The sequence below is a fragment of the Vulpes vulpes genome, chromosome 16, assembly GCF_048418805.1.
Source record: "Vulpes vulpes isolate BD-2025 chromosome 16, VulVul3, whole genome shotgun sequence".
NCBI classification, from domain to species: domain Eukaryota; kingdom Metazoa; phylum Chordata; class Mammalia; order Carnivora; family Canidae; genus Vulpes; species Vulpes vulpes.
Window position 1 is genome coordinate 94,754,488 of NC_132795.1, and position 144,179 is coordinate 94,898,666.

At 40.8% G+C, this 144,179-nt stretch overlaps 2 long non-coding RNA genes across 2 annotated transcripts; one reads left to right on the top strand and one right to left on the bottom strand.

Moving 5' to 3' along the window:
* The first annotated feature begins 12,488 nt into the window (after window positions 1-12,488).
* On the top strand, window positions 12,489-72,562 carry LOC140595876 (uncharacterized). The gene is made up of 3 exons (XR_011997819.1): window positions 12,489-12,560; window positions 24,124-24,199; window positions 72,438-72,562. It is a non-coding gene; the product is annotated as an uncharacterized lncRNA (long non-coding RNA).
* A 38,396-nt stretch (window positions 72,563-110,958) lies between these two features.
* LOC140595877 (uncharacterized) lies at window positions 110,959-121,056 on the bottom strand. The gene is made up of 2 exons (XR_011997820.1): window positions 120,969-121,056; window positions 110,959-111,088 (listed from the first exon to the last, which is right to left on the bottom strand). It is a non-coding gene; the product is annotated as an uncharacterized lncRNA (long non-coding RNA).
* Between the last annotated feature and the right edge of the window lie 23,123 nt (window positions 121,057-144,179).

Below are 144,179 nucleotides of genomic sequence, written 5' to 3' on the forward strand. Positions count from 1 at the left end.
CAGGAAATGTCTGTAATCTATGATCTCCTTTGAATGCAGACAGCCATTTTCCACTCCTGGATCACTAAGCAACATTCAACCTGTCAGAAACTAGGGCATACAAATTCTATTATAGCCACTATATTTAACACAGGAGCCCGGATAATAAGGTCAGAGATGTATTTTACGGCCTTAGCCTGGCATCACATCTTTTCTGGACTAAGGGTACTTTCTATAGTTCTGATTGAAAATAGCAGTTATTTTTTTTTCTCTCCTCCGATCGGTTATCTTTACCGAAAATGTACAGGGCTGTCGCTCCTGACAAGGAGGACATGTATTAGACACCATGGGCTTGCACCTGAATACCCAAGTGATGCATTACATGAATATGATTTACATAATGAGCCAGGCAACAACAACAAAAAAATGCGTCTTGGAGTGTACATGCTTGTCAACATTTAAAAATGTTGAAACCTTGACAGAGAGCTGCCTCTTAGAGTGAAAAAAAAAAAAAAAAAAAAACAATGATGCCTATCGCCTCCCCCTTCCAATTCTAGGCAGGTGCCATGTCCCAAATACTACTCATGGAGTGAATTCATATAGGTCATACCAAGAGAGAGCCCTGTTGTACCTTTGAGTGTTAATAAAACCAGCACATGGGACTTATCGGGATGCCCTGGAGTCGATTCTTCTAGTTTTTCGATGGATACAAAAGGTTAAATTCAAGGATCAAGTGGATTTTATGGGTACAAGTGGGCATTAATTAATATCAGATTAAAAAAATGAGGTTACTAAGCAATCACATAGAGCCTCGTCTTTAGTGGTAGGTTTACACTTATGAACCTCGCTGCAACAAATAATTAAGAAATTATAATAAATAGCTACGCATTAGGAGGGCCGTTGGGTAACGTATGCAGCAGTGTTTGGACCAAGCTTTAGTGAATAACTCAGACCTGGATCAGATGCACTCCACTTGGCTATCTTCATTACGTTACAAAGTTTGATTAGACTCTAGCAATTATACTTGAATTTCAGAGGTATTTTAACGTTTTTGGGGGTATGGGCTGCTTGAGCTCAAGCAAAATGAGCTCTAGAAACCCAGGCAGGATTTTTAGGTTTGACGTTGCAGACAGTTTTGAATAAACTGGCTTACGGATCTGAATTGAACATACTGCTTATATCAACTATGAAGTAAAACATTTTCTAGTTTGCTTTTTTCCGTATTTTGAGATTTAGGGTTATATCTATAGGACATCAAAATGCGTATACTTGATAGAAGGGGAAATTGAGCCAAAATGGCTATTTGGCTCCTCAGAAACTCTATCCAACTCCATCGCCCCAAATACACGTTGTTTGTTAGTTCAACCTTTTTAAAAACTATAAATTCACTTATGCTTATCATAAGGTAAAAGGGAAGAAACTTTTGGAGGTGATGGTTAAGATAATGGCATCATAGATGGTGACAGTTTCATGGGTATCCGCTTATCTTCAAACTCATCAAGATGTATACGTTAAATGTGTTACAGATTTGTGTGTGTCAAAAATAATTCGGTAAAAAAATAAAAAGAACAACCAAAGGGATAATAGAGTTTATAGAATAAACACAATGTTTTATACATTTTATCTTTCATTTATGATAGTCAATAATAAAGTGTTTGCAAGAGTTTTTTGATGCCTCGAATACCTGCTATTACCGTGACCCCGTCACTGAGTATTAATAAGGGTTTATAGGTGCAGTGCTGGGCTTGGGATTATACCATGAGCCTTCCAGGCTGGCTCCACTACTGGAACAAGAAAACCAGAGGAATGCAAGAAGAATAAAAAATTCTGACATATCGTGGCATTTATTTGCCCTGTAACCTCCTGACCTTGGCAAATTTCCTGGGGTGGGAAAGCGTAAGCCACACATTGACCTAAATGGAATCTATCAATCCTGCTCAAATGTTAGCCAGCTAGTAATTACCTTACACACTAACGATTGAAATGCCAAAAGAATCAAAAGGGCCTTTCCTTTGGAATGAAAAGTGGTCACCTGTGCTTTCTGGAGGATGTGGCCATTACCAATCTCTGGAGCTATAATGCGAGTGGACAACAATGGCGTTGATAAATGGGGCTTGCTCCAGCCCAGCTGGCTTCTCTCTTTACCTTCACTTCCAGCTTCTTCCCTCCTTAGATCCTTCCATCTGAAGCTCCCTTTACTTAAAATGTTCTATCCCCCCAGATCTTCCTATGGCTGGCCTTTCATGTAAGGATCTGACCAAGCAGCACCCTCTGTGGTCATCCATCCAAACTTTTCAATTACTTTTGGGTTTGGGGTGGAAGCATTTCTTTGGCTTCAGATCCCAGATTCATTACTTACTAGCTGTGCAAACTTGGGCAACTTACTGAATCTCTCTGCGTGTTTCTAAGTAGGGATGGATATATTCCTGTCCATCTTTCGTTACTCCAAAAAAAAATTTAAGGCATTCATGTCGATTTTTATTATTCAAGTGTTTTCCATTTGTAGTGCCATGATATAGCTTCTTTTAGGTCTCGAGTGTCCTGATTTGATTCTAGGGCCAATATAACTCTTACATGGGTTTTTGTTGTCGTTGTTGTGGCTTATTCTTCATCACATTTCATCATTAGGCCACAACCACTTGTTTCTCCTCTTCATAAGTTGATCGTGAGAATTTACATATCATTGAACAAAAGTTGTATTTCAACAGGCTAAATGAATTGAGGGTTTGAGACCAAAGTTTTAATGTTCTAGGCAAAAAACGGTAACTGAAAATAAAAGGGGGGTGGTGTGAAAATATGGCCCATGTTTCCACACTGGAAGGTCTGTGTTGCTTCCTTTTCTATATTGCTCAGCATTTCATTTTATCTCAGCTGCGTAATTACCTGGGAATTTATAAGAATTGGGAATATTTGATCAAGTTCATTTGAGAATCCTAAGTGTAACTATTGCTAGGAATGAGTGACTTCTGAATTGTTTTTCAATGGAAATGGATTTGTTGGTCATCGGTTGGTGACACTGGGTGGTGTCATTGTTGGTGATGTTGAGGAGGCTGTAAGTTAGCCGTGACCTGATATGGGAACCAAATAACTATGAATAACTATAAGTTCTTCTCCATGAGTTGTGGCAACTTGAACAGGCCGCTGAAAACTTTTTACGTTGCATCATCATATGACTGCTGAAACCATTTTTACTGCTTGTTTTGTTTTTTATGATTTTCAGTGAAATTATTTAGTACCTTTTGGAACAAGAAGGAAAAGATGGACTGTACTAAACCTTGTGTCTATGTAGTCTGGTTGACTCCTAAGAGAGGAGCCAGCTAATAATTAAATATCTGCAATGTGAAAAAAAGAATTAGCTGATTAAATTTGTAATATAATACAGGGGGGCTGCGGTAATGAATCACTTAACACTCTTGAGACGCTTGCTTTGGAAGAAAAAGTTTAGTGAGAAGTGAGATATAATACATGGTCGTAAGACAGAGAAAGGATACTCGCTGGTGGAGAAGAAAAGTGAAGCACAGCCTCCTCAGAGCAGGTAAAAAAGGAGGATCTTCTACCTGGCGTGTTTGGGTAATTTAATTCTGTTTGGACTCTCAGCATGTTTTGTTTAGCAAGTGCAATCAAAGAGTAACAGAATCAGCAGAAACGTAGTTCTGAGAAACTGTCAGAAATGAGCATTTTCCCCCTTCTCTCTCTCAAGTCTATCTTTTCCTATGGCCAAAAGTTATTGAATCTCAGACATTCTGTGTCAGTCATGGAGGTTCTTCTGTGAAGTAAGTGCTGGACCCAATGGGCGTAGAGGTATTGCCCTTTACTGTTGTTTAAATACTTTAGAACATCATCGACAAATATTTTATCTTTTAAAGAATAATACTAAATCGTCTTTACTAAACTAACTTTGGGGACAGAGAAAGATAAAGTCAAATCCATTCAAACAGACAAGTGCGTGCTTATGGGTCTCTGGTGGGGAGTGGGAGAGTGGTAGAGAAACCTAGTGAACATCCTGAATGTTTAATTGTTTGACTTATAATTATTTTTTTCCTATCATTTAATTAGGGCATATGTACACAAATTTTTATTCATGTGCTATTTTCATGAATTTTGCCATCCACACGAAAGAAGCCCTCTACTATGCTTTATGAACTTGGTTTAGGTCAAGTTGAATTTTACTTCTTCCTCTCTAACAAAATAATTTCTGCCAAAGCACAGGTTCAAAATGCAACTTAAATTTCTTCTACTAAATAGTAGAATAAATATGAAACAACTAAAATAGGAAAATCTTTCATATACCACTAAATATTCCCAATTCTTATAAATACTTCACTAATTGGGAAGTACTGATTGAGTTCTATCTTTGAATTGAAAATATTCATTTGCTTTGGAAAGTACACCCTTGTCTGAATTAAACAGCCCAAGCAGTGCACAGAATTCCAGGACCGACCGACCAACCAACCAAACAACCAACAAAACAAAAATGCAAAACCGAAACTAAACCAACAGAGTCAAGATGCTTCTGGATAATGAAAGAAAGACAGAATTTATGTTTGCAGTTGGCTTTGCCCAGTCCCCCAGAAATGCATTCTGATAATAATGCTCAATCTCCTTGACTCGAGATGAGGGAGGGTATCCCATTTAATGCATTCTTTGTTTGATAAAGAAATTAGTGACAACAACATAAGGCTTTTTATAACTGAAGTTTTAAAATCACATTGAAACAATACGTTTTTATTATTCAATAATTACTGCTGCCTACCGGCCAGCTGCAACAGTCTGTCTCTGTTCTCTATGAATAGAAACATTTCTCCTTCTACTTTTTGTCCTGTCTAAGAGATCCTGGTCCCCTGGGATGATCCTGGGACATGGTGACCTATTGCATGGCATCAACCTTCATCCAGAACTGTTGTTCTCACTGTGGGCTGCACACTAAGATCACCGGAATGGCGGAAGGGGAGTTTTAAAAATGTGCCCACACCTGAGTCCTAACCACAAAAATCCTAATTTAATCCTAATTGAAACCCAGGCAACAGCATTTTCAAACATCCTACCTAGGGTTTGTTTTACGGAGCCAGGTTGATTTATTTATTTATTTATTTATTTATTTATTTATTTACTTATATTTTTATTTATTTATTTTTCCCACCATGGCAATTAGAGGTTTGGGTATCCTTAGCCGTGTTCAAGTTCAGGTGGGAGGCTGATAGAACAGGGAGGCCACAGACAACCCCAAGTTCTTCCCTTCGCCGCCTCTTACTCAGCATGGAAGGAGAGGTGGGGGCTGGAGGACAATCCATGTCAACAGGCATGGCTCTCTGTGTTGGCAAGGCTCCCTGGGAGGACTGGCATTGGGGCGGGCACGCCATGGAACGCAGTCTAGACCTTGACACTCATCAGGCTGTGTCTTTTCCTTTCCAGGCCAACCAGACAGCGAAGAGACAGGGCTGGTCTATCTTGGCCAGACTCTCCTCTCTCTCTCTCTCTCTTTCTCTCTGTCGTTGGGGAGCACCGAGCTCTGAATTTCGAACATTTATAATAATGTTCAGCAACAAGGACAGAGCCTTGGTCAGATTTCTAAAGGGAGAAGTTGTAGGAGGTTGGAAGTCACCATTTTATTCCTGTTTAGGAAATGAAGCTTTTTATTTTTCCCTAGCTGTGTTGTCTCTACTGAGTTTTATGTCAGGAAATAGGAAGCCGATGATAGCCTGTTGCTGAAATAAAGTTCAAGCTTTTTTTTTTTTCCCCTCTCCCTCTTTCTGGTTTTCCCTCCCTGAAACTTGGGTTCATGACAGCTTGTTGTTGGGCAGGGCATTAGCCTTTTTGTAATTTATTGCTTTTAGATTAAATCTGGGGAAACTCAATATTGCAGTTGAATGATTAGAGCAATACCCCTTGGAGTAATAAATTTTCTTTGGTGCTGTGCATCTCCAGATCATGTTTCCCTTCTAATTACATTTACATAAATGATATTCTGTAAAATTAAATTAACATTCAAACGGTTACACTGGCAGGGAGAGACAAAAATTAGTTACCGAGTTGCATCTCTTTAAAAAAAAAAAATCTAGTTCTTTTCATAATATGAATCACTACCCTCTCTCAAGTGTCAGCAATCAACAAAACCTCCATTCCAGAACTGCACAGGGGTGTTTGTCACCAGCTAATGGAGATGTTTTGTTTCTTTCTTGGAGATTTGGACCGTAAAGCCTCATTAGACAGTGACTATAGTGACTTTTCAAACTTGGCCACTAATGAATTGCTAATTTTCCTTTGAGCTTCTCGCCTTGAAATTCTGCAGTAATCATGAGGAGCCTCCAGATTGAATATGTGCACACAGAACTCTGTTCCGGTCCGCACCTTCCCCACCACCCACTCTCATTCTTCTGCGAACCTTGGTTTTCCAGTCTAGGAGTTAACAGAAGGCCGCTCGCTGGTGACATCCAGAATCTCCCTCCCTTTCCGTGGTCTCTCATACTGCTTCAGTAGGCTTCCATTTTAAGGAGTGTGGGTCTTCCACCATGTGGAAGGTTTAAATCAGAATCCTCGGAAAATCCATGGCTACCTTGTTTGGCTAAGAATGTTACCTCAACCACGTTGGTGTGTATGACAACAGGTCGATGCCAATAGCTGTTTCCATGATATCTTTTGGTAAGACCAATCCGTTCCATTTGTGAGGGTGATGATTTGATGTAAAATATGATTTTCTTTATGTAATAAAAAAATACATATATCCGAAGGGTGGATGTTTAACCAAAACATCACTAGTGGGATGCACGAGCATGTGAGGGTTTTTTTCCTATTTATTATTGTTTCTATTGTTTGAATCATATACAGTCAACATCCATTATTTTATATAAAAGTCCAGAGGTTCAGGTAAAGAGATAGTTAAGAGGAATGCTGGCAGCTTATGCCTACACTGTTTCCATTCTCCCTGTTGAGTATCAGGACCTACGACTCCACATCAGCAGAGTATAGCAAACCTTGGACACAATCACACCCAAGGATCATAATTGCATATATTGAAATGTCTGATAAAATGTGGCTGTGAGGAGTCCACTCTCAAAATAACCTTTCTGGAACTATGCTTATCATAGAAGATGATGTCAGTACAAGAAGAAAACCAGTATCTCTTCTAAAAGAAGCCTGGAGTTAGTTGCACATCTTTCCTGGACACATTCATATCTGTACTCCATCCCACCTGACTTGGCTTCTATTCTTCTCTTTCTTGGGCTTGCATTTATTTGTGCTTCAATTATTCATTTACTGTGTACGTATCGGGCACCTATGACATGCCAAAGTACTGTGATTGTCACCGGAGATAAAATGGGAAGAAAAAGCAGATGTGACTCTTGTTCTCATAGAGATTACAGTCTGCAGAGAAAGACAGATGGTAGCTAAGTAATCATATTGATGAATGTTTAATTATGAACTGAGATTAGTGTGCTAACGAAGAAATACAGTCCTGGACGAGCATGAATTCAAAGAATCCACCCTTGATGGAAGATGAGGAGTGAAGATAGAGGTCGGGGAAGCATTTCTAGGAAAGTGAGACCTGCACTAAAATGTCAAAGATGGGTCTGGGTGCAGACATGGAAAGTAGCCACGGGAGGGAGGAGGTGACTATAGCAGCCTGAGGCAACAGCATGAGCCAGTGCCCTGCAGGAGGAGGAAGTACGCAGAGTATTTGATAATAAGTGAAGGCCACTGTGCTTGGATTACAGGAAGCTTGGGGAGAAAAGTGGGAAAAGAGATTAGCAATGGGTTAAGTTAGATAAAGCAAGACTCGAGTTCATGCTGATAATTTTGGTCTTATTCTCAGAGCAATGGCAAACAACAGAAATGCCATAAACAGGGGAGTGACATGACTATATCTCCATCTTGCAAAGGTTGCTCTAAGAGCAGTGTGGGACATAGACTGTGGAAGGACAGTCAGACCAGCTGTGGGGGACCAGTTAGTTCAGTCTTCCTGGACCAGAAGGGTGACAACAAGATGGAAAAAGTACATGGACTCAAAGATAACTCAGAGATAAATTAACATCATTTAGTGACAGTTTGGCCATGAGGGAAGAGGACAAGGCAGTGACAAGAAGGCCTCTTGGGTTTATCATTGTACAGCTAGATAGTAGTGGATGAAGGAACAATTAGAGAACACAATAGAGTGGGCCTAGAGGGAAGGAGGATGGCTCTAGCCTTGGGAATAGTGAACTATACATCCAGGGGGAGGGGGGGCAGGCAGATCTATGAAGCTGTATCTCAGGGAGGAAGTCGGGGTCAGTTATGTAAAGAAGGTGGATGAGGTATATACACAGTGGAACATGGCTGAGCCATCAGAAAAGACGTAATCTTACCATTTACACCAACATGGATCCAACTGGAGGGTATTATGCTGAGGGAAACAAGTCAATCAGAGAAAGACAATTATCATATGGTTTCACTCGTATGTGGAATATAAGAAACAGTGCAGAGGATCATAGGGGACGGAGGGGAAACTGAACGGGACGTCATCAGAGAGGGAGAGAAGCCACGAGAGACTCTTAACTCTAGGAAACAAACTGAGGGTCCTGGAGAAGAGGTGGGTGAGAGGATGTGGTGACTGGGTGATGGGCATCAAGGAGGGCACATGACGTGACGAGCACTGGGTCTTCTACTCAACCGGTGAACCACTGAACACTACAACTGAAACTAATGCTGTACTATATGTTGGCTGATTGAATTCAAAATGTAAAAAAAAAGGTAACTGAAGCAATGAGCACACATGGGGAGATGCAAGGGGGTGTTAGAATGACCTGGACCGACAGTGTCCTAGGTCCTCCGCAGCTCAGCACTCCCTCATCTTCCCTAGTCTTACCCGGTGGCCTGGTTCTGCACTTCTCCTCCCACTTTCCATGGGTTGCATTATAAGAAGACGCCACATACGACTTTGGCCCTGCCTTTGATCACGATTTGCTAGATTTTGATATTATCACCTCAGCTCCCTCTTCAGGGTCCGCTGCCTCAGTGCCATTGTCTTGGGTGTTGAGGAGAGTTACGAAGCCATTAGAGAGGATTCTGAACTTGAAAGCTGGGTCTTAGTGCTTCCATCTAGGCTGCATTTGGAGGGAGAACAAAAAAAAACCAACAAAACGCCTTCCTCCTAATTGATTAACCCATCATTTCTGAGTGTGTCTAGAGCTAATTTATAGTAAACCCAAACACGTGTACTAATGAACCATGTCATAATGGAGGCCTATTACACTATGTAAGTGCCTATAATTCATTTTACATCTCTTATGTACCACTCATATTATTCCATAAATTATAGTTATTTTCATACCTGTCTTGTCTCCCCTATGAGAATTCAAACTCCTTGAAGACAGGGTTATTGCTTGATGCAGTTTTACACCTTGCACGGCATCCAGTGTTGTGCCTCTTGGATACGAACTCACTGAATCAGCGCCGAATGACCAGGGCCTGTGGTCCCCTGCAGAGAAGCAGTTGCAAGCATCCAAGTATGAGGAAACAAGAAATCAAGACAGGAAATAAAGGAATGGCCATACCTGGCATGAAGTGATACCCAGGAAATATTTGTTGACGGGCTGAATTTTAGGAAGAATTGACAAAGGGAGAAAAGATCAAAGTGAAGGATGGAAATAAAGCCACGGGTTAACCAGAATTGCGATGTTCTTTTCCGCCCTGCCTCTTGCTCCCGTTGTGCCCTTGCCAGCAATTCGATTTCATGCTCCTTTGCCAAGTCTGTAAGGTTTGGCTTATTGGTCGTTCACCCGGGAAGCCTTTTCCCCCATTGGTTAGTCAGAGAAGGATGAAGGCGTCCTCCTTCGTGATCTCCCAGACTGTACAGACTGTTCTAGGGTGTAACACATTTACTCTATTCAGGCTTTTACCTCTCAGATCTCCACTGTGAGACGGGCTTCTCAGGAGGATGCACGGGGTCAGCTTCCAGCACATGATAATGTTTGATGAGTAGAAACACGGGCGCACAGGTAGGGCTCCACGTTCAGAGTTGAGCATCTCTTCAGGAGCACTTACAGTACTACCCTACCTTTAAAATACATAAATACGACTTCTCACCCGCCTGGAAGGCCCTTTTAAAGGAAAAACAACTATCTTATTCTAGAATTAAAATTCAGGTGAACAATCTTATTCCAGAATTGGAGTTGAGGCTAACTCCAGCTACCACGGAGGTGTAAGTCAGGGAATGTGAATTCTGTCTTTCTTTTATCTTCCAAATCTTCGTGGCTTTAGACAAATCGCTTAGACCCTGGTCCAGAGTCATTTTCTGTAAAATAGGCACCATAATCTATCAAATTAGGCAATACTCATGAAAGCACATGACCTGTCGTGACCGTGTAAGCACAACAGAGTGTAGCATCAGTATTAGTTGCCGTCCATGTGGGAAAAGTCAATGACGGTGGCTCCGATCTGTCCTTTAATCCATAGATGATCAAGAGTGTGTAACCCGTGTGCAGGTTTGTGCCAGGTTCTTCAGAAAGGAGGGAGGTTCCAGGAGACGTGGCTCGTAATCTCAGATTAGTGGCCATATAGGTCAGGAGACAAGGTTAAATCAACTAAAGCAAAATAGGTACCCGCAAGGGATCGGACGCAATCAGCCTCTTCGTGCCATTGCAGTTCTCAGAAAGAAGAGGGTGGGCAAGTACACGGTTATTATTATTTTTTTTTTACAAGGTTATTTTTTAAGTCAGGAGAGGCCTGCCTTCTTCTGGCCTTCGTAAACTCTTCTGTTCCGTAATCTAACCTGGGAAAGCTTGCTTCAGGACCTCCCATGTAGCCCGTCAGCCCCCTTTTCCACTCAGCTCTGAGCACCCCACGCAGCTGAAGCTCTTGGCTCAGCCTCTCCAATCGCCACCTGCAGGCTGCACGGGACCACCGGCTCCTGCAGCCCTGGCTTTCCCAGGTGGGATGCTGGGTGCAGCTCTTAGAGCCTGATCCAGCCTGCTGGCCTCTTGCTGCCTCCATCTGGGCCTGCTGTCAGTGGATGGATGCCCACGGCACTGGCTCACCCACCCGAGGTGAACAAATGGGACCAGTGCTCCAGAGCTCCTTGGGGAGAGCTAAGAAGGCCGGTCACCGGAACCCATCATTGCCTGTGACTTATACACCAGGGAAAGGTTAGAGAAATTTATGAGTGGATACCATATGCCAGCCCAACATCTGCTTCCTCATAAGGGGCATGAATATAGGACGGTGCTAAGTGCATTAAAGATGAGACTCAGGCACGAGGAAAGTACAATTTAACTGCTTAGGGGGGTGAAGACTCCAAAGCACTGTTAGGAGTTTTCACGTTCATGTTTTGTTTTGTTTTTTTTTTCATCCATGGGTTTTATTTTTCAGAGCAGTTATAGGTTCACAGCAACACTGAGGGGAGAGTACTGAGTTTCTCATAGGCCTCCCGTCCCCACGCGCTGTAGCCTCCCTCATATTCAGCCTCCCCGGCCGTGTTATAATGGATGGACCTACGCTGTTACCTTTGTTGCCACTTCATTATCACCCAGAGTTCAGAGCTTCTGACATTAGAGTTCCCTCCTGTGTCCTACATTCCATGGTGCTGGACACCCGAGTAACAGCATACATCCACTATCCCCAATACCACGCGGAATAGTTTCACTGCCCTGGAAAACCCTCTGTGCTCTATTCCTCCCTCCTTTCCCACAGATTCATTTGTGAAAGGAAACTTTACGTAGAATGTCAAATATAAATTTAGATGAAGCCGCTGTCTTTGGGGGTGCTGGGAGGCCCATAATCCTTCCCCCAGCCTCCTCCCGGGGGTCCCTGAGCCCTGCTATCGGTGGTGCTGGGAACCCAAGACAATCTCAAACTCCTTTTCTAGTTGATTGAGGGAAAGGGAATTGAGCTTATTTTTTTCAGTTTTTTTTTTTTTTTTTTGCATTAAACTCTGAGAAAAGGCTTATCCCACCCACACTGACACAATATTTGGATGCGTGCAAAGATTGGAACCTTGCTTTTCAGTGTCCTTGGTGTGATTGCTTATGAAATTTATTTGAAATAAATTATGAGCCTTTTTTTTTTTTAACATGCTGCCTGATTGGCAGGAGGTGAGGAAGCATGGTGTAGTTATCTGGATGTAGTTTAGTCTTTCTGAATCGACCAGAGAGCAAAGATCATGTTTATACTGTGCTATTGCCCAGCAGGTTGTGACATCCAAGTCTTGGCCGATAGTGTCACGCGCGGGCAGGCAGGACAGTGGGAAGGGAAACGGTGGAATTTCAGTGACAGCGTCATCCTTAGATTTTGCAATTTTGGTTTCAAAAGTGGTGATGATGGATGGCGTCCTAGAGCCTTGAGTCATTTTCTCAGCACTGTACATGCCAGGATCCTTCAGAAGAACATCTTCTTCATTACTGGCAGTTCCAGGTCAATGCTGTAACCAGACGTGGTGACTGATTCCCGTCGGCAGGGTCATCACGAGGCATGAAAGTACCAAGGGCGCTCTCAATATTTTCTTAAAAACTTAAACTTCTTGGTACGATGGGGAGGACACAGAAAACATCCATAAGTGCTTTAAACAAGGCTGCTCAAGAACAGGAGCTAATCTATTGGATAATTATGATAAGGTAAAGTAAATTCTACACGACTCTAATTAGAGAGGTGACTGGGAAAGGAAAATACACTCCAAATTAATGCCTGGTGGGAAAACCAAAGGGACCCCAGCAGAAGCAGTAGAGCGGAGAGGACTGGGCATCAACTATTCCTGAGCTGGTGCCCAGTGCAAATTCTTTTCACGCTGCGCCGCCACACAAGCTTCCTGCCTTTCTGAAATACATGGTCTTTCTCTGGATGAAGCTGACTTCCATTGCACTGATACTCTACGCAATCCTGGGCCACATTTTTCTTGAGCCATGACAGTCATTGGTGCTTTGTTTTCTCTGCTCCCTATACTTATGGCCCCACTTTCTTCTCGCTCTGGATTCCTAGGGACCAAGGGAAAGTTAACAACCTTCTGTGAAACACAGAATTTGGCACATCTTAAATTCCAAGTAGGGAATAACTGAATAGTTGAAAAGGGAACTCTCAACCCTCATCTCACCTCAAGTATTTATACCAAGCCTTAAGGTTAATAGGTAAAAACTAAGGATAGGATTTCTGGCACTGATCCGCAAGTGGAGGACTTCTTTGGATAGAAGACAATCCCAAATCAGTCAGAGTGGATCAGAGGTAATTTTGCTCCCACCTACTTTTGGGTTTTTTGTTGTTGATGTTGTTGGTTCGTTTGTTTGTTTTTGAGGAGACTGTGATGCTGCTAAACAGATGTCTCTCTGGAGATCTATGGTGATACTGTCATTTTACGTCTGGCTGCCCCAGTGCCCAAATAGCTTCTCCTGGTAGTGCTGAAGAAGGAAGGTGTCCTACTACCGTTGGATGGTTTGGGTTTGCTCTAAATTCCCAGTGCAACACGACAGAGCCAGCTCAGCACACGCAGCCTCCACTGCACTGTGCTTGTGATTCACCCTTGTGGTGACGACGTCCTTCTCAGTTTCTGTCACCAGAGGAGGACCCCTTCACAGCACATCTGAGTCTGCCCTCCACTCCTGAGTCCTCAGCTCCTGGCACAATCACAGACACGCAGGATCCTCTGGAAAGGCTCGCTAAGTAATTGAAGGATGAAAGTATTCAGATACAGTCAGAACTTTGTCAGAAAGGAGTAGCAGGAACTCTGTAATATCTTCGCCAATGAAAACAGCCACTCTGATAACCCAGTTTTAGATTATTTTGACTTGGTCATGATTTGGAATTTTTTCTTTCCTTTCCTGAGAATGAAGTGATGAGATAAGTAGTAAATACCCAGGCTCTTTCATTGTTAGACAAGTTACTTAACCTCTCCATTCCTAAGTTTCATTATCTCTACGAGAGGGCATAATAATATCTAATTTGATGGATATGTTAATTAGCTCAATGGCAGGAATCCTTTCAGAATGTGTACACATACCCTATCATCATATTGTACATTTTAAATATCTTACAATATTCTTTGTCAATTATACCTCAATAAAGCAGAAAAAATAAAATACACACATACTCACTGCGAAGGAAAAAATAAAAGAAAGTCGTTGGGATAATTAAACTCAAACTCATGAGGCATTTGGAAAAGTTCCTGGTACTAAAAAAAAATTTGTAATTATGGATAATTTTTTTTTTTTAAGGAAGTCACTGCTTAGGCAGCATGGTGCAGTGAATTAGACTGAGAACCAGCCATGTGAATTCTAAGCCTGGTTCTACCACTGTTACCTTTTTTGTTTTTTTCTAAGATTTTATTTTATTCATGAGAGACACACAGAGAGAGGCAGAGACACAGGCAGAGGGAGAAGCAGGTTCCCAGTGGGGAGGGGATGCAGGACTCAATGCCAGGACCTCGGGACCAGACACTCAACCCCTGAGCCACCCAGGGACCCCTACCACTATGTGTTTCCATTAACTGTTTGAGAATTTGGTCCTTTTAGCTGTAGAAAAGGGGTGTTGGGCCAGGTGACTTTGAAGGTGCTTCTGCTTCTAACCGGAAGTCTGTAGAGTTCTGAACTATTTGGGCCAATGGACCCCTGAAAGGTTTGGCTTTTGAACTGATTGTTAGTCAGAAGCCCTCGCCTCACTCCAGAGTGTCAATATCCTTCCCTTTTGATGTCTCACTCCCTCTGTGTATTCCTGTTGTCCTTGAATTCCACCATATTTCAAGGAAATCTAAGAACTAGTTTGACTTTTACTAGGAAAATACTGAATTATAAAAAAAAGTTTTGCATTTTCTGCTTTTCCATCTCTTGAAAGAAACTAGTGGCTTAAAGGGATGAACCAAGTAGAAATAGAGAAAATGATCAGTTTCCTAGTCCTTCCTAAATTAAGATTTCACGTTGTGTAGTTTGAGGCAAATTTCTAGAACTCCAGTATCCTCAAAATATAAATTCCAGGTTTAAAACAATCCAAAATGAATTAAGACACGTTTAGTCAATTTGATTCGTTAGGTTTCCAATATGCATCTCTTCTACTGTTTTGGAAATTCCAGAAATTTCCAATTTTGAGACTATACCATTGGGATGACATTCCCATATATTTAAGAGAATTAATATATTGGCTTCAATATCAGAACTTCTATTTATGTATTTTAAAAATCCCATTCTATTTTTATTATTCTGCATATGCTTTATAAAAAATATGATATATTATTATGTACAGTTGTACACAGAGCTGCATGCTCAAATTATGTATGGGTTAAGGATCCAATCAAAAACTTGGGAGACAAGCTCTTTGGACAAATATAGCGTGTGTTTTGCTCTTAGAGGGCTGCAAAATTGGTCAATATTTTGACATTCACAAATTCATGAACTGAGAGCATTTATTGAGCACACAATCGGTGTTCAATTGTGCCCCAAGCTCAGGGCTAAGCACTAGCAGATAACATGCTTTTGTTTATAAATTGTGCTTTCCAAACTCAAAGTGTTAAGTCTACGTGGCCCACTGTTGGGAAAGACTCTAAGCAATAGTTTACCTGTGTCAGATCAGCCTCTCATGAACGTCGGTAACTTTGATCTTTTTACCTCCAGTGTTGGTCACCAACACATGCCTGTTTGGTGAACTGATAAATGTGAGACAATAAATTCAATGTGTATGAGTGAAAAAAGTGACAAGGGATCCTCTGACCAGACAGAGGAGAAATTTCATGCCCAGAAGGTTTGGGACTTTGTGGTTGGCTGCTGGTGTCTGGGAGAGGGAGGATTAGAGGTCAAGAAGGGGTTGGCTGGAAACAGAAACAAGGGACCAAGTTATAAAGGGGAAGGCTCAGGAGGGTTTGGAGTTCGTTCAGGTTATCTACCTACTTTCCAAGGATGACACAGGCTGTCACTGTAAAGGTTTAGGGGTCATAAGAGAAGGAATTTAGATTTAGGGTATGCTAAGACCCCAAATTAGTTATGTAATGCTTATATGAGGCAGGACGTGTGCGACATTACCCAGAGCAGCATCTGGGCTCCTTAAACTATATATGTAAATCTTTGATATGCATGCAACTTTGGCAAGCTTGTATCCCATTACAAACTCGGTCCCCAAGGGCTTCTGATAAATATTAACAAGTACACTCTTGAATTTGGAATCTTAACTGTCTTAAACATTCAGAGAAAGGTTGATGGAACTCCTAGGGAAGGTTAGAGAGAGAGGGAAAGCGGGAAGCTAATGAGGAATAGCTTATCTGATTCAGAAATCAAGAATCCAGGTCATCACAGATGTAATGACTAAGTCACAAATATGATTTTAGACCTGGATCAAGGAAGAGATTTTTCAGTAATTTTTACATGCTTACTGGAAATAACAGCAAGAATTGAGTCTGGTTTATAGAACTGTTCAGAGTAAGGGGCAAGGCCAATCAAAGGCCTTGGTTTTGGGGGTCTCAGCAATGACACATCTCTAGGGCATTTCACTAAAGCAAAGGAAACACATAAAAACAAAAAACAACCCTGGCAAGAAATCCTTTCCTCGTCTCTTTTTTTCCAGTCCCATATAGCTAAAGCAGGCATCCTGGTCTGTCAGTTAACTGTTTAAATCTCAACAATCAGTGAGCTGTAATTCTGTGACTCTGGAACTTGTCACTTTGCAAGACTGTCTACCCAGAAACTGACTTTCTGTTGATTTTCAATAATTAAAGGGGGTTACGATGGCCCTCTAAAAACAAATGACAGAAAAACTCAGAAGCTGCCCTGGGGAAAACGATAGAGTTTTGCGCCTATAGGAATGGACTTTGGAAACGCAAACTAGAGTCCTTCTGGCCAGTACGACCTGCTTTAGACACGTATATCCAAAAATAACGTGAGAAAGAGTCAGTATTGGACTCAGGATTGAAACTGGCCAGGATGAGGTAGGAAAGCAAGCTAAGTGATGTAGCTGACATCCCCCCAGCCAGCGTCCCTGCAAGGTCAGGAAGAAATCCCATAAATCCATGAAGTCTGGGCAGAAGGACACGTCAAGGCAAGCAGCCTAGTCTTTAGCCGGAGTGATTGTGTGTAATTTAGTGGGAGCCTCTCCCTATTTTCATCTTTCGATGTCTCTATATTTTCTAGGAAATAGTAATCACAGGTATTTTCCCACTCACCTGGTCACCAAGGTCATAGAGACATAACTATCAGTCTGAGCCCACATAATTTCTAGGAAGGGGCAAGGCCACCCTATGTGTGGCTGAATCATCAGAAAGAACAGCTATCCTGGAGCTCTGCTCAGAGCGGTTCATTCATTCGCTACATCCATTCAACAAAAATTTACTGAGCATGTACCACATGTCAGACACTGTTCTCTCTGGGATGCATCAGTAAAGAAAATGATCAATTAACAAAGAAATAAATAAATAAGGGCACCCGGGTGGCTGAGTTGATTAAGTGTCTGACTTGATTTCAGCTCAGGTCATGATCTCAGGGTCCTGGGGTCTAGCCCTGCATCAGGTTCCACGCTCAGCAGGGAGTCTGCTCGACATTCTTTCTCTCCCTCTCTCTCTTCCACTCTGCCCACCCATACTCTTTCTCTCTCAAATAAATAAATAAATAAATAAATAAAATATTTCAAAACAAACAAACAAACTCTGCCCTTTTGGAATTTACATCTTGCAAGGTGTCCAAGAAGCTGACAGTATATTCATGGCATCTCAGGACACAGAGTAAATGTGAATCACAGGTGAGTGTCAGCAACAAAATCCAGGCCAATTCATCCACTCTACATGGTACATCTCATGACGATATGGCCATAACCGTTCTATTCAGGACCACGTCTGGTCAGAGAGGAGGAGTAGGTGTAGGTAGAGAAATGTAATCAGACAAATATGGATTAAAATCTTGGCTCTACCATCTATTAGCTGTGTAACTTTGGCCAAAGAATTAAATTCTCCTTTCTTTAAATTCTTTATCTGTAAAATGAGGATGACAATACCTAACTCACCATTGATGGTATTGATTAAATAAGAAAATACACACAAGGGCAGCCCCAGTGGCTCAGCGGTTTAGCGCCGCCTTCAGCCCAGGGTGTGATCCTAGAGACCTGGGATCGAGTCCCGCGTCGGGCTCCCTGCATGGAGCCTGCTTCTCCCTCTGCCTGTGTCTCTGCCTCTCTCTCTCTCTCTAATAAATGCTAATATGTGTGTCTCTAATATATAAATAAATAAACCTTTTAAAAAATAAAAAGAAAAAAAGAAAAAAAAGAAAATACACACAAAATCTTCTACAAGGGACTGGCTTATCATAAAAAGTGAATAATTTATGGTTCCCTTTTATCTTTGATAAGCATAGTTGTTTATGACAATTATATAACTCTTCTTACATTTTTTGGGGGGCCAGTATAGGCCAGTGTCGTTATTATCTTTTTACATTTGGGGTAAGTGAGGCAGAGTGCTGAGATGAAGTCTTAGATTATGAATAATTCTGCTCTCGGCTCATCAGTTAACCTTTTTGTGAAAATCTTGATTACTCTGTACTCTTCTTTCTGCTTCGGTCACTCATTTGAGGTTTCCGCCATTGGTAGTCTTTCTATACTTTTCTATTCCTTTTGACCAAAATGCTTCTTAAGGAATGGTTGAAGTGAAAAACCACAAAAGAAGTTATGTGCACAATACAGAAGGAGGCAGTGGATGTCTGATGTTCTTAAATATGTCCTTGCATCTCTGTGGGCAAGAAAGTAGGAAGCTCTGGGACCTCTGTGGATGAAAATGTAAGCTCCAGGTCGGCAGACTTGGACATCTTCATGCAGCTGCGGGAGTACTGAATGAAGGAATGCCTTCAGAGTGCTGAGCATTTTGCTTGACTCATAGTACGTACTCAATTTTCCTTCCTCTACTCCTGGCACTACCATAAAATAAAACTCAGCTTTCATTAGGTTAAATGGGTAGATGAGACAACTTTGAATATGCATTATTCTATATCAGGGTAGGCAAGTCACGGTAATTCCACATGAAAATGAGGAATTTGTGGAACAAAAGGGCTATGTTCCCCAGTAACGCTGGTATCTTTGCGGCTGGAAAGACATATTTTTCTTAAGTGGCTGGAGCTTGTCGCTTGGCTAGATACATCCTATTTATGGTGACTTTCTCTAAAGCTCATGATTAATGTGGGCTTTTAAAAATTGTTTTTCTTTGTGTTATGTAAATAGGGTTTCTCTCCAGTATGGACGAATGCTGGTTTTAATTAAATTTAGGAAGGAAAGGCAGGGGTGGGGGCTGGGTAGCCTGACGAAGCCTAAGAACATCAGTGAAAATCACATTGGCATTTGGAGCCTGGCGTTTGAAAATAGAATAAATAATGAAAGAGACGACTTCCCCAAATGGGAAATTAGTGAATATACCTCAACTTTCCTATCTTGTTCTCATTTTGGCTTATCAAGTCTTTCTTCAGAGAGGAGAATTTTATATATTTTTTTAAATCACTTATTCTGTGTGTTTTACACACACCAAACCATGAGTCACCTTTCTTTTGTTTTATTTTCCTCCAGAAAAAAGTCATTATTCTATGAAAGTGAATTTTGCTATTAAATTAATCATGTTTATTTGTATTGCTTTGGTCATAAAGTAATTGAAACTTGGACCAAGACTAATCTGCAATGGACTAAAGTTAATTACGATGCAGAGAGGAAACTATATTACTTTTGGTTAACATTTGCCTTTACTCAGCATACCCTTCTTTACAAGAAATACGAATTCGTGGTGTAAACATGATTACTTGGAAAAAAATTGTTTTCAAACACTTGAATATCCTACATTTATTTATAATAGTTATGCTAATTAGAGACTAGTCTCATCTATTCCTCAGAGTAGGTCCTTAAGAGCTTTTAGTCAGCATAGAATGAATGGATAAACTGAGACAAACTTAAATTATCATCGGTATTTGGGAGTCGTAAAACAATATTTCTTCAAAAATATTTCCTTATCTAGATTTTTTTTTCGTGGTTTTGGCCTGACCTTCCCCTCTGCTAGTTCAAATAAGTAAGGCTGGTCTGCATTCTTAAATCATTCCTGAAAGTTCTGCCTCCCAACTTCCAATCAATGGTGTCTCCCGGGCAGTTTATGTCCTTGTAGGCTGCTTCTCACCTGAGGCAGTAAGCAAGCTCACTAAGAAGGCTGATTGACTCCATCTCTGAAATATGAATAGGGTTAAAAATGTGCATTGTTTAATGGAAAGGAAAACTCTAAATTTAAGGCAGTCATGCTTCTTGTGGGGAGGTCAGAGAGTGAATAGATTATGGGTTGTGGGGGATAAAGAAGGAAGGAGGAAGATTTATGTGCTCCATGGTATTTGAAACCAACTTACAATTGGCCCCTGGAGTCTAGAGATTTACATATTGTGTAGTTTGAGAAAATGGATGCGAAATTTTAGAATAACCCTCAAAAGTGCCTTTTATGAGCTTTCCTAGCCAAAGACCCACCCCCACTCCTGATTAAAATTTTTTTTTTAAAGGAAACACGTTAGTATTGAAAAAAGTCTAATTTGCTTGAAAGAAATACCACTTGACGGGCAGTCTTTGGGTAGCGCTTAAAGGCACAAATTCAATTATTTATAAAACTTTGTGAATTTGAGCATTTTCTTTAACTTCTCTGTGCCTCATCCTTATAAAGAGGATAACAATATGAAGAACTTGTGTCATACACATTCAGAACACAAGAATTCAACACTGCATTTTGTAAAGAGGAAAGGGAGAGAAAAATAATTCAAATTGCAAAAATGATTCCATTTGCTATTCCACTCAATGAATATCTCCGCAGGTAAGTGCGAAGTGGAAGGTATGAATCTGTTCTTCCTTGATTTGGTCTTAATTTCTGAGGTCTTCATATGATGTGAGCATCCCAACAATCCTAATGTGATGTAATTTCTGTCAAACTATCAACAGCATCTTTCACAGAACTAGAATAGATAATCCTAAAATTTGTGTGAAACTACAAAAGACCTTGAACAGTTAAAGCAATCTTGATAAAAAAGAATAAAACTGGAGATATCACCATCCCAGCTTTCAAGATACACTACAAAGTTGTAGTAGTCAAAACTACTATAGTACTAGCACCAAAATGGACACATAGATCAATGGAACAGAACAGAGAGCCCAGAAATAAACCTATGATTATATGATCAATTAATCTATGACAAAGGAGGCAAGAATATGCGATGGGAAAAAGTCTTTTTGACAAATGATGTTGGGAAAACCAGGCAGCTACATGTAAAAGAATGAAACTAGGGGTATAACACTAGTTATAGGGTTATAAAGGGGTATTACCATTTTCTTATACCCCACACAGAAATAAACTCAAAATGGATTAAAGACCTAAATGTGAGAGCTGAAACCATAAAAATCCTTGAAGAAAGCACAGGAAGTAATTTTTCTGACATTGGCCATTGTAACATTTTTCTAGATATGTCTCTTGAGGCAACGGAAATAAAAGCAAAAATAAACTATTGGGATGACATCAAAATAAAAAGCTTCTGCGCAACAATGGAAACAACCAACAAAACAAAAAGACAATCTACTGAATGGTAGAAGATATTTGCAAACGATCTATTCAATAAGGGGTTAATATCCAGAGTATATAAAGAACGGATGCAACTCAACCAACTAACTAATCGATCCAACTGGAAAAAGAACAGAAGACATTTATCCAAAAAAGACCTACACGTGGCTGACAGACACATGAAAAGATGCCCCACATCTCATCATCAGGGAAATGCAAATCAAAACCACAATGAGGTATCACCTCACACCACTCAGAATGAGTAAAATCAAAAACACAAGAAACAGCAAGTGTTGGTGAGGATGTGGAGAAAAAGGAATCCTCGTGTACTGTTGGTGGGAATGCACACTGGTGCAGCCACCAGGGGAAAACAGTTTGGAGGGTCCTTAAAAGTTAAAGATAGAGCTACCATCTGATCCAGGAATTCCACTACTGGGTATTTCCCAAAAGAATATGATGACGCTAATTCAAAAAGCTATAGGCATCTCCTTGGTTATTGCAGTGTTGTTTGCTATCTTCAAACTGTGCAAGCAGTCTCCATGTCCATCACTAGATGAATAGATAAAGAAGTGATATGCAACTACACACCTACACACCTACACACCTACACACACATACACACAGATATCACTCAGCCGTAGGAAAGAATGCAATCTTGCCACTTTCAACAACGTGCTGGAACTAAAGGGTATAGTGCTAAATGGCAAGAAGTCGATCAGAGACAGGCAAATACCATACGATTTCATTCATATGTGGAATTCCAGACACAAAACAAATGAAGAAAAAAGAGACCAAGCAAAAAAAACCAGACTCTTAAATGTAGAGAACAAAGTGATGGTTACCAGAGGGGAGGCGGCTGGGGGGATGCGTGAAATAGGCGATGGGGCTTAAGAGTAACTTGGTGGTGAGCACCGAGAAATATGTACAATTGTGGAATCACACTGTGCCGTACATATGATACTGTGTATTAACTGCACTGGAATTAAAATAAAAGGAAATTAAAAAAACAATAAAAACCCAATCCTAGTGTGTTTCTACTACATACTTTTGTAGCACAGGGTCCTAAATGTATAAGCTGCTACTTTCTTTGGGCCTAAAAAGAACAACGAAGGAGGTAAAATTGGCAGGGTCACACTTCTCGAGAGGTGGTGCATCCATCACTAACAGAGCACCTTTCTTCCTCAGGTATTTTCAGCAAGAATGTAGACTGTCCTTTTTGTTTTATATGTTTATTTTAAAACTTCCCTTCTCCCCGGCCCCCTGTAAGCTGCAACTCCACTTTCACGGCTACGCTTAAAAGGTAGCTGGGTCACAGAAACAGAAAATGTAGAAGAGTGGTTACCAGGGGTGGGAGGGAGGATGCGAAGTTATTATTGAATAGGCTGATAATCTGTTTGGGATGAGGAAAAAACTTCTGGAGATAGATAGTAGTGTTGGTTGCACAACATCGTAAATGTGCTTGATGCCACCGAATTGTACACTTAAATATGATTAAAAGAGTCAATTTTATGGTATGTGTATTTTACCATGCTAACAACAAAAATGGTAGTTTGGAAGGTTCCGTGAAAAAATATGCATACCAAGCACTTAACACGGAGTCATGAACAGCCAATATAAATAACTACGATTGTGAGAGGGGTTATTTGGTTACCGCTTGTGGATCAGGCCTACCTATCTGGTTTTATGCCTTTTGACTCAATCTAATTAATACACAGGCTGGGAGCGGATGTGATGCCTCTCCTGACCCATGGGCACATTTCAGGACATAAATCACAGAACTCCTCTCTGGATCCCATTAAATCCTCGCCCCTCTCCCCTACTGCCCACTTCTCCTTTGTTCTATGTGTATCCAGCACAGCCCAGACATAATTTTCAGGTTTTTGCTTCTATCTCTGCTTCTGTGCTCACCATCTGGACTTGCGTGCATTTTTCTGAGTTTCATCCTTCATTCTCTTTCAAATCGTCTTGAGTTCTTCCTCCTACATTCCCTCTAGTCCTTTGTCCAGGATAATTTCCTAGATGATGAACCCTAGTCCTCAGTTCTCAGGACCCTCACTGAGCTCTATCCCAGCCCTTTAAGGGGATCAGACATAGTCCTCCGATTAGGAAACTCAGGGCTCAGGATTTCATTTTTAGAAACCTGCAAGGCTAATGCTCCCCTGTGTGGCTGGGAGAAGAAAAAGAACAGAGGCGGGGAGCCTGGTGTGGGCTGTCACCCCAGATAAGGTGGATAAGAGGGCCAGGCCTTTGAGAAAATGGGAAGAGCCAAGGTCAGAAACAGCAAGTGGAATAAGGGAGGCGGAAGGTATTGAGGCTGCCGAGAAACCACGCTGAGGCCAGGGAGAGAAACAAGGCTGGCAGGGACAACTCTGATCTGAGACCCAGAGGTCAATTATTTCTGGATGTAGCCACCTGTTTAAGGCTCCCCGCCGTTTCTCTCCTTTGCTGGGTTTCTTCCTGCTTAAACTGGCTGCTGCGGAATCCGGGGGAGGGCCCGACGTTACAGTAGAACAGGACCTCAGAGGTGAGGTGATCTAGCCGTCGGACTTTCAGATGGCGCATGGCCCAGCACAGGGGGATGCTGAGCTCCAGCGAGCCCCGCTATCCGTGACGGGGTCTGGACTTGAATTCAAATCTCACTCTTCTCAAAATACCCTTGTCCTTCGCAGCCTCCCATGGGTGAGAGCCATGATGATGGAGCTGTGTGGAGCCAGACCGAATATAGCACCATATGCATTGCAGCAGGTAATAAATGCTTCTTGATGGTGGCGGTGATGAAGATGATGATGATTATGGCCATAGAGAAAACTCCATTTAGATGAAATTAAATGATACTGCATGGATGAGAGAGGAAAATGCCATGCTATTTAATGGCTGACATGTAAGATGAATTTGGTAATGAAGCTCTGGGACTTATCAGGCCAGAAAACTGCATTCTCTCATTATACAGCCCTTAATGACCCACTTATTACTAATATAAAGGAAAAGATATACATATAAACACATGTTACTGAATGTTTGGCTGCAAGAAACGAAACCAGCACACCAGCTTGAGGGGTTAGCAACAGACGCTGTTTCTGTTTGAATGATCAAATTTGCTGTTTTCCAGCTGGAAAATGACAACTGAAGTAAAAGGGTAAAGGATGATTTGACTAAGCCTATAAAAAAGACAAGGAAGACTAATGTAAAGAAAGCAGGTGGACGTGGCTAGCTCTAAGGATCTCTACGGGGGACCGAGGGGAGGGAATAGATTCATCTGGAAGTCCGACTTACCCCCCCTTTTGGGGATGTGTGTCTCTCAAAGTATTCAGCTCCCCACTTGGCTGGCATTCATTTCTCTGACACATTCAGTTACCCAAGAGCCAGCTGATGGCCACCAGGGAAGCCAAAATGGAGGTGTCCTCTATTCCCCAAATCTTATGCGTTTCACCCATAAGCGTTCTTCTTAGGTTCTTGCTCAGAATTTGCTTGACGCCCAGTCTTAGAGAGAGAGACCTCGTTTCCTAGCTCACGGCAGACTATGAGCAGCACGGCCTAAGGGGTGAGAAGGCTGTTTGGTCAAAGGCATACTCCTTAGGACCAGAGCAAGCCATGCACTTGGACACCTGAGGCGTTCATTTCGCTTATCTGGAAAACCATCTTCTTGGGAACAGGGTGCTTCATGCTGCTGCCCCATTGATGTGGTTTTGCTTTGGTGTTGTCAGGGTTGGAGTCCCGCCTCCAACATATATCAGGTGATGACTTTGGGCAAGATACTGTCTGTTGCTAATCTCCAGTTTCTTCATTTGTAAACTGGAGATTAGATTATCTCCCATCTAGGGATATTCTAAATATTAACAGGTAGATTTGATGTGCATCTAGTCTTAGCTTCGTGTCTATGATGTAGGAAATGCCCAATACACATGGTATGACTGTTGTGCTGCTGTCAATAATATTAACCACCATTTTCTCCCTTTTGCTTTTGATTCTCCATATTAGGCAGAGGGAAGAGGTGAAGTTATAGGGCAAAGGAACCTAGGACACTTGAGGATGAAACAGTGAGTCTCACCCTCCTGTCAAGACACTGCCACCAACAAAGCCATGTTGGGGCCCCCGTCCCAATGACTTGCTGTCCTCCTACTCAAAGCAGTATAGGTATTGGTTTGACCCTTTGCAGTTTATATGACAATTTTGCTAACCGTATCTCATTTGACCTTCACAATAACCTTGTGAGAGGAATACATATCTGCCCCATTTCACCGATGAGAAAGAGTGACTTAGGATTTAAATGACTTGCTCACATTTAATTGGATCTTAAAGAGAAATAATCTAAAGCGTGCGATGTATGCTCCAAGTCCAGTAGTATCTCTCTTCGGTTATGCTGCCTCACAAACCACGACTGATGACCTGCAAGAGGAGTCTTAATGATCTGGGAAAGGACTGGTCTTGGGAATATGTGCCTGTTGCTGCTTTAGAGAATATATGGGGTGGCATGCAACCATATTGAATTGGTCACAAAATTCACAACACTCCAGATAAAAACTGGATCAAAGCTTTATGTTGTCCAACAAACTACTTATAAATAAGTTAATGGTACAAATAAAAAGTGAGAGAATGTTTTAAATCATTAAAGAGAAAAATCTGTATTCAAGCATTCTGTAACATGTTTGGAATGCCACTTTCATATAGAAATCCAACTACCGGTTACAAGTCAGCCTCATCTGGGTTTAAGCAAGTCTACAGAGATCTATACCAGGGAGGGGGCCTCAGTGTGGGGAACGTACTGACGTGGTGTGGTGTCTTATATAAGAAAATAGCATCTTTTATTCAAAATAATGCATCTTTTCCTTTCTACATGTGCTCCCAGTAAATTCGATAATCTCCTTTTCTCAGTTAAAAAGGAGGGAAAGAGGAAAGAAGAGAAGAAATTAATATTTATTGACCATCCGTACAGGAATACATCCTTTGCCAGGCACGTTCACATGTTATCTCATTTAACCCTAAAAATAGATTTTTGTGTTAGGTACTCAATATTCTCCTCATTCAAAAGGCTGTTTCCTGGAATTTGTACAATAGCTGTTCTCAAAAGTATTCGTGATAGTATGTGAAGGGTTAGAATCAGGTCACGAGCTTCCCAAAGATATGTTTTGTTTGGCGTGCAATACTGTTTTAAAATTTTTGAGCCAATTTCCAGCTTAAAGAGAATCAGAAGCTCTGGCAACATAGGGCCTACATCCTGAATGGCCAGTGGCTGGAGTGGAACAGGGACTGCCCTTGCGGCAACGAGTGGGTGACATCTAACGTGCCACGGTCACTCTCCGGCCTGCTCTTCCTGGTAAACATTGCCTCTCTAATGCCTGCTGGCATTTGAGTTGTTGGCTCCTAAAATGCTGAGTGTGGCCTGCTATCTAAGAGCTCGAGTTTGTCTATTTGCTGAGAAGAGGATGCTTGTCTCTCAGTACACCTCGTTTTTCAGATGAAAGCCAAACTGAATGGGGAACAGTTGTTTGGTGTTGTCTAATGGAAATCAAGGAACCCCACCGTTTCTTGTGTGTCCTTAATGACCTGGGAGCCCCTTTACTCTCCTCCGTTTCTGCCCATTTCAACAAATACATATAAAGCAGTTGGTGTGTGCTCAACCACGTGAGGAAGCTACAGAGATGATCGATTGGTGCCTGCCCTCAAGAAACATATCACTTAGAGGAGAATAAGACCTGGGGGGACATGACTTCAATATGAGAGAGTGAGATAAACTCTAGAATGGGAGAGCAGACAAGCACCTGGATCTACAGGGAGGATCAATGAATTCTGACCTGGGGGATTTATGTGGGATTTTACAGACCAAGTATTATTTAATCAAGCCAGAAGGTTGGTAGACTTTTTCTTATTGCAGCAAAATATACACAACACGAAATTTACCAATTTGAACCATTTTTAAGTGTACGAGTCAATGGCATGAAGTACATTCACGGTGTTGTGTGACCATTACCCCATCCACTGGGTAGACTCTTGACGGGTAAAGAAAGCAAGTGTCACCACCAGGTTCAACCACACACATGCATTCATAGGGCATAATAATTAATTTATTTATCTGTTACCTCAATTCAAAGAGGATTTGAGATGTCTTATAAAAGCATATGTATACACTGGAATATTCCTCAGCCGTTAGAAACGACAAATACCCACCATTTGCTTCGACGCGGATGGAACTGGAGGGTGTTATGCTGAGTGAAATAAGTCAATCAGAGAAGGACAAACATTATATGGTCTCATCCATTTGGGGAATATAAAAAATAGTGAAAGGGAGTAAAGGGGAAAGGAGAAAAATGAGTGGGAAATATCAGAGAGGGAGACAGGACATGAGAAAATCCTAACTCTGGGAAACGGACAAGGGGTGGTGGAAGGGGAGGAGGGCGGGGGGTGGGGGTGACTGGGTGATGGGCACTGAGGGGGGTACTTGATGGGATGGGCACTGGGTGTTATTCTATATGTTGGCAAATTGAACACCAACACAAAATAAATTTTTAATAAAGCACAGAGTATATAATAAATCCAATTTGTAGAGTTCTATGGAGAACTACAGCAAGAAAATGAATGTGATGCTGGAAGATGGATTTATCACAGAAATTTTTCCATAAATTGAAGACAAATTTGAGTCCAAGCTCTATGGCTGTAAAAGCAAAATGAATGTAGGATTTTTAAAAAGTTTTTAGTGTAAAAGTTGTTACTGTAGAAATTTTTTTCCATAATTACTTTTGATCCCCTCAAATATTTGTTGCACCCTATTTCTTTACAAATTGGGTGCTTCTGATTCTTTTTTTTAAAAAGTTGACTGTGGATTAAATATATTTATATATTTAGCAATACATACTAGACAAACACATACTATATATATGTACTATTTCTTCTTGGAGGTATTTTAGAACTCAGCACCTGTATGATTTATGTATTTTAAAAGGCCATTTTCATGGTTTTTATTTGAAATTATGTATTTTGTAATTTTCTCAGTCACACAAATAAAATGATCGTAGTAATACTTAATAAATGCTTACTAGGGGCCAGGCACTGGGCCGAGGGTTTTGTATGTACTACCCATTTTATCCTCACAACATCTCTGCAATATATACTGTTTTGCTGTCTCTTCTCTACAAAGTGAGGCATACGGAAAGGAAGTAAGTAACTAACACAGAAAATGAAGTCTTGGCTCATTGTTGCATCTGCAGGGCACAGAGAGCACACCTTCCTGGTAGGGGGAGGGCAGGGTGGTACAAGGGAGGTGACCTTCTCTGTTCTTTCTACTTCCTGAAGAAGTCGGAATGAACACACAACCCCGTGGGTGACTACATGGCACGACCTGGTAAAAAGTGTTGTGCGGGATCAAGGATTTTTGGTTAGAAAGCAGAATCTGAGGGTCACAAGCAAAGGCCCCAGGGAACAGGTAGTAGGGATTAGATGCTAAGGGTCTAAGGGTGAGGTAGAGGCAGAGGTCAAGGGGACCCTCTCGTTTCTGGCTTATGTTAACCGCACGGGCTGCGAGTCACCGAGACAGTAATAATAACAATATTCTAGAGCAGAAGTTGGCAGACTTTTTCCACAAAGGGCCAGACAGTAAATAGTTTAGATTTTGTGGGCCACATGGTCTCTGTCACAACTACTTACTGTGCTGTCGTGTGAAGGCGGCCGTGGACTGTGCGCTAGCGAATGAGGGTGGCTGTGTGCCAGAAAACTCCGGAGAACAACTCACCGGCCCTTTGTGAGGAATCGAGGCTGTATTCACCTGCCTTTCGGAAGCCTCCCATAGGCCTCCGGAGCCCTTTCAGCTTCGAATCTAGATTTACGTGGAGCCTACAGGCCTCAAGGTCACTGAGTTACCAACAAGAGACACCAGCATGAAGCCACATGTTCCTCCGTCCTAAGTTCTGCTTCTATAACATGGATTTGTCTGTCTGGGTGGATATGGTGACAAATTATTGGAATCATTTTGGATTACCTTTGTCACAGTGTATTTACTACTCCCGAATGTGTTGTTTACTCATTTCGTTCATTCAGCGGATATTATACCAGGAATGGCGCTAGACCCTCGTGATAGAAGAACACACAAAAGCTTGCATGAGCCCTTCCCTCAGGTAGGAAAGGAGGCCAAAATCACCCAAATACATTTCGCATCATTTTGCATCATTATGATCATTCAAGATACAAAATACAATACATTTTGCATCATTATGATCGTCGCGAGAGCTATGAAAGAGAGGTGCAGCAAACGTTCAAAGTCCAGGAGAGGGATATTTGATCACATGTGTGGAGGTCGAGGAAGATGTCCCCTAAATAAAGGATAATTAATCAAACAGTGGAAAGACAGGAAGGTTTTAATAAGACCAAAACAATTGAAGGTGGAGTTGGCTTTGCAGGCTGAGTAGCCAGCTTGTGCAAACGCCCTGCGGTAGGAGGGACTGTCCTATTCAAGGGGCTGGAAAAAGCAAGAGTAGTAAGACCATAGAGGACAGGTGGGGTTGGAAAGCCCAGACAAGAGTCATGTTAAAGTTCTGATCGTCATCTGGACACACTCCCTCAAGAGTGCTCGTTTAAAAAACAAAACAAAGTTACATGGTGTTTAAGGAGAGGAGCAATAGGATTCAGCTTCCCTTTTGGAAATCCCGCTTGACTGCAGTAGGGAGCGTGGGCTGGATATAAATAAGAATGAATGTGAGACCAATCGGGGCGTGGCAGTGATCATGGTGAAGGAGGGGAGAGATGAATAGATGGAAGAGTTTCTCAGGAGGATGAGTCAGGAGTGTTGGTGGTGGGCTGGGTGAAGGAGGAGCTCGTGGGGACATAAAGGATGCCCCCGGTTCCCTGGAGATGGAAGGCTGGTGGCTCACGCACTGAATGAGGGGCGCTCTCCGGTATCTTTCCTGGAATTGTGCTTTGTGTGATTCACCTTATGCATTTTGACCTTGACATGCCTTTGAGGCGCCAAGAGAAGCTGTCAGGTGGCATTTGCAGGTGTTGCCTGTTTAAAGGAATGATCTAGAGTGAAAATTGGTGAGGGATGCCTGGAATCAGCTGGAATCAGCAAAGTGTATCTATCCATTCGTGATACATTCGTCAGTTTTGTCATTCGTGAAAGTGTGTGTGTGTGTGGTGGGGAAGGGGGAGGGGGATATTCCTAATAACCCGATAAGGTCAAGTTAGTAATTGATTACACCAAATCATGGGGACGGGAACAAAAACTTTCTCCATCGCAGAAGATTTCCTAATGAATATAGTGTGAAAAAAATACATATTTTTAAGTTCGGGAATGAAATAATCTACTTTTAGTTAAGTGGCCCTAAATGTATCCTAACTCATACTTGATATTCAGGAAAAAGCATTAGCATTCACCCCGAGCAGGCCGCCAGTCCTTCGGGGTGCTGAGGCCGGGATCTGGGGTGAGGGTTCTGAGGCCCGCCCCGTCGCACAGAAGGGGCTCGTTGCTTGTTTGTTTATCGTGCATCTTCCCCACTTTATGCCTCCTCTTTGCCTGAAGCTACCATCAGGCATGAGGCTTGCAGTTGCTATTTTCTGGTGAAGGATGTAAAAATAAATGCGAGCTAAATGCACATTTGTGAGACGTTTAGAAGGGAGGTGCTGCAACTCTGCATCTGATTTTGCTTTATTCCTTCCTTGCTTTCCCTCCCCGCGACTTTTGTCTTGAAGCCTCCGCTGCAGCCATGGGGAGGGAGCTCTGCTTTGTGCAATTTTAAAACCTGAGTCAACTGGACACACACACACACACACACACACACACACTGCGACTTGGGGGCACAGCTGTATTTCCAATCTTTCCAACCATTGTGATCTCTGATTAAGCCACTTGATCACTTGATTCCATCATAAATTGCAAACAAAAGTTGGTTTCATTATCCCTGCAGTCCTATATCTCAAGACGAGACATTTAGACCAATCTCCCGCATCAGTGTCCCAGTAGCGTAAGGGTGCTGGGGTCGGGGTGGCCCACAGTCTTAGACGGTGCCTGAGAGATGCAGGGACCCCGCAAGCACTTGAATGTATTATGTATTATTTTTGTTGTTGTTGTTTTCTGTGAAATTTATTGTTTCCACATTAAAAGATTTTTTTGAGGGGAAGTATTTTCTCTTTTTCTCTTTTAACCATATGATGATCCTATACCGCTGCCCAGAGTAGGACACCATCAGTCATGAACATGCCATACGAATTCTGAATAAATAAAAGCTACAAAGCCCAAGTTATATACAAATATCTTAGGCAATAACGTTTACAAACCCATGTACAATAAAACAAATGTAAACAGTAAATGCAGCATGAGAGTAATCGAAGGACACACAGAAACAACCATGTATGGCAGGTGCCTCCCAGGAGCCGGCATCTGCCAGCCCCTGACTCAGGCCACTCGACCCTTCCTAACACAACTGGACAGGCCCTCCGAAGGCAAAACAAAATGTTCTGAAAAATGTCACTTAACTGAAGGACCAGAAAGCTGGCGAGGAGGTGGCCCCTGCACCCCGTGTGGAGACACGTGGAGGAGGAGGCCCAGCGCTGTGTGTGTCCTCGCCCCAGCGGCTCCTGCTACCTGGGGTCCAGATGGGCATCTCGCTGCTCTGGGAGGCGAGTCTATGGAATGATAACTGCTAAAGTAAAATTAGAAGGTGCAGAAAATGTTCCCTAATTATGTCCATAATTATGTATATGTATAAATGTACAAATGAGTAACAAATAATCATTCCTCTCCTTTCGAAGCTCTTCTGGGTCAAGAAACTCACTTCTTTTTCTTCTTATTATTATTTTTTTATGATTCCATTTGAAGACTCGTCTTTTAATAAACTGTGTTTGTAGGAACTTTGAGTCTTTCAAAGTGCTCCTGGAATCCCCAAAGACGAGGGCAGCCCACCTCTCACTGTGGAGCACCAGTCTTCCCTTTTTCAGAGATAGCGGAGGTAACGTCTGGGACCGTCTGGGCCACCGTGTCCCAGAGCCCTTGGTTCAGAGCCTCCGTGCAGCCACTCATACCTCTTCACAAACAGAAAGGCTCACCTTATCCGGGAAGCGTGCTCAACTCTTCCCCCGGGGGGGTCAGGGGTCCCTCCTGCTGAGTGGGAACACCCCAGTGGATGTAGTAAGGTTGTTCTGGTGCAGCCGTGCAGCAGTCCTCAGAGAGCCGGGAGCTGATGAGAGGTGCAGTGCTGGAGGTGCCCACCGAGGGCTCTGGGTGCCAGGAGAAGGAGAAGGCAAAGACGGATTCCTCAGGGACGTAGGGACCAGGAGGGACCTTAAACCCACACCGAATTTCTCAGCGTAGGCATCTTAAATCAGAGATAATAATGGTGCCTAACCCGTAGGGCTCTCTGTGAGATGTAATTACATATACCATATCAATATGTGCTCTAACTACATAATACATATGATATCATGTATATTATATATTTAATTGTGTACATATAATTAATTATATGTATACGTGAGATAAATATGTAGGCCTTTGGAAATATTTGTCAAAGACTCTATGCTAATTAACACCTACGTGTGGTTGTTAACGCTATTGTTAGTAAATTACTTCTTCATCGTCTTCGTCATTTTTCTGTCCACACGGGTATCTTTCTCTTAATAGTCTGTACAATATCATTTTATTTATTTGCGTTTTCTTATTGTTAATCATACGTAACCCAGAAAATAGAAAAAAGATATATGAAAAGAGAACATTGGAATGATCTATTCTTTGGACATGTGGAAGAATTTATCTATAAAACCAAATGGGTATATTTTGAGGATAATTATTTGATAACTTTTGATTTACTATCAAGTACTCTGTTTTTTCTAATTCATTAATTTTTATTCTTCCTATAATTGCTCTCTTATGTTTTTTAGGTGTACTTTATTGTACTCCGTTTTTATTTTATCGGGTTTAATGACTTGTTCATGTATCTTATTCTTTGACTTTATTTAATAATGAGAGTATTCAAGATAATAAATTTGTATCTGAGTAAGTTTTGGTCACAGTCCTTGAGCTTTGTGTTACAATATCCTCAATATAATTGCTTTTAAATTTAATATTCTGTAACTGAAATTCTGATTTCTCTTTTTTTTTATCCAATACTTATTTTAGCAAGTGTTTATACATTTCAGTTGGTCAAAGGTTTAGTTGTACTTTTGTTATTAATTTCTAGTTTTGTGGCATTATGGTGATAGAATGTAAACAAAACATTTTCTGCCTTTTTAGAATTTATCAAAATTTTACTATAATCCATACCAATGAGATTCATTGTGGTCAATAACTGTTTGTTAGTGCTTGAAAACTATATTCTGTTTCAAAAGATATACCTATGTAAATTAATACTTTTAAACTCTAATACCGAATCTTCTATATCTCTAATGCTAGCTACTCTCCTGTTCACAACAGAGAGATTTGTTGAAATCTTCCTAACATATCCTATTTACTTATCAATGCTTATTATTGATGATATTTTTTGAATTCTACATATTTATAATATATTTCTCACCATAGATAAAATATCTCCTCTTTGTTCTATTTGACAGTTTTTTGACAGTATTTGACAGTTACTTGACAGTATTTCAATGAGAATATATATATATATATATTTATATGCGTATGTTTTGTGTATGTTGTGTATGTGTATGTTTTATTTCTCTTTTTTGATACTTTAAAAAATACAGTTTGGCCATTTTATTTACAAGTTTTCCTAATAGTATTGGCTTTGGCATTTCTTTTATGTTCAGAATGAAGTTGAATTTCATCTTTTGATTCATTTGAAGAATTTAAAAATTAGGACATATTAATTTACATTTATTTTTTGACATGTTTGGTCTTTTTATTTATCCCTTTGATCTGTATTTCCCATAATTTTATTTTTTTCTAATGGTTTTATAAGTCTTGTTTTTTTTATTTTACTAGTAGTTATCCTTAACTTCTTATTTAATTTATTATCAAAACAACAAATTTATTTACAATAAGAAAAAAATCTATAGGATTCCATTTATTAAGATAAGGAATGTACTAGAATCTTAATCCTTACAATGCCTTCTTTTTTTCATATTCCAATATTTGTTGTGACATTTGGACTTGGATCTAGCTTATTATTATCAAATTCTTTTCTGTAATATCTATCTTACATTTCAAAAATAATTTAGAACATTTAAGTTAACTTTTTTGAACATATATACAACTTACACAAATTAGACAATGTGTGTTTGAATAGACTTGGTATTCTACACAAGTCCTTGTACTATACTCCTTAACCTTTTTTTTTAAGTTCTTTATTTTAATCCAAATTTCTGTTGGTTGGGATACTTTAGATTTGTTTTTATTTTGCGGAAAGGTATATTAATGTAATGCTTTTTGGACACTTATTATCTGAAAAGTAGCATGGCTATGACAGGTGTATTGAATCATCTAAGTTTTTTTCTTCTAGAATTCAGTATTCTTGTGAGGCTGGAGCCCAATAGGACTCTTGTTTCTCTGTGATAGTAGTAATAACAATAATTTTTACTATGTATTAAGAAATCCATATACATATATTTCTATATAGAGATGCTATCATTTCATCCTGCTAACATATCTATAACTTGATTGTTATTCTCAGTGTATTGATGGAAAATGAGACTGAGCAAGGTTGGTGACAGAGTGATGTTTCTGATACCAAACCCTGAGCTCTTGACCCCTATTTTTATCTTCTTTTATTTTGATACCTGTAAATATATAGGATTTTTTAATTTCTGAAATGAAAGAAAAAATCCACATTGTGTTTAGATGTTTATTTGTTCATTATTTTTTTACTGTTACATGGTTTGCCTTTCTCATCTGAAAACTTGGCCTTTTCCAGCTTAGAAAAGTGTCCCATTACAGCTTGATTATTACTCCTATTCATTTGTCTTAGTTTCTTCTTAAGAAGTAGCAACTGACCCCTTTGCTCTGAATCTTGGGGGCGTATCCCTGTTTTATCATACATGCCATTGATCAGGTTTTTTGGTGGTATGGATCTTGCTGATTGGGGAGCTTCACTTCCACAGAATTAGTGACAGGGAACAAGAGTCTCCTAATATCCAGGAAAGATTGATTTGTTGGGAAAAAATGTTCAACCTTTCTGTGGTCACTATGGAAGTACTTGACCACTCTGAGCCTTGGTAACTACATTTCAAAACAGGAAGAATAATTGCCGCACAAAGATACAGAGAAATAAGATGTGAGAGTGTGCTGCAGAAATTGAAAAGTACGTTGTAAATAATCAAGATTTTAAAGATTATTTTTAGTGCTATATCTGGAACAGTGATTCAAAACATTGCTGAAGACAAACTAGCCTAAAAAAATAGTCCAGAACTGTCATTTTACAAATGAGAAAATATGGGTCCAAGAATTTAAGTGACTTGCTCATGGTGTCCCAATTAGTAGTAGATCTGAAGCTATACTGTGCAAGTCTCCAGCAAAGAGATTTGCATTGTTTTTATTTGTGCTTGAGACACTTTTTTTTTTTCAACCAGGAAAAATGCGGTAAAAGCTAGGTCATTGGCTATAAAGGCCCTTCAAGTCTTTGCCATGACATTTTTCATATGCAGATGTCTCAGGGAGTTAATTTGGGGTGTAGGCAGTGAGCCAGCTTGGCCAAATACTATGGGGCCTTTTCCTTGGTTACTGTTTGGTGATTTTAAAAATGGTTCTTCCTGCTGCGTGATAAGAATGGCTTCCCCAGGGAAAGTGTAGTCTGCATAGCTAAGCTGTCCCCTAACTTTTTCCTGAGATACTGCTTTTAAAGCAAAACTGGATAGAAAGAAACTAAAATAACAAAGCTCTACATCATTAAAGCAATAATCGCACAACATAATTTTAGTAATATTCTAAAATTGCTCAAATATTAAACTAGCATTATGTGAAGAGATTCATACCCAACACAAGTGAAGGGTAGTAAACTAGAGCAAACCTCCCATTTAAAAAAAAAAATCTCTCCTTCTTGACAAAACCCCCAGATGTGCACCAAGTGATCAGTGTTTCCATTAAAAGTTCAAAAGATGGAATCCAGATGTTTCTCTCAGTGCTGTGCCCTTTGACCTCTGATGCATTTACTTGCTCTTGGAGGTTTTGGTCACATGACTCCCTGAACTTTATGCTCTACCTAAATAGCTTTGAAATTTACTCTATGATAATGGAGCATAGAGTTGTTTGGGTTGGGGATCAGTTTCATGTGTATGAAGTGCTGCTGAAACTTTAAAGTTTTCCCTTTTCCTCTTAGTTCTTCTCGAAAAAATGTCTGTGTTTAAGTCACGTTATCAGTATTCTAGCTGGAATTTTAAGTGCTAAACATTTTAAGTGCCAAATGTTTGACCCATATTGGTAATAGAGGGTTGAAACGGATAAAGGTACTAATAGAGTATAAATTATCTAAATATTGAAAATAGAGCATTAATAGACATCACTGTAATGAGATGGACAAAATGTTCTAAGAAACAAATTACTTTAAAACATATTTCTTGGCTTTCAATAACCAGTCAAAAAACCATCTACAGTCACACAACATAGCTACAAAAATTGCTTTGAGGAAGCTATTGAGGCTTCTATCCTGGACACAAATGTTAGCTCTTAGCCATCGGATGACAACAGAATCTTTGGGGAATTTAAAACAAAAGTGTGCAGAAAGATACACATTTGTTGTGGTAAGGATTAAATGTGGAAAATCAGTTGTGGTATATAATGATAAGTGAAGACTGTTCATGTGAGTCTTTTGTTTTTTTCTATGGTTCTATGGGTGGTTCTCCAAATGAGTACAAATAGTATTTATAAATTAAAATTCCTGCAATGGAAAACAATAGCAAAACCATGTCCATTTTTAACATTTTCGAAGGTCCTTAAAAATGCCATTTTTCCACCATAAATCTGTGGTAGTTGAATGTTGGGTTGCTTTCTGAAAGGAATGTTGAGTGTGGGGCTGCAGCCTGCTGTGGTCAGGTTTGGTGGGGAGAAAGTATTGCTAATGGAGACCCAAAGGATTCTTACAGTTTCTAGCCAGTGTTGCTTTTGACAAAACCATAATGGTACAGTCGAGAAAGATCAAGGGAGAGAAAAAAATTCTCTGACACTAAAAGGATTTTCCAGGAATTACACTTGGCAGTTTTCATTCTTCACTTTAATATTTTGTTTCTGGAAAGGCCTATTCTGGAAAAAGATAGATGTTGGGTTATCTATATAAGGAAGATCCCACCAGGGAAAAAGTCTAAACATTACTCCTCCTCTCAGAATGCAAAATTAGCCACTAGATCTTCTGATAACAGTTCTCTTGGATGGGGGGCAATTGGTACCCTGGTTTCTCTACCCACTGGGAGGCTAATTAATCCAAAGAATAGGAAAACCGATCTCCTATTTGTTTCCAAGGGCTAGGAAGGTGACTTTGTCACTTTAAGTGTGAATTATTTCCCTATATTTCCTATCACTCCAGTTCTAGATGATGAACAGAAATTCCGAAATAAAAAATGTTTACTTATAGTTTTTACAGCCAAGTAACATTTTTCCTTTCTATGTAAGAATTAGCTAGGATATTTCCAGCAGATTCACTCATATTTCATTTCATATGGCCCTGTGGCTTGGGTTTGTTTCAATGGGATTTACTAATAAAGACAGGGAGTAATATACCAAGGTTGACAATTGGCAAATAAATCAATTTGAAATAACAGCATTTCTATAGCCAGTGTTCTACTAGACAGGCAGTAAAATGGGGGCAATTGTTTGGGCAATCTGGGTAAAAGTAAGATTCTATTTGTTGGAGGATGGGAATCAAATTGATATACGTAACTGGCTACCTATTTTATTCATTCATTTATTTAACAAATATTTATTAAATGTCAAAGGATAAATTAGACCTCTTGTCTTACAAAGCGTATGATGGAGTCAGAATTACTAGATACATTTAGAAGACATCACCTCTAAGGGCTCATTATTACTTGGATTAGGCAGGCTGACTACGGGGTCAAGCCTAACTGTACTATAGAATTGCTAAACTCCTGTCCTTTAGGTTATTTCTATTTTGGCAACATTTGAATGGAATTACATAACTGACACTTCAGAAAAGCAGAAATTATTTGAAAATGACTCAAACATACTTAGACTTATCCATAAGTTTACTAATAATTAGACAGTTACAATCTCACTTTATAATTTTATAACTTAGTATAGGACTCCCAGTCTGGACACTAAGTCCCCCTCCTGAAGGACTTGTACATTTTCTCAGGAGCCATTTGTGGCTTGGTCAGTGCTTTGGTTCTTATTCGTACGTATTCTTTCCCATCTTCTAGCATACCCTGACTTAGCTTCTTAGATCCTACCGTCCTCGTTAGGAAAGATATCTTTGTTAACGTCCTGCCACTGGTAGAGCAACTGGTATAGAGAAATGGAATGGCAGTTTCTCTTAAACTTTATTTCAGTTACTCTGCCCTGGAGAAAAATTTAGTCCACCTGCAAAAATACTGGTGACCCTCTAATAATAAAGACTCCTTGGGTCACTTCAAGTCATTGAGTCAAGAGAGTCAAGTCACAAAGTAACTAAAAGATGGAATTCCATCCGAACTCTAAAGCTTGACTTAGCTTTATTTTTTAAAAAGATTTTATTTATTTATTTATTTATTTATTTATTTATTTATTTATGAGAAAATATGAGCACAAGTGGTGAGGGGAGGAGCAGATGGAGGAGCAGTGAATCCAACCTGGGACTAATCCCAGGACCCTGAGATCATGACTTGAGCTGAAGGCAGACAGTTAATGGACTGAGCCACCAAGGCGCCTCTTGACTTAGCTTTAAACTGCTTTTCAACTCTCCTTCCACTCGCCTGAGACGGAAAGTCTGCAAAGGAAAGAGAGTGTGGGGCAGTTTGTCTCTCTGCTCTGTCCTGCCACATCTCACCTCCTCCTCCCACTCTCCAACTGTGGTTTTTCTCTTCATGCACAGGTTGAAGTTTGGAGTGACAGAGAATGAGGAGAGATAAGGGGATAGGACAGATGTCACTCAATTGGGAAGTATTATGCCCTCTGGACCTCAAAAATCGTTAAACTGACTCTTTCCCTTGTGTGTACTTCCTTGCCCTAAAGCTAACCCTCCCTCCCGTGCATATAAGATATGATCCATGGGAAACACCCTCACATCTTGTCCTGCCAACTCAGGGTATGTGGGCTACTCTCTTCCCTTTTACCATCAAAACAGCCTTCTTTGGCATTCAGGTTCCTGAGGCTGGAGAGACCCCAGTTCCCTAGTTCACAAGAACTAGGCACTAGTCAGGGGACACAGGCCAAGCTCGGTTTCCTACACATATCTCTCCTGGTCCCCCATCATTTGGTTTGTATGAAGAGGAGTATCCCAGTCCCCTCATCCATGGAAAGAGAAAAAGAAATAACAACCTAGGAAACTCCTTTAAAAACAAAAATCCTCCCTACCCCTTTCTCACAAAAATTCCCTTTATGTCAAAGCGTCAAAGTTCTAGAGCAGTTATTGGGATCATTCTCTTTATAAATATGTACATGAGTTGGGGGTCTGTCTCTTACTTTTCTGGCTAATCTTTTCTATCTTATCTAATATGTGTTTCCATGAAGATCAAGGCAAGGAGAGTCCAGTCTAGCTTCCTTTCCAGTCGTATTCGGGTTATGGGAAATGAGTGACTAAAGTTTGCTGATACAAAAGGGAGGATGTTCTTCTTAAATAACATGTCTCTGCTATCAGCCTGGTCCTGTCTTCATACATGGCACCCCTTGAAAGTTATATTCCACCATACGTTTAGTTTATTTCTCTATCTAGAGTAGGAAGAGACAATTTATTGAACTGTTGGAACAATGGCGCTTGAGAGGATATGGCTTCTAGGCATGACCTGTAAGCTCTCTGCTGCCTTAGCTGACCCAGATTGTCTCTCTCCAATATGTTCTGTGGCCACCTCAGAATGTCCCTTGGATTCAGCAGATTAATTGCCAATGAACGGCCCAAACCCAACAAATGTCAGAAGAGAGCAAAAGAATGAAGTCTAGGCTGAAGTGGCCATGGAAAGCTTTGCTCAGATGGGGCCACCTTTTTAAATCACGTTTATAGCTCCAGGTGATGAGTTTCCAACAGTTAACAACTCTCCGGGAAGGTCTTAAGCTAGGGCCCAACCATATCCATGAAACCAAGACATTAATGATTGGCTCTAGAATCAATGAACATTTGAGGCCTAAAATAAGCCCAGTGCTTAGATTTTTAAGTGGAAAAATATAATGGTGTGGATTTCAAATTTTACACCCTCCCTGGTGACCTGGATCCAGGATCTCAAAGACTGACCAGTGCAGTTCACAAATACTTGTTCAATGGGTGTTGATGGTTACAAAAGATTGAATTACGCGCCGATTTTATAAATTTATAAACTATTTTAACACTTCACAGTTACTTTTGTTAAGGCTAGCAATGGACACATCAGGCCTCTCTGTCTTTCCCACAAGAAGCCGTGTAAATTAATTGGTCCCAGCTTGCACCGCTGTTGTCGAATCAACACAGTCTGGCCGCCTTCTGTGAAATGCCAGCTAACGGATCAAAGCCTCTGGAGAATGACCCCTATTTTCCCCCAAATATGTGTGGTTTTCTCGAAATCCATATCTCCTGCCTCTTTAACTGTCTGTGGGTAATTGCAAGAAGACAGTTCCCATCATTTTTCCCTGAGCCCATCTCGTTCCTAATTTGCAGCCCAACAAACCACCTGAGTACTCACACCCATAAACTGTTGTGTTTAGTGGGTCATCTGAGTTTCTGCCCAGTCACGTGCGCTCTAACTCTTGCTGACCCACCTCAGCTTCCAGTCGCATCTGAAGGGGGGCAGGATTGGTACTTTGGTGCCAGGCTCAACATTCCTCACCATGGTTGGTCCACTTGAAGACCATGCATCTTAGAAGATGGGAAGATAGCGAGCACAGGTCAGACAGCTCAGCTGTGTGTGCTCGGAATTGGTATTATTTAAAAATTAGATTAATATTTTATTGTGGTAAATATACAAAACATAGTGTTCATCATTACAACTGTCTGTAAGCGTGCAGTTCAGTGGCACTCAGTACGTTTACAATGTTGGAGAACCATCACCACCAGCAACACCCAAAACTTTTTCATCATCCCCCTCCAGAAACTCTCACCATCAAACAATAACTCCCTTCCCCCAAATGAGATGAATATTATTAACAATGAGAGATACGTAAGGGCTGTAGGAGCTGATGACTGGGTCACAGCCCCCTGAGCGCTGCTTAGGAATTCCCACGGTGGACAAGGCGGGGAAGGGAGCTTTAGTCCAGAAGTCCCCAGTGCTTTCTCCTGCAGTGTGTAAAGGAAGGGTTGACGGACGTGTGCCTTCGGCCTTCAAACTTCTATTTTTGGGGTTAGTTTGTCTTTTTTATTTTTTCTTTCACGTTTAGGCAGATTAAGCATGACCAAAGACCAGCAGGAGCCACCACGGTGGCCCTGACGTGGAGGAGAAAGTGGCTGTTCTCAGCTACGGGATGGAGGCCTTGCTTTCAAGGAAGGCCACAAAATATTATACTTGAACAGACAGGGTTCTCCAAAAGAAGACCCTGGCTAGGAGCATGGAGGCAGGATGACGAGTCCGGAGGCTCCAGGGCTGGCCTGCGCCCCTTCCTTGGTCTCTCTGGCAAGACCCCCCCCCCCCCCAAGCACTGCTGTGCAAGGAGACCATTCATTTTCCCGGGCTGAGTAGCTCCAGGGGGACGACGAGAGCCAGTCAGCTCCGTGTCCCACAGTAAATCGTCTCCAGCCGAATGATGTCTGGCTCCTTTCGGGAAGGAATGTTCTTCGCTGAGTCGCAGTTTGCCAGGGGTCAAATATGACAGAAATGAAGTGTTGCTAATAGTGATTGAAAAGGATTCCTACTGTTTGTGGCCGGTGCTGGGTAGTGGAAAGGCCCAGTCGCTGAGCCAGAGAGCAGCAGGAGCCCGTAAACTTTCCCCAAGACTTACTAAACTTTGAGTCACCTCTGCTCCCCCAGCCATTCTGTCAACCTTGTTTGGGGGGAAACTGATATTATAATTACTAATCTCAGCAAGGGCCTAATGTGCAACCTGAAGCTTTCTCGGCCCTTGGTGCAATTAGGGCGGGAAGGCAAGGCGGGCAGACAGCGGCGGGCCCCATCCCCACCCCCACGCCCCCCCAGCCCCCCCAGCCTCCCCCCACCGCACCCCCGTTTGCAAATCACCCTGCTTGGGTTTCATCCACACCCTCACATCCTCTGCAGACAGGTAACTGAGCAGTGCCCGGCTCCGGCTCCGGGCCTCCAGTGAGGGGAAATTATTCCTGCCTAAACTGGCTGGGAGCTATTAAAGGTTTAAATGTCACCTCAAAAGAACTCTTTGCTAACCTTTAAGTGGTGGCGTCTTGAGGGCTGTTGCACGCAGGATTTGCCCCCTCCCGGGGAGTCTGGAGAGCTGAGAACATTTGTGTGTGTTGTTTCTCCACGCCCTCCCTTTCTTTTGCTCCTTTCAGGGAATTATCACTGTACTTTCAAAGGGGGAATTTGTGGGCACCTGCTGGACTGAGCTTCCCAGTGAAGGCTCTCTTGGCTGAGTGTATAATTTCATTTAATCCTAAATAGCCCCCTTTACCTATTGTCGACAAATTCCCTTTAATCCTAACCACCACTTAGGAGAATATTTACTATCAAAAGGAGACAAATCACTATTTAAATGTGGATTTACTCAAGTCTGAAACTATGACAGTGACATACGGTAAAATGATAATATGTAAATAAAAACTGGAGACAGATTTATCCCCCAAGAAAGCTGGGCAGAGCAGTGGATTAAAGTCATATGTGATCTACTTTGAGTGGCCTCAATTCAGCCCCAGCGTTCAGTTATGACCAGCATCGCCATTCATTCTGCTTACCTCAATTCATTTGGTTCTAGTTCTCAACGACCCTCCGTTACCAGGCTCACACCTCTGATAAGTAGGCCTGGATGTTTACAGCACTTCGGAGTAGAATAAATGCAAACCACACATTATTTATGGGTGTGCACTCTTAGCGTAAGGGGCATTTGTCAGGAGTGTGAATACAGGTTAGAGTAAGTAGATGTGTGTTAGCTCAGGCAGCCTGGTTTCCAGAAGCTAACTAGAAAAAAAAAAAAAAAAAGACCTAAATAAAATACCACCCGAAAGACAACAGCTTTCAATTATTGCCCATGATTCTGAATTCCTCCCAATGAGTTGAAAGGAAATCTATACCAGATGGCATTTTTCTGAATCGGCCAAGGGCAACCAGTCATTCCTGACTCTTGGTGATGGGCAGCGGTGCCAAAGAAGAGCTGGCTCTCCTCTTCCTCCCTCAGCTCGCAACATTGCTTTCTAGGGATGAGTTTCTTAATTGTACTGAAATGTAATTGGAATAGTTAGAAATGGAGGTCTCTATTTTTTTTTTTCCTAAAAAAAGCAAAAGTCAAGCAAATTGTCCTGTGTTCTTTGGCAACAGTGGACTAATGAGCCCAAGCCAGAACCGGAAAAATAATGAACACACATTGCATCACCTGTGTATGTGGAGATAATCTTTTCAACTGAGACTATCAAAAAACATGTAAAATCGGTAACAACTCCTCAATGTATGGGATGTGGGGCATGAAAATCATTGTACTGTAATGCAGCAGTTGAGTTAATTTGAGCCTTCTAATGTATTACAATGAAGAACTGGCCCGTATTAATCATATTCTCCCCTAAATTACCTTATCCCAAGATAGTCTGCCAATGAAGACAAATACATCCCTTTTGAAAAGCCAAGAATAGATTTGACATGTCTACCTCAGAAAGTCCAATACCCAATACTTTTTTTTTTTTGAGAAAATTGTTACCTGCACAAAACTCATAGAATCGGATCCATTCACAACTGATTGTGGGAAAGTCAGGAGAAAGATATCATGTATATAACTTCATTGTCCTCAGGAAAATATACCCATGAGGAAGAGCTAAACAGTCAGTGATTTTATTCAATTAACTGCTCTTTGAACATATTTTCTCACCATATAGTATAATTTTATGTGGGTTACTCTCTTGGCAGGTGAGTGGATCCTATTTTAAGCTGGTGAAGATCTAGAAGTTTTGGGGGGGTACTACATACAGGGCAGAAAATTGTTTTCCAAAGATCGATCACTGATTTGGAGAAGAGATAGGAAAAGATGGGGATGCGGGGGACAAGATGGGGATAATAAAATGTGATTGATTATGAATGATAGGTTAGTTTTCAAGCTGTGAAAACTCCTCCTCCACATTTACTTAAAGACAGCCACTTCCCAAATCACTTAGGTTAGACCAAATCTTCAAGGCCATGCAAATTCATAGCTGTTTGTTTTATAGAAAGCGGAACACCAATTCAATCCCAGAAGAAACTTGACTGATGGATGAGGACAAATGTCCATGGTTCGTTAAAGACACTTGTGTTTAACCAAATTTAGGTATCTGGAGCTTGATAGTTGAGGTAGCTAGAGGCCTCCAGATGATTACAATAAAGCAATCTATCACCCCCAACTTGGGTCCTGAGTGTCTTAAAATAATGGGCTTTGGGGTCCTGTTCTCGTATAGTAGCCTCTATAAGACATAAACATCTCACTTTACTACTCGATGGTATTTTTTTAAGGATCAATTGTGGTTTCACTAACTTCATGATAATTAACTTGTGAGTTTGACAATGTATTCATCAGATAATCCAGGAGAGAGTATTAGAAGGGCTCATATTTGCAACTCGTGTCTGCTTAACCAGCCATGCGTGCCTCAGCAACCTTCAAACTGGTTGACACTCACAGGAAATGAATCCTACACTGAGATACGTTAAGAAAAAGTTTTAAACCCACGCCATCTGTGACAGTGACACGGTAGGAGCCACGATAAGAGCCATCTTCAGTTTGGACGGGGTGTCGTGTCAAATTTTGGTTAGAACGTTTTTGCCCACATTCTCTGGAGTCCAGGTTCAGGGAACAGAACGGTATTAATGGCACCATTCAAGTTAAATGAGCATCTTGAAGTTCAAGCTTCACCCCTAATAAAGTAGCTGAGAGGATCTCTTCCCTCGCTTGCCACTGAGAATCAACAACTGATGGTCATAAGTTAACAAGCTAATATTTCATCCATGGATACCAGAGCGTTAATGGCTAAATATGCCAGTTGAGGGAAGGAGCACATGTGCAGCTATTTGCCCGACACAACTTCTGCTGTCATGGCCTATTAAAACCAGTTTACATGTGCATGTCGAATTTGATGAATATGTATGTGACCCTTTTCAGAGCCATCACTCATTGGGCTATGGCCCCCATGGCAGGAAAAACAGCACCTCTCATTAAACACAGCATGAGTTACAGGCATGTTATGTTAATATTTCTTCAGAACTTTAGGGGGTTTTCTTCTTGTTCTAATAAATCCTGTGAAGAAAATAATTTAAAAGTATAATTGATTTAAAACACACACACACACACACACAACCTTTTTCTCATTTTCCCCTTAACTATTTTATTTGGTGTGTGAGTTCTGGAAGGCTCTTTCCTCAGGAAGTTGTAGGACAAGCTTATGAATTGCGCTTTGTATCACTCATTTGGGACTCCTGAGGCAAGCCCCCTCCTCGGTTGGAAGTTCAGAAAAGGCTAAACAAGAGACCTCCCTGCATGGAACTCTAAAACTCATGAAAGGCAGGGCTGTCTCTGAACTTCTGCAACATAATGGATCATCTGTTAGCTCACAGTTTTTACCCAGGAGTCTGGCTCATAGTCAGTGAGCAAACGATGATAGCTACCCGGATTGCTATTATTGTTATTATTATTATTTAAGTCACAGAGCTACAAGAGTCTCTGTGGTGGGGAAGATGAGCGACTTTCTGAGGATTCTCTTTAAAATATATATATGGCAAAAAGCATAATAGAGCTCATCTTAAGTAAGGGCATATAAGACATGAAAGCAGTAATTCCACAGGTCATGTTAAAATATCTGGGAGGCTAACCACAGGCCCAGTCTGCTCGCGCAGCCTCCGTACTCCCACTTGGGGCAAGGCCTCCATTATGGCCCCTTCCCGCCCCGGCCTGCTCTGCTGACCCTTCCACGGTGTCTGGCCAACTATGTTGTAAGGTGTCTGAGAGCAGGGATGACGGGCAGAACTCATCAGCAGCATCTCAAAATGTCTAGCTCAGTGTCTGACATGCGGATTTTAGTAGGTGCCCCAAATGTCTCTCCTACTTAGTGACCCAAGACTTTGTAGACATGGAACCTGGAGAAGAACGACCCACGGGGATGGGCCTGGGATCTTAGTGAGGGAGAAGAAAACCCATCAATCCACAGGGAAGCCAGATGGAAGGTGGCAGAAGGAACCACAGAGACTACTTGGAGAGCCACTACGATACAGGGCCACCAACTCAGGAGTCTGGAGCTGGGCTTCTACTCTTCACTCTTCTTTCGTCTGGCTCGGGGACCACGGAACATGTTCATTTTGGAACCTCAATTTCCTCACCTGCAAAGAAAATGCCAAAGTCTTTGAGATCCAGCATGTTCTCCACACAGAGCCTCACTTGACTTACAAAGAATTGGTCCGGGTTTCAACTACTATTGTGCATCTGAGGATCAGAAAAGATCATTTGTCCACGAGCCCTCAATCAGAGGCCGCGCTACCTGTGAGGAGGAGACGGCTACTCTCAGACAAGATCACGGAGCTACTCACGTTTCTTCCGTCTCCTCAGCCCTGCCATCCGGAGAATCTGGAGCTGACCTCCTCAGTGTGCTACCTGACGGTCAAGGTGAACCTCTAGGCAGTGCCGAGGAGCCTTTTCGAAACTTCTCATTGTGACCACGGGTCTTCAGACTGACCCCCACAGGTGGGGAAACCGACGTGTGGCAGAAGGCGGCGGGGCGTTTGCCAAAGGACCAGGGGCCAGATTCCACGGCGGGGCGGGGGGGGACCGTTGGTCAGTCCTTGTTCTAAGTGCTTCACTTTTTTGTATTTTACTTACTCAGCCTGACGAACTACGTGAAGAGGCAAGGCTGTGGTGACTGTGCTGTCCTTACAGAAAGAGACCTCAGATGGAAAGGAGTTGAAAAGTAGCCTAAGTCCATACAGAGCTGGTGGGGGAGGGAGGCCGGATTCAGACTCAGGCAGTCTGGCTCCAGAGCTTAGGGCTTTTTTTTGCCATCCTGTCACAGCCTGTGTCAAACGGTTCCTCGCAGGCAGACGGCCCCTCCGGATAATAGATTTGGAGGCAGATGGAGCAATGTCCTCTATAATAGAAAACCACAGACTCAGTGGAGGACGAGTAACAAAACAGACTTAGTTGCTCATCAGAGAAATCCCTCTCCAGCCCCAGCCCTGCTGTGGATGCCAGGGTTCATGAGCATTGTGGGCACTGGAGAAGAGAAGATAGAAATTTTAGGAACGCGCAACCTCTGTGCATGAGGCCAGCCTCACTGGGGCCTGCCTCTTCAGCCCGAGGTAGGATCCTGAAGACACCATTGGGAGAGCTTCGGTAGGATGCTCTCTCACAGGATTCACGCCATTACTCTTCTATCACTTGAGAGGCCCCCAGCTGGCTGAGCAGCAGGCTCGATAGCCAGAGCCATCTCCACCTCTCTCTATAAATCTAGCGCCAGAGCTGCCAACAGACGGTGTTGGATAAAGTCTGTTTTGCTCCCTGCCAACCAAATGGCCCCACAGCATAAGGTTCCAACTTTTCTCAGTCTCATAAAACTTGGCTGAATGAGGCAGTGGTGCCATGAAATTTGCATTTATCTTGTGCACCTGACACTTCCCATCATGATGATGGAGTGTTTCCCTCATGTTGGAGGGCTCTTGGCTCTTAGGGAGGACAGGAAATCAGGGTAGAGGTTGGTCGTGGGGCAGGCTAATCAAAGCCAGGAAGAAGAGTAAATCCATAGGCATGAGGGATGGGAAGCAAGGTATGGGAGGAATGGAGGGCCGGGGGCTGGGGGAGCACTGTGACTTAAGATAAAAGAGCATTCCAGAGCCCCTTGTGCATTCAGGCCATCCGTCATCTGTGCTTTTCAGGGACAGCCTTTCTGTTGACCTCTAGGCCCTGGCATGCAGCACCCTTATAGCTGCCCCAGGGAAGCTGATCCTCTCTTTCATAGACCACAATTGTGTGCACACTTAGAGCAAGCCAGCAGAAAAATGGACCTATAGGGTCTACAGGTTGGGGTAATAATATAGTTTTGTTGTATTTTGTATTAGGACTTTTTGAACTGGGGAAGAAAGGGGGAAATATTAAGAGTTTCAGTGGGGTGTGAGAAAAAAGAAGAAAAAACTTGTACTCAGATGAAAGTTCCTTTATCTGACTCTTTATTCATCTTGTTTAAAAGTCCTCAATCTTATTCCAGGAAACAAGAAAAAAAAAAAAAAGGATAGTAATGAAAGAGTTTGGATCCTAGAGCAGGGGACTGAGATTCAAATTCCAGATCAACTATTTCCTGGTGTCCAAGATTTTGAGTCTTTCTTAGCTTTTATTTCCTCATTTATAAAACAGGGACCGGCAGGGGAAGTATTTCATATTGTTGTTTTCAGGTTAAATGAAACAATGTATGTTACGTGTTTGGTGTGGTGGACGGTAAGGGCTCCCCATCCCCAGATGTGGGATAATGCTCCGACCTCAAGACTTTGAAGGGGGGTAGCAGCTATTCTTAGAGGACAGTCAGAAACTGTGAATCTCAAAGGCTCTCAGGCACTCGGTTATAACCATGCCATAGAAATCAGTGCCTGGCGTGTGTCTACTTTTCACCATCTTAGTAATGTTCTTCCTACCTCTGAATAACTAGGAGTTGATAGAAAAACCACCTTTTAAAAATTATGTATGTTTTCCCTGTAGCTCTTTTGTTGCTTTATGTCTATGAGTCACAGTTATCCTAAATAGATCTGAACTTTTGGGGTCAAATGTCATGACTGCCTTGATTCCTTGACTTCTTCTCAGAGACACAATGTGAAGCAGGCATTTATGATATTTCTCTTGAGTCAAAGGTCTGGCTTATCTTCCCTCTGTATGGCTGCTGGATGTGGGCTTGAACAATACTGAGTGCCTGGTAATCCAGGGCCATACCGTATTCCTTCCTGCAGTCAGTGAAAGTTTGGTAACTATTCTTGGACCACCACTATCTTGATCCAACCCACCATTCCAAATGTTCCCCCATTGAGTTGTTGCTTCTATCTCCTCCGGAATTTGAGAACTTCTCCTTAAATATTACAGGATATGTCACATCAAAGAGATCATGGTCAAATGGTAGTATCATTCATCATAGTTGACAACAGAAGCGAGGAGAGGGTGATACGCAGAATCCCTAAAAGGCTAATACCGAATGATGGCAAAGTTCCTGATCTCCTAGATTTTAGTAGCAGGAGCAAAGAACAGTTCTTCCTTCTGGTGATAAAGCACAAGTTAAACTATATAAAATGAATGGTGAAAGCCCATCTTTTTATTGAATCATTAATTCATTTATTCACTTTTCTACCAAATAGTCATTGCATGCCTATTTGTGTTACACATGATTCTGTTTAATTTTTTTTTTTTCTGTTTTTTTTTTTTTCTGTTTAATTTTTTAAACTGCTTATATCTTTTAGGAAAATAGATAGATAGATGATAGATAGATAGATAGATAGATAGATAGATAGATAGATAGATTTTACAGCCTATGAGCTGGTTTGATGAATACAAATAAATAAACAAGTTAATGATTTAATTATTTAAAAAGCTGTCTTTGTTAGATAGCCATGCTGAATTTCTAAGTTTCAATTTTTTTGTGTGATATGAGGCCCAAAATGGCAAACAAATCTGTTCAAAATGTAAGTGCTAACAACTACTTTGCCTATTTCCTCATTGTTTAGAAGAGTCTTATTTGGGAGGAGCCTGAGTGGCTCAGTCAGTTAAGTGTCTGTCTTTAGCTCAAGTCATGATCCTGGGGTCCTGGGACACAGTCCTGCATCAGGGTCTCTGCTCAGTGTGGAATCTGCTTCTCCTTCTCCACCTGAATCTCCCCCTTGCTTGTTTTCTCTCTCTATCTCTCTCTCTCATGAATAAATAAAAAAGAAGAGTCTTATTTTCTTTTTTTTTTTAATTTTATTTATTTATTTATGAGAGACACACAGAGAGAGGCAGAGACATAGGCAGAGGGAAAAGCAGGCTTCCTGCAGGGAGCCCAATGCAGGACTTGATCTCAGGACCCCAGGATCAGGACCTGAGCTAAAGGCAGTCACTCACCACTGAACCCAGGTGCTTAAAGAGTCTTATTTTCAAGAAGAATTAAAAGAGATGCTGACAATATCAGAAAGAGAATCAACAAAATTTGCCATGGAGACTGGAGGAGTGAATGACAAAAATCAGCCATTTCTTTGAAAGTCAGGAAGCACCTCGTTTTTACCATGAGCTGATGTAGAAACAAACAAACAAAACAATTAGCAATACAATATACAGCTGAGGAAAGTCCACATGTTTCAGACTTCAAAGTTATTTCCAAAGTAGTCTTTGCTCCACAAATGTAATTTTGAAGCAACACATCTCTACCAGCAAAAATTAAGGCAACATCAATGATATTTTCACTCTAGAAATACATGTGTAGGTTTTTATGTATAGATGTATGTTTGGATACATATGTATATTCATATGTAGATAAATTAAACATATACATTAATGGTAAAGTTAAATAATATACCAGATTGAGATAGTAGATGACATTATTGCTTCAATTTTTAAATCTTTCTTATTTCAAATCTAGAGCTTAAATTATGATTAAATAAAAGATAAATTTTATACTGACTTTAAAAAGCTATAATTTAAGATACATGTTTGTGGGTAAAGCTAGAAGAGTTAGCAGTTATTTACCAATCATCTGTGAAAATAAACACTTATTGCATCTTTCATGAATTAAACCAATTTCAAGCAAAAACCTGTCAGAAGATACCATGAAAGAATGGGATGCCTGGTGGCTTAATTGGTTAAAACTCTTGCTTTTGGGTCAGGTCATGATCTCAGGATTGTGAGATCGAGCCCCTCATTGGGCTCCACGCTGGGTGTGAAGCCTGCTTAAGATTCTCTCTCTTCCTCTTCTTGTGCTTCCTCCCCCGTCTCTCTCTCTCTCTCTCTCTCTGTCTCTCCCTCCCTCTCTCTAAAAAAAAAGAAGATACAGTGAAAGAAAATGTCCCTTTATAAGAGTAATCTATAAGTTAAAATACCAAGGAATAAACATAATAATAAATGATCCAATCCTATATGAAGTCACATTTTAAATATTACTAAGAGCCTCAATGGAAGACATGAACAAACAAAAAGGTATAGCAAAATCTTGAACAGATAGACTCAACATCATAAACACGTAAATTTTCTCCAAGTTAATTTCTAAATCTAAATGAAATAAGGTTTTCTTTTAACTTAATAAGCCGACTCTAAAGTTCATGTGAAGAAAGAACAAACAAGATTAACTATGAGAAAGAAGTACCATGAGAGTAGGCTAGCCCTACCAGATGTTAAAACAAACTAAAAAATCCTAATAGTGTGATGGTGGAGTATAATTAGACAGACAAGCCAAATAAAAAGTCCAGTGTAAAGTCCAACACACATAGAATTTAATATCTGATTAAAGGTATCATCTTAAATCGGTGAGGAAAAAAAGGACTATACAATAAACGATGTTAGAGCAATTGGAAAGTCAAATGAGAAAAATAACCTATACTTACACTTTACACTTTACAACCAAATGAATTCCAAATGGAGTGAAGATTTAAATAATAATGAAGTCATAAAAGTTCTGAAAAGAAATATAGGGAAATTCCATTATAATCTCAAAACAGAATAGCCATATATGACTCGAAATCTAAAATCATAAAATATATTGATAGTTTCAGTTATGTAATATCTAAAGAAATTGGCTTAGGAATAAGTACTTAGGAAAAAACTTAACAAAGGAAGTGCAAGACTTATATACTAAACCCCAGAAAACATTAGTAAAATAAAATTTAAAGAAGACCTAAATAAATGGGAAGATATCTTGTATTTATGGGTTGGAAGACTTAATATTGTTAAGTTGGCAATATTCCTCAAAATGATCTACAGATACAATGGAATCTCTACTAAAATTCCAATGGCCTTTTTTGCAGAAATGGGAAAGCCAATCCTCAAATTCATTTGGAATTACAAGGGGCCCTTAGTAGCCAAAACATTGAAAAATAAGATCAAAGTTGGAGGAATTGTACTTCCTGATTGTAACACTTAGTACAAAGCTACAATGATGAAAACAGGGTGGTTCTGCCGAATTACAGAACTAGTGAATTATAGAATTACAGAAAATATTTGTAGATCATATATATATACATATATTCACATATATATTCATATATAGATCTCGTATCTGGAACACATAAAGAACTCTTACAACTTGGGACGCCTGGATGGCTCAGTGGTTGAGCATCTGCCTTAGGCTCAGGCTGTGATCTGGGGGTCCTGGGGTCGAGTCTCACATCGGGCTCCCCACAGGAAGCCTGCTTCTCCCTCTGCCTGTGTCTCTGCTTCTGCTTCTGTTTCTCTCATGAGTAGATAAATAAAATCTTTAAAAAAAAAAATAAAAATGGGCAAGGGTCTTGAATAGGCATTTCTTCCAAAACAACGTGTAAGTAACCAAAAAGCACAAGAAAAGATGTTCAACATCATTGTTCATTAGGGAAATGCAAATCAAAACCACAATAAGATACTACTCCAAAGCTACTAGCATGACTATAAAAAAACAAAACAAGCAGGAGAATGGAAAATAACAAGTGTTGGTGAGGATATGGAGAAATTAAAACCATCATACATGGCTGGTAGGAATGTAAAATGTGGAAAATAGCTTGCTAGTTCCACAAACACTTACACATATAATTACCATATTATCCAACTCAAATGTCTATCAATGAATCAATGGGTAACAAAATTTTGTGTATATATACAATAGACTATTAGCCATACGAAGGAATGCAGTACTGAGACATGCTACAAAATGAACCTCAAAAACATTACACTAATTAAAAGAATCCAGACACAATAGTTACATTTTGTAGGATTTCAGTAATATGAGATGCCCAGAATAGACAGAGACAGAAAACAGATTGATGGTTGCCAGGGACTAGAAGGACAGAGGAATAGGAAGCGAGTGCATAATGAGTATGGGATTTTCTCTTAGGATGATAAAAATGTTTGGAGCTAAATAGAGGACATAAAGTGTACATAATGTTGTAAACTTTAAAATGGTTAATGCTATGTTAATTTTTTCTTCAACAACAGCAAAACAAAACTAGTATAAATTATTAACTTAAAGTCATGCATCAATATTGGTTCATTAATTGTGACAAATGTGCCATAACAATGTGAGATGTTAATAATAAGGGAAGCTGGATGTGAGGTATATGGGAACTCTATAACTATGTAAATTAAAGAGTTAATTTAAAAAGAGAAAAAAAAAGAAAACCAAATTAAAAGACCGATGACAAACTCAGAAAAAAAAATCTGTAACTCATTTGTTCAACAAAGGATTAATTTTCCTGATTTTAAGGGCTCCTAAAAATTAAGAGGATGTTCATACATCCAATAGGAAAAAGGCAAAAGGAAAATTGATCAACAGTAAAACAGTTCCTCCACAGCTAAACACAAATGTCTCTTAAATGCCTGAAGAGATATTTAACTTCTCTCATAAAAAGAAAAATATGCATTAAAAACCACCCTGTTGGGATCCCTGGGTGGCGCAGCGGTTTGGCGCCTGCCTTTGGCCCAGGGCGCGATCCTGGAGACCCGGGATCGAATCCCACGTCGGGCTCCCGGTGCATGGAGCCTGCTTCTCCCTCTGCCTGTGTCTCTGCCTCTCTCTCTCTCTCTGTGTGGCTGTCATAAAAAAAAAAAAAAAAAAAAAAAATTATATAAAAAAAATATTTAAAAAAAAAAAAAAAAAAAAAACCACCCTGTTGTAACATTTTTACTTACTAGAAGACAAAAATCAAAAAGTTCAACAACATTACTCTTTATTAAGGCTGTGTGAAAACATGCTGGTATATATGTAAACCTGTTTAGCTAGTGGAGGATAATTTATAAATATCTATCAAAATTACAAATGATTGTACCCACTGACCCAGAAATTTCACTTATAGTAATCTACCTTACAGATATCCTTACATACATAAGAAATGACATATGACCAAGTTTATTCATGTCAGTGGCATTTTTAACAGCAAAAGACTACAAAAAAACTAAAGTCCATCAATACGGGCCGGACAACTATTATTTATGGTACATCCACGTAATGACAAATGATGCAGCTTTAAGAAACAGTGAAGCAATTCTCTACCAGCATAAAAAGATGCCAAGATTTATGAGTAAGTGAAAACAGTAAAACAGTATGTATGAATGTTAATTTTTTTCTGTACAAAAAAAAGAGAGAGATAGAAAAACTACATATATACTACAACTATATATCTGTATTTAATTGTGTTTGGATCACGAAACTCCAAAAGATATGGGATAATGGCGGTTACACAGTGGAAGATGGGTAATGTACTTAGGTTGACTAGGAAAGCATTGAACGAATAGTGTGGAGGGGAAGCATTTGATCAAATATTTATTTCAAATCATGTGAAGTAGTACCTATTTAATAGAAAATATTTAAGTGATGAAGCCAAAAAGAACTTATAAAGTGCATAATAATGTAGACTTTCTCAGAGAAAGAAAAACCTACAACAAAGTCACTGCATCTAAGACTTCTAGTTTGACAGAAGTACCCCCAAGAAGTTGTATCTTCTTTGACCTGGAAAACCGAGAACATGGGCTTTTCAGGGAGCCACAGGGCTGGTCTCCTTGGACAGATGATTTTCCCTGCTCAGACTCAGCTCTCTCTATTATGTTCCCTGCTCCATCCCCAGTGCCTAGAACTCAGCCTACCGCCAACTAAGTGCTAATAAGAGTCTATTGAATGACTGAACTTGGGAAACTTCCATCACTATGTAAATTATTTTAGTGATGAATATTGGGTCAAGGAAAAATGGGAAAGATTTTCTTTTAATGAAATGTCCACTGTACCTTAACAACAGTTTTTAACCGAAAAACATAAAATATTTTTCAGCCATTCAGAAATCAAATATGTCTCTGTGGGTCAGCTTTAGAAAATATTGTCTGACTATCCAGGGCCCACTAAACCCCCCAAATCCTAATTTCCACCTAGAAAAACAGGAGGAACTACTTGCATGGTTTTTCTTGGGTTCCTTAAAATGTGCCTGGTATGAAGAGCAAGAAAAGACTCTGATTGGTGGAAGATGACTGTATCTCGGGGGAGGAACAAGTGAAGAAAGCTTGATTCTACTAAGTGGCTTTTCTTCCCAGCAGGGGGATATTTTGCTTTAAAAAAAATAATATTTGAGCAATTTTGTGTGTATTCTTCATGTCCTTGGGAATTTGATCTGAATATATCAAAATATGAAATTAGAACTAAATCAGAAAATAAGACAGCCATAGGACTTCCAACATGAGAATAAAAGGTAAAAAGGAGAAGAATATATTTGGAAGTGTTCTAAGATTTCAGTTCTAATGAGAGTCTGTGACTGTGACTCATAAGTCTCTCTTATTGTCAAATGTCAAGAAAGTACATTTGGATCTTTTAAGCTCAGAGCCTTTATGATCCACCACTGGGCCATGAGATGACTTAAACATATTTAGGAGAAGTGGCCCATATCAACTATTTGCTCTGATTTTTTGGTGTTGTGTAGCTGAAGGATTTTCTAAAATGTTCTACTTTGAGATGAAGACATGTCTAAGCAATACACCCATCAATGCGAACAGATTTCTCTTTCCCTCTCAGAATAGTTTTCTTGCTATGATAGGCTTTGAGTTGGGCTATTTGTGTATCCAGGTATCACCCATCTCTGTGAGGCAAAAATGTAATGAATTCAATTCTCTAGGGAAATTCAGCTCATTTTCGTGAGTACTGAACTCATTTGGGGAGGGTTTTTTTTTCCAGGAGAGAGCAAAGGCTATCAAACTTATCTATCCACAATATCCAGTTGCATAGACAAATATTTCAGTTAATATATGTTAAACCAATTTCTCAGGTAATGTTAAAAAAAAAAACGCAGCAACATTGACAAGTGGATAGAAATCACTCATCTTGACAAGTGATTATGTAGATTAGGAAAGATGCTCTGTACCGCTAAGGAATGGGGACTGGAAATAAATCCCCTGTTGATATAATGGATAACATGACAGTTGTGTTCTCTTCTATGTTAACTCTCTCAGAACTCACATTTAAGCCCCATCCCATCACAGGCAAAGACAGGGAAATGTCATGAGAAATAGTCTGAGGTCGCAGGTACTTGGAACCTCAGAGATACGGCCAAATATATATGACTTTCAGGCCTCCTGAGATACTATCTATCCTCTTAGACTTTGCTCTTAGGCATTTGTAACTCAGATCTCAGATCTTTATAATTGTTTCATTCTGTCCATATTCACACTCATGTCTACGCTGATATGAAGTTGGCCAATGTAAAGTAGAATCTGTTCCTTTGCAACTTTGAAGTTTGACCAGCTACTCTCACCTTCCATATGCCCTTTCCTCTGGATTCAGTAGCATTTATAATTGTGCGCTTCGGTATCATTATGTGGTGTTTCTTGAGCATGGTCATTGTTTCTTCAACGAGATAGAAAGCCTTTTAATGGCATCGCCTCTGTCTGGCACTTTAGGGGCTGGTTACCACTAGTGACATCTTATTGGTATCTGCACTTAAGAATGTGTGAAAAAGAAGAAGGTTCTGGTAATGTAGCCAAATATTTCCTGTGAACCAGAAACGACATCTCACACATCTTTTTAACGGGCTTTATATTTGCGTTTAGAAATGTATGCTGTTTGTCCTTTCCTATCAAAGACATGGATTTTGTACCATTTCCCATCCCAGACGATTTAAAGGTGGATGTGAAGCAAAATAATTATGAGTTAAACATGATCTAACTTTCCACATATATATATATTTTTTTAATGGAGAAAGGAAAAACCAGGAAAGAAATCTACCATCAGTTCCTTGGGAATGTATCTAGCCCCAGGCCCCAGATGGTATAGATAATAAGGTTCAGAAAATGCTCCTCTTTGGGGCACCTGGGTGGCTCAGTCAGTTAAGCATTTGACTCTGGATTTTGGCTCAGATCATGATCTCAGGGTCTTAAGATCAAGCCCTGCATTGGGCTCTGTGTTGGGCATGGAGCTTGCTTAAGATTCACTCTCTCCCTCTCCCTCTGCCCTTCCCCACTGCACGCGCACATGCTCTCTCTCCAAAATAAATAAATAAAACCTTTAAAAAAATGCTGCTCTTCTTAGGAGCTTTTGTTCTTAACTTGAACTCCATGAATGGGATTCAGGGGGTCCTTGAACATTCTGCAAATGTTTTCTGCAAATGTTTATAAAACCTGTGTTTACAAACAATTTACTGAGGAAAGAAAGGAATTTTTACATCATATTCTCAAAGGGTCCAATGACTCAAATATTAAGAACATTGATTTAGAATTTACAATCCACTTACAAATTATTTTAGATGGATCAAAATAAATATTGCAAGTTATTTATTCATCTATGTAGTATTCATTTGTGGGGTACTTCAAGATGCCAAGTGCTCTCCTAGTACTGGGGAGATGATGATGAGTAAGCTCATAGGAAGAGAATGGTGGAAATATTTCGTGAGAAAAGAAAACCAAACAGAATGAGGTCCATAGTGACTCTCCTTTAAGTTTTCTGACAACAATTTGACACTTTGTTCTTGGGAAGGTTGGTTATCACTACTAGTATATACTTTTAATTGAGTTACTATAATAACTATAAATCATTTCAATTAACATTAACTTCTATTGTGGCAGATATAATTAAGAATACATATGTGACTATTTCTGCCTTTTATAATGAGCTTTCATAGTAATCACTATTGGAACTACAGTATTAAGTATAATTACTAAGTAATCTACTAGAACACAGAATTACTTTATAATTATATGATATTTTCCTAAGCATATAGCATGTAGTTACTTTGGGAGTGAAGCACAAGAGTGACATTTAGCAATCTATTACATAATTGATGAAATCTTGCTAATAAATGTGAGTTAACATCCATAAATGCTGGGCATTTAAAATTCCAAAATAAAGCCACTCAGCCTTTGTCTTTTCTTTTTCTTTTTGAAAAGGAAGACACCTTATTTTAAAACCTTCATTCCAAGGTGGAAAACCATCTGAACACATGATCATTAGAGTCCAGAAACAAAGCAAGTGGCATGGATTGTCTACATTGCAAAGTGTGTGTTTAATACACTAGAATGGGATTTTGAACAAACAGTTATATCTACAGCTAACTTTTTGGCAGGTAGTTCTAAAAGCTTCCAATAGAAGCTTCGAGATGTGTTTTCCAAAAGATATTTCTAGCTAAGAAAATGTATTTTCTATAAAAATGCTAGAAAAGCTCTCAATTTGGGTTTGGTATATTTTCATGATGGAAATCAGATCAGAAATTTAATGGGGAAAAAAAATAAAAAATAGAAAACATTATTCTTTAAAGAAGAATCCTTGAAGGGAGTAGTGTTTCCTCAAGGTCTGTGACTTATTACTTAAAAAATAATACCAAAATATTAGAACAATCTATAAAGCAGGAACAAATAAAGCAGGTAGCAATGCTCCAATTTTAGTGGCATAATTAGAAAACCAAAATTATTTAATAAGGTGCATTAAAATTATTTGATAAGGTGCTACTGCAACAAATTACCATTAAACTTTGATGACTTAAAACCACAGCATTTTATTCTTTTACAGTTCTGGAGGCCAGAAGTCAAAAAATCAAAGCATTGGCCAGGTTAGTTCTTTAACCTACCTCAAAACTTGTTGAGGATCTGTGAAATACTGAGTAAGTGCCCAAAATAAAATACTGTTGATTGTCTTTTTATTAAAAATTTCCTCATTAAACCAACCTGCCTTCTGTAAAGTCACAGCGCTTAAAATCTCAGGATTTTCCGTTAGGAAAGACCTGTCAACAAGAATTTGTAGGTATAATTGCTTAGCCTCCATTATTGGTGCTTGGGATAGAGAGGTTTTTAATTTTTCTTTTTTTTCTTTTTTTTCTTATTTTTCTTTTTTTGTTCTGCCTCAACTCTCAGTTTATTGACATTATTTGCAGACTGTTTCACCATTGCTTGAGTTCTTTTTAGAAGCTTAAAAGGAGAATCTGTTCTATGCTTCTAGCTTTCTTATCTTATAGATACATCACTCCAATCTCGGCTTCTAACTTCACATGACCTCTTTTTTTCTAGGTCTGTTGGTATCTATCTTCTCCTTCTGTCTCTTTCCTGGACACTGTCATGAATTTAGACTCCACTCTAATCCAGGGTGATCTCCTCTTGAGATTTAGTTTAATCGCATCTGCAAAGACTCTTGTTCCAAGTAAGATCACATCTACATATTTTTTGGGGGATGTACCCAACCTACTGCATAGGGCATCAATGTAAATATGATATTCCAAAAGGGGTCAGTGTGGTGAGATATCCATGGAAGGCCGAGAGCCTCAAAAACAAAGATCTTAGACCTGAAAATGATCTCTGATGATAATGTCGGCATTCTCTGGCCATTCAACTTATGAGAAATTACCACTACTTAGAAAAAGCAACTAATGTCGGGAAAGCAAAATCATTCAACAAGCATGATCACCCAGGATGTGATAAAAGAGAGGTCAGAATGTGAGTCTCTGGCCTCCCAATGAAGTGCTTTTTTCACTTCACCCTATTCAGCGGAGGGAAAAGGAATTAAAGGCGGTCTTTGGACTAGGTCAAAGAGAAAAGTGTAGAAGAAATCTCAGAATGTGACAGGCCAAGGAAATGGACTCTATTAGGTGGTATTCCTTGCTCTGGCCACTTTGATATCTCAGTGAGGTTATAATTTTATTTTTTTTTTCTTCCAACTGCCACTTTCCCCTGCACTCATCACTGCCCATTCGACCCTAAACACAGTGCTATGTACATATTTGTGAGTTGTGATGAACCAATTATAGGTGCCTGTCTTGGGATCCTGCCAGGGTTAGGTTGAAATATGCACACATTTTTGTATCAAGGGGACTTGTTTTCAAAGTGTGTATCTTGGTATCAGAGCTAAACAGCACTGACTGATTAATTGAACATTTAGAAACATACGTGCGCACTTTCGAAAACTGATCAAGGACATGCACATGGGATTCCAAGCAGTATTTCTAACAGTCTGTTAGAATTTAATCATTACTTTTGAACAAGGATGATACTGAAGACTTGTGGGTCATATGGTCTCTTTTGCAACTACTGAACATCACTGTTGTACCTGGAAAGAAGCAGACAATGTGCAAACCAATGGATGTGGCCATGTTTTGACAAAACTTTATTTCCCACAATAAGTGATGGACCTGATCTGGCCCATGGATTGGAGTTTGCTGACTCCTGCTTTTGAGCCAACATTTCAAAAACCATACTTAGATTGGGCATCCCTAGACTGTATATTCTGGGACAATTTTTAAACTTCCATCAGGGTTACCTCTTGTCCATTAGTCAGCAGTGCTTAAACCGTTGGCATGATCTCTCCCTCCTTTACCATCCAGAGCTAGACAATCTTTGTGACTGAGCACATTATCTCCACTCCTATCACTTGGTTCAAGGAAGTCCCTATTACCAAGCTATTTCTCCAGGCTCTTTACTTGCTTTCTTGCTTTTAATTCTTTCCTTCTTTGATATCTCTTGCAAACCATAGGTGGAGTCATCCTTCTGCAATATATCTCAGAAGCATTCAGTGAGTGAGGAATCTACGGAGTGACCTACGTTAAAGAGAAATATGAGTATCAAGATCCGTAAGAGGGAAAAAAAAAACAGAGAACGATATTTAAACTGTTAAACCTATTATTCAAAACTCTTGAAAGTCTGGTTGAGGTTGAATTTAAGACAGTTCAGCAAAAGGTGTGCGAAGTATTTAAGAGGGTGTGTTTTTGAGGAAGGCCATTGCTTTCAAATCTCAGCTCCATAAGTATGCGTTGTGTGCCTTGGGTGAGTTCTTAGCTCTTCCTCATCTGAAAATGGGGATAGTAACAGTTCTTACCTCAGCAGGTTGCTTTGCAGATTAAGGTGTGTTTTTTTTTTTTTTTTCAGATGTATACTGAGACATAGAAAGTGCTGGTATATTTTCTTTATTACTGTTATAATTACTGGTATCATATCATATACAGTCACACTGCTGGTGCTAAATAGTTATTGAATGTCTTTTATGAACCAAGTGCTATTCTAGGTGCTAGGAATGGAACAGTGAAAAGACAGACTAAGCCTCTGCCATTATTGTGTCCTATTAATCATGGGTTTATTTAACAAATATTCACCAAGCACCTTGGATGTGCCAGGCACTTCTAGGCACCATGAGAGCTGTTTGTGAGGGCTAACAAAGTCTCAGCTCTCATAAATTCATACGCAGTCATTTAGGTGTGGTTTCTTTATCTAAACTATGTGCTCCACCGGGTCAGTAACTAAATTTTCATCAGCCCATATCCTAAGAGCCTCAAAGGGATTATCACACGGAGACTTTATTCATAAATATCAAATTAATGAATGGATTCAGGGATGAGAGAATGAAATGAACATCTACATTCACTAGGTGAGGATAGGTTAGCACAAACTAATCTTGAATGAAGTTGAAATCACCATCCTTGTTAGAAACACATCACACACCATCCCATGAGATTCACATTGGGAATCCTAACATCCAACCTGCTTACTGATCTGGAGGCTCAGGTTTCATGGGCAGTGTGTGCATGTGCATGGCAGAGAGTAGGGTGGGGAAGACTCTTGCCAAGAAACAAGATTTCAAAGGGATGTGTTAAATAAAACATGAGGACTCTTTGTAGGATTTGCAAAAATAAAGGTCCTGGATAAATTACTTAAGTCAGTTTTGCTTTCTGCTTTTCGTAAGAATGAAATGATAAAAAGTGTAAAAGATCTGGAATCATAAAACAACCTGGAGACCATATCTAAAAGAACTTTTGAAGTCTTCACTAAATTAATAAACTGTTTTTTATTCTACTTGGAGTAAGAATGACACGGGAAGAAATATTTTAAAAATCTGGAATTTAAGAAAAAGAGGGATGGTTATCTAATAATACTTTTATGGTTATAGAAAGTAAATTATAATTAGGTGCAAGATCACAGTGTGTGCAAGATGAAGGCCATATTCAAATAATGATAGGAGAAAGGGGAGACATTAAGAGTTTTCCCTGTGTATGACTTGAGGAAAACTTGAGCTCCTTAGATGCTTTATTAAAGCCTGGAGTGTACTGCTCAATCTGGAAGATGTTTCCTTAAACTGTTTCAGAAATCCAGTCTGCCTCGTTTTCCTCAGCCATGCTTATGGGAAGCCTTATCAGCGAGGAAATGGTTTTATAGGGAAATGATTCTGAGACCTTTTGGCTGCCCCCACATGCAAACCATCAGACAGTGTGCAAATGGAGAACAGTAATGTACTCACAAATTGCAGGAAAAAAAATTTTTTTTATTCCTCCTCTTGAATAGAAAAAGGAGCACTAAAAGTGTCCCAAATCCTAGAAACCTCACCAGTAAAATAGGAATTACGTAAAGTCTGCACTAAAGCTCAGAGAAGAAGTTAACCACATTAGCCTCAATTGATAGAGTGCTTGGGGTAAAATTTGCGTTCTACGCTGCTACTGGCCTAAGTTTCCCAAGAGGAAAAAAAAAATGGCCCCAGTTGATATTTCTCCCTAGATATCCGAATTATGATCATGTGGATAAGTAGGAAACGGGAAGTTCCAGCAGCAGCCTGTTAACTGTACCTTTTGTTTATGGATTGGAAGATGCTTTGAGACTCAAACGTGGATTAGGGGTGCTCCAGAAAGGCCTTCTCATGTGGCCAGGATGGAGATGTGAGAGAGACTTGTTCTAGTAAGACCACCCAGCTGACGGGTCCCCACGGTAAGATGGCCCAAGTGGGCCAAGCTTTGGGTTTACTGGACTCCATTTTAACCAAGGGATGGAGCACGGATTGTGCTTTCTGGTCAGAGAGAGAGAGAGAGGGAAAGAAATTGCCTAGAAGGAAATCTACCTCATCCAGAGAGAAAATTTACATGAAATATGGTTATAACAAGATTATTTACATTCTATAGTCATTAGGGATAAAGAGGATACTTGCAGATCTATCTTCCTAAACAACAAATTGAAAATCCTTTGTGATAAAAATCTCTCCGCACTGTGATTTTCAGTGCTGTCAGATACCATAGAAAAATGGTGCCAAGTTAGCATATCTACTCGCTCAGCAACTGATGCATATTCTTTGGAATTTAGATACCAATGCTTGCTTTCAACCCTGTGTGTCTGTTATATTTTCTGCTTATTGTATCATGTGAATTTGTGTTTTGGGGAGACCAGACTGAAGTCTGGAGGACCAGCTTGTTTGAGGATATGATTTTTAAAACGACTTCTCCAAAAAGTATATCGTTATCTTGAAATGAATTTGGTGCTGATAGTTTCACACACACACACACACACACACAAACACACACACACACACACAGCAGGGGAAGGATAGGTTTGACGATCACTGTTTAAAATGACCCATGGCACTTGGGATGAGCACTGGTGTTATGCTATATGTTGACAAATTGACCTCCAATAAAAATAAATGAATGAAAGAAAGAAAGAAAGAATGAATGAATGAATGAATGAATGAATAAATAAATAAATAAATAAATAAATAAAATGATCCATGGCTTTAATTGACTCACAACTGTCTTTTTTGCATGTCACAGTGCCACTGATGTTCCGATATGTCAGTTATTTTAAGTTTTTTTTTTTAATGTGCGTTAATGGCTCATACCCAGAAAGATAAGTGGAAAACTGTTGTCAGTGAAGATGAGTATAATTAAGCCAGGATTTTGTACGTGAGGGAGACATTACGGTCCAGCTTCTTCCATCCCAGCATAGAGAGGAGATGATCCTTTCCCTCTATTCGTAGCATAGGAGATACGGCCGTTGTTGGTAGATGCTGATCGCAGACTCTCCTCGCGAGAGTGTCAGGCCAAATGGAAAGCCTCCAGTTGGAGTCCGCTTCTACCCTGAAAAGAGAGCTCACACTGGATGTGTGAAGACCAGAGTGGCTGCGTTATCCAGTAATTATGGACTAGCCAGTCAGTGACTTTGGAAGGAAGCTCAGGTTTAGAAAAGGAGAGTCATTAGCAACGGCTGCCTAAGCCATGGCGAGATTTAACAGACAGGACAGGGCCAGGGCTGCCGTCGGGTTTCCTACAATGATCTTTGGACAGAGTACTATGGTCAGAAAAAGATAATAAAGAGGCTAGAACATGCACCATCTGGTCTAACAGAAGGGAAGATGGAAAACATCAACGGGGAGTTGGAATTGTTATGGAAAGCCAGACGGTGAAGCATTGATTAAGATTATTTCGTTGATTAGGTGATATCCTGTGATTTATGCCGTGGACAAGGAGAACCAAATATTTTGTGAGTGTGTGAAACCAGGGTGTGCTACAGAGGTACAATTACATCTGACCCTGGGATTCAGAAGAACCCCCTGTTAAGCAGAAGAGGCCAAACGAAGAAACAGGGCTCCCTGGGAACATGAAAGGGCTGTTTGTGTAGAGAAGAGGCACAGGGGTCCAACTGATTTGCAAGTGTTGGCAGAGGGCCGGGGAGCAGCGGGAGTAGGAGATCACAGAGGGCTTCCTTTTTTTCAAGAAGACCTCAACGTTGCCAACTTCAGTGGCGCTCGAAAAGACACACAAAGGGAAACCAAGTCAATCAGGCTAGGACGATGGGACTGATGAAACTCAGAGAGGCCGTTTGGAACACTGCTTCCTCCGATTGGACGTCCACCCACGAGAAGGTGGATCTGAGATTTCCCAGGTTTCTTAGGCTAAGTAGAGGCATATTTTCTAGAGTAAATTTCTGAGGTTCAGTTTTCTTAGTGCTCTCTCTCTCTCTCTCTTTTATTCCTCTGTCTCCCAGTATGATTTTTAGTCCTTTTCAACAGCAGTATTTTCTTCCCAATGATTCGCTTCAACCTCCAGAATGAAACAATGCGCCTTCCTGACAGGCGATCATCACAGCCCTGTCACAACAGAGGAGATTCTCTTGTTTACCAAGCACTAGCACATGGCTGCCCCTCCTGTGTCAGAGCGAGCCTTTGTTATGGGCTTACCATGTGGCAGGAGCGGGGCAAAGCGTTTTATATATTTTAATTTCGATTAGTTTGATCTCAAAACAGCTCGGTGAAGAGGGAACTTTTATTATATCCACTTACAAATATATTTAGGAAACCAAGGCTTTCCCTAAGGCCATCAGCTAACATGTGGTGGAGTCCAAACTTGAATTCACTCAGATTTCCCAAGTCCTCACCGCACTACCATGGCTTAACGCCGTCTCAATAGTTTATCTCCAATGTATTATTTCAATGTTTAAGATGAAATTACAGAAGTTCGGAGAGAAGGATGATTTCTGTTGAGCACTGGAACTGGACTTGACTTCAGAACCTTGGGCTCCGAATCCAGCTCCTTTTCCCTCTTAACATCCCATGGCTCTAAATTTGCCTGATAAGTAATAAACACATCCTCTGAGAGAGAATACCATAAATGCATCTCATCTCTTACTTTGATACCTCATTTTTATGAGAAGCAAGTTTCTTGATGATCCAAACCCGTCATTTCTTTCTTTACAAGAGATTTGTCACATGGAAATATTTATAAGGTGTTAACTAATCATTAGAAAGTACTTGAAACACCCATTTTCCTTCTTGATGACAGCAAATGTCAACTGCTTCTTACACTAAGTACTACATATTCTAGATTGAGAGCTGGGGTTTGAACAGTATGAGCAACTGTTCCATTGCTTTGACTGGGCGTTTAATCTGAGTAAGAATTATGAAGGATATGCACTCTTATGATGTCACAGGTCAAGCACCTATTTCATCAGCGAGACGGCACATGCAAGTATATCCATTTGCTTCCCCATTTTACCCCCAAACAGTGGCAAAAGGATAACATCAGGCATCCAAAGTGTTACCTTCTGCAATTCATAAAGTTGCACTGAATAGAATTATCACCTTGAAATTACAGGGTAAAACTCCCTATACAAAAACAGATTAAAGACAAATTAGACTGTGGGCCAGGTCACTCTGATTGTTAATTAGTGATAATGGAAATACAATTAGCATAATGAGTTCCAATTACTGTATATGGAGAAATATGAGCATACTGCTTTCATAAATCTTGGTTCCAGGAAAAATAAAATGCATCTGGTTTAACAAAGCATGCCCTTCTCTTCTGCAGAAGGCTTCCTGGTAAATATCTTTTTGTGAAGCTAAATCCTTCTTCTGATGGGTTGTGATTTGGGAGAAAAAAAAAAAAAAGGCGACAGAATGGATTTGCCCCGTCTGATAGCTGAGCAGTTTTGTATTAGCTCAGCTTCTGCTTTAAGCTTCCTAGAAAATCTAACCATCTGTTTCTCCAATCGCAGGTTAAAAACATTGGGGAGAATCATGGACCATTGCATCCAATGTGCTTATTGTCTTTGAAATGTTGGTGAGCCCCCCTTTCTGCCTTTGATAAGCTGTGAAATTGAAAAGCCAATTATAGTTACATATTTACACAAATCTGAACAGCTTTTTGAAAACTCTGTGTAAGAGTGAGTGGATGAGAAACAACAGCTTTATACAGAGCTACAGTAGGATGCCTGTGGATGTGTTAATGAAGTTATTTTTAAAAGAGTTGCACTACTGGATCTGGGTATTTATTTTCACCTTGATCTTACACCTTTTCATAGCAGACACTGAGCTCTCTTGACTTTCTTGGAAGGTCCGTCAGCTGACAGCACAATATGCCAGTTGTGCTATCTTCTCCCTTCCAATCTCCCTTGCTACTTTTCATGCTATGAATGCTCAACTGTTGACGGATTATATTCTAGGGCTGGTTAAAACCCAGGCCCTTTGGCCAATGAAAGGTAATGAATGTGGACGGCTCAGCCCACACAGGTGACATTACACCTCGTACCGAGGGAATGTGCCAACTTCCTTGTTGTACCCTGTAAATCTGATAGATGCCATTAACCTTTTCAGCAAATCCCCGTGGATCACTGCAATGGTGAATCTCAGTAGTAATTGCTAAGACAAAAATGCCCCAGCATGCCTATATTCCCTGTAAGGATCTATGAAACAGGCAAGTTGGCTACTCAAGTGCCTTTTCCCCAACTGCTCCCTTGATTTACTTTCAGCTGTCTGTCCGTACCCAGGCTTCAGGGCTTCATAATCTTCCAAACACGCATGAGCAGCACATCTTGCAAAGTACTTAGAGCAATTTAACCCTCTTCTTTTATCCTGGATGGGATTTTGCTATAAAGGAGAACGGTTATAGATCTAGACCAGAGGATCTACTAAAATAGCTGAGTTCATTGAGGAGAAACCTTCTCGTCTCTACCTTTATAATTCATAGCACACTTTCCATGTGGGCTTTGACTGTGGTTGTCATATTTTTAACCTAGTCAGGTCTCCTCAGTCTGGAAGCATTTGTAAACTGGATTATTCAATAAAAGAAATGCTTGTCAGGCATCATTCTCCTTCAGCAGTTTGAGATGCTTTCTCTAAAAATGGCTTTCACACTATCACTATCTATCCTTGAAGCGCACGCATGCACGCGTGCACGTGCACACACACACACACACCAATGGAATCAAAATGATCATTGACTCTCTGTCAACCCATATTTATTATGAGAAGTATGGTAGACCTTAAAAAGGCAAGCTTCTCTCCCTACTATCTTTGTTATTAAAGTACATATTAGATCTACACTTCTTTATAGATTTGAAGAAGGAAAAGCAATGAATTGAGAGGCACGAGATATCCTGAAAAGAATGACCTCCTGGGTACTAGAAAGTGTCTCATCGACAGGCATAACAATGTGTACTTGATAAATGCCGAAAATAATGGATACTTGATAAGTTATTCCTGGAAGGGTCTAGGGCAAATCACTGAAACTCTCTGGGCCTTGTCTTACAAATAATATGAGGATTTTGCCTAGATGTTCTCTAGGATTCCTTTCGGTTCTAAAATTTTATGATTCTGAGGGCCTTAACCACCGAATCAGGAGAGGTGACATAAAGAAATGTTAAAGACTTGTAAATCTATCTAAACAGTCACTAACTTCTACCCTATACTGCTTAGAATTAGATTACGTTGTACCTAACAGAGGAGCCCCAGGCAGAAGAGCTCTGAATCTCTGTGCAGGATTAGCAGTCGGCACAGGGCTTCCAGCCTCAAGGACTATTCATCATTCAAGATGGCAGTTGGTACTCGAGCCATCACATCCATGTTCTGCACAGAGGAGAAAGAAATGGGGGTTGGAGACAAGGGTGAACCACTTAGACAGTCAGTACTCTATGGAGCCTTCCAGGAATCCCCACATAATTAATTCTGTTTATGTCTCATTGGCATCAGTAGTCGTGAGAGATCCTGGGAAACACAGTATTTTTGCAGATCTGTCATGGCCCAGGAAAAACTCCAGTTCTACTATTAGTAAGAAAGGAAAGACTGGATTCAGGTAGGCAACTGGTAGTAGCTGCCATGAAATCCTTCCTCTTTCATTTAAGCTATTTTTGTGCCATGCTCCTTGGTCCTAGAAAATGCCTCCATCAACATATGGCCATAATTGATTTCATTTTGTAACCATGGCTGTGGTGAGTCCTATTACAGTAACATGGATGTGTCACATCCGACCCACTCTGATGATACCTACTTCTGGAAAATCAAGCTGAAGGCCCTCTGCCATCTAGTCTATCACAATACAAATTTAAAAATTAACTTACGTTTTTAAGAATAATTCCCACTTGTAGATGACACTGAAATGAAAAGCAAAGGATTGTCGGTGTCTCTCAATACAGAGTTAACAAGAGTGTCGTATGTAATTGAAAATCAGTAAGTTTAAAAAAGTCTAGTCATTCTTTTAAAATCATCTGTATTTATGTAAAAATTGATTAGATTTTCCCATAACTAATTTCACTGAATTACAATAACAGAAGAATTATTTTACTACCTGCCAATATTCATTTGAATGAAAAAATTCATTAATGAGCTTTTTATTCTTTTCACAGAAAGATTCCCATGCAATAAAAAAAAAAAAATCAAAAGTCATCTGTAGTCTGTGACATATTCGTCAGTCTTCTGTCAGAGGACAATTTTTGTCCCCTAGAATCTAGCCAATGTCGTATTTTCCTCAGAAGTTCTGTTCATGATGTGAGCGGGCCACTCAGATAACAGCTTGCCAAGGTATTGATTCCAAATTAATTTTACTTCTTGGCAGTTGATTTTTAAGGGTCCCTACTTATTTTCTCCACTTGCTGTTTTGGGGTACAAAGAACAGTATTAGTGAATGGTCTCACCCAGTGCAGTTATTTTATGGAGGATAGACTTTCTGGCTCAAGGTTTCGGAGAATTGTGTTGATGAAACGAGACAGCAGAGGAGTAGATTGGAAGGTGATCTTTCGTCTTGGTCCCTGGTGTCCCATAAATCAGTTTTCTCCAGCCTTTAGAAAACAGAAAGTACCGAAAGGTTTTGGTCATGCAGTGAAAAAAAAAAAAAAAAACTGCATTTAGATTCCTTAAGTATTTTGGGCCAGTCGATACAGAACATCAGTTAGGGATTTGGGTCACAAGCAACAGAATCCAAATGGAGACAACGTAATCAGAAGAGAGTTTACTGGAGAGATACCAGGGAGTTCACAGAGCTGGAAGCAGGAGTGGAGAACCAGGCCCCCCAATGGACACAGTTAGGGCAAGTGAAGAGATGAGGGCAGCAGGAGCCATAGACGGTTTCCTGTGTGGCCATCACCGAAAGCTTGAACGTCAGTGGTTCTCCGTGTCTGCTTCTCTCTCTTCAAGCACAGAGAACCTTCTCGGCCCAGACAGGGCTGCGTAGTGCGCTCAGGTTAACAGCAACCTCAGGATTACACGAGTCGAGGTGATGTAATCCTCCTAAAGGATGCTGCTTTTGCCTTAAATATGATGAATGGACTGTGGCTTGTTCTTAAAGACAACGACAGACAGACGGACAACCGCTGTAAGGATACTTCGCAGACGCTCACGTGTGCAGGGGCGCTCTGGCCTTCGGGCCCATTGCGTATTCTGACTTGAAAGGTCTGGCCTGGGCCCTGAGATCCTGCAGTCCTGCCTCGCCCGTGATGCTGCAGGCCTTTGAGTTGAAGGCTTCATAACAGGGAGTGCCAGGGAGACAAGGAGCCCCCCGGTTCTCTTCCCACACACACATATTTTGTTTTGTTTTCTTTTTTTTTTAATTTTATTATTATTATTTATTTATGATAGTCACAGAGAGAGAGAGAGAGGCAGAGACACAGGCAGAGGGAGAAGCAGGCTCCATGCACCAGGAGCCCGATATGGGATTCGATCCCGGGTCTCCAGGATCGCGCCCTGGGCCAAAGGCAGGCGCCGAACCACTGAACCACCCAGGGATCCCCATATTTTGTTTTCATTGAAATACGATCGCATATGTTAAGATGAGGAGAAATTAGTCTAAAGTTCAATTTGTGTACATGCACCTGTTTAACTAACAACCAACACCGAGCATCGCTCTCTCCTTAGAGACTTTCCTCCCGCCTTTCCTTTGTCCTCCTCGCCAAGAGGGAACGACTATTCCGATTTCTATCCTCACAGTCTGCTTTTGCCCGTTCTTGAACTTCACGTGAGTGGAACCATATAGCATGTGATTTTTGTGTCCAGTTTATCTTGTTCAACCAATGGTTAGGAGATGCATCCGTGTATTTTTAAGTACCTGTGATTCACTCCTTTGTAGTATTGAGTGCTATTCCGTTCTGTGACTACGGCCTAACGGTCATCACTCCTCCTTGTGATGGACATTTGGGTTAGTACCACAATTTTGCCATTATGAATGAAACCGCTGTGAACACTCTCCTACGTATCTTTTTTTTTGGTGAACATATATTTTTCATTTTTTTTCCAAGGGAAATACCCAGAAATGAAATAGCTGGGTCATAGGTATGTGTGTGTTTAACGCCATAAGGGATTGACAAATGGCTCTCCACAGTGGTTGTACGTGAGCATACGGGCGTACGAGAGAATTCCAGTTGTCCTGCATTTGGCGTTGTCAGTCTTTTAAAGTTTAGTCCTTCTAGTGTAGTGATAAATCATCGTGGTTTTAGGCTGCATTTCTTTGATGACGATCCATGTTGTTCCATCCCACACAAACACATTTTCTCTTTCTTTTTCACCTAAGCGTATTTTCACCTTTAAATACAGTCTCCCTTCGAATCTATGGAGTGTTTTGTTTATACCCTGGACCCGTGATGAGATTTCAGCCTGACTCTTCGGTGCTCTTTTAGATTATGCTTACCTTTCCACAATCGCTGCCAACGGAGAATTTTGGTTTTGAGTATCTTAGCGTGGGCCGCTGGATATGGTAACAATATTTTCTCATTAAAAATAATGCCTAGTTCTTCCTCTGATGGTATTTAAATTTGCCATCCCAGGCTCTTGTAGTCAAATATATTGATAATGTCCCATGTGTGTTCTCTGACACTTGGGTGTAATTGTGGTGAACTTTGAATTCCCATCTTAAGGTCAGTTATTAACTATTGATGGATTCTCCTTTTCTCCACTTAATGCTAAAGTATTCATACTAACCAAGACAGATGGGAACGGCTAAGGAGTTTTTCAATGCCATTGCTGTGTAAGCTGTCCTTTGCTTCCCTCATGTGAGAAACTCAAAGCACTTTTGTGGAGAAGATCATTTATTCAAGGTAAAGGAAAAAAAAAAAAGGGAGAGAGAGAGAGAAAGAGAGAGAAAGAGAGAGAGAGAGAGAAACCAAGCAAGCAAGCAAGCAAGCAAGCAAGCAAACAAGTCCCTACAGGCATTGTCTAAACCCCAGTTTTCCAACCCCATCTACTTTTTCTAGAACCGACTTTTCCTGTCTTTAACGATGAGAAAATGGCACCTTTGACAACCACCTTGGCTGACCCACTTTGGAATCAAATGGGATCTGGATGGAAGAAGGATGGCCGGGACCTCAACATCCTGGACAAGTCACCCTGACAAACAACGGCACTGTTTTTGGATTTCCCAGGAGGCGGAAGAGTGCCCTCTGAGATTTATAAACACATCCATAATAAATGGGAGGCTGGAGTTTAAACTGTTATGGAGGCTCCTCTGCTGTGCCGCCGAGGTCTCGTGTGATTTAGAGAGGTGACATTTACTGTGTGCAGACCTATTATTCAGAGTGACTGTTTGTGTATAGACAATATTTTAAAATGGCTTGCTGTAGATGAAAAATTCTTATTAAGTCAGAAAAACAGTTTAAGTAGGTAACACTCTCTCAGTTTAGTCTGCTATAAGTCTTACTGTCTTGCCACATGGAAAGTGCTTGGGGTGGGAGGCAGTGACACCTCCCAGGTGCTGGCTAAAATACTACCTGCAGAGCGAACAGGATACGGGCTTCAGCTGGGACCACAAAACTAATTGTACAGCTGAAGTGAAACCGGTAGGCATTTCTGCAGGTGTCATCACTATGGCCCAACCAATAGAATGCGGGAGGCCCAGCGCCCGTAGACTAGGGACAGGAGAAGTAGGTTTTTCCACTAAGCAGTAGTGTGATCTCACAGATGTCTCTTAACCTCCCAGAGCCTCAGTTTCCCTAATCTGCAAAATTCGGGAATTGGATGAGGTGACTTCTAAAACCCCTGGGGGACCTATTTTGTGTGGCCTAGTCTTAGGGAAGCATGCCTCTGAGCCCCCAGTGGCTGTGTAGCCCTTTACAGTCACCCAGAACATTCCCTTAGCTTCCCATTTCCCCATTTAAATCCCATGGTAGTCCTGAGAAAGAGACAGAGAAATGATTATTGTACCACTTCTTCAAATAAGGAGAGAGGCTCATGGAAATTAGGTGTCACGTCCAAGATCTTATGGCTGGAAGGAACCTAAACCCCACATCTTACCCTTAGTCTCAGACACTGTCTCAACACATTTCTCATATCCCTACCTGCCCTAAGAGCTCTGTAATTTGTTCCAAAAGCTCACGGGGAGAAGATAGTTGCCAAAACATAGATATGAACAGAGGGCAGGAGAGGACAAACATGGCCAGTTCTCAGGAGGCTCACGGTCTTCTAGGAGAGACAGCACATCTCTGCCTAACCACACTCTACCGTTTTTTAGAGTCCAAACTCCATTTTCTCCTCCCTCAGGAAGCCGGTTTTGTTCCACTTCTATTCCAGCCCTGACGTATCCTTCCTTCTACACCGCTGGTTGACCTCCATTTTCAAGACAGGTGCAATAGGCACGTTCTTTTCTCCTCCTTCTTGTGTTTCACTTTTCTAACTTATTAATAAGCTTTGTGTCAGCAGGTTTGTGAATTCTACTAGTAGTTAACTCATTCACGGGGAGGAATCAGTTACGTGATTCAGCCATCAACAAAGACACTTAGGCTACCCTAGATAAGGGGAGTACCGACCTAGACGCTACACTGCTCTGCTCCTCACAGCTTTAACCTCACCTGGAACTGACATCACCGCCTTTTTCATCTAGTAGAGCTGCAGTCTTGTCTCCTTTATCACTATGTTTTCACCTCCGTTATTCTTCATCATAGTACTTATTACTCTAAGAACTTGAACGTTTATTGTCCCATCTCCCAACTTAGCATGTAATCTCCATGATCGCACGGTTTCATCTGACTTTTTCATTGCTCTATCTTCACACCATGAGCAACGCACATCATAGGTGCTCAATAAATATCCACGGAATGAATGGATGCCTGCACGCATTTCAGGCTTTGTGACCATAGCGTGTGATCTCCAATTTATACATCTATCCTCATTCCATGCATTTTTGTTATTAATCAAGCACTTCCTATTCTGGAAATTTAAAGAATAATAGATTGTTTAAAACAAATAAATAAATAAATTATTAATAATTATTATAGAGTTAAATTATTAAATGTATTAATAAATTATTACTAATAAATTATGGTACTTGCCACTTAGAATTGTTTTTGTTTTATATTTTTTCAAGATTTCATTTAAATTCTAGTAGAATTGCTTTTGTTTTCAATTACTAGAGAAAGAGTAACTATTGGGGTGCCACTAAGGGTATCCATGGTCATTATTTTGGTGAAAAACATAAATGATATGTTTTGCTTTGGATATATCCTTTGTTCCTCTCTTCACAATCCACTCAGTACTTACTGAAGAGTTATCTCCTTCAAACTCATGGGATTTTCTTTTCTGTAGTGATATAGTTGAACTCTATTATGTCAAATTTAACATTTAAGCCTACTATTAGCTGATTAATAATAAAAGCATACCCTAGAACATTAGTGATAAAGTCAAACATGTCAGGCTTTGACCTCTGCTTCTGCTGAGTAGTTCTACAATTTTGGGCATGTGATTTTTGTCCTGCCAAGCCTCAGTTTCTCCATATGCCAAATATCATACTATAATAATAGTATCTATATCATAGGGTTGTTGTGAAGATTAACTGAGATAATCTTCTTATTTACTGACACAAAAAGAACTCAGTAAATGTTAGACTTTACTATTACTACATGATGTTAGAAAAGAATAGCACACAATTTAAATGCAAATAGTAATTATACTATAGTGCTCTGCATTTTTATTTTATTCTCCTAGAATGCCTGATTGCTTGTGCTAATTTAGCAGTAACGATGTTCAAAACATATGTTTGTTCTTCTGAGAATTAACAATAGACAGACAAGATTATTTGTTGACTTTGGTCTGTTTGGATCATTGTAATAAGGTGCCCCATATGTAGAAAATACTATGAATTTCTACAGCTGATTAAAAATATAATTTTCTGAAGAGTCATGGTAAATCTCTTTTCCACAGACACCTTTTAATAAAAAACATAAATTATAAACCTACTGTTATGCAAACAATATTGGCACAACAAGAAAATGATTAAGATGCAGACAGGGTAGGTCAAAAAGACTATAAAAGGATTAATGCACATTGTTCGATATATATTAAAACAACTGGTCAAAGTTTAGACAGCATTTTAACTTTTGGTGTCCACATATTTAGGAGCCATTCAGATTTTACCAAAAGCAAACAGAATGGTTTTTTTTTTTTTTTGAAAGTAGGAGTTCAATAGAGATCACTAGAGCATGCTAAATCACCCTACTGCCACTATTTTATGAAAAGTGTTACAAAATAAAGAGAAGAGCAGCTCTGTTTTTAATTTATGGAATAAAGTAACAGCTATTTTTTTCCATTTTTAGCTTGATCTTTCTCATATGTGGAACACCTTTAGTGATGCTTTGATTTCCCTCTCTGGCTACCCTATGCTTCTCCTCATTTCTTGAGTCACTATGGTCTCCTGAATAGCAATTTGCATTGTGAAGTTAAAAAAAAATTTAAAAGAGATTTTCACTTGCTCAAACTTCCCGAATGCCTGTTTGGATGTTTTGAACCTATTATAAACTCAAGGGGGACACCTCATTTGGCAGCAACGTGACAAAGTCTTGTGTCTACCTGCTGGTGTGAAATGACACCCATGTAACTTGAGTTTCCTGATGCCTCACTAGGCCGTGAGAACACATGCAGTCACCTTAAATAGGATCATGTAAAACAGTCATAAACTGCATTACTGCATTTCAACATGGGTCCTGCCACCATGTTTATGAAGACACATCTTCTGCAATGTTCTCCATCTCAAAATTTGGAGAAACCTTAGAGGATGTCTCATATTGGCATCCACATTAACATGGTCAGTTATGACTTGTCACTATTTGCGCTTCTCCTGTGCTCTGCTCAGTCTATCACCAGGTGCTGCTACCACTTCCATCTTCTTGTCTTTCAGGGACCCAAATCTGATTAAATGGTAAGCATTTTTAGACACTATACCCTGTTTAGAATTGATCCTCAAGAAGTACCTGGGTAACTTGGTTGGTTAAGCATCCGACTCTTGATTTCAGCTCAGGTCATGCTCTCAGGGTTGTGAGAGATGGAGCCCTGCATCAAGCTCTGTGCTGAATGTGGAGCCTGCTTCAGATTCTCTCTCTCTCTCTCTCCCTCCACCCCCTCACCTCTACTTGCACCACACTTGTGCACTCTCTCTCTTAAAGAAACAAAAAAATTGATCTTCACTTCTGATGATTAAAACTTAACTGGATGACTCACATTGCTGGAATTGAATTTTGGGAGGCTCCTTGGTTCCTTTTTGTTCTTAAACTACAGACTTGCTTTGTCAAATTTCTGGAAATAGATTGTGATAATTGACTGGCTGTGCAAACTTATGATGAGATCATTGCTATACTTGGATTCATGCATTTTTAACGCTTCATACCTACTATTAATATAATAAAATTTAACATCTAGCCAATGTATTGGTCAGCTAATTTCATAATGATGTTGTGTAACAAACCATCCCGGAATTTAGTAGATTAAAATAACAATCATTTATTCCCATTCATGTATCTGCTGTTGGGCTGGCAGGGAGTGGAGGTGGTTTATTGACCGAATCAGTCTGCTCAGCTGGGCATGGCTCCAAATTATAGGCTGGGTTCAAATCTTCACCATGTGTTTCTCATCCTCCCTGGACTAGTGAACTAGCCAAGGCATTATTTTTTCATGGTGATGACAGAAGCTCAAGAGAGAAAACTAAATGTGCAAGCATATTTCAAGTCTCTGCTAATATACTGGACGGTTGTAGATGATGTTTGCTAATATCCCATAGGCAAGACATATAGTCAAGTTCAAGCTCAATGGGTGGAGAAGTGCACTTTGTCTCTAGAAGAGGAACAGTGCAGTCACGTGGCAGAGAATGTGGATGCAAGAGTGGTGAAGATTGGAGACCATAATTCAATCTACCATATGTATTAAGGACTCAAGTTATAACATTCACTTAATGATGCATTCTTTATTAGAATTTATGTGGCACAGAGGTACAAAGTACACTAGAGAAATAGTTTCAATTATTTTAACTTCACAACCATTCATGGAATACCTCTTCCACATTATAATGCAAAGATCAGAAGGTAAATGTACACATTGTAAATAGAGTACCTAGTGCCTGCAAGGATAATGGTGGGAACTGGGTAGAACCCACTCTCAAGCCCAGCAGGCCAACAGTTAATGTGATTGCTTGCCTAATACACCTGTGAAACCTGCACTGGCCAGGGGGCTTCCCATTTTCCTTTAACTTTTCTTGCTTTTTTTTTTTTTAATTACAAAAGCAATACATATTCACTTTAGAAAATCAGGAGTCTATGCATAAAAAAGAAAAAAAATCCCCATACTTCCACCACTAATAAGCAACTATTACATGTTCTAATGAATAGATGGAAAGATAGGTAGAAATCATGCAGATATGTAAATAGTTCAATCAATCTACTATGCAGATAGTAGATGCATAGTAGATTGATTGAACATGGATGAGTGTTTTGCAATCTTCTACTTAATACATCATGGATATATTCAATATCAGTAAATACTCTTCTCTAGTATACCATTAATGCTGGCTACCATTCTCTATAGAAAACTTTATTTTAACAATCTTTGACAAACAGCTAATTTCATATTTTTGTTATTATAAACAGTGTTGTTTTGAATAGGTTATACATCTCTGAACATTCGAGGAAACATTTCCTTTCGATACTGCTAGAAATGAAGTCACTTGGGCCAAGGGCCTATATAGGGTTTTCAGGCCTAATGCATATTGTGAGATTGTCTATACAGGAGTTTGTGGGATATACACCCCATCAGAGTGCATGAACTTATCTCTGTCTCTCTCCTCCTCACCCACTTGGGGCTTTTTAGTTTCTTAAAAATAAATAAGTAAAAATCCTCAGCTAATGACTGATTCGGTTTGAGGGAATTTACTAGGCGCCAATAAACAAGGGGGGAAAGAAAAAAGGATTACCAGTAGTGCTTGTTAACAGGGAAGGGTTGATTTTTCGACAGATTGTCAAGCAAAAATCCAAGGGGTATAGTTAGGTTTCAAAATGGGAGAAACAATCTAAAGGGAACTGAGATCTGATTATGTGCCAGCAAGGGAAATAAAGGGACTTTCCAATTAGATGTCTGAGACAAATCTCCAGAGAACAGGGAGGATCATGGGATCTCAAATTCAAACACAACAAAAAACACATGATCCAGGGAAAAAAGACTTTCTAGGATTGGCTGTTAAGATATGTGAGGTAGGGAATACCAGGAAGTAAATCGTACCGAATAGGAGAACAATTCTGCATGCCAGGCAACATGAATGTGTACATCCAGCCCTGCCTTCTAAAAACTGCAACCCTATGGACAGGTTCGGAGATGGAAAGACTTTCAGTCATCAAACTATGCAAATGCAAGCAGATTTATAGGTAAATAGCACAACGGTCAAGGAGTGCAGGGCAAGTCTATGGATGTGGCATTGAGGTAACTGGTCGATTCAATCAACAGGAAAACAAAGCCAAACTGGGTTATATCTACATTTTACAGCCTTGCAACAAATACAAGTTAATACTCAGTATTAACACGAGTTAATAAAGCAGCTGCACCAGTCTGACTTTCCAAGGTGCTGAAAGGATTAACTCGGTATCATATCTCGGTTTTAAGAGCTGTGAAGACTGTGACTATTATTAGTAAGGCTGGTCTGTGGTGGTCTGGATGTGGCTGGGAGCATATTCTAAAACAAATGCTGGCAACTAAAGTGGAATCTGCTTTCCCAGTCAATTTGCCGTCAAGAATGCTTTGATTGGAATGCTAGAATAACAGCTTTAATATGTCAGGGAAGTGCCTAAAATTAGGGCATTCTTCTAAATTGAGAATGTGCTCATTTGTATGGGATCCAAGATCAAAGAGCTCTTTTCTAAAAGTTGGCTTTGAAAGCCCAACACTTAACTTTGCAGGGCTCTTGACCATCAGAAGATGCTGGCATAATTAATTCTATTTATATAGTATTTTTTATTGATTTCTATACCCAATGACCTATAGAAAACAGGTGATAAAACACCCATTGCGATGGACGAGGCTATTGGTAATCATACACACAAACTGATTAGAGTCCCTGAGAATGCACAGTGGTGTGGGGCTATGGTTGCCATGTCCTGATTACTGGAGCAAGACCTTTGTCTTCTATCCTGAATAAACAAACTTCATGTGTGTTGTTCAGAAACTCTGACATTCTGGAAAATTCAAATTTCTGTTTAAACTTTCAAATCATGTGGTTTTATTCTTTGTTGCTGAAAATCTAAACTGTCAGTTTTTGGTGTGTCCCTTTTCTTGTTTTAGCTGCCAAGTCTAATGATTGTATCAGAATCTTTGATGATCAAACTGATGGAACAGATAATCAGTTCTCATCCTCCTAAGTTGTGTTTAAAGACGATGCAGGAAATTGAGCGGAAAAACACATTGAACCCGGTAGCTTATATTCTAAGATTCTTAGTTTCTCTGATCCAGAAGACAAGGGGTTGGATTTGTTTGGTTCACTCTTCTATCCTAGGTGCCTACTGGATGTCTGGCATGAGAGAAGCACTCCATGGATGTTGGTTGAATGAAAAAATAAATACCGTATACATGAGCTTCAGAGTGTGGTTGCTTTTTATTGAGGTCTTTCTCCAGAAAGTCAGGTATAAGGTAAAATAATTGAAAGAAGAGAGGAAGGAAAGAAAGGAAGGAAGAGATAGGAGGCAGGAAGGAGGAAAAGGAGAAACCAAAAAAAAAAAAAAAAAAAAAAGGAAGGGAGGAAAAAGAATGGAAAGAAATAATAAGGAAGGAAGGAAAAGTTAAAAGGGAAGCAGAAGGGAAAAATTACAAGGAAATTCTGGGACCTCAAGCGTTGATCTAACTTAAGAGAGGTGCTAATTCATTTAATCAATATTTTATATGCACCGAGATTTATAAAATTATAAATTATAAAATTATATTAATCAACTTTCTCGTCCCTGTTTCTATGTCCATCTCCTTCTCTGAAAACAGAATTAGAGACTCCCATTTTATGCCTTCGGGTGCAAAACCTAGGCCTCTGAGGGGTATAGGTCATGTAATGCCCCAGCCGCTAGGATCTTCCAGAAGGAGACCCAGCAATCTCATCACTGTGGGCTCCGCGGGGATTGATGGCTGTGGACAGACTTCCACGATGAGCTTTTGCTCTGTGCTCTCTTTCCTGACCGTCTAAGTGGTTTCTGACTAGTTTGGCATGTTGCTAGTTAAAATTCATTCTTTTAAAGCCGAGTATCCACTTAGCTCCTCTCCTCTGAACTTTCGTCATTCATTATTAACAATGAAAGCCAAAGTGCATGAAACAAGTTCAGCCCTATCTGTTTCTGGCATGAAAGTGATGTCTTGGCATATTAGTGGGACACGGCTCTATCTTACATAAAATGATGCCTGGACCCACAACAAAGGCGCCGTCTCTCAGCGCCTAATAGGATCACCTACTTCAAATGTGAAACTTCCTTCTTTGAAATATTTGTTGAGGTTTCATAAACCTATGAAGATTCTCAAACTCAAACAAAACCTTCTAGGCTTCGGTGCAAGCTCCGACTCTAAAGAGCTTTCTGTTCTATAAACCGGTTATTGGATCTGGGTCCCAAGCAGATGGGGGAAGTGTGGGGGCGTCAGGGGAGGAAGAGCTTGCCTTCCACTTTCTCTTTTTGATACAAAAATAAAAGTCATCTGGTTTTGACTGCAGAAAATGAATCATATTAAGCATTTTAAAAGCACTATTCTTTTTGTGAGACCTAATTTCAGACCGATTAACACTTTAATATGAAACAGAAGCACATCATTTCATTAGGAGACAAAATAAGGCCTCTCGGCTACCATATGTTGTCTCTTCTTTTGCAAAAAAAAAAAAAAAGAAAAGAAAAGAAAAAGAAAGGAAAAGAAAAAAGAAAGGAAGAAAAAAAGAAAAAGAAAGAAAAGAAAAGAGAAGAAGAAGAAAAAGAAAAAAATCTTTTGAGGCCTTAGGCTGTAGATTTGAGCTCCAAGAGGGGATGTAAATTTGACACCCATTGCCCATCCCAGGTGAGCAGACTACACTGAAGAGCCACTCAATCATAGATTTCTTTTTTTTTTTTTTTTGGCAATGCTCATATCACTCCATTCGGTAATGAAGGACCTGGTCACTGCCCTAGAAAGCTGATGGGGAAATATTCTTTTGTGAAGATAGAAATCAAAAGGATCTTTCAGTATGTTCTTCTTAAGAACGTCTACACTGATACAAAGAGCAAAGAGATACTTTGTACCACTGATTTCACAGATTACTTATTTATTAAATAGATGAAACAAAATTATAGCTGTCCCTTTTCAATATTTAAATTTTTTTAATGATAATGCCTTTAAAATGCACAGAACATGAATGCAGGAGCTGGTGTGATAGGAGAGAGCCTTATTGCACATAATTAACAGACACATAATGTCTGGTAACTAGTAATTTCCTTCTAGCTGAGTAAGGAAATAATTTAATCATGTTGATCAAATGAATCCCAGGAGCCCAGTGTAACATTATGCCTAAAAAAAAAAAAAAAAAAAAAAAAAAGAAAGAAAAGAAAAAAAAATTCTACATTAACTGATAAAGGACTACTTGGTTAAGAAAAAAAAAATAACATGGCTTCCAACCTTGTTTAGGTATCTTTAATAAGTATTTAAGATGCAAGCCTGATTTTAGTAATTGGCTTAATCTGACATTTCAGGAACGTTGTTTTCCAACACTGGCTGGAGCTTCAAATATTGGCATGGTACACTTTTCTAGAACGGACCGAAACCTAAGTATTGCAAGATGTATATTTTCCTCACCAATGAACATGCCTCCCCCTCCCCTGCTTAGAAAGAGTGTGTAGGGGATATGGGGGGGGGGTGGCGGGGGGGGCATGGCAGGGGAGCCGTTAGACCACACATCTATTTCTTCTTGTTGTTTTTTTTTTTTATTTTTTTTTAAGGATCGCTTTCCTAGAATAGCATCCAATGCCCAACAACTAAATATAAACCCTCACTGCTCTTCTGTAAATTCCAGCTTAATATTCAAAACAGGCCAGGGAGAAGTTTTTATTCCAAATCATCCCCCCAGACAAATTTCTCTTGAGTAGAGTATTTCCTGGGTCCTGATAGACTGGTGTTTTCCCTTCGACATCTTTTGTGGTCTTTCCCATTGTTCTTCGGAACCACTTAGAACAGGCAGCAAGCCACCTCCTGCTCTCTGAAGTCAGCGCGCTGTAATGAGGTGATATAATTTAACACTTACCATAATACATTTTATCCATCTATTGTTTGCTAAATAATTCCTGCAATAACACTTTTATTCTTTCCATACTTCTTCAGGGCAATGCTGGGGGAATAATATTTTTACCGCAGTGATTGATGACAGGTCCTGGTGCTATAGAGCCCCCGTGAACGGAGGTTATTGATAAGCATCAGGAAGATTGGAGGGAGCGGAGGGGGCAGGGGAAGCATCCAGAGGCTTGTGCTGCATGGAAAGAACATCAGGGATCAGAGGGTTAATACCATTTTATGAGGTTGTAAAAATCTACCCCAAGATTCTTGTGTTAGCAATATTCTTTGTGTAAGATGTATGTTATTAAAACAAGTAGCAGCATCTGAATTAAAGTGACAGTATGATGGATGACTACTGAAGGGGAATCGGAGCCGTTTGCAGCATTTTGGGCTAGATGTGGGATTTCTGCCTCAGAGGCAAGGAGCTTGGCAGACACATTGATTCCGGGCTGACGCATGTTCATAAATATGCCCCCAGAGAGGTGTGGCCTAGCAGAATTTACAAAATTATGTTCATGAATTATTTAACATTTATTTATGGATGCTATATTTAAACAGTATTTGCCAAGGCGAATGGACCATAGCTTACAGAGTGATCTTTAGATAATGCAAATGCTGCACAAGGCAGAGGTGGCGGGTGCCTTGCCCAGTGATGCTAAGCCCATCAAAACTGTATTAGAGGAGATGAGTCCAGCAACGTATGGAGCTGCCCTTCCGAGACTCGAGGTGTTTCCCTGATGCAGCCGAGGCCCAGAAAAATCTTGGGGGAAGAGAAGAGGTCGAGGCGGATTTTCCCTCTTTGGGAATCCAGTCACATCACAAGACACGACCGTGTTTGTGCTGATGCAGATTTTTAATACAATAATAAATAAGCATTATTTATAACAATGCTTTTAAGAATTGTAGGGTGTGATGCTACCCTTTTGAGGCTGAAAAGAAGAAAGGAAGATATTTAGAAACACCTACAACATAGACACTTCTCTAATCATGCTGAGTGTCGTGTTCCAACATACCAGGAAGTTAAAGTCATGATTGATAAATATATAACTTAGCATCATATAGTTTGGCCTGGGGCATACGGCAAAAATCCTAGTGGTCACCAACCATTCTATTTGTCCCCCCTCCCCCCCATTTTCCATCCTCCTTGCTGTGAGGTGGAGCATCGTGGTTAGTTCTTGCCAATGAAATGTAAGTGGAAGTGGCACGTGTCACTTCTACGGTGAAGGTCTTTCAGATTTCCAGTTGTCTCTCTTCTCCCATCAGGGTAAGTGAAGGAACCAAAAATTTCTGAAAGGTCAGCTACAAGGTGGAGGAGTCTCCAACAGCCCTAATCCTACTTGTCTGCTTGGAGCTGAGCCCCACCAAACTGCTGGCGATGAGTAGCATACCTGAGAAATTACGGTTGGGTTGGGGTAAGCCACTGAGATACGGGGGTTGCTTTCTCTGCAGTGTTACGAAGACAATCTTAGCTGAATGCACTAGATCAGTGTTTTCAGGCCATCTTACTGGATGAAATAAGATGCTTATGTTAGGATGTAAATCAGCACACTACCCACTTCCAGAAAGTCTTACCGTGAAAAAGAGGTCAGCTACACTACATAGTGTGCCTGGTGACATAGTTGATTTGTTTTCTGCCACAAGCGCCTTAACTAATCACACCTGATAAGAACTAGTCCACAGACATGCTCTGAGAGGCACTGCAGTGGACAATGGCATATGTTCTCAAGTCGTTCCATTTCACATTTTATTGTTTTGCATGGATGATTGACATGTTTTGATGTTTCTTTTGTCTCTTGTTAGGCCCAAGCCTTTCCATCAAGGCTGAGGGAGACTCACACAAGGAAAGAAAAATGCAATGTGAAATGGGCAAGATAATGTTTTTCTGAAGGCTGCTTTATGACTTTGCCTTTCTGCTGATTGGAAACCCACATCTCACCTGAAAAGAAACAGAGCTAGTCTTTTTCATTTCTCCTCCCCTTATAGGATCATTGGTATTTTCCTCCTCCAGCAAAATCACTATAAATGAAATAACCTGACCAGTGGCATTATCAGAGTATCCAAGGCTAAACAAGCCAGGAAGCTAGCAATACCAAGAAAACATAAAGCAAATAATCTGATTTTATCAATTCCAGAAAAGACTCAGCAACAATCAAGAGAGGCAAGACAAGGGGATTGAGCTAAAGTCCAAAGAGGGGAAAGGGGAAAACATTAGGAAAAGAAAATAAAACAAAACCCTGTAAGTATATATATATTGACAAAAGACTCTGAATGAGTTCAAACTCATCAGTCAATGCAAAGGTTAGAAATTAAACCAAGATCTTAGCTGTCATGTACTTTAACTACCATTTAAGCAAATATAAAAGCTAAGGTTGTGATCAAGAAATTGTTTTATTGTTTTTACATGGTCTATATGTAGACTCTGAATGTGATGTTTTGTTTTTAGTCTTGTCTGATTATGAATTCCCTTGGGTTGGTATATGAGTAAGCATGTGCACGCACACACACACACACACACACACACACACACACACACGTGTCTACCTCAATACTTACCTAAAGAGGCAATACCTACAACTACTTAGTGTAGTTGTAGAACATGGAAAGAATTTAGCTAATGAGTGAATGAGTGAATAAATCTGTGAATTTATGTGTAGTATCTAACTATTGGAAGCACTAACAAAACTAATAGCAGGGAGTTAACCATGGCTCTTTTCAAGAATGGTACTAGCCTATAGCACAACGATTTCACTACTAGGTATTTATCCAAAGGATGCAAACATAGGGATTTGAAGGGCACTTGCACTCCACTGTTTATAGCAGCAATGTCGACAATGACCAAAATATGGAAAGAGCCAAGATTTCCATCAACAGATGAATGGGTAAAGAAGATGTGGATTAATATATATGGGCTTACCCATATATATATTTTTCTTTACCCATATATGCCAATAAGGGAATCTATGTATAACATATAATATATATAATGCATTTAATATAATTACTCAACCATCAAAAAGAATGAAATCTTGCTATTTGCAATGACACGGATGGAACTAGAGGCAAAACTTATTTTGCTTAGAATAATAAGTCAATCAGAGAAAGACAAATACCATATAATTTCATGCATATGCAGAATTTAAGAAATAAAACAGATGAACATAGGGGAACGGAAGGAAAAGTAAAATAAGATGAAAATAGAGAGGGGGCAAGCTATAAGAGATGCTGAACCCTAGGAAACAAACTGAGGGTCGCTGGAGGGGAGATGGGTGGGGGGATGGGATAACTGGGTGATGGGCATTCAGGAGGGCACGTGATGTAATGAGCACATGATGTAATGAGCAACTGATAAATCCCTAAAGTCTACTCCTGAAACGAATACTATAGTATATGGGAACTAAATTGAGTTTAAGTAAAATAATAATAATAATAATAAAAGAACAGTAGTAGCATCCTCAAATGTGAAACTCTGTATCTTTAACCAGACTTTTCAATCAAATGGTACATGAAAGCTCCAGAGAACTCTGTGGTTTGGTCTAAAGTGCTGAATTTTAATAAACTCCTTATAAAGTTTTTCAGGATTTTCAGTTTGGTAAGAAGTGCTGGAGACTGAGGGATAGATAAATGTACAGACTTATAGGAAAACACATAGTTCTTGCCTTAACCCCAGTCCCTTAGGAAGCAGAGCTTGAGGCAAGGATTAAAGTGCTTATATCCCTTATATTCGAGAGGCAGAAGCCCACAGTGAAGGAGAGGGAGCAAGAGAAGCAAAGCAAGGAAAGATGCAAAGCAATGCAATGCTATGAGTAATTGAGTTGACGTCTGCTTCCCAGTGAGCTGCCATGAGACACAGCAGGCTCCTCAGCATGTCTGCTGGGCATTCAGAAGAAACTGAACCTCAGAATAGACCCCGGAAGGAAGAAAATAAAGGAAACTGACTTGCCTCCCTCCCCCACAACTTTCCGTTATTCATTGGTCCAAGTTTACTCTGGAAAGCTACCTCCCGCGCCTGTGGGTGGTGTTCTTCACAACCTAGGACACAACCAGGCGGACCCCAAGCCTCTCAAAGTGACATTTCATCTGTGTTCAGAAGTGGGGAGTATCTCAGCTGGGACAGGACTTGGCAGGTGGGGTGAAAGGCCATGCTGTCTTGGGGCTTCAACTGAGAACTACAGCCAATTTGGGGAATTCAGCAAAGTCATCGGGGTACAGTGGGCGGAGAGGCACGTAGCACTTCCATAGAGATGGCCAGTGAGTCTGAGTTCTTCACGCACCTCCAAGGCTTAAAATATATTCATATGTAAGGATTCTAAGGAAAAATGTTACGGGTGATATTTTCCACAATGATATTTTCCTTGTCTTCTTCCTTCACCCTGCCCGCCCCCCCGTGCCTACATTCAATTTTTTGAACCTTCCATATTTCTCACTACCTCCTGCTCTTTGTGGGATCTAATGCTCAAAGCCGAGCAAGCTCTGTAGCTAGTGGTCATTGTCCTTGGAAGAATATTCTCTCTCTTTTCCCTGGCATTGAGAACAATTGGCATCTTTTTTTTTCTAAAGCCCCACCCCCTCACCCCCATTTTCTCCAACCAGAGGCCTCTTGCTTTGCTCTGCTTGCATTCTCCTTCTATTTTTGTTCAGATATTTGTCAATGTCCCATGTGCCCATAATTACTTACATGTATTTATCTACCTCATTTAATCGCTAGCTCCTTGAGGGCCTAAAACCATGCAGGATGGTGAAATCGAGCTGAGTAAGTTTGAATTTTGATGTCTGACTAACCTGAGTTCTCTGGGCTTCGTTTTCTCCGTACGTCTATGGTTCATCTTATACCGCTCACCTTTCTGAGTCTCATCTCCTCCTACGTAAAAATTGCGATAGTTCTACTGATTTGGATCTAGTGACAATTGGCCGAGACAATATAAATGGTGCATAATGATGTGCCTGGAACACAGTAAGTGCAAAATAAAGGTCGATTTCCTGTCCTCACTCTTTTTTCTTTTTTTTTTTTTTTTTTGTATCCTCCCTTTCCTAATAGCAATGCAATGTATGGTTTGCGGAAGATGTGTTTTCTAATTTGTGCAATTTTGGTAAGTACGTGTAGTATTTACTACACGCCGGGCACTGTTCTTAGCACTTATAAGAGTATATTTATCTAATACTGTTAGGCAGGTACAATTTTCATTTCACAAACACTTGCACAGCGCTGGGTACATGCCAGACACAGCTCTAAGTGCTTAACACGTATGAATTATTTTAATATATACGTGAGGTTAGTACTGTGGTCATCACCCCCAGTCTCCAGGTGAGAAAACTGATCCATAGAGAGGTTTTAAATGTCTTGCTCAAGGTTATCTATCTAGTAACATCTGGGATTTAGACACTACCAGTAAGGTTCCAAGCTGATTATACACAGTGTGGCACAGTATATTATAAAATACTCTGTAAGTAAATAACTCTCTTATAACTTAAAGAGTTTTTTTAATTACTTTTAGATAAATAATACTCATCTAGAAATTGCTCAGTCCAGGACTGAGACTTCTTTGTATCGACCCCTTGGCTCGATAGATCAGTTTTAAGCTATAGAGCCTGGATGGCAGGAGTCAATTAGAGAAAGCCGCCAGCGCTAATGACCACCCAAGAATGATATAAAGTCTGCACAAATACAAGGGGAAAGAGAGGTAACACTTGTTTTTGAAACTATTTTCATTACGGTATCAAAATTGCTGTTCATATCCGTTTACCGTAGGATATTTCCCAGAGATTTTTTTTTTTTTCACTTTCCCGTTCAGATCTTTGGATATCCCACAAACCCTACCGGGGTTGACTCTGTGTGTGCATGTGTGCGTACGGAAAGGTGAGGATAAAATAAAATTCTCCAGTCCGTAAAAAGATACGGCCACGAGAACAATAAAAGTAACAGAACATTTTCACAGTAAAGTGCATTGCTAGCCTTGCAAATGAATTGAGATCGGGACCAGTCCCAGGTCACCATGATTTCATGAAACATCAAAGAATGTTCATACAACATTGAGCACATTCCAATATCCAGAGAACAAAAGTAAGCACATATTAAAAAATCTGAAGAATCGAATTTTTAGCGAAGGCCTCAGTGGAATCAGATAAATTCCCCCTATCGTCTCTCCTTCTTCCCTTTCTTCCCCTCAGGCAAGAGGATGAGACCCTAACGTAAACCTAACCTTGTCATCATCTTAAAGGATATACTGTTCTGCCACTTATGCCAGCTTTCATATGGTTTTTAGCTGTGAGCAAAAATGGTTCACATTCCGGGGAAATGTTATTCTGGCTTTATCAGGGTCCATCAGAGGAGTTGTTTAGCTCAGGTAAGACCAGGAGAATCAGGAGAGCCCTAACTTAACGCTTTTCCTTTTGGGGTTAGGACAGATATTAATCACGTCTGACCTCTTACAAATGAAAAGGAAATAATCTCCTATGACATGGCATGCAATTTTTTTTTCTACCCTGGGGTCTTTTCTCTTAGTTTTGGTATTTATGTATTTGAAAGAGATGCCAGCAGAGTTGGTATTAGTTTTGAGAGGTCACATTTTCCCCCTAAACCAAATTCTACTGGAAAAAACCCAAAAACACAAAACCCCACAGCTGTCTGATAAGGATACTGCCTTTCATTCCTCTCACCAAGGTCTAATTATCCTTGAGTGACAAGCTTCAGGTACATTCCCCTGTGATGAACTCTCATTCTTTTCTTTTTATCTCTCTTTTTTTTTTTTTTTCCATTGTGAGCTTCAGCCAGTTTTTCTCCAAGTAAGCCTTGCCTTTGGCAAAACTGTGGGGCGGACAGGAAGCGGGGAGCCAGACCCAACTATCCCAGGCTCTGCCTTCAGCAAGTGAAAACAAAGGCTCATTCTGCAAGTGAAGCCTGCTTGGTGCGCTCTTGAGCACCACCTCACCCATTGTCAGCAATCACCAGCCTGGACTTCCTATTCCCATTATTGTGCTGATATAGAGCCCCCTGCCTTCTTGAGACGGACATAGTATTTGCCTGTGTGCTTTATCCTATCAGTTTTTTTGTAAGACAAAATTTTGCTTAATAGGGCAGGTCTGAAAGGTCGAACTGGAGAGAGAAGAACTGCCATTTTCATCAAAAATCGATTTGGGAGTCAAGCAAGAGTGCTAGGAGGCTCAAATTCACTTGGGACCAGCGACATGTGAGTCAGGTGACTAATTTGGGGAAGAAAGATTGGATTCGTCCCATCTTAGGTAGATTCTTTTTGATGCTAAGTAATAAGTTGTGGAAAATTATGGTTATTTTTTTAAAAAGAATTTAATCTAAAAATGTGAACGTGAATTTTACTCAGTTCATCCTGGGACTGTCATCTATGAATTTGTCCAAGACCATATCCTAATAAAACTGCATATAAACTGCATAACACACATTGTATGAGGAAACACATAAAATCATGCATCTATTGCTATGTTTAAATTCATTATACTATTAAGGTGCAGATAATATTACTTTAATTTTTTAAAATATTAATTTAGTAAATACTATTTCTTTAATTTTTTTTTTTTTATATTCCATTAAGTCTTGCCTTAAGGCATGGCAGCTTTGTTCCAAAAGAGAGTAAGACTGAGTATTCCAAGAGGCACGAGGCTGACTAGTGAATCAGGAGCCGGGCCAGGTAAGTGCTACACGTGAAAGACGCACAGTGTCACATCCACCACAGTCTATAGTTAAAGCAATCACGTTGCAGAAGAGCTTGGGAGAGTTACCACCTTTGGAAAACAGATTTTTAAAGGTGATGCTAGGCCTTAAAAATAGCAGCCTATTAATTTTTTCTCAGAAAAAAAAATTCCAGATATCCAGAATGCAAATTCCTATTGATCTTTTTGGGGAGCTGAAGGGGAAAACAGCTCAACTTCTTTTGTAGTAAATCTGGAGCCAGAAGAGGAGCCCCCAGTTATTTTCTCAAAGGATTTTGTCTGCCTTTAACGTCACCCTCTGGTCATGCCTGTACATTTCAGCAGTGAAGACGGCAACCTTAGGGGTTTGGATTATAAATCATCCAGCCCATTGTTTCCCCAAGTGCCTAACTTCCTCACCTCTTTCTCAGTGATAGTGGTAGGGTTTCAATTTGTCCCCCTCCCAATTACTTCCCGGCAGAAGTATGGAATTGACATATCGTTCCACAATAAGTTGGGTTTAGGAGAAATCATCCAATTCCCTTTCCACCTCCTCCCTTCACTTTATAAATGAAAAACCAAAGACAACGGTCTTTCCAGGGATACCAGCACGTAGAGTAGAACCAGCGCTTGAATCTATTGAATGAGTCTGGCTCCCAATTCTGAGCTTGTTCCAGCACAGAGAAAGTGCTGTGTATTCCCGTCGGTAAGGAAGAGAGAACCTCATCACCACACCCCCACCCCTGCGCCCCGTGGGCCACTTGTCTGTACTCCCATGTTGTGGCAGCAGGTAGTGTGCTTGGAAAACAGAAACATTTGAAGTGGCCTCATTAGGAGGTTAGGTATCCTACAGATGCTAAGGAGGACCAGGATCTCCCCGTGGGAGTCTCCTACCTAGAAGAGGTTGGGAGGCTAAAACCACCAAGAAAGCAAGGGCCCAATCTGCAAAGAGGAGAGAGAAGTTCTGTACGAGATTTATAGGTGGGTGCACTATGTGCAAAGTTTCCCAAGTACAGAGTGCCAGGGAGCATGACCAAGCTGTCTAGAGGGCTTAAACGGTGAAGAAGCTAGCTACAGGTCCGCACCTAAAATTTGCAGGCCTGGGTATGAGTATAAATGGAGGACCATGGACGTTATGACTAAATATTCAAAGGATTCAAATCAAGTCAACAAACTGTTAAATAAGCTATATTTCCTTCTCGAGAAAATTAGTGGGAAATATCAGAGAGGGAGGCAGAACATGAGAGACTCCTAACTCTGGGAAACGAACAAGAGGTGGTGGAAAGGGAGGTGGGCGGGGGGGTGGGGGTGACTGGGTGACGGGCACTGAGGGGGCACTTGATGGGATGAGCACTGGGTGTTATGCTATATGTTGGCAAATTGAACTCCAATTAAAAATAAAAAAAAAATATTTCCTTCTCGAACCTCTCGAACCTTGACATATGTTCATTTATAATAACAAAAAGTAAAGAATAAGGTTAATGTTTTTATATCAGTGAAATTTGGCAAAATATGAAAAACTACTGAGTTCAATTATTGCACAGGTCTTAGTATTCTAATGATAGACCAGTGATGTTGGATGGGTAATAATATTGAGACATAAATGATTCATAAATTATTACATATTTTCCATAAAATGTATTTCTTACTTTCATTTCAGCAAAATCACTGATTGTGTTACTATATCAAGATTTTTTGCATAATTTATGTACAACTGACAATAATGCCAAATTTGACAAACTCTTGTCTCACTCAAGTTATTAGAGCCTTTTATTAATTTCAGTTTTAGAAATTTCACTCCGCTGTAGGAGTAGCATCTTGAATTGCCAATAAAATTTTTGAATCAACACTTAGAAGAATTTTATAGATAAGGATTGAATATTTAAATGAACTGCTTATGATAAATTAGCATTATGAAAAGATCATTATAAATTATTGTAGCTTCCTCATACAAGTTATTAACTTATGTGGTAATTTTCACTGCCTCTTAAAATAATATCTAGATTTATACACTAATAGAAGAAACTGATATTGTATTTCATGCATGTACCATGTAGTTACACATACCTGCACATGCAGACACGTGTTCACGCACATTTAAGAAAATTGTGAATTGTTTTGTGCTGAGAAAAATGTTCCTGCAGCCATCATGTACAGTTCTTGCAATTATGGGAAACGAACTAGGAGTGGTGGAAGGGGAGGTGGGCGGGGGGTGGGGGTGACTGGGTGACTGGGTGACGGGTACTGAGGGAGGCACTTGATGCTATGAGCACTGGGTGCTATTCTATATGTTGGCAAATTGAACACCAATAAAAAATAAATTTATAAAAAAAAAACTGCACTATTATTCCCATACCATAAGTATGGGAGGACTTAGAAATCGGAAAACAAAGAGAAGCAAACAAAATGGGATACGTGGAAATAATACTTTGCTATGCGAGAATCTATTGCATTCATGCTATCTTGGAGGAAGGATTTGACAAGTTAATTAATTTGTCTCCTCTCTCACTAAAGGCTTTAGTTGCTTAAATAGTCCTTGCACTTGATGCGGAGTCTGTCTCTGAAGTCAGCAACAGCACCACCCACAAACCTTCCCGGCATTCAGATGAGCCTGCCTTTTGTTTTAAAGACATAAGAGACACAAGGAGTGTTTCTCCCCCCCCCCCCCGCCCCCTCCCCACACACCCCAGGGGCTTCAACTGTGGTGGTTGTAGAGGGTCATGCCCAGGTAGTGCTGGACATTGGATCCTGGGCGATAGCACGCTCACGAGCTCCTGAACATATTTCATAGGTGTGTGTTTGTGATTTGCAGGCCCCTCTTCCGTGTGGAGTTGAGGGCCCTCCGTCCAGGGTCCAAGCATGATGGCTGGGAAGGTTTGGCCCCCCGCACACCTCATTACTCACTGTCTCTGCTCCCTTATCTCTCATCCTCCAGATCTTTCTCATTTCTGCTAGTTCTCCTCCTCTCCGCAAAGCACTGTGTTCCCTCTCTTTTTCTTTTTTCTTTCCTTTTTTCTCTCTTCCCTTTTCCTTTCTTCCTTTTTGCATTTGAATTTCTTTTTTGAAAAGACATTTTCTCAGCAGTACATAGCACGCTATTTCTTCTCAATCCCTGTTGAGACTTTAGTTTTTGTATTTCTGGGTCATGTTCTACACATTTAAGAAGTATATCATTTTTTAAACAAATATAAACAGCCAGATACGTATTGTTTCACAACTTATTTATTTTTCGCTCAATAATAATGGATTTATTTCCATATCAGTATATAAACTTTTAATTTGTACATAGTATTTCATAGTGTGAATGTACCATTTATTTAACCATTTCTGACAGTTACAAACATAGATTGTTTTCAGTTTTTGGTATTATTAGACACTCCATATATACACTTGGACATTAATCTTTATGTACTTACGTTTATATAAAGATGTATGACTAAACTTGGAGTGTATGATTAAAAGAATACTTTACAATTTAATAGAACTCCAAAATATCCTTCTAGAACTCTTTTAAACTCCTACCACCAATGTATGAAAAATTTCCCCCACACTTATCCTAACACTGTTTGTTATCAAATCCCATTTAAATCTTATTTTCATCATTTATGGACTAAAACTAACAAAAACGAGATAATCTATTGTCCCAATGTGTATTTTTCTGATTCTCTAATGAAATAGCATCTTTCCCTGTTCATTACTTATTTTTAAAAACTCCTAAAATATCAGGGATTAAACCGGCTCACATATGTAATAGCTCTACTCCTTATTTATATTACATATATGTCTATGTAGAATTAATTTTCTCACTGGATGCTTTGTTTTTAACCTTATTTATAATGTATACTCATTTATAGATATTTTTACTTTGTATGTGGTCTAATCTGTCAACTTTATCTTTTATGGCTTAGGATCTTGTTGTTTTCTTGAGGAAGATATAACCCACCACAATAATATAAAATCTTTATTTTCTTCTGGCAAGTTTAGTATTCTGTACTAGTTTTTTTTTTTTTTTTTTTTTTTTTTTTAGAAATTTATTACACCCAGAGTGCATTATAGAGATTGAACATTATTATATTCTTCATATGTATATGTGACTGTGCCAACACCTCCTGATTTAAAATGACTTCTTTATGACATATTAAATTGCTGCATTTATATGGGTCCCTTTCGGGGCCCCCTATTTTGTCCCATTGATCTATTTGCTTAATCAACATTGTTTTAATCCTGAAAATGCTATGATTTATTTTAACGTCCCAAAATGTTCTCCCTCTCATTTTAATTTTTATTCCAATTTTTTGGACTATTCTTATCTATCTGCTTCTTCAAATATACTTTGGAGTTGGTTTTTCATGTTAGTAAATGTTTCCATTAGGTTTCTTCATTGAAATTTCACTGAATTTATAGTAGCTTGGCTAACATTTACATCCTATTATATATATATATATATATATATATATATATATATATATATATATTTTACATCCTATAATATTTGTGATATCACTCATTTTACACTGAGATATATGAGATGTCAGGTCAGTTTTTATGCAGTTCAGGAAGGTGTTACAATTTTTTCATATTGTTCTCACACATTGTCAAATATATTCCTATGTATGTCATTGCTTTTCTTTTCTTACTATTATGAATTGTCTTACAGATTTTGTTGCTATTACAACTTGAATCTTATAGTTGTGTTGCTATTATGAATTGAATCTTAATTTTCCATTATATTTTCTAGTTAGTTTTCTGGGATATGGGATAGCTCTGTTGGTATATTTATGCAATATCTAGTACTTTTTGAACTATTGTATCAGATCCAATCATTTTTAGTTATCTTTAGATTAAAAAAAATAATTTTCCAAGATTTTATTATAACATTTTCAAACACATAGCAAAGATGAATTTTATCATTAAAAAATTTATGGGGATCCCTGGGTGGCTCGGCAGTTTGGTGCCTGCCTTTGGCCCAGGGTGCAATCCTGGAGTCCCGGGATCGAGTCCCGCATCGGGCTCCCTGCATGGAGTCTGCTTCTCCCTCCTCCTGTCTCTGCCTCTCTCTCTCTCTTTCTATGTCTATCATAAATAAATGAATAAATATTAAAAAAAAATTTATATACCCACTGTCTAGATTCTACCATTAACATTGTACTATATCTGCTTTATCACATATATTTTTCATCTCTACATTCTTTTCTATCTATCATTATATGGTAGATTTTGAAGTGTTTCTGAGTAAAGTGCAGACATCAGTACATCTTTTCCCATACACCTCAGTATTTACAGCAATAATTAGAGTTGTATATTTATTTTTTATACTTTCCTTTTGAAATTAAATTTTACATTCAATGAAAGCACAAATCTTCACCGAGAGTTGACAAATAAACAAATCTGACGATTTGGGCTCATTACCTATAAAGTTCCCTCATTCACCTTTCTAGGCAATCTGTGCTCTCACCTTCTCAGAGGAAATCATTATTCTGATAGGATGGAGGGAATGGAGTGGACTTGACTAAATTACAAAATAGTGTTCATGTTGAGATCTGAAGAAGCAAGAAGCAGCCATGGAAAGAAGCAAAGGAAAGTGTAAGTGCAAAGGCTCTGAGGCATGAATGAACTCCATATGTTCAAGGAAGAGGGAAAATAACTGCGATTACAATAGAATAAATGGGGTAGTTCACAGCATGAGGTGAGGGAGGAGAGTTGACACAGGTCCGATCATGCAAAGCTCTGTAGGCTGCAATGAACTATTTGGATTTTACTCTAAGTGGGACCAATGGCACAGCAAGATTTTACACAGAAAAGTAATGTTATTTGAGTTACATTAAAATATAGCACTTTGGATGTTGTGTGCAGAGTAAGATTAAAAACAAGGGGACCATTTGAGAGGCTATTACAGAATTAGAAAAGACACCATGGTGTTTTGCATTAGGATAATTGAGCCAAATCGCTGAGGAGGATATGGTAAGGCTTAAATAAAACTCTTAAGGCTTTGATTTGAGCCACTTAGAGGATGGTACACTCGTCGCTGAAATGAGGAAGACTGAGGACAGAAACACGTTTGGAGAGGTACAATGTGAAAGTGCTAAGTGGTGAGTTGGAATGAAGGAATTGAGATATGTCAAAAAAATGTCAAAGATGAGATTCCCACTAACATAAAACTGGAGATGTCAAGGAGGCAGTTGGATATGTGAGACTGGTACCCAAGGGAGTGGTCAGATCTGTAAACTAAAGTTGAGAGTAAATAGCATGTAGATAAAGTCATGGAATTGGATGAATTTACCTACGGACTTAGGATAGATAAAGAAGAACGGGGGCCAAGATTGATCCTGGGGCAATGAACCACTTTGAAGTAGAGGAGGACCCAGAAAAGGAGCTTGAATTAGAGCAATCTGATCAATTGAATGGAAACCAGAAAAAAAGTAGAGTCAGACAGGACGAAAGGACACATATTGACAGAAGGAAGGAATGATCAAACATGCTGAATGCCTCTGAGAGGTAGGCTAGGATTAGAACTTTTTTGGCCTATAGATGAGCCTGATAACCTTAATGGGAGGAAATTCAAAACCGAGTTAGGGATTGAAAATAAACTCAAAGGATTTGTCCAACCCATGAGAAGTAAAAAGGTAGAAATAGTGAGTGGTTTTAGTTTATTTTAATGAAATGCATAAAAAGAATCCCCTGAACTGTGATATTTTTCATGGTCTGCAGTCAAGTAAAAAAAGGAAAAGACATGAACTTCTGATAAATTCAATTCGGGATATTGAGGCAACCTTATCCATAATATTTAATTAATTGCTCAGACCCTGCACCGTTTTCTTCCTAAGAAATTACAGGTTGATGGAGTGCATTAAGCATTTAAAGTAAACAAACAAATATAAACCGTGACCACTTTGAGTTGCTGTGAAGAATATTCCCAGGTCTTTCTGGGTCTACCAGAAAACTGCATTGCTTCTAATGTGGAATACTGCACTGCTCCTTAATTATCCCATTTGGGAAATAGTTCATTGCTGCTGAAGCTTTCCCACCAGAAATTCTGGACATGATACAGGTCTTCACTTTGGCTCCATTAAGAGTTTATTTTAATACATCTAACCTTCTGTCCGACAAAGGTGACTTTTTTCTCCCTTGCTCTACTTTCTTCTTAGTGTAGTGCCAAAGAGGAGATTTCTCATGCACAATTTTATTACTGGTAGCAATTGTACCCTATCAAGTGGCTTTCCTGGCAGCCGGCAGCAAGATTTAAAAAAAAAATAATAGTAAAAAACTTTCTTTTCACTTAGAAAGTCCTGAGAGGCTTGCTTTAATGTTTTTTGGTCTCTCTTTACCAATTATTTCATGAAAATGGAATACTTGGTCACTTTACAGCTATCTCCTTTCCTTATGAAATAAAGACATGTTGAAAACAGTGTCTTCTACATATTATCTCAATGATCCCAATGTGTGAGTGATACTCATGGAGGCAATCTTACAACGAATCTTTTTAGATACGTTAATTCATGTTTTGGTCCAAAGTCTTGGTTCTAAAGAATAGTAATTAAAAGAGTAGGGGGAAAATAGTATTTGTGTTAATAGCTAGAGTCTCTTTGGAAAAATCCTTTAGGAAAGAGACCGGCCGCAAACTAGACGATATGGACAAAGCCATGCTTTTGAAGGAATTTTTGGTAGACTTTGTGAAAAAGAACAACAGATAGATACTTCGATCACAGCACTGTTTTGTGGAAGGCAATGACCACTAAAGCCTTTCCTGAATTACCTATAAAACTGGTCTTTCTCATGAGGAACATGGATATCTGGCTGTTCAGAGAGACATTCTGTGGGATTTTAGAGAAGAGTACTTATAATAAGGGAATATTCTTATTCTTATAAGGTAGACATTGGGTTCCACCTATACTCAAATGAAAAAACTAAAAATAAATAAAAATTTAAAAAGACTACAAGCTATTTTGTCTGTTTGGGAACATCAGATAAATGGAATTACACAATATATACCCTTTTCTGTCAGGCTTCTTTAAATCAGCAGAATGCTTTTAAGATTCATCTAGGTGGTGGGGCACCTGGGGGATGGAGTCGGATAAGCGTCCAACTCTTGGTTTCAGTTCAGGTTGTGATCTCAGGATCTTGAGATCCGTGTTGAGTACGGAGTCTGCTTGAGATTATCTCTTCCTCTCCTTCTGCCCCTCCCGCTCATGATCTCTCTCTCAAATAAATTAATAAATATTCAAAAAAGATTCATCTAGATTGTTACATTCACAAATATTTTATTCTATTCTTTTTTATTGTTAAAGGGTATCACTTTAGAGAAATATATAAATATATTAAATATATTTATATTTATTTATATGTTTAAATATATAAATATATTTAATTGCCCATTTTTCTGCTGATGGGTTATACGCGTTTTTTTCATTATTGGTAATCATTATTAAAACTGGTATAAACAGTCTTGCATTTAAAAATTAGTTACCTGTATATACCTGAGTTAGCAAAGGCACTTGAATAAATTGAAAGAACACCTTCGAAAGGTAACCCTGGAACGTGCAACTTGAAAAAACATTGTACGTTAACCAGTCTAGTCTGGTAGATACACGGTAAGGTAAATCAGAAGGGATTGTTTTTGTTTTTTTGTTTGTTTGTTTTTAAGATTTTATTTATTTATTCTGAGAGACACAGAGAGAGGCAGAGACACAGGCAGAGGCAGAAGCAGGCTCCTCACAGGGAGCCCAGTGGGAGACTCGATCCAGGACCCCAGGATCACGACCTGAGTCAAAGGCGGACGCTCAACCACTGAGCCACCCAGGCGCCCCAACCAGAAGGGATTGTGCCTGAAATAATCCTGAAATGACAATAGTGGTCAGAAATGTAACTCAGTGAAAATATTTCTTCCTAGTTTGGGGTCAACCCTAATACGTTATAAAGGTTGATGTCACCCTTTCTCCAAGAAATAATAAAGAAGCGGTTGTGTCCTCATCCCAGAGGAAGTCCAAAGGGAACTCTGAATTGCTTATAATGATTGCCTACCATTGGCCTGAATGAATTAACAGCCTCCTCGGGGAATGGTGTTCAGTCTGTGCCAAAAAGATAGAGAACTTTAAGCCTGTAGCTGGAGAATGCATCATGAATTAAAGAGAGGATGTCAGCAGACACCAAGATCTGCTGGAGGAGAAAGGCATAGTCCATGATTATTCAGGAGCTGACTATCTGAGCTCTTTGTTTATCTTATAATTATTTTTTCATGTAATAGGGCAACATTTTATTAAGGTTATTCCCTATGCCTGGCTCTGTGTTGATGTTTAATGTGTATTGAACGCACCAGGATAGGCAGATAAAATAAGATATCGATATCTTATTTTATAACTAAGAAAACCGGTACTAACGATGATGGGAAATCTACCCAAGTTTACCCAGTGGGCAAGTAGCAGAGCTGGCATTTGGAACTTAGGCAGTGGGACTTTAAGTCATGTAGTCTTGACCATTAATCCATGCGATCACCTCTAACCTCAGGACTGGCCTATGACACAAAAAAGGAGACAAAGTTTAAATCAATGAAGAGAAGAAATTGTGTCAGCTGAAGACTAGCTTTGCATTTTCAATGAGGCTCATTTTTCCTGCCCCCCATTATCAAAATTAAGGGAATTAGCTATGCTCCGATTGTATTTCTTTGGCAAAATTTGGAAGTCACCTGGTTGTCAACTAAGGCGGTCTGCGGCAAACTAGGTTGCGATTACTCTCTGTGTCTAGAAATCGCCGTCGCGTTTATGAAAAGCTGGATCAATCAGTACTCGATAGTTATTATCCCTTTTACTGTAAATCTGACAATTAGAAAAAAGCAGTAGAGATGAAGGCTCCTCACATAATCTTTATGCATGAGTAATTCCCGGAATAGACTCCAAGAAAGATAAAGGAGGATAATAGAGTAGAAGGATATGAGGAACTTGAAAACCCCAGTATGTAAAAACCGATGAGAGAGTGAAATACCAGAACATTTTATTCACACTTTAAGCTTCTAGGGAAAAATAATCAGTGGGGATCAACTTGTCCAAGGTTATCCAATTGTGTTTCTGGCTGAACAATTTGGTATTTGAGATTTTATTGTTTGTCAAAACCCTAATACTGTACTTAGAATTTTCTCAATCAGCTTTGCTTTATTCTTTGGGATTGGAGGGGCAATTCTACATCGTAGGATAAGTTACTACTAGGCGTTTCTTTCTTTTTATCAAATAGTCATTTATGAGGAATTTAGTGTTGATTAAGTAGAAGGTATTAAACATTTTTCCACTAAGAACCGTTATGGTTGACACTAAAACTCTGTTGAATGACACACAAATCCTTTACTCATTTATTTTTTTCACGTTAGTGTTTGAAAAGCTGATAATACTCTGCTCAATCTTTAGTTTGCTGTCAAAAATATGTGTCTTCTGGACAAAGATAGTAATAACTGTCATTTTACCAAAAAACCATGGTGCAATCTCGTTTGCTCTTTAACTATGGGAATATAACCTTAAGAATTAAGATCAGGCTATCTGCCTGCCCGTATTAGAATAAGAGAAAGCATAGTAATGCGAGAAGAATTTTATAATGCCTTAAAAGTCTATAAGAAGTTGCCACAGTCACCTAGAAACTCCCAAGTGACTCAATATCTCAAATTCCAAGTCATCTAGACACGTTTAGCTCAGGTGGGTTTCTTTTTAAGTAGTTCTGTCTTATTTCTTGATATTTGAAATAATAATGAAATAATGCAAATAGATTGCATTAATGCAATTAATATTAATTAATATTTCATTAATAATGAAATAATGCAAATAATAATGAAATAATAATAGACATAATTTTTGTATCTAGCTGCCCGAGGAGTATGATCACCTTCTTTTTTAAAAATAAAGATTTATTTATTTGTTTTAGAGAGAGGGGAGGCATTAGCAGTGGGAGAAGGCAGAGGGAGAAGGAGAGAACCCCAAGCACGCATCCGGCTGAGCGCAGAGCCTGGGGCGAGGCTCCATCCCAGGACCGTGAGATCGTGACCTGAGCCAAAATCAAGGGTCAATGCTTAACCAACTGAGCCACCCAGGCGCCCTGGGAGTGTGACAACTTTAAATTTATTGTCCAAACTGGGACTCTGTTCGAGTGAACAATGCTCTATTAATAATTGGAACATGAGTGTGTAAAACACAACTGTCCAGGTAAATTTTGTTACCCAACATCAGAGCAATCGCCCCAGACACGAAGTAATTCACAACTGTAGGAACTGAGAAGTCTTAACATTCAAAATAGTTTGAAAAGCAATTTGGCTTCCTTCCCTAGAGGATTTTGAAAGTACATTGAATAGCTGTGGGTTTATGTCAGATGTTTTCTCTGGATGGCCAGATTTTGAATCCTGAGGTTAAATAGATAATTGTATTATTTAGTTCAGTTTATTAAAATATGTTGGTTCTAAAAAATCCCATTTTTTTTTAATGTCACTTATGGCGTCTCCTCAGTTTAAGACTCCATTGTTTCTTTCCTGGATTCCTGCCTCTGTGCAGGAAGGGGAAGTCCCACAAAACAGCAACTACAACCATCTGCGAACAAGATGACGAGTTCGCTCCCTTTCTGGAAACTACTCCACATTGTCTCTGGCTCTTTAAACGGAAGAGTGAAAACCATGAACAAATCCGCTTCTGAGTTTCTGCCCTTCCCTTCATTCTGGGGTTTTTAAAACCTACCCTCCATCCGAAGCCTTTCCCAATTAGCCCACCGATCCATCGAAGGATCATGACGTTACTGTCTCCTTTCAGAGCTCTCATGCCACTTAACGTCCTTGATGTAACGGAGGCCCTAGTGACCACTGCGTTATATTGGAGCAGTAGTGTCATGATGTCTTAAGTTCTGAAACTGCAGGCACCTTGAAGATAAGGATCACGTCTTCTATTTATGGATTTATTTGTTTTTCTTCTTTTCCATAAGTAATTCTTGAGATGGCGAGAATCTACTTGCAGGTGTTCCCAGCCTGTACCCCCCCTTCCTCTCTAGAATAAATACTCCAATCTGCCCATAGCAATGGCGACTTAGGTCACACAGATAACACGGGTGATTGCTCAAGGCCAATTTTCACTGAGATGCACCCTGACCCAAGCTGGATCAATCAGACTCTACTATTTAGGAGTGAGGACCCAGGCCTTTGCTCATGGCTTGTATGAAATTACTATGTAAAGAGAGATGGGTTGGTCATTTTTGGCCATGTGGCTGGAGAGGCCCATGGTGGGATGAAAGCAAGAAGAATAAAACTGGTTTTCCAGAGGAAACAGATGTATGGGGCCACATTCAGGAAAGATGCAGAATAACCCAATACCCTGCCCTTCTGGCCAACAAAGCACCTTCCCAATTCTTCTCTCACAGTTGTATCATCTCCACAGCACTTATGAATCTTGGAGTTTATCTTTTTAACTTATTTAGTCACGTGCCTATTTTCTATCTCAGCCTTCTAGAAGGTATACTTTGTCACGGCAAGGATTTCCACGAGCTAGATGCTGTCTCCGGCGCCCAGAATAACGTGCGTACCGTAGTCACACTCACTAATATGTTTTGCCTGGATGAATCCACAAGTAATTATTAACTTAATTTCTTCTTCTTGGTGGTTGAAGGGAAGCCGGACCCTAGAACACGGGATACTGTCGGAAGGAAAATCAGAACACGGGCATGACCAGGAACAGAGGCACCACCGTGGGGATCTCAGAGGAACCCCTGAGAGGACCAAGAGTTTTTGGAAAGAAGAAGAGGTGAAGAATGACGGAAAGGAAGAGGCCCCAAAGGAGATATTGAGGGACTGAGAGAAGCAGCTCTGCATGGGCCAGTCCTGCTGTGTTGCTGCCCCGGTGCGTAACCCCCAGCCAGAGAAAGCACCCCAAACAGCCAGCTGCCACGAGAGCCTGAGAACACAGAGGCTGGAGATAACAGAAGACTTGGGGCCTTGGGCAGCAAGTGCACACTTTCACACCTGTCAGCAATAAATCAAGAGGTTTATGGGGCTGCAATATTTACACTCTAATTAAAAAATCATAAAGCAAGCACCCTTTCAGGTTGCACAAAACAAAACTCTAGAACTTCCACAGCAGCAGCTGTTAATCAGTGACTCCTAATGATCTGCTGCCCAGCACTGAGACTGGGCGTTCACTCGGCCACAAACAGCAAACAAGCTGGGAAAGCGGGATTGGCACCAGGGAGCGGCCTTAGCAGGTGGTGGCCGTGACTTGGTCAGAAACCTGTCAGTTGATGGCACAGGTTTGGGAAAGTAATATTGGGAAAACAGCTCTGACCAGCCGAGGTGGCGGCCGAGGCATGTTTTTGCTCCGTTCCCACGTGGACCTGAAGGCCACTTACCTGGACGCAGATGTGGAGGCGGGACAGGGTCCCGTGGGGTCAGAGGCAGATGCAAAATTCCAGGTGGGGGAGAAGTTCCCTGTGAAAGTGCCGGGCCTCCCGTGTCCACCTGGAATCACACTCTTGGGAAGTGGGCCCTTGGGTGTCTCCTGCCCATCTGCTGCCCCCCGGAGCAGGGTCCCCTGCTGCTCTCGCTGGACAGAGAGGCTCGGGCTGGGCCTCTGCCCCCCTGCCCGCCAGGGCCCTCGCCCCTGCTCACCGTGGCCCCCCTCAGCCCACCTGGGCAGCTCCTTCCAGCTCCAGCCCTCCCCTTGCTGGGGCCTTCACGCAAGGCCTTCCCCCCTTCTCGTTACCACCCTCGAGCGGCCTGCTGGGGGCTGGAGGGGCCCCCTGTGTCGTGTCTTATTCCCAAAACGCCCCCTTGTCATCCTCCACAGCATCTCCACAACCAGGCCTTCGCTGCTTAGGCCTTTGTGTCTGTGTCCTGTTGGTCTCCTCCTGCCCATCACTGGTCCGGGGCGGGGTGGGGGGAAGCGTCTGTCTGTGGTTCACCGCCAACTACACACTACCCAGCATCCTGCCTGGCCAATACGAGGGTAATTTACTTTTTTTTTTTTTTAATGAATCAGTGAAGGAATGCATGAATAGATGTCAAAAGATATGTTTTCTGGGATCCTTGGGCGGCTCGGCAATTGAGCACCACCTTCAGACCAGGGTGTGACCCTGGGATCCTGGGATCGAGTCTCACATCGGGCTCCCTGCGTGGGGCCTGCTTCTCCCTCTGCCTCTCTCTCTCTCTCTCTCTCTCTCTCTGTGTAAATAAATAAATAAATAAATAAATAAATAAAATCTTTTAAAATAATAAATAAATAAATAAATAAATAAATAAATAAATAAATACGCTTTCCCAGATAACAACCGGGATGAAATATCCAGAAAGGCCCAGTGCCTCTATTCCTTTCCTGCTACTGAATCAGCAGGTCCTACACTACCTGCTTTGCCTCCTCCCATCACCCCAAAGGGGAGGCCGGTGCTGAGAAGGTCACCAGCTGGCACCTTGAGGAAGAAGGCCAGGTAGGTGGGTGCTAATTTACAGCATGTGGCCAACACCGTGGGCTTGGGGCACAGGGCTTTGCCCTGCTTCCAGCGGGTCCGACCTTGCCTGGTGCTTTTCACGGTGCTCGGCTGAGTCATTTCATCCTCACGGGCTTCAACTGCCTCGTGGGCCCAATGAGGATGCAATGAGCCGCTGGCTGTCCGTGGGGCCTGTGCGTGCCCGGGAGGCACAAGTGGCTCCTGAACTGAGGTCCCCCGACTGGCCACTGTCCTGCAGCAGAGGGTGACCAGCGGCGCCTGGACCCACCACCTTCTGCTCCTCCGTCGGCCCCACACTGGCATCCCTCTTGGCCCTCCAATCCCCTGGGAGGGCGGGTGACACGGCTGGCCCCGCTGCCCCCCACCGGGCCCGGGCCTGGCCTGCGTCGGTCCCATCAGCAGCGTTCCGTTGAATGGGCCTCTCACCTCCGAGATCACGGGAGCCCCCCTTCACCTGGGGACTCGGTGCAAAGGCGGCCACTGAGGTGGGCGGGCTGTTACGGGCACTTGCTCCCAGCTCAGGCCCTGCTGGTGGTGTGCTGGTGGCACTGGGAGGCACTGGGAAGAAATGAATCCGGGGGCATCACTGGCTTGCAACGGGCTGCCTGCTAAACCCGGGAGGGAAGCAGCTGGTGTCTGAGGTTGCTAGCTTCCGCTGATCCCGTTGGAGGGCCGTGTGACAGCGACGGGGACACATCCAGGTACGTGGGCTGAGGCTTGAGGGCCCCGCGCACCCCTGTGAGCTTGGACTCCTCACTTAGCGCTTGCCCGAGGAACCCCAACAGAATCCCAAGCCTGCCTGAGCCTCCCAAGTCCTTCCTTCTCATGGGTACACTACAACAAAACCCCCTGCCCTACCCCCTCTTTCAACCCTGCAATCTGCAAACGACGCTCAAGTGACTTTTCTTGTGTGGTGGGGAGACAAAAAGGGCCAATATCGTGATCCTGTCTGAATTAACGCGGGACCCTGCGCAACAGAGAGGTTGGGTGATTTGCCAAGGATCACACGGCGACTCACCGCTGTAACCACAAGACAAATGTTCATTTTCTCATCAGCAAATGTTTTGTTCTCTAGGCTGGATTATCTCCCGTAGACGCTCACCGTAGTCTCTGTCTTTTCTCTCGGGGCTAAAACACAAGCACATCGCACAACAACCACCCCCACCCCGCACCTACTCACCCATACACACGCATGCACGCACCCCTTTGTAGCTGAAACATTACCCCTAAGAGTTCTGTCCCTCAAACTGTCTGTCTGTCTCCCCCATCCACCCGCCTATCCCACCCAGCCACCATTCATGCCATCTAGGGTTGCCAGGTTTAACGAATAAAAATACGGGACACCCAGTGATACCTGAATTTTAGATAATCACAAATAGTTTCCTTAGTATTAAGTAGGGCCCAGGCAACATTTGGGACCTCGTTTTACTGGAACATTACTTGTTTTTTATCTGTTCAAATTTCACTGGGTGTCCTATGGGGTTTTTTTGTTTTGTTTTGTTTTTTAGATTTTATTTTTCTTTGAGAGAGAGAGAGAGAGAGAGGAACAGCAGAGCAAGAGAGAGAGCATGAGCTGGGGGAGCGGCAGAGGGAGAGGAAGAAGCAGGCTCCCCTCCGAGCCGGGAGCCCAACCTCGAAGCTCCACCCCAGAGCCCTGGGATCCTGACCTGAGCTGAAGGCAGATGCTTAACCGACTCAGGCTCCCTGTCCTGTATTTTTATCTGACAAATCTAATCCTATTGCAAGAACCTCTCCTCTGTTTTTTTCCCTAATTCTATGATTCCCAGATTCCACCTTAATCCCTGTCATCTTGGATCTCTGCTAAACATACTGCAGCCTATTTTCCACGTTTCCAAAGCCGTCCGGAGCCAGGGATGACTACGGACACCTCTCTGGAGCACACACTCGTGGTTTCCAGCCTGCATCCCCCATACACTTTGGCAAAGTGTTGGAATCCATCTAGAGGTCAATCCCTCCTCTGTAAAATGAAGGTTTCCACAGTTCCTAGTAATGGAGCGTTAACGTGTGATTGGTGTAGGCATCGCTATGTGACCCCTGCCTGGCCCATGGGACCGTGAGGGAAGTATGCTAAGGGACTGCTGGAAAATAGATCTACTTTTTGCTAATAAAACTATATACACGAGGAAGTACTTTTCTCCTCTGGATAGGACATTGTCTAGCATAATTCTTGGGATCCTGCAGCCAGTTTATACCCAGGAAGGGAGAGCTGCCCGGTGGACAGAGGGAGACCATTGGTATCGTTGGGAGTGTTGACGTACTGAATTTCCTATATCATGAAATAATAACTCTTTTTTCTACTTAGGCATTCTTCGTCTACTCCTGGCAACCCAAAGCATCCTTAGTGACACAGAATTCCAAACTGCACAGGAAAGAGACAACCTGAAAGGTGTTCAGTTCCCTTTGGATCTCTGCAAAACTACACATCCACTCAACGTATTTTTCATAGAATTTCAGGCAAGACGGTTCCTTTCACCTCCAATCTGTGAGCCATTTGTCACCTGTGATAGTATTTTTCTCTGCTTGGCTTGGGCTCTGTCCCTCCCTACAAGAGATGGGATTTCCCCTTGAGAAACGTCAAGGAGAACTGCTTCTTGCCCATATTGTCATTATGGAAGCATCCGTTACAAAGCGTGGAATAACAGTATAAAATCATATTTTCATCTAATATTTAAGGCACACCGGTAATGCTCAAATTTTCTAGTGCATCAGAATCACTGAAAAGAACTTGATAAAAATTCAGATTCCTAAGCTTCATCCCTCACTAGGAGTTTGACTCAGTAGGTCATGAGTGGGGAAATAGAAATTTGCTTTTTTTTTAATTAATTTTTTTTTTGCATTTTTAAAATTTAAATGCAATTTGCCTACATATAGTATAACTCCCAGTGGTCATCTCATCGTGTGCCCTCCTTAGTGCCGTCACCCAGTTACCCTTCCACAACCCTTTGTTTCCAGAGTTAGGAGTCTCTCGTGGTTTGCCTCCCTCTCTAATTTTTCCCACTCAGTTCCCCTCCTTTCCCTTATAATCTCTTTCACTATTTCTTATATTCCACGTATGAGTGAAACCGTATGATGAATGTCCTCCGATTGACTTATTTCACTCAGCATAATACCCTCCAGAAATTCGCTTTTTAAAAAAAGTGTACATGTGATTCTGATGCAGGTGGTCCATAGACGCGGGGTTGGGGAATAGTTAGCATAATAATTGTGGTTATTAGCCAGGAAGTGGTGAATCCAATATCGGCTCAAAGTGGTGGCTCTCGGCGTGCAGTCCCTGAGTCAGCAGGGCAGCATCTGTTGGAATCTTACTAGAAATGTTCACATTTGGGTCTCGACCTCAGACCCAAATCAAAAACTGTGTCTTTTAACAAAACTTCTGGGTGTTACCACTGCATGTGAAAAAATTAAGAACCACTGACTTAAACATCTGGGATGTCTCCTTGAAGGGGGAAAAAAAAAAAAAAAAAACCTTGAGATACCCTTAGTAAAATCTGGTTGGGATGAAAGAAGGGGGACAGTCGCTCCCTGTCGGCTCTAACTCAAGTGAAAGTAGGGCCAAGGTCACTAGCATGGTGTGTGAGGCATTAGGGGAGGCCTGGCCTGGCACCCAGAATGCCCACGGGGGTGTCTGACCATGGTCATCCTCTCACTCTAGAATGGCCTCATCTTTTCCTGAAAGCTGCTTGCTTCTTGGCCACCAGGGCAGATGGGATCCAGACCAGTTGCTTCTCTGCCAAAGTAGACACTTTGGTGAGCGTCTTCGGGGTGGCCAGGAGTCCCCGACATCTCATCTTCGGACGCACCCATCTCTAACTCTGGGTGATCAAGTTGGGCACAAGGGCAGTGCCATCATCTTCTGTGCTTTCTCCCCTCTGGGAGGGAATCCCTTCCAGGAAGGGGTTCTCTTGAGACTGAAAGTGTTCTCAACACCAGCCATGTGGGTTGGGGAGCACCTGAGGAGCTGTTACTATTCCTATCGCCACTTGTGCGTACTTCCGGGTTTCTTTGGTTGGATTCACTCAGACTACCGCTTTCTATGACAACCCTGCGATGACTCCACCGGACAATCCTGGGCTTTGGGGCTATTGGGTAAATTCTCCTGTTGAGCACCTCTTTGTGGTTAGAGACCTCAGAAATGGGTCTTGGCCAGGCAGGAGAACTGGTCAGCCTCCCGGGTTCGGCAGCAAGGGTTGGGATGCTCTTACTGACGTCTTCGGAACCTCAGTCCCGCCTGGGTCTCCTGGCTTTGCTGAGAAAAATGGGGCTTCTTGGGGGAGACCAGCTGCCAGCGCGGCTCTCAAACATGCTTCCCTCAACAAGAGCACTCACGGAGGCTGAGGGGACCTTCAGGGTTGCTCCAGGCCTGGGGGGCAGCTGCTCCTCAGGCTTCTTCTACTCTTGAGGAGAGATCTCAGGCCCTGCAGAGATTTCTGGCCGGCACCCAGGCTTCCTCAAAGGCTGGGGAAAGCGTCTGGGAGGCAGCTACTCTTTGGAATCGCTCCACTCCTTGCCCACACTTTCTGACCCCAAGGAAACATCTCGCTTGCCTTTAGCCCCCAACCCCTGCGAGCACTGGAAGGGCCCCCTATAGCAGCAGCACCTGAGAAACCTTCTCCTCAGGATCAAGGCTCTCTCAGCCTGGAAAGACTTGGTGCTTGACTTCAGGCCTCACGAAGATCTGGGAGGATGAGCTGGGGCAGGACCCACAGACACCTAACCCTCCAGATGCGAGCTCTGTGAGCCTGAGGCCTCATGGACTAGAAACTTCACGAAGGCTGAGAAGGACCCGCTGGAAGGCCGCGTCCCCAGGGCAATACGCCCACCGCCCCAGCTCTCTCCAGCCTGAGGAGGCTGCCTGGACGTCGTTTGTCCCCAGGGGGGAAGCGGGACATCGTGGAGGCAGAGCACTGCACCACCCGGTAGCAGCACCTGCTGGGAGACGGTCATGGTTGTGCAGCCCCCCAGACACTGATTGCTCGGCTTTTGGCCCCAAGATATTCTCGGCAGCCTCGCAGCCTTTTGCTGCTCATGGGCAAGTAGAAGACTTCACATTCCCGGGGCAGGATGACTGGAAGGTTCAACACCGTCACGCATACCTATGCGTCCTTCCGGGGGGGGGGGGGGTCGCTGCAACAGTGAAGGCAACCTCTCTAACCTGGTCTCTACTGGGACTAGGGGGGCAGCCTCACTCTGTCCCACCCAGGAACATTTCCAACAATCTGAATGAGGGGGGATGGCTTTGCCGTCACTCCCTGTTTACTGAGGTCAGTGAACCAGATTTAAACCCTGTTTAATGCTGGATGACTCACTTCCTAAGTCCTCAAATGCTTTTATATGCTACAGGTGCTGTAAGGATCAAGCGCTTGGCATCTGAATGCGTTATTCTTCTACAGAGCACTTCATTCATTTTGCCGACCAGAAGGGACATAAAATTCGCGGCAGAGACTCACCCATCAGTATCAGAATATAAAAAGGCCAGGGGTTTGGGCTTTAGAAGGTGCTAGCAAATACAACCTGTCCTCCGCAGTGCAGAGCTCCAGGTCAAGGGGAAAGGCAGACCCGGGCATCGGATCCAAAACGATGGCAGTCACCTGTCCTTTGTTCAGGATTTCGTGAATTCCATCAGCTAGATCAGCGGCTCTTTGAGATTCTGCTCCTCTCAAAACAGACTTTTGCTTAGCTTCATTTTTCTGGGTAATTGCATCGGTGGCATTGCATTTATTCTCCAAAAACAGGCCGTGTCTGATTCTCATAATCCCAGCCCAGTAAACGGTTTGTACTTGTTATTTCAAACCCATTTTTCCACCAACCTGCCATTGCCAATGCTTTATTCATTAGAGGCTCATTAATTAAGAGGGTGCATTACCTCATCAGGTTTGTCTTTACCATGAATTGGTAAGATACGTCATTGTCACTGATAAACTGGCAAGTAGAGACTTACAAAACCCCTCCAGATCGCAGATCCATGCCCTGCCATTTGCCTTTAAAATTCTCCTTATCCCACGCATAAAGTGACAGCTTCAAAGGCAAGGCTAAACAATTTTGCCAATTTTGGTTTAAGCCAACCAAACTCTGACAAGTGACTTGTTTGAAACATATTCCTGCTTCTTTAATAAATGTTACATTAACTCTTTAGAGTTTAAGATTCTGGTTCAAATCTTCTGGAGGTATTTTTCACCGCTCTGATGAATGTGTGGGCGATTGATGCAGAGGGCTGTGGAAAAAGAAACGGGAAAAAAATAAAAAAATAAAAAAGAAATAAAAAGAAACAGGGGACACAGACACCAAGCTTGTTTTGGCTTTGACAACCCTATTTCTCAACCCTGCACACATTCATCCTGTGACTTCATGGTGTTCGGGGCCTCCCTGCCACTTCCCTTTGGTCCACACGCACCTGCATTTCACGAAACATGTGGTAGGCTCAGCAGGTGAGGCACTGTGCCCCAAAGACGAGCGTCCTGATGACACATGGTAGGATCCAGCCTCCGACTATTGGACTGGACTCTCCCTTTTAACCCGACCCAGCCAGGACCGGCCTCCCAGGAGTGACGTCCAGATCGTGGGAAATCTCCAGTGCTGCCCATTCTGCATAGTGCTTCGAGAAGTCTGTGACTGGGAAGACTTATATGTTGTCTTTTATGAATAAACAAACAGAAGGGGCCAGTCCCAGATCTGACAGGATGTCAGGCCCTCAGTGGGAAGGATTTATAATGAGCTGCCAGGAAAACGCACCAGGCCGATAGCTTGAGTCTGGTCCTTAGATACACTTGTTTGCTCCCATCTGAAGCAGGTAGTTAGGCCTTTCTGCTCAGCTGACTCAGGAGCATTGGCGTTGCCAGCAAGAGCAGAAGTGGCTTTAAGAATACTCCCTACCCATCTTTGGTTTGCTACTGAGCCTGAAGTGCTTGTGACTCTTATGCAGACAAAAAAAAAAAAAAAAGGAGCTGAAGATCAGAAGAGCAATGGAGAAGATCCTGCCCCATTTTGGCCCAGGATGAAAAGTAGATACTTTCTGTGAGAAGTGGGAGCCATGTCTCATTCTCTAGCGGTACCACCCTGAGGTGGTGGGGTCTCTAGACCGTCTTCCTTGGGAGGAAATGAAGTGCTTTAGTGAAGGAAATTAGTACTTTGATGAACAGCATGGACTCTGAAGCCAGTATGTCTCGGTTAAAATCCCAACCCACCACTATGGAACTACTACTACTACTATGGGCCTCGTTTTTTTGTGCCTCAGTTTTTTTCATATAGAAGAAGCACTTTTCTTATCTGTAAAAGAGCAATAATAAAAAACCCAATCTCATAGATACATGCGAGGATTCAATGAATTAATTCATGAAAGATACTTAAAACAACATGTGGCTCGCAGTAAGCCCTCTGGAAATAGCGGCTACTATTATTTATGTTCAAAATTAATAGATAGCCCCATGGACAAGTTTGGCATAAAATCAACAGACGCTCTTGCCTTCAAGGGCCAGCATGTGCTTGGGCAGGGAGGATACTGTGGCTACTATGTGGGCTGAAGACAAGACAGCCTTTGTCCCAGTTTCTGGGCCCCACATTAGCTTCTAGGATTCAAGAGATGCAGGGTCCCCCACCTTACAGAATCCTGAGTTTGAATTTGCTAGTAATCCTGCAGGATGGAACATATGCAGTAATTTAGAGGAAAGAGAAAGAAATGTGACATGTTCTGCACTTTTGAGTTTTACTGCAAATTTCACCCTGATCCACTAATAGTGGGCCATCTTCCTATTCTCTCTTTATACAAAGCAAATTTAAGGTATCACTGAAGACATTTATTTGCAGAGTCAACCTAATTACAGAGAAATCTGACAATCCAGACTAATGCAATCTAGGAGAGAGGCGTCAGTGGGAGAGAGAAGTTTTTTTTCCTAGGAAGCAGAGGGACAAGTGGTATGAGATAGGGAACAAGGGTCGTTCACAGTCATGTTAACATGAAGGGACAATTTTTTCAACAAATGGCACTGAGAAAACTAGATATCCACTTGCAAAAAAATGAAGTTAGGCCTTTGTCTCATACCATATACAAAATATTAACCCCAAATGAGTTAAAGATCTAAAGATCCAGAATTATAAAACTCTTAGAAGAAGATAGGAGAAAAACGTCATGGCATTGGGTGTGACAATGATTTTAAAAGCACGAGGAACAAAAGCAAAATTCAACAAATAGAACTACATTAAACTTCAAATTTTCTGTGTATGGAAGGACACCATCAAGATAGTAAAAAGAGGGATTCCTTGGGTGGCTCAGTGGTTTGGCACCAGCCTTCAGCTCAGAGCGTGACCCCGGGGTCTTGGGATCGAGTCCCACATCGGGCTCCCTGCAGGGAGCCTGCTTCTCCCCCTGCCTGTGTCTCTTCCTTTCTCTGTATCTCTCTGTGTCTCTCAGGAATATATAAATAAAATCTTTTTTTAAAAAAAGAGAGAGAGAGAGAGAAAAGAGAGTAAAAAGATCACCTATGGACTCAGTGAAAATAGTTGCAAATCCTATGTCCAATCAGGGATTCATATCTAGAAAGAATTTCTACCACTCCACAACGAAATAGCAAATAACCTGATTAAAATTGAGCAAAAATTTGGATAGACATTTCCCCAAAGAAGACGCACAAATGGCCAACAAGTATATGAAATGATGCTCAACGTCATTAATCATTTCAACACAATACCACTTCACACCCGTCAGGATGGCTACTTTCCAAAACAGGAACATAAACAACCCGAAAATAAGAATGTTGGTGAAGATGTGGAGACTTTGGAACCCCCGTGCACTTTTGGTGGAAATTAAATTGGTACTGATGCTATGGAAAGCAGCATGACTGTTCTGCAAAAAATTAAAAATAGCACAATGATATGATTCAGCAATCCCACGTCTGCATATATACGGAAAAGAATTGGAAACAGGGTCTGAAAGAGATACTTGCATAGCTGTGTTCGTGGTAGCATTATTTGCAATATCCTTTGACAGATGATTGGGTAAGCAAAATGTGGTAGCCACATAACATAGAATATTGGTCAGCCTTAAAAAGGCAGGAAATTTTGTCACGTGCTACCACAGGGATTAACTTTCTGGATGTTAGACTAAGTGAAGTAAGTTAATCACATGAAAAAAATTGTTTGATTCCTCTTATATAAAGTACTTAGATTGGTAGTTACCAGGCGCTGAGGGAAAGAAGAATTGGGGAGTTGTTTGATGGGTATAGAGTTTCAGATTTGCAAGATGAGAAAGTTCTAGAGATCTGTTGCACAGCAATGTGAATATCCTTACTGCTACTAAACTATACACTTAAAAACAGTTAAGATGGTAAAAATAAAAAACAGCATCAAGAAACAAAACAGGGGAGAGGCCAATTTTAAGTAGTCAAGCCGCCTAAGTTTCTCTAGGAAAGCAAAGTCTCCAGCTGCAGTGATAAGGTCACAGAGGCAGACCCAACACCGGAGCCCAGACGACTGGCTTTCTCTCTGGCTCCTTCTTGATGTCTACGGGGTTTGTGTGACTTGAGTGCAGAGCCTCATTCAGGAAGGTCTGCAGGTTGTGTTCTCCGGGAGCAGACTTGATGATTATGAAGACCGTACAGGAAGTTTAGTAGGGATCAGAATAAATGTGGGATCCGGGGCCTGCTTTCATCTCCTAACTGGTCTTCCTAACTGTACACTATCACGATGGACATAGACTTGTGCCAGGAATTAAACGGCATATTAAATGAGATGTAGACGTGAGGCTTTTCTCACATGGACTGTCGGTTCCTCTGGCCCACAGCGGACGCTTGATAATTATTTGTTAACTGCTCAGTAGAGTCACATGGACAGTGTGACTAAATTGAGAAATCACTAATGTTTGTTACTTGCTAAATTGAGGTAAATACCCTCTAACTAACTGGTTAGTGGATAATTAACAACTCGTTAGTTTGCTTAGAGTGGTGAAACTGGCTCTGTATATATTGCCTGGGCCTTTCCTCCTCCTTCCCCTGAGATAGCCTCATTTCCTGATGATATGAATTCAAAGGAGCCCGTGTTTACCTTTACTTCAGGAGTTAAGTTTTGCTCAAGAATTAAAAGGGAGATTTCAGAGGTTTACTCAGACCACGACTGAAGCCATAAACTTAAAGGTATATAGCTTCATGGGCTACGGGTTTCATAATAGAAAGAAGTAGGTATTATATATAATTTTTCATTATTAATTAATATAACAAAGTCCAATGTAGATGTTAGGAAGTATCTTAAGCAAGTTATAATTTTCATCTCCCTAATAGCACTTCACATGCGTAGGCATACTGCGGGCTTTGACATTTGGAGTTATGAGTACTGATGTTTTTCTTTTACTTTCAAGGAAATGGAAAGAAGATATTTCTAGAACTACCAACACGTGACTATTTTTCATTCTTAAGGATAATCCAAAGAAAAATCCTCTTTATTGAATTACACAATTAAAATATTCTCAAAATTACCTCCATCACCTCTAAATAGTCTTTGGGGCATCCGATTATTGAGTTTAGGTAAGTTTATCGGGCTCTTCTACTTCATCTTAAATATTCCACCTCTATTTAGTTACGAAATCTAACAAAGCTAAGTGTGAATCCTGAAGGCACCGCAGGGAGCTATATGATCTGGGGAGGGTTATCTGACCCTCCCACTCTTCTATAACATGGAGCTATTGATCACGTCATAAGGGTGTGTAGAGGATATAAGTTGCTTAGTATAGTGCCTAGCACAGAGTAAGCTTTAGATTAATATTAATTATTATTAGTAACGGTAGCATCCTTATTACTACTAAGGAGAGGAATGGGACTACGTACTCCCTTTCAGTTTTAAAATGCTAGGAATTTATGTTCCAGACTAAATCGATTTAAGATTTGAGAAAATTCCAACAAGGTCACCTGTTGGGGAGAATTAGTCAACTCCAAGTATATTGAACTTAGAAAAATTCTCTATCATTGACTTTCAGAAAAGGAAGCTCTCCAGCCATTGTTCAAAACCAGTTTCAAAGAATACCACTCAATGCCACAATACAAACACGTATCCCATTAAAAAGAAATAGGGTCGGGGATCCCTGGGTGGTGCAGCGGTTTGGCGCCTGCCTTTGGCCCAGGGCACGATCCTGGAGATCCGGGATCGAATCCCACATCGGGCTCCCGGTGCATGGAGCCTGCTTCTCCCTCTGCCTATGTCTCTGCCTCTCTCTCTCTGTGATTATCATAAAAAAATTTTAAAAAAATGTTTAAAAAAAAAAAAAGAAATAGGGTCGCCTTATTTAAAATTGTCCTTAAGCATATAGTCATGTTTTTAAAAATCAATCCTATTTCCAAAGTCATGCTTTTTTACTTTTGGGGTTTCAATTGGACCTCATGGCATTGGCATCATCTTGTATACCCTTTACTAACGTCTCTCTAGAACTCTTGACTTCCCTCCAGTACCCATAGGAGCCCAGCTGGGAGAATGAACACGGAACATTCTAGTGAAAGGGAATACACGAAGGGAAAACATACACACACTCACACACCGGTATGTGCGTGTCTATGTGTGCAAGTGTACACACACGTGCGTGCACACAGACGCATTTTTGGAAGCTGAAATCTCACCCGAAAAGGCCTCTGATTTTTCTTGCACCACGATGAGGCCAACCCCAGTCTAGGTTTCCTGATGTCCATGCGCAATGCTACTGAGCTTACAACGTGCTTTAAGTCTCTAACAAAAGTCTTGGCAACTTGCTTCCGGAGTTTCTCAAAGCCACAGCAGTTCTTTCTTGCTTTTAATGAAATTCCTTTCTATTTCTCCAGGTATGACTCCCCTTGGACCAGCAGGGCATATTTTCTCCTTGAGTTAGGACAGCTTATGACAAATAATGATGAGGAATCAATAGACAGGAGGGAAATATTGGGTGAGAGGCTGAATGAATCTCTGAGATAAATTATTGACCATAGGCATGGCCAGTTCTCCTTTCACTTATATGTTCGTATTCCATCTCACTAACAACCTGAAAGAAAATCAAATATTTTGTTTGGGGGCTTCACTAATATCAGCAACTTTTACTATCTTAATGGCATTTTTATTGATCTCAGCTTTAATGGGAGCTGTATATATTTGATGTTGGTCATTTAAAGTAGAGGTGAGTAATAGACTTCCCCACTGAGGATCATAAAGCAGCTCCTTGTCTGGCAAGCACGGGAAGCAAATAGAAGACAGCATTTAATCTACTGTTCTACTGCAGTTATCAGGGACTGAGATGAAAAAAAAAATTAAAATGTAAAGGTTGGAGCTTCCCCACCCCTTTGTTTCCTCCTCCCTGTTCCCTACCCCCCTTCACCCCTCCCCATGCTGACTCCTGGGCACACTGGTCATCAGCAGACTAACAACAAAAGGCCATTGGCGCAATGACCTTGGCTGTGGCATCACGCACTGGAGGAAAGAAATGAAGCCATTAGACTGAGGCAGGAGAACAGGTTATAAATCAAGCCATTTCCAATAAGCTGCCGTAATGGCCATCCATCATTGCCAGCACGGCACACAGCAGACCATGGAGACACTAGAGCTGCTAAAGCTGAGACATAAACAATAATAATCCGGGCTTGATGTTTCAGCCCTTCAGGAAATTTAGGGACATTTGCTTTTCTTTTGTTTGTCAGAGGTGATATTTAAAGCATAAGATGTAATAAATAGAGGATAGGTGACACATTGGTACAGTTTACAAGCATTGCATTCTGGGTGTGATTAAAGGAAGAATAAAAAGTTGAATTCTAAAAATAGCCACTGCTTCTGGAAGAAAAGAGCAGACTCCGAAACAAATAAACAAAACATCACAATCTTCGTGGGATAGTGGCTAGACGTTTTTAGCATAGGTTGATAGGTCATTGCTTTGAGAGTTATAGCAGTTTATGTTATTGGCATAAAACACAACAGTACTAGATCACGGTTTTGCCTGTATGAGGAAAAAAGAGAGCTGAACGGGAATCACGTTTGTATTTGGAACCAGGTTACAAGTGGTTAATTGGGATTACGCATGCAGAAGTCGTGCTTTTTAATAATATCGGATTGCTCACTTCCAGGGACAGTCCACTATGGCATATGACCTTATGGCAAATATTTCAAAACAATGTTGTCAACATTCTAAGTGCACTCAAGATTGTGTACTGTGGCTTTGGGGGGGAAAATGCCAGGCAAAGAACTAGCTGTTCTAGTATGTCTGAGTTGTTCTGAAGGTCTTCAAAATGATTTCCTCAGGTTATTAGGATTTTATTTCAAAGCAGTGCCCATCAGATATCGCCATCCAGCATGTCTTTCCAGGTTTCTCATTTCTCCTCCACAATGCTTTCCCATCTCTATTTTGATTTGATTACGCAAAATATCTAGTCCATATTTTTTATGTTATGTGATATTCCCCACTACAAATAATAATGCCTGTTTTCAAAAAATAAATTTCAGATCATTAAAAGCAGCTAAAGGGGTTGGATGGTCTTAAAATTCATAAGATGACCCTTACGGATTACGATGCTATTTCAAACTACTTGGTAATGTATTAGAGAACTTGTCTCATACCAAAAGCCAAGAGCAATTAAATTAAGCATAACTGAGAGACATGTTGTGACAACAACAGAATGTTCCAAAGAGCACTTCTTGGAAATATATGGGGGAACTGCAACTTTCCTATCAAATCGCTCACTGTACTTTTAAAGCTCCAAATGTATGCAAGTCTTACAGGGTGTTTTTGCAATAGCTATAATGCAAATACACGAATAAAGCAAAATGAAGTCCAATCAAATAGTGCGGTAATTGAAGTGAAAACACATGATGTATGGAAATTACAATGCATTTCAATAGAAATAAATCAGCTCCAGCCAGTTAAGAGGATTCAGTCTCATTTACTTTGTTTTCATCCTAAACTTACGAGCCATAAAAAAGGGAAAATGTTCACCTAGATTCGTACACTTTGGTGAGCCACTGGTATCAGAATAGAATGTTTTAATTATATTTTCAGAACTGAGTAGGGTAAGGTGATGTACTCTACAACAGATCAATGCAGGCAATCACCATTTTTCTTTCTGGTTGAAAAATAGGACTGCCAATTGCATGTTTGGGAACTGATTAAAATAGCTGAAGAAGCTGAAGATGCTTAATCAGATCCATTTAAACACGTAACATATCTTGATTCCAACTATGCCTGGGACATTTGTCCGGGATGAGTCCATCTTTCCTGACAATTTTTTTTTTTTAAACCGATTTTTCTTAGAAGAAAAGATGCCTTTTGACTTCCCTGCCATGAAGGTACAATCTGTCCAACTGTTAGAAAGGGGAACTGGAAATGACTTTTTTCCTCTTGTTTTTGTGCCATCCTATCAAATTTGCCCTCTCAGCTCAATGGGGAAGTCTAACTCGGTTTGTCCCAGACTTCTCAAGAAAGTTGGCATAAATTTTTAATGGTTTGTCTAAATATTCCTATAATTAAGCATCTGAGGATGTTTTAATACAAACGTAATAGATTTGTTTTCTCATGAGCTGCTATTTAAATAGTCATTTATAATAAATATTTATAAGTGTTTATAAATAAAATATTAATTGCCTGAAATGACATTTTAATGTGGTGCTAACCATCGGTGAAATGCTGCATAGCACAAGACTGCCTTACAAAATGCTTTGGAGGGTCTGATTCCTCATTGGTTCCACCAAAGTGGTCTACGGGACAGGTGCGGCTGTGGGGGTGTTTCTAGGGCTACTCTTGGACAGAAGCAAAGATCCTCCAGATATTAGGATTGCTAGAAGTGCCAAGCCATGAACAACTCAACGATCTCTTTCCTTTTTTTTTTTTTTTTTCCTGCATAGACACTCCACTAGAAATGGGAAGATCTAGGCTATTACTAATGCTTTGTATGATGGAAGATCCCATTGCCCCCTCTCAGACACTTGTTCCGAGGATTGCAGTCTCCCTTTTTCGCTGGCTCTCTGGATGTGAGACCTTTCATAAGTAAAAGCACAAAGGCTTGACTGATATCCAGGCTGCTTACAGCTTGTGCAACTAGGTGTCCTATGCCAAGGCCAGATTGGATTACAAAACGGTAGATAAGGAGACAGGAAGAAAGGACTGCAAATAGCCTCTACTAAGCTGTGTTCTGGATAAGAAAGAATAAAGGACTAATGATAGCCTGGTAGCCTGTTGAAATTTCTTTTTAGACTGAGTATCTGTCTATTACCTATTCAGAAGCAAATGGAATCTCTATGGGCCTCAAAATCTCCATCTGTGAACTATGAAAATAAATGTATGCTACTTACATATTTTTTTAGGGACACTAATGATAGCAACAGTTTATTTTTATTTATTCATTAATTGATTCAATTCATAAACTTCCACCATCTGCTACAAAGATTCAATTAACTAATTGTTATATCCCAGTTTGCAAGTATAATATATTCTGGAAGTGCTAAAATGGTGGAGGCAGCAGGGTGCACGAGCAAGGTTGGATTTTTTTTTTTTTCTTAGAAGAGTCTGTCTCACTTTGGCCTCGCACTTATCTCCAAGAAAATCTGAATTTTGTGTATCTTCTTTGAATCTTTGTTAAGTAAAAGGAAGTGTACCCAGTGGGCAATGACAGACTTTGATTATTGGCTTAGCTGTAATGTGTGCCATCTGCTGTCTTGAATGAATTTTCTAGTATCTTTGAGCCTCAATTTCTGCATTTAATAAACTGAAGAAGTGGGATTAGGTGCTGATACTGGTAAGAATATTAATGCCTTACAGTTATTTAATTGTTTGTTATTTAAAAACTTTCTGTGGTTACGATATCTAATTTGATTATTTTAATCTGGTTATTCTAAAAACCATCTAAAAAGAATGGAATGAAGGCAGGTCTTATGAACCCCAATGTGACAAACGATGAGGCTGAGAAGCGTCAGGATGTTGTCGTGCATCGATACCACTAGTAGGGGACAGCCAAGGACTGAAATCTGAGCACTCGTCCTTTTTTTCTTTTTTTAACTTTTAAGTAATATTGTTTTTCTAATTATAAAGCAGATTCCAAAGGCACGTTTTGTAAGTAGGAGGTCTCCAAAAGCTCCTTCACTCAAAACTTCTATATTTCCGTCATTCCTACCTGATCCGTTTGTCCTTTGACCACGTTTCGGTAGAGTCCTCTGAAAGGCTTTCTTGTTTCTGTGGGTCTTTGGGAGTTTTCTCTTTTCCCCTCTACCCAAGGCAGCATCCATCGTCAAGGATGCAGTTCGGTTGAAAATACGAGCCCCTGAGAAAGACAACGCAGGAAAGGTAGAGCTGCAGCGTGTTAATTTGACATCAGTGATGTTATAGTTGAGAATGCTGCCATTACGAGGACTTGAAAATGTTTTTGGCTGCTGCTAAACCTTATTATTTACAATTCATTTCTTGTGAGTCGCATCCCAGTATTCAACGTGCAATCTGCCAATTGCATTGTATCAAGTTTCATAAAAGAAGGCAGTAAACATAGAGATACCTGTTGCACGGTCCCCTGGAAACCAATCCTCTGTGTAGTGCTCTATGAAATTCTGTTTTGATTAGGTTGTTACATCTGGGACAGAACTGCAAATAGTGTTTGGCGGAGGAAAAATGTGGGCCTGTATAATGCTGAGATTAAAGTCTGTCCAATAATACACGCATGTCAGCCGGGACAGGTGCCGTATTTATAGCAGAAAGGCCACTGAGTAAGGATTCATCACGCAGGTTCCAGGGAGGTAGTGTCAATTACTTTGGGACCTTTCTGATAACACTGGATGGACCACTGAGAAAGCGCCATATTTAATCTATTTCCTGTTTAAGTGGACAAAGAACTAGTAAATACAACAGGAAATAATGCCATTTGGGCAGAAGGCAGAGAGGAGGAAAATGGGCAAAAAAATGACTTCATGCTGCAGAACCTCTATTCTTCTAATTTTTATGATGCTATGATGTAAGGGTCTAATTAATAGTGTGACTTCTGGGAGTATTTCATGCTCTGCCTTACGTAACTCTTTCAGATGGCAGATTATATGGTTTAAGCTGCCATGAAAAAGGAGAAGGTAAGAAGTAAGGGAGTGAAAGTAAAAGGTTCTTGAATTCATGGGTTACAACAGGGACACATCCCCGGTTGTGGGTCAAGTTCTGATGTCGTATGTATCTGTGACCTTACAGCAGAAGGACTTCCCAATTAATTAGTTTCTTGGTCAAGCGCTGGGTGGTCGTGTGGGTACGAGAGAAAAGAAAATGAAAAGCCATGTGCAAAATAATCACATACTAAGAAGAGATTCACTAAATTTGGTACCCATATACCATGCATGAGGCTCTTTGTAACAGGTCGGATTATCTCTCGGATTTACAGATCTAATAAGCATAAGTGACAGATCCTGCATATGACCACAGGTGGGAACAGCTGGTGGGAACTTGCCAAGAGCAACACATTTAACCAGCTGCCAGCGAAGCTTGCCAAAGCAGGGTCACCATGGAGCAGCTGGTCTTGTGGATATAAAGCTAAAAATCTGTCACTAGTACTTCCCGATTGTCACCTGCTAACTAATGTTCCAGTAGGGTCCTAACTTAATAGGAGGGAGTGGGGCAAGAAAGTTCAGACATCATTTCTGGGCATTACGATGTCCAGGAAGTGTCTTTGGCCACCAAGAGGACTGTTACTCTGACACTGGAGATACACCTGCGCGGTGACCACTCTCAGCATCAATCTGATTTTCTTAGCTGTTGTCTCATTTACACAGATGTAACCATCCAATTACTAGAGAAACTCCACAAGTCGTGCTCTTATCAAACAAGAGAATTCTGGAGACCTCCAAAGTGATGACTTGCCTTTGTGGACCATAATTTTGGCTTTTTGAAAAGAGTTGGACTTCCCAGGTTTAAATAATTAGCTTAAACTTGAACGTTATATGGCATAAGATCTGGGGCAACTGCGTGGCTCAGTCGGTTAAGTGTCTGCCTTCAGTTTAGATCATGATCTCAGGGTCCTAGGATCAAACCCTATGTTGTGCTCTTTGCTCAATGGGGAGTCTGCTTCTCCCTTTCTCTCCCCCACCAATTGTGCTCTCTCTCACTCACTCCCTCTCTTGAATAATAAAATATATATATATATATATATATATATATATATATATATATATATATATTTCATGAGAGACACACACACACACACACACACAGAGAAGCAGAGACACAGGCAGAGGGAGAAGCAGGCTCCATGCAGGGAGCCCGATGCGGGACTCGATCCCAGGTCTCCAGGATCACGCCCTGGGCTGAAGGTGGCGCTAAACTGGTGAGCCACTGGAGATACCCAATAAAATATATTTTTTTTAAAAAAATATAGCATAAGATCCGTGTTTGTTGCAGGAAAACAGAAAATTATGTAGCACACACAATATATGTCTCATATCTCATCCTCCTTATCACTTCCTCCTGCTTTTGGCTTTCTCTCCTACGATTTTATACTATAGTTAATCCAGCCCATTTGACCTAACTGATGACTAAAACAGGACACAGAATTTGTGCAGTATAATTAACAAGATATTTTGCTTTCTATTAATAACCAATACACGTCACGAAGCACATCATATAATGAACCCCTTGTTTATTTTTAAGATGGAGCTTCCCTTTACTTCACAGGAATTCACTCAAACCATTCTAATCTGAACTCTTTTATAAGCAGCTGCTTTGATAGAATATAACACAAGAACAAAGGACTGATAAGCTCTCTATGCCAACTGTATTTAAAATACAATCCTGGTTTGATTCCCAGCATGAACACATCTTGGATGCCGTGAAGCCGTTGCATCAGAAGATTTTACAATACTGACCTAGCAAGAATACTAATAAATTGCTGTGCTTATTTTTAGGTTGTACAACTCTATCTGTTTTGCATATTCTATTCCCTTTGCTTGGATTACAGAATGAATTTTCTGTACCAAAGATCAGATATCCAAGAAAACTTCCTTCTCTGCCGTTCCTCCATACATCAGGCCAGAGTCACCCAGGATTCCTCCAACACTGCGGCAGATGCTAATAGCTGTCCCTTACTATACATGCTTCCCTCTCTCTTTTCCTTAACAAAATCCTTTGAGTTTTAGCTGGCCGTGGAGGCCCAGCCAGAAACTACATTTCCCAGGCTTCCTTGAAATTTTGTGTTACTAAGTTCAGCAAATGGGATGTGAGTGGAAGTCATATGTACAACCTCTCGGTCGTGTTATGTAAAGAGGAAATTGCTTATGTTCCACTTCTGCTCTTTTCCTATGGCCTGGAACATAGCTCTCGTGTTGGTGATTGCTGGCAAATGGCAAACAAAGAAAAAAGGAATCTGAAACTCTGCTGACCTCATGGAGCGGAGCCGTCAAATGGCTCCAGACTGCCCGCCTACATCTGAACAGAGAAATAAATACACTGCTATCTTGTTCGAATCACTCTATATATCAGTCCCTTTTATTACAATGGCTTAGCTTTATACCCTAACTAATACAGACCTTCCTCTCTCCGGGCTCCATATCTTTGTTTCTACCATTCTCTCTTCCTGGAATGTCTTAACTACCTGATGACCATCTACTTACATTTGTAGACACAGAACATACGATTTTCCCACTGACTTCCCTATGTGAGCACAAAAGTTTTCACAGCTTCATCTGTTCTCTTATAAAGCTCACATTACAGTGGATCATGTCTTTCCCATTGGGCTGTTGAGTTTCTCAAGACGAACGGCCGTGTCCTTCTGCACCAGAACCTGGCCCTCAACAAATATTGGCCGAAACTTAATAACTACCGTAACAAGAAGGGGGAGGAGAAGGAGGACGAGGAGGAGGAGGACGACGAGGAGAAGGAGCAGGAGGAGTTATTCCTGTAGTCACTTTTTAAGATGTAGATTTCCATGTAGATGTTATATGCTGCTCTCAAATAACTTTAGAAGTCAACATGTTTACCGCTTCTGTCAACATGTATATACCACATATATACAAAGAAAATGAAATCGATGTGTTGAAGAAGTACCTACATTCCCAAATTCATTGCAGCATTATTCACAACAGCCAAGATACGGAAACAACCTAAGTATCCGTCGGCAGATGAATAAAGAAATTGTGAGGTGTGTGTGTGTGTGTGTGTGTGTGTGTAATGGAATATTATCCAGCCTTAAAAAAGAAGGAAATCCTGTCATTTTCAACAATATGGATGAAACTGGAAGACATTATGCTAAGTGAAGTGAGCTAGACAAATAAAGACACATACTGTATGATGTCACTTATACAATCTTAAAAATAGTTGAATTCATAGAAGCAGAGAGCTAATAATGCACAGCATTGTAATTATAGTTAATAATGCTGTATTGTATACTTGAAATTTGTTCAGAGAGTAGATCTTAACTGTTCTTACTAAAAGAATGGTGACTCTAGGAGGTGATGAGTTAATTACTTTGATTGTGGTAATCATGTCGTTATGCATGTAAAGCAACGATCACGTTGCACACCTTAAATACACGTGATTCTAATTTGTCAATTACACCGCAGTAAAGCTGGGGCAAAGTCAATGCACCAACCATCTAGAATACTTCAGGAAAGTTCTATAACTTTTAACACTAATTTGTAAAATGACACAGTTGGTTTACATTAGGGACTACAGACTGGAAGCTGAGGATGAATTTTTGTGTTTTATTTGTTTGCTTTTGGGTCCCCAATCTGTCTCTCAGTAGAGGCTAGCGGTGTGTGCATATGTATTCACTTGAAAGTCACTTCCATGTATTCCAGGTTACTTGTCATAGCTTTATGCTCCTCTCTTGTATACTGAAGACTATCATGTAGGCCTGCTTGAGAGCATTCTGGCTTCTCTAGTCAGGCTACACCTGCTGAGATGGCAGTGGACTTGGGATCTCAGAGAAAGTGAAGATGAAGGGATAGCCCTGAAGCAGAGTCCTTTGAATAGATCATGGTCATATGTAAGTTCACAGTGGCCATATGGATGGACAAATTCTGGCTATAAGTGTTGAGAAATGGAAGTTCTTGCCTATGGCCTGTTGATATGCTCATTTCTGTAGCATTTCTCCTCTGGATGATAAGCAGTATGGAGGTGAATACAGCTGTACGGAATTAAAAGTTTCAGGGCCGGAATGGGACACGGGCTATAGTTAGGAGGTCAAGGTTGAGGAGATTGAAAGATGGAAGAACTTGTCAATAAAGCAGAGTTGTGGCAGTAAAAGAAATGGAACAACAAATTCCAAGCACAAGATGAACCATGAATGTCCCTTCTCCCTTAAATGGGAATGTGACTGCAGCAGGGAACGTGTTCATGTTGTGGCGATGGTGTCACACAAGTGCTAGCTGGTGATAAGCAGTGATGGTTATGGCTTCCAGGATGATTCATGTCCTGGAAGCCAATATTGAAGGTGACTAGTGAAATTGGGGGCATACGAAGATCCCAAAGAACATCTTGAGACCTGAATGAACTGCGCGCTCAGCTGGGGTAATTTACCAAGGAGTCCACGCTTCTCCGGCTGGGACAGAGACTCACTGTGGTACAGGCCGTGTCTCCTAGGGGTTCTGGAACCGGGTCAGACACTGCAGATAACAGACATCTGTCTGCTGCTGATTCAAGTTTGGCTTAGTTAGCCTCAGCTATTGTGTGTTGCTGTCAAAGTTTTTGGCACAGACGTCTGAGATGGGGCAGCCTGTGTCCGGGCTTCTTCCTCTGCTTCTGCTGCTTCAATTACAGATAACGTAAGAGTGGAGAGAATGGGGGCGATGGCATATCAAGTGCACGCTCACCTCACCTCTACAGTCTTAGCCTCCAAAACTGGCTCAGCTCCTTCTGCCTGTAGGGTGAGGCTTGTCTTCTCAAGTGACTTGGCTTCGGTGAAAAGAGGGACTTTTCTCCCAGTTTTTGTCAGTTCAACCTTCTCTAACTATTTATAAGTGATAAATAAATAACACCAGTGATTTCTGATAGAACCCAGATCTTGGGGAAGTCTGTATAGAACCGAGCTGTCCCTGTCAAAATCCTCTAGTGAGAGTAATGCTGGAGACCTCAAATATGTAAGACTGAGTGGGAGGAGGTTTGGTTTAGGTGCCCCAGCCAGGGCTTCACACCGCACCTACCCGGGAAGATCGGTAACTGGTGCAGAGGAGCAGCAGGCCCAGCGAACTCTACGCATCCATGGATAAATGCAATCACACTCAGGGATTTCCATTTCACATTGCTGGGTTCCTGGAGACTCTATAGCTATACAAGTCCTCAAAAAGCCCTCCTTCCTGGTTTTACACTCGTCTCTTTGTTCGAACCTATTCAGTCCAGGACTTTCTGAATGGTAAATGAAGGAAAACCCTGAGCCGTTGAGTATATTAGGGCACAAAATAGGATGGGTGCTTCAGATTAGCGGTCCTCTTTGATTCTCGATTATTAACCAAAGGAAAGCAGAGAACTTCATGGCCCCAAACAATTATTTCTCATTGCTCAAGACATGTCTAGAATATAGGCTTCCATCTGACTTCCTTTAAAAAAAAATTAGCTGTATTTAGCCTGACTGTTAAACTTCATAGAAAAATTATTTTCTGTGAAGCTTGTCCAGGAGCCTGGGATTCATTGGTGGTGAAAAGTCATCCTGAATAGTGAAGGCACTGGGGCCAAGGGACAGCTTCCTGTTCTTCTACAGCGTGGAGGCCTTCGTAAGAGAGCTGGAGAGTTTGAAGAACCCTTGGAAAATGTTGCCTCAAGCCAAAATGCCTTGGCTTCAGACTCAGACAGCCACTTTCCTGCTTGGCAGGGAAAGGAGAACCCCCAGAAATCAGGCCTGTAGTTATCTGGAAAATAATTGCTAACTTTTTCCAACCACCAGGCAGTATTCTAGTGCTTTGTATTTATTATTTCACGAAATGCCTCCCCATCTTATGAAGTGCTATAGTTATTATTACTCCATTTTACAGATAAGAAAACTGAAGCACAGAGAAGTTTAAAAAACAAAACAAAACAAAACAAAAACAACTCTCTGTGGGTCCACAGATAATGAGGAGTAGGGATAGGATTTAAATGCAAGAAGTTTGACTCTGGATCATGAGCTTCTGACTTCTGCACTGCAGGTGGCCTGTGTTCATTTTTCTTCTCTGGCTTCCAGATTGGGTCTTTTGAAACCATGAGGAGATATTCTAGGAAGTAATCCCGGTTCCAACATGTGCTTCAAGGATGATACCCAACTTTATAATATCCTAGGCATTTGTTGACCTGGTCCTGGGAGCGGTGAAAAAGGGGTATGAAGGCACAGATGTGCCTTGGGGCTCTCTGTAAATCACTTCCTATGACAATTGTCTTCTTGGCCTATTTTCTTACTTTATCTTGAGTTGCCTTCTGTCTCATTTCTTGGGTGTAACCACGTAGGTTAAAGCAGTGGGTGCATCACCTTCCTCACTAAACTCCCTCACTCTCCCTTCCCCACCAACTCCTATACCTCTCAGTGTTGCCAAAGTGGTCTTTGCCATCACAACGTGATTAGGTTATCCTACTGCTTGAGACACTTCCATGGATTCTAAGCCTTTATAATATATGTCAAGCTCCCTGACTTGGCACCCCGTGCCCTCCATGAACAGAACCCATTTACCTCTCTAGGTTCATGTACCATGGGCCCCCTCTTCCCCTCCCACTCCACATCCTTTGACCCCTATATTCTAACCAAACTAAAGCACTGCCAGTATATCATGGTGTTTCAAACCTACACGACGCAGCACATGTCACTCCCTTTGCCTGCAACTTGCATATATGTTCTTTCCCCACTCCCACCCCTCAACACCTTTAATGAAGAAGTTACTTATCTTTTAATATCAAATCAAATATATCTCTTCCCTTGCTTTAAAGCCTTCGTGACTGATGCATCTGCTCCTTCCCCCAGGTTACCAGAGCACCTCGTGAAGTGTACAAGCTCTGGGATTAGACCACAAGGTTTCACACTCTAATTAGGAAATATATAAGCATTACGAACTGGGACCCAAAGAAGTTAGATTCTCTGAGTCTCAGCTTCCTCATCTGCAAGGTGGGGCTACCAGAAAGACCTTCTTCCACACTGAGTCCTTGGGAAGGGTAAATGTAGAACATGAAAGGCCCTTGGCTTGATGCCAAGTACACAGTAAATAGCAGTAAGTGATCGCTATCATCAGTGTCAGAGTCATCATCCTATTCAACTCACTGTTGGGTAATTGTCGACCCATGTGCATGTCTTCTTCTCTAGATGTACACTTCTTGAGGATACTGTCTGTGTAATTGGATTTTATATCCCTAGCACCTGGCACAGTGCCTGCCATGTAACAGGTGCTCAATAAACACTTATTGGATGAATTATAACTCAATTATCTGCCATCTGGTTTGTCCGAAGCCTCATATTAGCAGGATCTAGCCTACTGCTCCCCCATTCCATTATCCCATCTGCCTTTATATTTAGGAAAAGGGGAGTTTATTTTGCATCTCCTCATAGAGTCAATTCACATATGACCTGTGCTGTTTTCACTGACTCCCAATGGTCCCTGCCAGGTTGCCTTGGTTTTCAGAGACTTTGAGGGCTAGGCACCCCCTGGAAATGCAGGACTGCTGCTCTCCCCCAAAGTGATACTGCTGGCACCTTGCTAGCCTCAAAGCAGGTGTGATGTGTGGAAGCTATGTTTCCCTTCCTTGTCCCATTCCAAGGATGGGCACTTCACACTCATCAATCCGCCAACCCAGTGTTCTAAAATAGGCCATAAAAAAAAAAAAAAAAAAAGATTCTAATAAGGGGTTGGGGATAACAAAGGGTATTTCTTTCATGATATGTGGGACAATAGCAGATGTCACTATTCCTAAAGTTAACCAACTATTTTCCCCATGGCTGCTCGTTTCTCTTAGGAACTAGCTGGCTGACACATTGCAAAGGTAAAGGCTGTTCATCTTTATTTTCCATCTCTTCACACTTTTTTAAGGCTAAAGGACCCCAACCTATTATGTTGTGTTCTTCAGAGAAAATTCTCCATTCCTATTCATTTACTATGCACAGTTCTTCATAATTAAAAGGACTATTAACATGCTTTCCTAAATCAAAGGTATGCTACGTTCAAACATCTCACTTTAGTTACAAAGAAGTAAAAGAAGCTTTAGAATTATATTTTTTTCTTTAAAGACTTTAAATATCTTAGAACACATTTTGAATAATCTCTCTAAATGGAAGAAGTAGAAATGCATTTTATCTTTGTGCAGAACAAACACCAGGGTCAGTTTCTTTCTCTCCCCCATTTCTTTCCATTCTTTCATTTCTTCCCTTTCCTTTCCTTTCCTTCCTTTTTTTTCTTTTTTTCTCCATCTCTTTCATTTCCTCCCCTTCCCTTCCCTTTCTTTTTTTTTCCTCTTCCTTTCTTTTTCCTTTCCTTTCCTTTCCTTTCCTTTCCTTTCCTTTCCTTTCCTTTCTTTTCCTTTCCTTTTTTCTTATATCTTCAAAGCCATAGAAACTATAGGAAGCAAGGCAAAAGTAAAGGAATGAAAATGGCTCTTCTTCAATGGCCCCTCTTGTTTCTCAGAGCATGAGAGTTAACTCTATGGCCTGTTTTCCAGGAAACCTCATATAGCCAAAATCAGAGATCAGAAGAGACCAATCTCTTTTCCTTTGGACTTTTCCTACCTACCAGCCAACTTCTAGCTTTTCAGCTGCTTTTAGAATATTTTTTTCTTTTTTCCTTTTTTTTTTTTTTTTGTTGCAGGGTTTGTTCTTATCCTAGATTTCAGTCATTTAATTTTATTTGGGTGGAAATATTCAAATCCTGTATTGGAGCATTTATTAGAGAGTCAGCGATTTCATCCTTAAAACTAATTTTATGTTAGAAGAGTATTGACATAGTCTACATAGCTCTCCAACAGAGGATTGATCAAATGCCCTCTTGTGTTACACTAAGTATGATATATGCCATGCCCTAGAAGTGGGGCAGTATCTGGCAGGGATAAATCAAATCCTGGATTTCTACAGTAGGAAAGCCAGAGCACTTCTTTCCCTACTTCTCTCCATCAATCCTTTATAGACCTGGTAAGTTCAAAACTCTGGACTGCTTCAGGCATATCACCGAATAGGACACCAAGGCTTTAAGAGGGGACTTAGAAGGCAAACCATCAATTATTCTTGCTGTTACTATTTCTCAGGCTTCTGTTGAAAGAGGTATGACAATGTGGTTCTCAACTTGGAGACGTAGATCAGCTGAGAGATATTTGATTTTGGCTCTTATACAACTTAACATGTTACAAAATAAAATAGCTCAGGAACTTTCCTCATTTGATAAGTGATTTAAAAATATGCAAGACTTTTAAAGGGCTGAGGATGAGCTATAACGAGCTGAAGAAGGGAACATGGCCACTTGAATTTTGAAAGAGGGTGCCTAGTGCCGAAGAAATGCTCTAGAGTGCAGCTCTCTCTATGGTAGATTAAGTAACAGTGCAAACTCAGTTATCTGAACATCCTTTACTGGAACTGTCCCATTATTCAAATGACTCCCTAAAGCCAATTTCCTTTACCTTTTATGCCCTGACATGCTGAAATTGAAAATTTCTTTCATTGTTCCTTTTTTTTTTTTTTAATCTTCAAACTGTATTAGTCAAACTCACTACATGCCTGAACACTTTTGAGCTCTGATTTGTTCGGATAATTGAGTTTCCAATGTAGTTTTGAAACTAATGCTCAACGGTAGCCCTGTTCAGAAGTTCTTCATAATATGGAAAATATATGGGAAATGGGACATGGTCAGCAAGCAAGACTATATTAGGAGAGAGAGTTTCCACCCCTGCAGTCTCATGCATGATTAGAGTCAATCAGTAAGTTCTCCATTTATTGAGCTTCCTCATACACGCAACTATATGTGAAGGAATATAGTCAAGAGGTTAGGGCTCATGTGACTTTGAATCCTGGCCATAACACCCACTAACTGTGTGACTTTAAGTAAGTTATTTTATCTTCTCAAGCTTCAATTTCCTCATTTACAAAAGCAAAATAATAATGATCTCCACCCATATCCTTGGAGTTAACTGAATAAATGAAATACATATACTTATTATGGAACTGAAAGCCTAGTAAGTACTTAAATACGCATCAGTTATTATCACTGAATTCAAAGAAGGATTCAAATTAGAAGATCTTGGCATTACCATCAAAAGATTTGAAAGCTATTTGGAAATTCACTACATAACACACAAACACATACACACATGCACAAAACAGAACACAGACATGTTACTGAAGTACTAAAAAGGCCAGATGGCCCAAGTTGAAATCCTGGCCCTGGCAGTTTCAAATTATATGAACTTGGAAAAGTTACTTAACATCTCAGCGTCTCAGTGCCTTCAGATACAAAATGGAAATAATGATAGTATATATATTATAGAATTTTGGGGAGTATTAAATAAATTAATATATGTGCTCTGTGCTTAGAACAGTGTCTGGCATATAAATAAATGTCAACATTAATAGATCAGTGGTGTTAGTGGTCCAGCGAGGACAAACGCAGGGCTATGAGAAAAAAGAATACATAGTAGGTCATCAAAAGTAGAGTGTGGTCCATTGGTTGGTTGATCACATTTGAATGGAAAGAAAAGGAACATTCTAAAATTAGAGTGATATGAAAAAAATTGCTGGCTGTTGAATGAGCTCTCAGCTTTGTTGCTATCACTGGGAAAGGACTTTTTCCCACACACACACAAAAAAAAATCCCAGTGCTGTGGCAACGCCATTTCCCATCAGAGATGTTCAGTAAGTGATGTTTTCACCTCATTTATGAATAAATTGAGAAGTTCACTGATTTCCTCACTAAACTGATTCATAAATTAGGCAGTTGTAGACGACTCCTTAACTTTGTGAAAATGCTCTCCATTTTAAGTACTGAGGACCTACTGTCTCCTGGTTCACCTGCTTCACTTCTGACTGCTTCTGCTTAGTTTCCTCCTCTTCCTCAACCCAAATCCACCACTTGGACATTGCTTGCCCCAAAGGCCGGCCTTCTCTCTCCCTTGGTTCTACATGTATATTTTCAACTAAAGAATGCATTCATCCTCATGACTACTACCATCATATGCAGATGTCTCCTACCCCACTGCCAGCCCTTTTTCACATAGTTGCCAGCCTTAGCTTCACAGAGAGCAAATTTGTAGTTGTTACTCTTTTGCTCAAACACCTATCTTGGTTTTCTATTCCTTGGAGATTAAATCCGGATGCCTCTGGTCTTGTCCTCCTTGTCCCTACTGCTCTGTTGGGCCAGTAAAAACAGACAATGGCACCAGGATGAAGCCCATTTGTTTTAGTAAGACTGTGCTTTTTAACTTCTTGTTCCATAATGTCGTAACTTATAAATGGCTATAGCACAAGTTGTAAAGAGAAAAATGACCTTAAAAATGATCTTCGTCGTGTAAAAAGTGTAGACCACGAGGTGCCCAAAGTATAACACGGCTTATCTGAATTGACTCCTCATATGTTGGTGTCTACCCTTCCCCTTGTATTATCTTAAGTCAAAAAAAAAAAAAAAAAGAAGAAGAAGAAGAATTTATCAGTTGCTCTAAATGAAGAGTCTGAGAAGAGCAGGGCTTAGGCAGGGCCACATTAAGCAGTGCAGGGCAGGTCTGAGAACTTTATCTCTATCTCTGAGCTCTGCTTGCATCTGTTTCATTTCAGTCTCAGATAGGTCTCCTCCTTGTAGCACCAAGACGACCACTGGTGGCCCTGAGCCTACAGCATTTGCATAGATCATGATTTCATAGACACAAAGAAAGTCTTTTTGATTGGTAAGCCTGAGTCACAAATCTACCACTTTGGGTTGAAGTTCTTGGCTCACTCCAACCCAAACTATATGGATTGAGCAGATTTTTTGGGGGGGTGGGGGGTCAAGGGGAGGGAATGTAGAGACAGGGCAGAGGGTAAGGATAATTTCCTAGTGAAAAGGACAAACTATATATGTCCACTATGCCTCTGGACACATATGCTTTTCTTCATTCATTATAATTCAGTATCTACATGACAAACTTCCAGGTATCCAGGCACCAAAAGTAGAGCTCATGTAACTAAAAAACAAAGACAGGAGCTCCTGACCTAGTGAACTGAGGTGATAGAAATTTTTCCAAAAATGGTATTCTGATAACAACCGCAACAGAAGGGCCAGCTACAATGTGGATTCTGAATTTGATTCTATTCTTTCCTAATTTCAGCATATCTAAATCTTTGGGACCATGCCCCTAGAATTTTCCCGTAGACTTAGCAACATCATGCTCAGATTTCTTGAGGCAGTTATGGTTGGAAATCTTCTGTTCCAGGCCGACTTGTAGGTTCACTGGCATATGTCAGACCACAGGAACCAACAGGGGGCTCGGAGAAATAAAAGGCCTATATAAAAAGATTTCCTTCTCTAGTTTTCATTTAGCTCACTCGGGTCTTCAGGGGCTCCAGGAACTCCAGCTACACCCCCGCTGTCTCCCCCCCATACACACACACGGGACTTAGAGAGCAGAGATAGTGCAGAGATTGTCTACTATGTAAATTGATGAGAGCAGGAGTGAATCTCCCATAGACAAATAGTCAGACCGAATGATGTTAACTGAAAGGTAACGAGGGAGGAGGAATGATCATTTGTAAAGAGAAAAGTGTTGAAGGGCCCTTTTGCCTGGCAAACATAAATACCCTGAAGAATAGAAAACTGTGGGTGGATGTGGGGCCTGCTTAATGTGAATCCTACATCAGGCGTTTGTAGGTGATATAAAACTCTGATGTGCTGTAAAATTTATATCGCTCCCCAAAATGATCTACTGGTAGAACATATAAATTTTGCAGAAACTGTTAAAGCTGTCATAAAACCTCATTGCTACAGATACAGTAGGTGTTTCAGAAATACACACCAAAGCAGAGATTTGTAATCATTTCAGTGTGGTTCATAAAAAGAAGCACATTGTGTTTCAACAACTGAGAAACTACAAAGGTCCCCTTCTTCCAAAGGCCTGTTTTATCTTCTTTTGCATACTTAAAAAAAGAGACAAGCAGAGACAAATAAACAGTCAAAATATTTAAACCCAAGCATTTCCTTATATGCCCAGGTTGTTAGAAAGGTAGGAGCAAGTGATTATTTCTTTACCAAGTTCACATAGAGTTGTTGGCTCTGTTTAATAATAGTCGATCTTGTTCAGGCTGAACAAACTGGTCCCTGTGGGGGGGAAAGGCAGCAATAAATCAATACCCTAGATGTAATCTTGGTGTCTAGAATGCAGAGAGAGATTTTGGTGCATAATGGCACTGGTTTGTCTATTGTCATTCAGACATGAGCTGCATCAGAAAAGGGCTTGTGGGAACCTGATAAGAGGTGGTCAAAAGTGGGCCATAAATCACAGAGAGGCAAGTATTCTGCTGATTTCATACACACGCACTTTCTGGGGCAAAAAAAAAAAAAAAAAGTGATAGATTTGCAATTTACTGCTTATCACATCTGCTAGAAGTTTCATAATACAAAGGCCTGACCTTCAGTGAATAAACACCCTGGTTGACTACCTGCTTCTGTGGAGGAAATATGGCACTCCAGCCACCGAGAGCCGAGAAGCCCTCCAAAGACCTACTTAACAAGCCCCCCTTTGATTCTGAGCCATGTAGTAGTGAGTTTTACTCACGGCATCTCCTCAAACAAGGAGTGGATGGCACTTATTTGAAAGAAACTGGATACTTAAGTCTAGGGGAACTAATGGACCGACGGGGTCATATGGATTGCACACTGTTCAGCACTTGTTAACAGTCTGCAGATCACTGGACCACGACATCTTCTCAAATAGTGGGAGCGGAGGGCAGAAGGGGTAAGGGGACTAGGAAGGATGAGGGCCCCAGGAATTTGCTGCAGCCCAGGGTAGAGAACCCAACCCTCCCAGGCAAAGAAAGAACCATCTGGAGAGCAGAATGAAAATTAGTGTAAACTTTCCACTTACCATGTTTTAACTTAGTATTTCTGTCTCTCATTTCTTCCAGGGAAAAGTTTGAAAACACTGACCTTTTTTTTTTTTTTATTGAGGCACTTTTCAAAATTAATGTATATGTGATCTTCATTTCAATATAGGATGCTTCATCTATATTTAACAGCGCATATGAAAACAATACATCTTTATAATTTTCAGCTATGTAAATAAGTCAACGCTCTGAAAGTCTCTAAACTCTCTCCTCGTTCCCTAATTGAGAGAATCTACATTTTCCTTAATATATTCTTTTCTTGAGTTAAATATGTTTTGAGTGGATCCATGTTTTAAAGGAGGTACCTTTATGTTTAAAAAATGTTTATTAAACTAAAACAAGACACCAGAGAAGATGTCTTTTCAAGTTTGGATTTGAAATTACAAACGGAGGTTATAAAATGCTTTATGAATGAAAAAAAGAAAAAGTTTTCTTGATTATTTAACGACTCTGTATCAGAAACTCTTCTAGATGCTGGCAATCAGCAGTGAACTAGATACCAACAATCCCTGTCCTGGTGGAGTCTACAGTGTGGTGAGGGATAGAGATAGCAATGGTTAAGTCACTCCAGGTTATAATATGTCGAGACAATAAATACAATGAGAAACTAAGCAGGCAAGGGTCTAGAAAGTACTGAGATGAGTATGGAAGATGGGTGAGGTATATATAGTCTTTAATCTTTAAATAATTCCCAGTAGCCAACACTTTAATACTTCTACACACCTTTGCGTCAGGACAATCACTAGAACTGCAAGTGATTCATTTGAGTCTCATCTCCTTGCTGTGCCCTTTTCTACCTGTGCATGGACAGAGTTGCAGAAAGGCCAACAGGCCTGAAAAAACAAGATTATGCTGTTGAATGATCAGGTTGGCTTGGCCTATTTCACACATCCTGGCACTTCTTAAAGACAGAACTGAGCACTGAGCATGGATGAAAACACCAGTACTACCACCTGCACATCACTTACTGAGAGCCCCCGGGGGTGCAGGGTACTCCTATTCCCTTCCCTTTCCAATAGCTGTTCGTGTTGGTTTCCTCTTTGCTTCTTGGCGGAAGTAGGAAGATGTAGGATCTACTCTTACTTCGATCAGTCTGGGCTTTGCCACTGTCTTTATCTGAGTAAGCATCGGACACTGCCTCTTGGTGCAAAGTATTTTGAAAGATTATGAAAGACTATTTGGCAGGTTCTTGATGATCACATATATTTTTTATTAAACTCTCCAGAAAGGAATTTTAACAGTCTTTGGTATCAAGTGTGATGCTTTGGCTGAAGTAACAAAAACCAGCTTCCAGTGGCTTAAATAGGAACTCTCAAGGGCCCATGATACTGGGTGTCCAAAAATGGGTTGGTCATCAAGTGAGGTGCCTTTCATCTCTCTCCCCTTCTCTCAGCTCCTCCTTGCTTCCCATAGTTTTGCCTTGTGGTCTCAAGATAACTGTGGGTAGGAAAGGCTGAGACAGTGTAAAGGAGTGGAATGAGAGAGAGAGAGAGAGAGAGAGAGAGAGAGAAATGGCAGGGGTGGAGGAAGGGTTAGGTTTTCCTTAAGAACCCAGAATTTTGTTCCTCAACATGTTGTGGAAGACTGATTCATTTGTTTCACTAGCCAATATTGCTTTAATTCAGCCCATCTCTAAACCAATTACAAGTGAAACACTGCATAATTGGCTTAGACCCAATGGAGCCCATCTCTCAATGGCAGGGACCAGTCGTAATCATGTTTTGTAGGTGCCTCAGGGCCAAACACTATGATTTGTCCACAGTGGATACTCAATTATTTATTTAATTCATTCATTCAAAGTGTGTATCAGGTGCCTATACTTTTCTACTCTTTAGCACTAGGGATTTATCAGTTATAAATTTATCAGTGGAAAAACATCACGAGCTTGTTCTCATGGAGCTTACAGCCCATGGGTTATATACAAGGAAGAAATAGGTAAATGAGGTGTTAGTAAGGGCTTTGTCAAATCTGGCCATCTTATAAGTGAAACTCCATTCTCAAGAACTAGCCATCAGTGGCAGATTCATGAGCATCTTTCTAGTCCAGAGATGAGCTGAACATCTTTCTTGTCCTAGGGCCACAGCTGATGTATCAGATGTCTCCGTCAGACAAAGAACATACTCCAGAACCACGCTGAGATGCCACACTTCTGCTTTCTTAAGCTCACATATTTAGACTGGTTGGCCCTCACCTACATTGCAGGTGTAGAGTTCCCATCTCTTGCCTCTTATGATGTCTCCTTGATAATTTCCTGCTTCTTAAGCCTTTCCTTGCCTCTGAGAAGCCCTCACCCACTGCTGGCTTAACTGGCTAATAACTGGCATCCCCAGTACCTGCATTAGAACTGTGTGAGGTGCTCTGCTACTTAATCTGTTGGGAGGTGGGTAGTATCATGACTGTGTTGCTGATGGGAAAACTGAGTCCCCATAGGTCAAGTGATTTGTCCAGTGTGATACAGCCAGAAAGCACCGGGGACATGATTCAAATCCAGGTCCTCTTGGGTGAATCTAATATAAAATTCTGCCTCTCTTTGTAAATGTTCCTTATTATGTTGACTGTGTTTCTCCTAAGACTACAGATACCATGCTACGTATCTCTAACCTCTTCCCCACACCTCTGGTTCCTGACATTGTCCTGAAGGTAAAGTAAGTCCACTAACTGATAAAGAATATTTTAATTGATAAGTGACTGCAGAAGGCCTCTCAATTGTGTGAGAACAATACAACGGCAACCTTACAATAACATTCTTCAAAAAGAAAAATTGAGAACAATACAACGGCAACCTTAGAATAACATTCTTCAAAAAGAAAAGTAAACAGTTATTTTTAACTAGGTGATGGCAAAGATGGTCAAATAATAAATGAATTTATTCTGAGAGTTATGCAGATAGATATTAATGTGGCATCAAAGCATTTCCATCAGTTACCTGGGCATGCGTTGGCTCTAACAATGACATCGTAGGAGCATCGAGGCCTTTAAAAATAGTGATTAGGGCACAACATGGATCATCATTTTAAAATAACTCTTCCTCATGGCTTAAAGTACAACTGTTACCAACAATCATAACAACTCAAGTTTATGGTCGTAGAGTGAGTGCACTGAGCAGTTGCTGGACTGCCTGACACTCACGTGGGATACAGAGGCCATCAATCTGCCTCTGCCATTCAATAAGGCACACCCACTGTAAATGCCTCTTGGAATTTATGCCACACATGAATAGTCATTAATTTGGATGACCAGCATACTGCTCAACCAAAATTGAAAAACAAAATATTTAATATACTTCAGTATGATTTAGTACATATAAACATGGCGATCATAAATCAAGAGAATTTCCCCAACAGGAAAGGCATACATTTTCCAGATCCATTTTAGAAATCTAAACAATTTATGCTATGGCCCCGACTGTCATGGGATCATGGAATTGTGGCATGACGGGAACCTGGAAGAGTGTGTGCACCCGTCCCTCTCCTCTTTCTCAGGACCTCCTTCCCAACAAGTCCAAACACAGGAAAGAAATGTTAGAGACCCGCAGAGAAGGGGCCTTTAACAGTTTATTTGTTTGCTTTGCAATTATAGAGTGTAATTACGTATTGCACGTATATTCTCTCAAGAAACGGTCTTTACAGACAAGTAGGGACACAGCTACTGAAACAAATGGAACCTGGAATGTAGAGCGAGTGAAGTGCACTAGAAGACTATTTCTCGCTCACATAAAAGACAAGGCAGGTGTTCTTTGCTCATGAGGGCGAGTTTCCCCATCCGAGGAGCCAGGTGGTGGTTCAGTAACCCAGGATGACTAAGGCTCTGTCCTTTTCAACACAATTTCTCCAAAGCCTCTGTGGTCTTTCTCATCCTCGTCATCCAGGAGAGCCTGGCGAAGCATGTGCCTGAGATGTCTACAGACCACGCCTGGGCATGGCCTAGGACTCTGTCCCACGGTGGATCTAGCTACGCGGGAGGCCGGAAAACATGGCTGTCTGCGTCTGTGCGCTCAGGAAGAGGAGAGGAATGTGCCATTTCGGTGAGCAGCGGCCATCCCTGTCTCAGTGATAAATGTTCTTTGCTCTACAGGACATTTTCCCAGAGTTATCCCACATACTGTTTCCCAGGGCTCCCGGGTTCCCTCCTCGTGCTTATCTGTACCCAGTATTCATTCTGGCACAAAATCATGATTCAGGAGACGGCAGTCAAGAGGTATAAACCTCCAGTTACAAGATAAATAAGTACCAGGGATGTAATGTATAACCTGATGACTAGAGTTCGCACTGCCGCGTGGTACGTAGGAATGTTACGAGAGTAGATTCCTAAGAGTTCTCAGCACAAGGGAAAAACCTTTCTTCTTTTTCTACTTTTTTTTTTGTGTGTGTCTGTATGAGATGATGGATGTTGACTTATCGTGGTAATCACTTCACCACATATGTAGATCATAGCATATGCTGCCCACCTTAAACTTATCGTGTCCATGTCAATAATATCTCCAGAAAAACGGGGAAATAAGGGTTAAGAAGAGAGGACTGTAGAGGAGGAACTGACACTTGCCTCGCCACTGATGCCTACAATTCTGCTCCCACCTCTCCTGACCCTTAAAGCAGACAACTGCCCGAATTGGATTGAAACGGAAAAACAACATCTTCATGGTGATTACCTACCACTTTGAGGCACATTATTAGACTGGTCTTCAGTCTCCTTGCCTCCCCACCATACGTCAGAGCCCTGTACTCACAAGCCTCATACCCAACCAGTAACTATCTCCATAGATTACCTCCGAGGACCCCCACGTCCCCCAGGCTAAAGCCAACTAGTAGATTCATTCTCCTTCAGTGAGACTCAGCATCGTAATACGCGAGATATTTCTGGAAATTGCCTCTAATCGTTTGCTGCATGTTTACTAAGTTTACTTATAAGAGGTCTCACAGATTCTCCACTTGGCTCACTTTGCCTTTCCTCATTACGACAGAGGTCAAATCACATTACATGTCAGAATGAGTGAGGAGGCGTGATGGGGTTACAAAAGAGGGCAATTTACCTGGGTCCCTGTAAACGCTCTAGAGACCAGAGGCTAGGCCCGACCAGAGACTTGGAGTGGTTGATGTCAGTCACACAGAGAAAGACAAGTACCATTAGATGTCACTTACACGTGGAATCTGAAAAACCTAAACTCATGAAAACAGACAGTAAATCTATCCCACTCCTCCAGGAGACGGAGGCCATAGAGCGAGACAGATGTTATCTAAGGGTACACACTTACAACCAGTAGTAAATAAGCCCTAGAGCTCTAATGCACAGTATAAGAATACACACAACAATATTCTACTATAAACATCGAACTTGCTAGGAGCCGAGGACTTAATCTGTCAACAACTAAAAAGAAAGAACAATGATAGTGGTGCTAGTTACCCCTACGATGGCAACCAGAGTATACGAACGTATCAGATCAACATGCTGTACACGTAAAATCCACAGGTTATACGTCAAATACATTTCGATTAAAAATATAAAAACACACAAAAAACAGTTGATGTTAGGACGCTGTAAAACCACCTCTGAATACTCCTGACTCCAACTGCCCCAGAGGCCATCTTGAATGCAGCAGGTTGATTCACTGGAGTTTCTCTGTACTTCGTGTACTTTTGTGTATGTTACTCATGTTAGAGAGGAAATGTCCCCCAGCTCAGGACTCCGAAATTCACTGAAGAAAGATGAAATCGTGTCCTAGGCATTTAGGAGGGTTCTTGTCATCCCATGACTTCTCAGTGCATTGAAAACATTTTTCTAGAAGTTTTTCCACCCTGGTTTTTACTTACAACCCCTTTGCTTTTCTTCCTTCTCTTCCTCTCTGCCTGCTAAATATTTCTCTTCTCTCTCTCTTCTAATTTGTGGGGACAAGTGTTGGTCCAGAATAAAAAAGAGGAAGAAACAAACCTTGGAGCATCACATTCCCAGCCCCCACCTCACCTGCATTGAGACTGGCCACCAGGAAAGATTTCAGGCTGGCTGTCACCCTCCCATCTTCCCTTTCCTCTACAAATTTGCACAGATTTTTTTTTCCCCATAAAACTAATGTCAGCAAGGTCTCCAGCTATCAGTAAATATATTGTCAAGGGGTTACTAACTGCTGGAGATGTATTTTAAATAGTACAGGTATTCCTCTTTTTTTTTTAATTTTTTTTTTTTTTTTAGAATCGTTGCCTCCCAGGCTTCTAGACTTAATGAATTCATGTATTAAACAGATATTCATGCTGGGAACACATACTTTTTAGGTTATGAAATTTAGGAATCTCATTTTATCGTTATATTCTGATTCTTAGAATCAGACCTGGGCCAGAATTCCTTGCGGGATAGTGGAGTAAAGATGCTGTGTGATACCTTGAAACTTCAGCGTTCCTCCCTCCGGACACTCAGGTTGAGATGGATGAATCTGATCCTTGAATCCGGAAGCTGCTAAAAGAAATCCAAGAATATGACCCACAACTGACCATCGAGAGTGATGACCGAGATCCAACCAGTCTTCACATGACTTCATTTTCTGAATCCCCTAGACTTATTCCTTCCCAAGTAAAATCCAGGATCATCAACACGATGGTGAACTTCCCCTGAGCCCTCTCAGTGATGTTAGGTGCTGGGCCAGATGCTACTGTATCCTTGGTTGTGCCTTCAGCTTCTATGAAACATGTGCAGGTGGTTTACTTACCCCTATTGTGGACTGAATGCCCATAGCTTGAGTCTATCAAGAGAAATAAAGTTGTGAAAGCATTCAAAATAAATAAATAAATAACCGCTAAGAGTGGGGCGGTGTTGTAACTGGAAGTTGTATGAGGTTCTGCATCAGAGATCCTGGAGTCTAAGTCTTAACTCTGTTGCTTAATACCAGTATAATTTTGGGCAAACTTCATCTCTCCTCTGACCCTCCATTTGCACATTTTTAAAGTAGAGATAAAATTCCTGTATTTTGGGCACCTGGGTGGCTCAGTCTTTAAGAGCCTGCCTTTGGCTCAGGTCATGGTCTCAGGGTCCTTCCTGGGATCACGCCCCACATCGGGCTCTCTGCCCAGCGGGGAGTCTGCTTCTCCCTCTCCTGCTGCTGCCCCCTCTCTTTGCGCTCTCTTTCCCTCTCAAATAAATAAATAAAATATTTTTAAAAAATTCCTGTATTTCAAGGATCGGTGGTTAAATGGCAGACCACACATTCTGTGCTTAACATTGTAGGGACACGAAAATCTTCTCCGGGCACTTCGGGCATCTTGAGGGCAGCAAACTCGGGTCTGATGTCTGTATTAATGACTAAATGGATGGGTGAATGAATAGTCCATCTAGTGAGTGTTCAGTTTTTTTTTAAAACTCAAAAAACACCAATTGATCTACCAACAGCCCTAACTCATAAAATTGCTATCAGCTAGCTACACGAAGCCAGGTTAGGACTAGAAGAGTCATAAAATGCATGAGCATTGCCCAATCGATGCCACAAAGCCATTTGCTGAATATGTTTCTGCAAACAGTGGACCAAACTCCCCAGTGGAGCAAGAAATGCACACTTTGGGCATTGCACTTGACCCTATTCTCTTCGATTCCCGAGCGTAAGGACCCAGATAAGGCTATGTTCCGGTTGTTAGGAATTGCTTCTTAACATCACCTGAGGTGGATGAACCAGGATGAAGCACAAGACGAGGTTGCCAGAACTTCCCACACCTGTATTTTTACTTCTTAGGTTGTTATTATTTGAGTGGAGGGTGCTTTTAACCATATCTTGAATGGCAACATTTTCCTGCCAGATATGATTTGTTCCTTTAAATAAGGGTTTTGAGGACATTTTCCACATTCTGACCTGTGATTTCATTTTATGCAGGGCCAGCTGCTTTTCCCGTAGACTGAATCTCTGACATTTATAATGGAATTGAACAGTGTAATAGGATTCACTTAACAAAAATGTTGCTGTGACGTGAACTTTATGGGACCTTCCCTCGAACAAGGGAACAATGTTTTTTTTTTTTTTTTTTTAAACATTGTCTTGGTTCTATTTCATGACAGAAATGGAAGCAACAAAAAACAATAGCTAGGTCTCCGCATCAACGAAGCCACCTCATTTTTCTACAGGGAAGAGCGTCGTAAAATGAAAGCAAAATTAAAACAAGATTTCACCTTTTACTCTATGGTCAGAGTCTCTCTTTCCTGACAGAAGAAAACACTTCAATATTCTGCCAAAACTTATAATGCGGTCCAGTTGCATCCTAATTAGAGCCCCTAAAAGTCTTCCTGCATTCTCGAAGTCTCTGCTGCCCTGCTACTGCTTCCAAGTAGCTAATGTGCTGTTATTTTACAACACCCTGCCAGAGTTGCTTTTCCTCAAACAAGAATCTTACTGGCTTTACC